This window comes from Lasiodiplodia theobromae (genome assembly GCF_012971845.1).
Source record: "Lasiodiplodia theobromae strain AM2As chromosome Unknown scaffold_46, whole genome shotgun sequence".
Classification (NCBI taxonomy): Eukaryota; Fungi; Ascomycota; class Dothideomycetes; order Botryosphaeriales; family Botryosphaeriaceae; genus Lasiodiplodia; species Lasiodiplodia theobromae.
The window spans coordinates 1-132,285 of record NW_023336526.1 but is presented as its reverse complement, the minus strand read 5'-3'; the positions used below and the strand labels follow the sequence as shown (position 1 = coordinate 132,285).

General features: G+C 56.5%; 43 protein-coding genes across 43 annotated transcripts; 22 read left to right on the top strand and 21 right to left on the bottom strand.

Moving 5' to 3' along the window:
* Positions 1 to 109: 109 nt before the first annotated feature.
* LTHEOB_11244 (uncharacterized protein) lies at positions 110 to 1,429 on the top strand (the record flags this gene model as incomplete). The annotated part of the gene is made up of 1 exon (XM_035507979.1): positions 110 to 1,429. The coding sequence occupies one exon, from the start codon at positions 110 to 112 to the stop codon at positions 1,427 to 1,429; it is 1,320 nt and encodes a 439-aa protein (XP_035366625.1).
* A 3,317-nt stretch (positions 1,430 to 4,746) lies between these two features.
* On the bottom strand, positions 4,747 to 5,879 carry LTHEOB_11243 (uncharacterized protein; the record flags this gene model as incomplete). The annotated part of the gene is made up of 2 exons (XM_035507978.1): positions 4,747 to 5,700; positions 5,754 to 5,879. 2 exons carry the CDS (start codon positions 5,877 to 5,879, stop codon positions 4,747 to 4,749), a joined length of 1,080 nt encoding a protein of 359 aa, XP_035366624.1.
* Positions 5,880 to 8,878: 2,999 nt separating this feature from the next.
* On the top strand, positions 8,879 to 9,334 carry LTHEOB_11242 (Myb DNA-binding domain-containing protein; the record flags this gene model as incomplete). Its single annotated transcript, XM_035507977.1, has 1 exon — positions 8,879 to 9,334. The coding sequence occupies one exon, from the start codon at positions 8,879 to 8,881 to the stop codon at positions 9,332 to 9,334; it is 456 nt and encodes a 151-aa protein (XP_035366623.1).
* A 3,164-nt stretch (positions 9,335 to 12,498) lies between these two features.
* On the top strand, positions 12,499 to 14,164 carry LTHEOB_11241 (Myb DNA-binding domain-containing protein; the record flags this gene model as incomplete). The annotated part of the gene is made up of 4 exons (XM_035507976.1): positions 12,499 to 12,573; positions 12,733 to 12,892; positions 12,948 to 13,783; positions 13,910 to 14,164. 4 exons carry the CDS (start codon positions 12,499 to 12,501, stop codon positions 14,162 to 14,164), a joined length of 1,326 nt encoding a protein of 441 aa, XP_035366622.1.
* A 9,924-nt stretch (positions 14,165 to 24,088) lies between these two features.
* On the bottom strand, positions 24,089 to 26,068 carry LTHEOB_11240 (MFS transporter; the record flags this gene model as incomplete). Its single annotated transcript, XM_035507975.1, has 4 exons — positions 24,089 to 24,479; positions 24,561 to 25,607; positions 25,670 to 25,832; positions 25,885 to 26,068. The coding sequence occupies 4 exons, from the start codon at positions 26,066 to 26,068 to the stop codon at positions 24,089 to 24,091; spliced, it is 1,785 nt and encodes a 594-aa protein (XP_035366621.1).
* A 1,049-nt stretch (positions 26,069 to 27,117) lies between these two features.
* On the top strand, positions 27,118 to 28,724 carry LTHEOB_11239 (MFS transporter; the record flags this gene model as incomplete). Its single annotated transcript, XM_035507973.1, has 3 exons — positions 27,118 to 27,386; positions 27,440 to 27,898; positions 27,968 to 28,724. The coding sequence occupies 3 exons, from the start codon at positions 27,118 to 27,120 to the stop codon at positions 28,722 to 28,724; spliced, it is 1,485 nt and encodes a 494-aa protein (XP_035366620.1).
* A 373-nt stretch (positions 28,725 to 29,097) lies between these two features.
* On the bottom strand, positions 29,098 to 29,808 carry LTHEOB_11238 (uncharacterized protein; the record flags this gene model as incomplete). The annotated part of the gene is made up of 3 exons (XM_035507972.1): positions 29,098 to 29,188; positions 29,248 to 29,585; positions 29,638 to 29,808. The coding sequence occupies 3 exons, from the start codon at positions 29,806 to 29,808 to the stop codon at positions 29,098 to 29,100; spliced, it is 600 nt and encodes a 199-aa protein (XP_035366619.1).
* Positions 29,809 to 34,058: 4,250 nt separating this feature from the next.
* On the top strand, positions 34,059 to 34,530 carry LTHEOB_11237 (Glutathione-dependent formaldehyde-activating enzyme; the record flags this gene model as incomplete). Its single annotated transcript, XM_035507971.1, has 2 exons — positions 34,059 to 34,144; positions 34,194 to 34,530. 2 exons carry the CDS (start codon positions 34,059 to 34,061, stop codon positions 34,528 to 34,530), a joined length of 423 nt encoding a protein of 140 aa, XP_035366618.1.
* A 195-nt stretch (positions 34,531 to 34,725) lies between these two features.
* On the bottom strand, positions 34,726 to 35,401 carry LTHEOB_11236 (Peptide methionine sulfoxide reductase MsrA; the record flags this gene model as incomplete). Its single annotated transcript, XM_035507970.1, has 2 exons — positions 34,726 to 35,090; positions 35,140 to 35,401. 2 exons carry the CDS (start codon positions 35,399 to 35,401, stop codon positions 34,726 to 34,728), a joined length of 627 nt encoding a protein of 208 aa, XP_035366617.1.
* A 2,271-nt stretch (positions 35,402 to 37,672) lies between these two features.
* LTHEOB_11235 (Proteasome regulatory particle subunit) lies at positions 37,673 to 38,957 on the bottom strand (the record flags this gene model as incomplete). Its single annotated transcript, XM_035507969.1, has 5 exons — positions 37,673 to 37,818; positions 37,873 to 38,408; positions 38,468 to 38,718; positions 38,795 to 38,842; positions 38,895 to 38,957. 5 exons carry the CDS (start codon positions 38,955 to 38,957, stop codon positions 37,673 to 37,675), a joined length of 1,044 nt encoding a protein of 347 aa, XP_035366616.1.
* A 387-nt stretch (positions 38,958 to 39,344) lies between these two features.
* LTHEOB_11234 (Histone deacetylase superfamily) lies at positions 39,345 to 41,647 on the top strand (the record flags this gene model as incomplete). Its single annotated transcript, XM_035507968.1, has 4 exons — positions 39,345 to 39,542; positions 39,656 to 39,956; positions 40,026 to 40,567; positions 40,619 to 41,647. 4 exons carry the CDS (start codon positions 39,345 to 39,347, stop codon positions 41,645 to 41,647), a joined length of 2,070 nt encoding a protein of 689 aa, XP_035366615.1.
* Positions 41,648 to 42,058: 411 nt separating this feature from the next.
* LTHEOB_11233 (Twin-arginine translocation pathway signal sequence) lies at positions 42,059 to 42,949 on the bottom strand (the record flags this gene model as incomplete). The annotated part of the gene is made up of 1 exon (XM_035507967.1): positions 42,059 to 42,949. The coding sequence occupies one exon, from the start codon at positions 42,947 to 42,949 to the stop codon at positions 42,059 to 42,061; it is 891 nt and encodes a 296-aa protein (XP_035366614.1).
* An 832-nt stretch (positions 42,950 to 43,781) lies between these two features.
* LTHEOB_11232 (D-isomer specific 2-hydroxyacid dehydrogenase) lies at positions 43,782 to 44,994 on the top strand (the record flags this gene model as incomplete). The annotated part of the gene is made up of 2 exons (XM_035507966.1): positions 43,782 to 44,002; positions 44,175 to 44,994. The coding sequence occupies 2 exons, from the start codon at positions 43,782 to 43,784 to the stop codon at positions 44,992 to 44,994; spliced, it is 1,041 nt and encodes a 346-aa protein (XP_035366613.1).
* A 276-nt stretch (positions 44,995 to 45,270) lies between these two features.
* On the bottom strand, positions 45,271 to 46,988 carry LTHEOB_11231 (Phenylalanyl-tRNA synthetase beta chain cytoplasmic; the record flags this gene model as incomplete). Its single annotated transcript, XM_035507965.1, has 3 exons — positions 45,271 to 46,114; positions 46,171 to 46,625; positions 46,683 to 46,988. 3 exons carry the CDS (start codon positions 46,986 to 46,988, stop codon positions 45,271 to 45,273), a joined length of 1,605 nt encoding a protein of 534 aa, XP_035366612.1.
* A 246-nt stretch (positions 46,989 to 47,234) lies between these two features.
* LTHEOB_11230 (uncharacterized protein) lies at positions 47,235 to 48,058 on the top strand (the record flags this gene model as incomplete). The annotated part of the gene is made up of 2 exons (XM_035507964.1): positions 47,235 to 47,766; positions 47,832 to 48,058. 2 exons carry the CDS (start codon positions 47,235 to 47,237, stop codon positions 48,056 to 48,058), a joined length of 759 nt encoding a protein of 252 aa, XP_035366611.1.
* Positions 48,059 to 49,763: 1,705 nt separating this feature from the next.
* On the bottom strand, positions 49,764 to 51,981 carry LTHEOB_11229 (Major facilitator superfamily transporter; the record flags this gene model as incomplete). Its single annotated transcript, XM_035507962.1, has 2 exons — positions 49,764 to 51,609; positions 51,665 to 51,981. 2 exons carry the CDS (start codon positions 51,979 to 51,981, stop codon positions 49,764 to 49,766), a joined length of 2,163 nt encoding a protein of 720 aa, XP_035366610.1.
* A 1,564-nt stretch (positions 51,982 to 53,545) lies between these two features.
* On the bottom strand, positions 53,546 to 55,164 carry LTHEOB_11228 (Set domain-containing protein; the record flags this gene model as incomplete). Its single annotated transcript, XM_035507961.1, has 3 exons — positions 53,546 to 53,742; positions 53,851 to 53,999; positions 54,695 to 55,164. 3 exons carry the CDS (start codon positions 55,162 to 55,164, stop codon positions 53,546 to 53,548), a joined length of 816 nt encoding a protein of 271 aa, XP_035366609.1.
* Positions 55,165 to 58,357: 3,193 nt separating this feature from the next.
* LTHEOB_11227 (uncharacterized protein) lies at positions 58,358 to 59,042 on the top strand (the record flags this gene model as incomplete). Its single annotated transcript, XM_035507960.1, has 2 exons — positions 58,358 to 58,775; positions 58,831 to 59,042. 2 exons carry the CDS (start codon positions 58,358 to 58,360, stop codon positions 59,040 to 59,042), a joined length of 630 nt encoding a protein of 209 aa, XP_035366608.1.
* Positions 59,043 to 59,873: 831 nt separating this feature from the next.
* Positions 59,874 to 61,698, top strand: LTHEOB_11226 (Alkaline phosphatase; the record flags this gene model as incomplete). The annotated part of the gene is made up of 2 exons (XM_035507959.1): positions 59,874 to 61,059; positions 61,109 to 61,698. The coding sequence occupies 2 exons, from the start codon at positions 59,874 to 59,876 to the stop codon at positions 61,696 to 61,698; spliced, it is 1,776 nt and encodes a 591-aa protein (XP_035366607.1).
* Positions 61,699 to 62,211: 513 nt separating this feature from the next.
* On the bottom strand, positions 62,212 to 63,302 carry LTHEOB_11225 (DNA-directed RNA polymerase iii subunit Rpc6; the record flags this gene model as incomplete). The annotated part of the gene is made up of 2 exons (XM_035507958.1): positions 62,212 to 63,025; positions 63,076 to 63,302. 2 exons carry the CDS (start codon positions 63,300 to 63,302, stop codon positions 62,212 to 62,214), a joined length of 1,041 nt encoding a protein of 346 aa, XP_035366606.1.
* Positions 63,303 to 64,595: 1,293 nt separating this feature from the next.
* LTHEOB_11224 (Permease cytosine/purines uracil thiamine allantoin) lies at positions 64,596 to 66,409 on the top strand (the record flags this gene model as incomplete). The annotated part of the gene is made up of 5 exons (XM_035507957.1): positions 64,596 to 64,847; positions 64,900 to 65,116; positions 65,170 to 65,790; positions 65,848 to 66,000; positions 66,078 to 66,409. 5 exons carry the CDS (start codon positions 64,596 to 64,598, stop codon positions 66,407 to 66,409), a joined length of 1,575 nt encoding a protein of 524 aa, XP_035366605.1.
* A 1,749-nt stretch (positions 66,410 to 68,158) lies between these two features.
* Positions 68,159 to 71,062, bottom strand: LTHEOB_11223 (Spa2-like protein; the record flags this gene model as incomplete). The annotated part of the gene is made up of 4 exons (XM_035507956.1): positions 68,159 to 68,233; positions 68,296 to 69,753; positions 69,805 to 69,924; positions 69,983 to 71,062. The coding sequence occupies 4 exons, from the start codon at positions 71,060 to 71,062 to the stop codon at positions 68,159 to 68,161; spliced, it is 2,733 nt and encodes a 910-aa protein (XP_035366604.1).
* Positions 71,063 to 72,062: 1,000 nt separating this feature from the next.
* On the bottom strand, positions 72,063 to 73,415 carry LTHEOB_11222 (Zinc finger PHD-type protein; the record flags this gene model as incomplete). Its single annotated transcript, XM_035507955.1, has 3 exons — positions 72,063 to 73,016; positions 73,069 to 73,316; positions 73,364 to 73,415. 3 exons carry the CDS (start codon positions 73,413 to 73,415, stop codon positions 72,063 to 72,065), a joined length of 1,254 nt encoding a protein of 417 aa, XP_035366603.1.
* Positions 73,416 to 74,210: 795 nt separating this feature from the next.
* On the top strand, positions 74,211 to 75,734 carry LTHEOB_11221 (Histone deacetylase; the record flags this gene model as incomplete). Its single annotated transcript, XM_035507954.1, has 1 exon — positions 74,211 to 75,734. The coding sequence occupies one exon, from the start codon at positions 74,211 to 74,213 to the stop codon at positions 75,732 to 75,734; it is 1,524 nt and encodes a 507-aa protein (XP_035366602.1).
* Positions 75,735 to 76,544: 810 nt separating this feature from the next.
* Positions 76,545 to 78,839, bottom strand: LTHEOB_11220 (Calcium calmodulin-dependent protein kinase; the record flags this gene model as incomplete). The annotated part of the gene is made up of 3 exons (XM_035507953.1): positions 76,545 to 77,694; positions 77,760 to 78,004; positions 78,294 to 78,839. The coding sequence occupies 3 exons, from the start codon at positions 78,837 to 78,839 to the stop codon at positions 76,545 to 76,547; spliced, it is 1,941 nt and encodes a 646-aa protein (XP_035366601.1).
* A 5,397-nt stretch (positions 78,840 to 84,236) lies between these two features.
* Positions 84,237 to 85,659, top strand: LTHEOB_11219 (MFS multidrug transporter; the record flags this gene model as incomplete). Its single annotated transcript, XM_035507951.1, has 3 exons — positions 84,237 to 84,703; positions 84,782 to 85,580; positions 85,633 to 85,659. The coding sequence occupies 3 exons, from the start codon at positions 84,237 to 84,239 to the stop codon at positions 85,657 to 85,659; spliced, it is 1,293 nt and encodes a 430-aa protein (XP_035366600.1).
* A 916-nt stretch (positions 85,660 to 86,575) lies between these two features.
* LTHEOB_11218 (4-coumarate-ligase) lies at positions 86,576 to 88,465 on the bottom strand (the record flags this gene model as incomplete). The annotated part of the gene is made up of 5 exons (XM_035507950.1): positions 86,576 to 86,822; positions 86,877 to 86,980; positions 87,046 to 87,283; positions 87,340 to 88,093; positions 88,150 to 88,465. 5 exons carry the CDS (start codon positions 88,463 to 88,465, stop codon positions 86,576 to 86,578), a joined length of 1,659 nt encoding a protein of 552 aa, XP_035366599.1.
* A 595-nt stretch (positions 88,466 to 89,060) lies between these two features.
* On the top strand, positions 89,061 to 90,883 carry LTHEOB_11217 (Serine carboxypeptidase s28 protein; the record flags this gene model as incomplete). Its single annotated transcript, XM_035507949.1, has 4 exons — positions 89,061 to 89,144; positions 89,197 to 90,299; positions 90,353 to 90,372; positions 90,435 to 90,883. 4 exons carry the CDS (start codon positions 89,061 to 89,063, stop codon positions 90,881 to 90,883), a joined length of 1,656 nt encoding a protein of 551 aa, XP_035366598.1.
* A 689-nt stretch (positions 90,884 to 91,572) lies between these two features.
* Positions 91,573 to 94,268, top strand: LTHEOB_11216 (uncharacterized protein; the record flags this gene model as incomplete). The annotated part of the gene is made up of 5 exons (XM_035507948.1): positions 91,573 to 91,713; positions 91,771 to 91,859; positions 91,907 to 92,833; positions 92,887 to 93,469; positions 93,525 to 94,268. 5 exons carry the CDS (start codon positions 91,573 to 91,575, stop codon positions 94,266 to 94,268), a joined length of 2,484 nt encoding a protein of 827 aa, XP_035366597.1.
* Positions 94,269 to 99,028: 4,760 nt separating this feature from the next.
* LTHEOB_11215 (Polyketide synthase) lies at positions 99,029 to 99,505 on the top strand (the record flags this gene model as incomplete). Its single annotated transcript, XM_035507947.1, has 2 exons — positions 99,029 to 99,217; positions 99,269 to 99,505. 2 exons carry the CDS (start codon positions 99,029 to 99,031, stop codon positions 99,503 to 99,505), a joined length of 426 nt encoding a protein of 141 aa, XP_035366596.1.
* Positions 99,506 to 100,052: 547 nt separating this feature from the next.
* LTHEOB_11214 (Tata-binding protein-associated factor 2n) lies at positions 100,053 to 101,309 on the top strand (the record flags this gene model as incomplete). Its single annotated transcript, XM_035507946.1, has 1 exon — positions 100,053 to 101,309. One exon carries the CDS (start codon positions 100,053 to 100,055, stop codon positions 101,307 to 101,309), a length of 1,257 nt encoding a protein of 418 aa, XP_035366595.1.
* A 4,089-nt stretch (positions 101,310 to 105,398) lies between these two features.
* On the top strand, positions 105,399 to 108,324 carry LTHEOB_11213 (Cyclic nucleotide-binding domain-containing protein; the record flags this gene model as incomplete). Its single annotated transcript, XM_035507945.1, has 2 exons — positions 105,399 to 107,921; positions 107,974 to 108,324. 2 exons carry the CDS (start codon positions 105,399 to 105,401, stop codon positions 108,322 to 108,324), a joined length of 2,874 nt encoding a protein of 957 aa, XP_035366594.1.
* Positions 108,325 to 109,208: 884 nt separating this feature from the next.
* On the bottom strand, positions 109,209 to 110,028 carry LTHEOB_11212 (3 exoribonuclease; the record flags this gene model as incomplete). Its single annotated transcript, XM_035507944.1, has 2 exons — positions 109,209 to 109,686; positions 109,736 to 110,028. The coding sequence occupies 2 exons, from the start codon at positions 110,026 to 110,028 to the stop codon at positions 109,209 to 109,211; spliced, it is 771 nt and encodes a 256-aa protein (XP_035366593.1).
* Positions 110,029 to 110,533: 505 nt separating this feature from the next.
* Positions 110,534 to 111,383, bottom strand: LTHEOB_11211 (Short-chain dehydrogenase/reductase SDR; the record flags this gene model as incomplete). Its single annotated transcript, XM_035507943.1, has 2 exons — positions 110,534 to 111,285; positions 111,332 to 111,383. The coding sequence occupies 2 exons, from the start codon at positions 111,381 to 111,383 to the stop codon at positions 110,534 to 110,536; spliced, it is 804 nt and encodes a 267-aa protein (XP_035366592.1).
* Positions 111,384 to 112,328: 945 nt separating this feature from the next.
* On the top strand, positions 112,329 to 113,831 carry LTHEOB_11210 (Polarized growth protein; the record flags this gene model as incomplete). Its single annotated transcript, XM_035507942.1, has 1 exon — positions 112,329 to 113,831. One exon carries the CDS (start codon positions 112,329 to 112,331, stop codon positions 113,829 to 113,831), a length of 1,503 nt encoding a protein of 500 aa, XP_035366591.1.
* Positions 113,832 to 114,034: 203 nt separating this feature from the next.
* On the bottom strand, positions 114,035 to 116,156 carry LTHEOB_11209 (Laccase-1 precursor; the record flags this gene model as incomplete). Its single annotated transcript, XM_035507940.1, has 6 exons — positions 114,035 to 114,361; positions 114,411 to 114,913; positions 114,970 to 115,379; positions 115,430 to 115,616; positions 115,665 to 115,764; positions 115,818 to 116,156. The coding sequence occupies 6 exons, from the start codon at positions 116,154 to 116,156 to the stop codon at positions 114,035 to 114,037; spliced, it is 1,866 nt and encodes a 621-aa protein (XP_035366590.1).
* Positions 116,157 to 118,608: 2,452 nt separating this feature from the next.
* LTHEOB_11208 (UDP-glucose dehydrogenase UDP-mannac) lies at positions 118,609 to 119,856 on the top strand (the record flags this gene model as incomplete). The annotated part of the gene is made up of 1 exon (XM_035507939.1): positions 118,609 to 119,856. One exon carries the CDS (start codon positions 118,609 to 118,611, stop codon positions 119,854 to 119,856), a length of 1,248 nt encoding a protein of 415 aa, XP_035366589.1.
* Positions 119,857 to 119,870: 14 nt separating this feature from the next.
* Positions 119,871 to 122,066, bottom strand: LTHEOB_11207 (Glycosyltransferase family 2; the record flags this gene model as incomplete). Its single annotated transcript, XM_035507938.1, has 6 exons — positions 119,871 to 120,043; positions 120,112 to 120,604; positions 120,659 to 120,832; positions 120,880 to 121,044; positions 121,093 to 121,964; positions 122,033 to 122,066. The coding sequence occupies 6 exons, from the start codon at positions 122,064 to 122,066 to the stop codon at positions 119,871 to 119,873; spliced, it is 1,911 nt and encodes a 636-aa protein (XP_035366588.1).
* A 348-nt stretch (positions 122,067 to 122,414) lies between these two features.
* On the bottom strand, positions 122,415 to 123,444 carry LTHEOB_11206 (Glycoside hydrolase family 18; the record flags this gene model as incomplete). Its single annotated transcript, XM_035507937.1, has 2 exons — positions 122,415 to 122,911; positions 122,958 to 123,444. The coding sequence occupies 2 exons, from the start codon at positions 123,442 to 123,444 to the stop codon at positions 122,415 to 122,417; spliced, it is 984 nt and encodes a 327-aa protein (XP_035366587.1).
* Positions 123,445 to 123,612: 168 nt separating this feature from the next.
* LTHEOB_11205 (Citramalate synthase) lies at positions 123,613 to 123,876 on the top strand (the record flags this gene model as incomplete). Its single annotated transcript, XM_035507936.1, has 1 exon — positions 123,613 to 123,876. One exon carries the CDS (start codon positions 123,613 to 123,615, stop codon positions 123,874 to 123,876), a length of 264 nt encoding a protein of 87 aa, XP_035366586.1.
* A 201-nt stretch (positions 123,877 to 124,077) lies between these two features.
* LTHEOB_11204 (Glycoside hydrolase family 43) lies at positions 124,078 to 125,304 on the bottom strand (the record flags this gene model as incomplete). The annotated part of the gene is made up of 6 exons (XM_035507935.1): positions 124,078 to 124,163; positions 124,214 to 124,276; positions 124,324 to 124,692; positions 124,743 to 124,920; positions 124,977 to 125,089; positions 125,145 to 125,304. The coding sequence occupies 6 exons, from the start codon at positions 125,302 to 125,304 to the stop codon at positions 124,078 to 124,080; spliced, it is 969 nt and encodes a 322-aa protein (XP_035366585.1).
* A 1,670-nt stretch (positions 125,305 to 126,974) lies between these two features.
* Positions 126,975 to 128,468, bottom strand: LTHEOB_11203 (Sh3 domain-containing protein; the record flags this gene model as incomplete). The annotated part of the gene is made up of 1 exon (XM_035507934.1): positions 126,975 to 128,468. One exon carries the CDS (start codon positions 128,466 to 128,468, stop codon positions 126,975 to 126,977), a length of 1,494 nt encoding a protein of 497 aa, XP_035366584.1.
* A 1,242-nt stretch (positions 128,469 to 129,710) lies between these two features.
* Positions 129,711 to 130,760, top strand: LTHEOB_11202 (RNA polymerase II subunit A; the record flags this gene model as incomplete). Its single annotated transcript, XM_035507933.1, has 2 exons — positions 129,711 to 129,892; positions 130,103 to 130,760. 2 exons carry the CDS (start codon positions 129,711 to 129,713, stop codon positions 130,758 to 130,760), a joined length of 840 nt encoding a protein of 279 aa, XP_035366583.1.
* Between the last annotated feature and the right edge of the window lie 1,525 nt (positions 130,761 to 132,285).

Genomic DNA, 132,285 nt, shown 5'->3' with positions numbered 1-132,285 from the left:
GACCTCAAGCCACTCACAGAATCTATCAGTTCTGATCAGCTGCTTCAACAGAGGCCAGAAGCCATACACGGATTCGGACACAGTTCAAGCAGACGTCCTTGTGGTTGCCATGCAATCTACTTCTGACGCGAGCGCTGGATTCCCTCATGTACGTCGCTGCTTCTACGTCCATGGGAAGCCAGCTGTTAATGATGGCACCGTCGACCCCGCCGCGACGAGTTGCACTCTGTACGTCGAGCATCTCACTCCCTACACTTCGACACCACCGACAGCCGGGAGCAAGAGCAAACCACCACCCATCATCTTCATCCCCGGCGCGGCCCACACCAGCGCATGCTGGGTGACGACGCCAGACGGCCGGCCGGGCTGGTCGTCATACTTCCTCGCCCGCGGCCACGACGTCTACCTCGTCGACCCGCCCTTCACGGGGCGCAGCCCTTGGGCGCCGCATTTCTCTCACTCGGCTTCGTCTTCCGATGTGCTCACCACGATTCCGGCGCAAGTCATCGCGGGCCGCTGGACAGCGCTCGCGCAGCAGGCGCCGTGGCCGCAGGCGCGGCTGCACACGCAGTGGCCCGGCACGGGGCGGCCGGGCGATGCGGCATTCGAGGCGCTCGCCGCGTCGCTCGTGGCGCTGCCGCACGACGTGCCCGAGGCGGCGACACAGCGGGCGATGCGGGCGGCGGGCGCGGCGCTGGTGGACCGGATCGTCGGCGAGGCCAGAAGAAGAGGCCGGGGGGATGATCATCGGGCGGACATAGGCGAAGAGGAAGAAGAAGAAGAGGTGGTTGTGCTCGTCGCGCACAGTTTAGGCGCGCCGCGAGCCCTGTTGATCGCTGACGCGCGCCCGTCGCACGTGTCCGGGTTGGTGCTGCTCGAGCCAAACGGCCCGCCGTGGAGCGAGCAGGCGCTGGGCGGCATGCTTCTGAAGAGGCCGTGGGGGTTGACCGAGGCGGAGATTACGTGGAGCCCTCCTCGTGGTCTTTCAGCGATTGCTGGTGGACATGATGAGGCTGGGGTGGTGGCTGTTGGGGATGATCGTGATGATGATGATGTGCGCGGTGGCGATCATACCGTTATCACCCCTCAGGAGGCCCACTTCAACTTGAAGACGGAGAAATCGACCGATCCGGCAAGGAATGACTGTACGCTGCAAGTCGAGGATGAGAGCAGCGGTATCGCACCCCGGGTGTTGAGTAATCTCGTGGACGTGCCTGTCGCAGTCATCACCGGCGAGGCCAGCCATCACGCAATGTACGACTGGTGTACCGTCCGGTTCTTGCGCCAGGCAGGCGTCAAGAGAGTCGATCACATCGAGCTTTGGAAGAAGGGCATCCGGGGTAACGGGCACCTGTTCATCTCCGAGAAGAACAGCGACGAGATTGCTGAAGTGACGAGGGTGTGGATCGACAGCCTAGGTGCACGTTGACGATGAGTCGGAACCATTCGGAACCGGCCCGATACGGCAGTGCTGACTCTGTTTTGGATTTGAAGCCGCTAAGAGAGGAAGGAATCGGCGGGGGAGTCGCGTGCCTTGCATTTCCTCGTCGGAAAGGATGATGGGCGTAGCTTGGGTGACTCTTGCTTTTGCACGCTGAGCATCCCGTCTTGCGTGGCAGAGGGAATGGGATCGAGGTTGATTTTCATGAAAGGATTGGCCTGCATCCCCGCGGAACCCTTCGTAAAGCCAGGCATCATCATCCTTTAGCGCCATGCTCCAAGCACTGTGCTCGGGAGCTTGATTGAATGCGCCGTAGCATTGTACTGTAGCAGCCTCCACGTATGCGATACCACCATATAACAGCCAGAGCTACAACACTCGAGCAACTAGGTGAACACATGGGCGTGCTTGATGCTGAAGACACGGACTAATCGAAGACGTTGCGAAATTACCAGTGTTTGGCCATATCAGCTCTCATGGCTCTGTTGGATGAAGATAGTCGAATATGGTCAAGCTTCCCGTTGCTCTACATGCTTCTCTTCCCCAACGCCAAGATGATATGGACGTGGATCTTTTGGATATGCCAACCTTATATCCTTTTTTTTAGTTTTCCGCGCAAGCCACAGTCTCGCGGAATGTTAGAGTCATATCAAGTCTTTTAACCATATCTGCTATATCCATCAACCGATAACCAAAGCGAAACTCCGTAGGCAGCAAGCTCTGTCTTGGTTTAGTCTGTCACCGGTTGACCGCTATAATGAGATCAGGGCATCCTGAACAGCTCAGTTGCATCCACAACGAAGGTTGGGTAAAAAAAAAGATACTTGCATCCGGCCTTCAAACCCAAGCCCCTCATCTTCTCCGCAGGTATATTATCGACCAGGACAGCGATAGCTACAACTACGCCGGAATTTGTGTCATCACAAATATCCAAGCGAAGCAGTTCCTGCCAGTGACGCCAAGGCGGACCAAGATTTCGGCCTGAGCTCCTTTCACTGCCTCATTCCCACAATGCAGCGCTTCTCATTTCCGTTTCAGATATCCGCTTGTCATCCGTAGCGGCGGCAAGGATCCAAGCACGTGAGCTATGACCAAAGCAGAGGCCCCTTCCCGATTGGTACCCACACGCTCCAAAAAGGGTCCCGGGTCTCGATAGTGCCATTATGCTCGTCTTTGATACATGACAAACGTTGACTGTGTCCCCGTTGTCAGATCGGCGGCCGCCGAGCACATCATGACGCGCAAAGCCGCAGAATGTCAAGGATGCGCAGCAGATGCGGAACCTTTTCTTCGACCAAGATTCCAAAAAGAGTGGGCTATAGCAGGTCAATCATATGGCCCCTTTCGGAAGCAGATGATCTACGTCGAAACACTTTATGCTGGATGTCATGTCTCATGTTACCCGCCGCCAAGAGCACGAAGGATCCAGGCGGCGGGACCCTGACGTTCTGGCGGCGAGGGGAAGCAGGATTCGCTGCGTCTTCGATCTCTCGAGAGCAGAAAGCGGCATATACAGCGGCTATCTTATAGCACCATCTGAAAACAACTCACCGTCTCAGATATCCGCCAGGGCAAGCAATGAGCGGCCGGCGCCCAGACCCGACCCACGAACCAAGATTCGCCCACACGCGCCGTTGAGCGTGCCTTCGAGGAAACGGCGAAGCAGCGCCGGAAAGTCCCCCTCTTGCTAGGACCGGAAACGGATCCGCGAGGTGCAGGATCCCTCTTACAAGAATGTTTCAGGCGGGGCTGAAGAATGGGGACACTTGCAAGAGCATTGCTTTCGTCATCAATATCGTGTGCGTCTCCATAGGCGGTCCATTCTGATATGCAAACATTTTCATGCATCTTCATGCTGACCGAGGAAGACTTGCCCAGACTGTCGATATTGTTCAAGTCGCTTCGACAAACGCAAGATGGGGATTTTGGCCTTACTTGAAACCCCAAGGCATTGAGCAGGCAGGCACGTGGCGTATCACGTTTATTTCGCCCATAACGGCCATGTCGCCGCGACGTTACCCACCGCGCTGCCCCCACTGCTGGCTAAAGGGCCGTCCTGAAGTCTCGAACGAGTGGAGCGCGCATCCGCCACGAACGCCACGGGCCTTTTCGGCCTGAGGCCCGTGGGGCAATCTGCGCATCGGGAGGTGAGCCCCGATGGACCAGATAAGCAATGGAGATGGCGCTTCGCTACCGTTGGCCGACTCCAGCCTTAATCCCTTCCCCGGCGCAAAGCTCGTCATTCCCCTGCCTGGGCCCTTTGGGGACCCCCGCCGCATTCTGAGACGCTCGGTGTGTGAGATGTGCCTGTCATCAGCCCATTTTCATCGATGCTAGGTTCGCCGATGCGCTTTAGCGAGAGAGCCAAGATCTGTCAAAGGGGGTTTTGCGGATGCGCGGGTAGCGAGGCCATGGTGCTGGTCGGATGCGGAGTGCCGAAGGGGTGTTGGTCAGTGGTGGGGCGCCTGTGGCGTTTTGGGCAAGCGCCCGTGCTCGGGGCAACGGTGTTGCTTGGCAAAAGCTTCGGCCTTGCCATCACTTCCAAAACAACCACCCAAGATGCCACTGGCCGACACTTTGACGCCGTGCGTCAGTTGCCGCGCCGGCCGCTCTCGGCCATTCAGCAGTCGGCATCTCTTTCTCCCCCCGGCCGCCGCCGGAAACACACCGCGTGCAAGTGACCAGGAAGGCTCTTATGCGACGCTTAGCAGAGAGAAAAGCCTCTCGTTACTTGCAACTGCAGCACGCGAGACTCATCTCAAATTAACACGAGCCTGGCTGGAGTAGGCACTCCGCTCCGCAAGCCACCCGGCGCTAACACCCACATCCCACGTGCGCTTTGATACTCGAGTTGTGTATGCTTTATTGCAGACCTTGGATTACTACTTTCTCTATCGACCGTTATCATCGAGTCCTTGTCTATACATGGCCCATGATTCGCGCACTGGCTACACTATGTCCAGCGTCATGCCTGATCGAGACTGCTCCCATTTCCACTTCCAGAGCATAATTTCCCGTATCGGCCATTATTGACCCCATAGAGAGCGAGGGTGAAACAAGATACAAAAGAAATGAATAAAGCGTGCCAGAAAGAGCGAATGCGGGGGTATCTAGTGTCACCCTCAAACGCCTTGGTACGAAACGAATGGAACGGAGAGCTGAGCTCCTCAAAATTGTGGCAAAAAGACAAACCCTAGCAAAACGCCTTGTCTCCAGTGACCCGGTCCAATCAGAAAGCCGCCGTGCAAGCCCCACCCGGCGAGTCTATCCACCAACATAGGAAAAGGATTGCTCGTTAGAAACGCTCACGGCCTCGGATCCCGCTCCTCGGTGAGCAGTGCGGAGATCGCCGTCCGGCTTTCTCTTCTCTCGCTGCTGCCCACCGGCTCTTGCTTGTTCACCGCCGCCCAACCGCTGGTCTTGAAACTCGGCAGCGGGAGCTGCGCCTGCAGGGACCCCATACCTAGCGTCGTTCCCTTCGGGCTCTCGCCCGGAGGCGTTGGCGGCCGCGGGATGTGCAGACCGAGACCCTTGTCGCTCTTGTTGAAGAAGCTGGGGCACAGGGGGCTGCCGCTGCCACCCTGGCGCCAAACGTCCTCGAGCTGCGCGGCGCTGGCATCCGGACCGTAGTCCGCGGCAACGGCGGCCCAGAAGGCGGTGCGGTGGGCCTCGTAGATGTTGCGCAGGCGAGCAGTGTCGACGGGGCCGAGAGAAGAGGCGCGCGAGTGGTGGCGGCTGTGGCCATCAGAAGGGTTGGTCAGAGTCGACGGCAGCCGCTGGCTTTCTTGCTGGTAGCCATGGTGGTGGAAAGGCATCATCATGCCAGAAGCAGCGCTCATGGTGGAGGCCGAGTTGGCGTTGCTGTGAACGGTGCCAGGGTTGGTGTCGATGCGCAGGTCCATGCGCGGCTCCGGCGAAGACTGAGGAGTGATGATGCGCGGGTGCAGGCGAGGGAGAAGGATCTTCTGCTGATGCGCCTCAATGGTCATCATAGGCGACTCCTGGCGCGGAGGCGTCATGGTCTGCGTGTACTCCTCGGCAATCTCGGTGGGGAGCTCGAATTGCGAGGGGGTCGTGTTGGTGGAGCCAGAGACAATTGAGGAGGTGGTCGAGGAGATGGAGGCATTGCGCTTGCGGCGATGCGAGCCATGGCTGAGTTGGTGGTAGTGCAGGCGGCAGGCGAGTTCGGTCTTCTTCAGGTGCTGCGCAATGTGCTTGTAAGGCATCTTCTGCATGCGGGTCTGAAGGAGGTAGGCTTCCTGCAGGGGATGTCAGTGAGTGGAACAGGGGGCTGTTGGGCTGGGGGGCGCACCTCTTCTTCAGACCACGAGCGGTTGCCGCCAGTCGACATCTTGCGGGCGCGGAGGGGCGAAGCTCCGTGGGGATCCATGTCGCCAAAGGAGGAGATGGAAGAAGTTCTGCGGTGGTGTGCTGCCATTGTGACGGGCGATGTTCGTCTTTTGTGTCGGGTGGTTGACCGGTGGTGCAGTTGGTGATACCTCGCTTGTGTCGGGTAAAGACGCTATTGCCGCTTCGAGCAAGGGAGTGTCCAGCCTCGTCTTTGGAGTGGGTTATGTACGGTAGACGGAGGGATTAAAGAGGACGTATGTACCAAATCAATTGGCCAGCAATGTCGATTAAGGAACGGAAGCGCAGCCCAGCCAGTGGGAAGTGAATGAGAGCCCTAAAGAGCTGCTGGAATAAAACAACAAAGCCGGCACTCTCGGGTTGGAGGTGATGGAGGAGAGGGCGATGGACTGAGGAAACCTCGGGGTCATATATAGATATTAGTGGCGGCCGGTTGCGAGTTCATCCGGGGGCATGGTGATTGGAGTGGTGGGTCTTGAGGTGGGTTGGGTTTCCAAACCAGCCATGCGGCAAGGAGTTGCAACAAACCTAAGGTTTTGTCAAACCCAAGATCGGCGCTTTGGCGCAGAGCCCGGATCTCAGACGCTTCCGGTTGAGGGCGCTGGCGAGGTGTGGCCATGCCGCTTTGGGGCGAGGGGAGCTGCGAGATGCAGATCCAGCCAGTCAGGGCGCCGCCAACGGAGCACGGATGCATGAAGTCTGCCACCCTTCTGAGGTGGGGTGGAAGCAGTTTCAAAACTCGACTGGTAAGAGAGCCCCGTGTTGGCATGCACGCGAGCGCGCTGGCGAGGCAGATCAAGCCTTGATGCGCGCTGCTAAGGCGTCGGGCGCTAGCAGAATGGAGAAACAGACGCGGCCGTGTGCTGCCAGAATATAACCATAATCCCAATCTTAATCGCCGGACTCGCCTGTGGCCCGTCCAGCAGCGCCGTGAAGAACGGCCGCCGTTCGGAGGAGGCAATATAGCCGCACCGCGAGCTCTGGCCGGCGAGCTTTGGCCGGCCAGAGTGCGCCGGCCAGACACGCACGACGCCTTCTCGGAAGCGGCGCATCCGCTCTGGCTGAGCGCAATGCATCTGGGGCCTGCGATTTGAGATGACAATCGCCTTGGCTGGCGCGGGAAGCTCAAACACGGTCGTGGTTGAGGTCTGGCACGAGCGCCGTCTCAAAGGCCTGCTGGCGCGGACCCCGTTCTTGGCGGCGAGAAACACGACGTTGTGCGTTCGAGATGGGCGTCACTCCGCAGCCCAGCGCTCACTAGCAGCAGCGTGGCGCTGCCCTGCGGCGCTGAGAACACCTGCTGCGAGGCCTCTTTCATGTGAAAAAAAAAACCGCGCGCACTGTGCCGAATCAGCGCTGTGCCCGGCATCCCGGCACCGTAAACGCCTCCGGCCCGCGCACATAATTCAAGACCCGCAGGCTCCACGCAAAATTGGCCTCGCATCGAGGCGAGCGTGCGGTTTGATTTGGAGCGGCAGCACTGCCACGGCTCGCCTGGGTAGGTACGAGCCAGAAGCCGTCGGTGCGTTCGTTCTCTCGGAGAGGCGGCGAGCAGGCGCGGCCGCTAAGGGAGCTGCTGGTAGCGGAGACGCGTGTGGGGAAGCGGGCGGCGATCCTGCCAGTCGCCGGTCCAGCCCGCAGCACCACCACCATCGTCTGCGAGACGTCAAATCGACGAGAGCGCCCCCGCCCTCACCATGCATCGCGATCCCACGCCTGTCGCGCTCCTGCTGCCCACGCCGCAACGCACCAGCTCGGCCCCCATCACACGCCTGCCAGGAGCTCTCTCCGCCGCCGTCGCACCGGCGTCGTCATGGCAAGCGCAGTCAGCGTCATTGCCCACAACCGCGCGTGCATGAAGAAAGCGGCCGCCGCGTATCGCCGTGCGCGTGACGACACTGCTGCACGCTGCCGCTTGAGGGGGCTGACTGCCTGCGTGCTGCATGCCATGGCTGCGCAGCACATAGAGCTACCCCGCTTTGCCATGACAAGACCGAAGGAAGCAACGACGTCCCCTCTACCACGCGCGTCCGCCACACGGCTCGGCGGCTCTTGTACCCGCTACGCGCGCTCCCAATTGTCGTGATTGCATGATGCTGGAACTTGCCTCTCCGCATTGCCCCCGCCTACCACCGAGCTTGCCCCTCCCCCGCAACCCTACCAGAGAGCTCTCTCTCGCCAATCTTCGCCGTCCGCCGCGCCTGTCATTCGTCGTCGCCCGCCCACTGGGGCGCTCGGTAGCGTTGCTTGCAGGCCTGGAGCCGGTAGACCCATGTACTGGATCATCGCCTGCTACCGCGGCGGCGATCTGCCTTCGAGTCCCGGCCTTGGTTGCTCGATAGTGATCGACCGCCACCGTCATCTGTGAATCTACAATCGCTACTTCCCGCGCTCCTCTCTACACCTCCATCATGTGGCTGGTGTGAGAGCAAGAAACGCGGAGAAACCATAGTGCTTCTGCTGAGCGCGCGCCCGCCCCTCTTTCCGCGCGCTGAGATTATTACTCCGCAGCGCACGCTGCAGCCTCATCATCTTCCGTGGAACGCGACGGCTGCCGAAGTATCGAGAGGTGTCGCCCGAGACAAGCCTGGCGCATCCAACCCGCTCCCAGGAAGCCTTTCTCAGCAGCATGCTCGGCCGGCACGCGCCGCTCAACATCTAGACCTCTGACTCTCGCATCCCGCCGTGGAGCCGCTCGAATTCGAGAACCCGACCTCGCCGTTCGGACGGGGGCCGCTTTCAACAACCATGTCGTAAGTCTACCTCCACTCGCCAGCCCGCAGAGTCGCCGTGACCGATTAAGTCCACCCCAAACCATATCCTTCCTCCTGCTGCGCGTGTACAGGCACACTAGCTCCTACTCTGCTCCTATCTGCAGCTAGCTGCGCCTACTACATCCTGTATACATCACCCGCGCGTCAGCCTTGTCGTCCTGCCCAAGTACCCTCTACCCGAACAAAACGCGTCTAGCTGCCTCTCTAGCCTACCTCCAACACTGACACGCGACATCGTCGCGCACGACACAGGACCTCGCCGCACCACACCAAGCGCAGCCTGAAGCCCAATCCCATGTCGGCGTCGCCCTCACAGCTCACCGTGTCGGGCGGCCCGGCCGCCGGCCACTTCAACCCGTCGTCAGCAACGACGGCAGACCCCTTTAGTGGCACTCCATACGCCGTGGCTCCGCCCGTGGGAGGCACCTCGTCGGCGTCAACCACGTCGCCCACGTCGCCCACCAACCCGCGCAAGCGTCGCGCGTCTGGCACTGCCCAACACCAGCAGATAGCCCCTAACGCGACGATAGCTCCCTCGAGCGTGACTGCCGGGACGGGCAGCACGTCGTCTGCCTATCCACCAGACCCGTCCGGCTTGGGCGGCGCTGAGAGCGAGCCTCAGCAGCCCGTACAGCCGCCGCCGCCCAAAAAGGGGAGAACCAACACTCCGTGGACGGCAGCCGAGGAACAGCGCTTGAAGATCATGAGGGATGCGGGGAACAGTTGGAGTGAGATTGCAAAGGTACGGTGAAGTTGACTTGATTTCTTTCCCTGTCTTTTGCTTTTGAACCTTTTGCAATGCCGGTGCGTTTTTCATCGCTATTGATGAGAGGCCGAGGAGGCGTGACGTTGAAAATTTTGGTCAACTCTTCCGGACGGCCTTGTCCTGGGACATCTGTTCAAGAGCAATGTTCATTGCAGCTTCTTCAGGTGTTGTTCCAGCTGCCACCAGCGCGAGGGCTCCGTCCGCTTGGTAAGAGTGACACATGCCAACGGCTGTTCGATGGCTTCCAAGGCTTGGCGAAGAAAGGGCACAAGCTAGAAACAGAACACTGGAAAGGCCATGGCCATTCAGGATCCCTTTTACGAGGGCCAGGGACATATTGATAAGGGTGAAGGGCGTGAAAGCAGGAGGAGGAAGGAATGAGCAAGGAGGAGGAATCCAGTGCAGAGGATTTACTAACTTGCCTGCGAATCACCCAGACTTTTCCGACGCGGACCGAAGGTAGCGTGAAGAAACACTGGTACAAGGTCAGTATGCCTCAGGGCATCTGAAACCCCCAACTGGGCAGCCCTCATTCCACCTTACCCCTCACCACTCTCTTTCAACCATCCACACCAACCCACAATTGCAAGCCACTGCGTCACGTCGTACTCAACTGACTGTACGATGTTACGTGTACCAGGACATGCACTACGCAGAATTCGCGGAAGACGAGGTAAGCCGCATGAACTCCTGTTCGTCATACCGTGTGGACAGGGCTTTGGCTGATGAGAGGGTGCTCTTCCTTCATGTGGACGTACAGAGCGCTGCGCTGCTCGCTGCCATCAAGGAGTACGAGGCTAGCAAGTGGAAGGTTATCGGCGCAAAAGTTGGGAAACCTGCAAAGGTAGGTAAAAGACGCGATGGTGTGCCCGCTACAACGCCACCGTTTCTCCTCCAACATCTTCCTATTGCCCTTTATACCCTTTCTCGCCGCGGAGGATGAAACAAGACCGGTTGCAGATGGTGGCTGGGCGAGACGCACTTTAGTGTGAATAGGCAGTAGTCGCGGCTTGCGGCCCAGACGTTCGGATCCAAGTGCTGGAGAAGATCTGAACAAGCAGGTGTAGGTCTGGCTAAGCCTGCCAGACGACCGGGTCCATCTGTCTTGTATTGTTTGTCGGAGATACTCGGAACCAAGGAGCAGCAGCTGCGGGAGCGGCTGAAGTGCTGAAGAAACGGACGCTAACCAAAGCCGTCATGGTCAGGCTTGTGAGCAGTACGCAAAGGAACACTTCGGCGGAAAAGTCTGATGACGAGCGCGTCCTTCTCCCGCAAGGACGACGGCGACGACCATCAGAGGCGATGCTCTCGACGGCTTGAGTGCACGACAAAGCAGAGAAGAAAAAAAAAGTAATATTCACGAGGACGCTTTTCACGACGGCAGTACCGAAGAGCTGCGTCTTCTTACCGGCACTACGGAACGCACCTGGGCTTACTATTCCCAGCCCTCTTCGCCCACCCAAAACGGGCGCCCACATTTCACAAGCTTTGCCTGTCTCGGGGATACTGGGCTCTTCTGCACCAATCAATCGTTGGCGAGTATGATACCAGTGGTTTCTCCTTTGTCATGGAGTTCTTTTCTTCATTCTCCCAGGTCTGTCAGCGAATTGTCTGTTTTCCATAATGCGCGGGACACACACACGCACACACACACACACGAGGGCAGGAGCGTCGCGGAGCGTCTTTTCAGGTGACGGTTTGACAGGAGCTATTGCATGCACGGCAGCAACTAAAACTTGGATTCTCACTTCTTCCCACTTCAGTCCTTTGCTTTTTGTTTTTTCCCTGGCAACGCTTGGGTTGGGTTGGGTTGTACCTCGCAGCTGCACGCGCTCGTCGCCGGCAGCCCCTCTCGAACCGGGCTGGCGGAGCGGCATGGCGGTACCAAGATGACGCGGTACGCGCACAGCACGACGAGGTTGCATTCGGTTGGACGATGTTTCTTTCTCTAGCTGGGTCTGTGCCAGTTCACACTCATCTCCGGCAGCTTCAGCCTGCTTGGCCGGCTGGTCGTGGCAGCGTCGCGCTCTGCTGGACAGCTGTCGGCGGGTGGGTGTTGGCGGTTGGCCTTCGCGGGCCATTCAGCGGGCCATGCGGGAAGCATAGTATTATGCATACGCCCTGTGGAAATTGGATGTTCATTTCGAGGAATTTTGGCAGAAGCAGCTTGGTCAAGGGTGTGGCGCGCCCATTGGTGACGGCGGAGCATTTCGGCAAAAGGCGAGGCGGGCGGGCGGCGTGCGTATGCGCGCTGGCACTGCCGGCGGCGTGATCTGAGATGGCTCAGGATGCGGGCTGGCGGCGCACAAGGCGCGGCAGCGGGCCGGCGCTGGTGAGGGCGCGCAGACGGGGGCGCGCAGCAGGCTGGTGGTGGTTTGGATGTTGACGGCCGGGCGCGGCCAATGGGCTCGGGGCGGGCGGTTTCAGGCGGCGCCGTTGGAGCTAGTGCGAACAGGCTAAAGGCTCGCGCTGGGCCTGGTGATCCCGGACTGTGCGCCTCACGTGCGCGCTGGCAACTGCACCTCGCCCAACACCATCGCCACAGCATCGTCACGGCCGTCAATGCGAGCGCCCCTGCCCGCTCCTGATCGACCCGTCGGCGCTGCCCCTTCACCTGCCGGATGAGGCCGCCGGCGCTGCTATGTATAGGTAGCGGGCAGATCTTGCGGCCGTGGGCAGTCGCGCCACCAAGGGGCGCGGTCGCGTCGCATATAGGCCGGGGTCACGCATATAGTGCCGCCTGAAACGGCATCCGTCTGGGCGACTCACCACGCCTCGTCCGCTCTTTGCGTCAGAGCGACCGCTGCCGGCTGCGCACATCGCGGCCTGGCGCTGCCGTCACGACGAGCGCGATGCTCTGCGCAGGGTTGCTTCGATGCCCGCGCGCCGCTCATTTCGGCGCCCACGCATAGAGACTCATCTCCAGCCGACGAGGCCGCCGTCAATGCAGCCTCCGTGCGGAAGATCCTTCGGCGGGCATTCTGGAAATGCCCGCGGCCAGCCAAGTTGTTGCGTCAGCGCAGTTATCTCGTCCAATTTGTGCGCCCAGCCACTCAGGCGCGGGCAGGGCCCGCCGCATTGCAACCGCGATGGCCGTAGAGATCTGTGCCCATCCCGGCAAATGATCACCGCATTATGCTCCCAGCAGAATGCGTCGCCTGCCTTGCCCGACTCAGCGCGCCCGCTACTCTTCAGGAACCAAGGCCGTCAGAACTGCTGTGTCCGTGGGTTCATTGCACAGGGCTGCGTGGAGAACCGCCCCGAGCCTCTCCATGGCCTCTATTTTTTTTCCTACCGCCTCCTGAGGACTGACACCACCACGCCTGCGCCACGGCCATGATATAACGGCGCCGCCGCTCCCCCAGCCAGCGTCTGCCGTATAGCTGTGCACCGCTATTGGACCCCCTCCCGTCGCCCTCGCAAGAGCAAAGGCAACCCCAAACACGTGCGATACACGGCCACCACCACCTGCCCTCATCGCGACCACACGCGTCGCGGCCCTCGACCAGGATCCAAGCCCAACCAAAACAGAGTCTGGCTCAGGTCTTACACGGGCGGCCTGCCAGAGCTAGTCCGCTCTGGCAGTCTCCATGCATAGTTGCAACGCTGGCGAGATCCTACCGCGACTTCTCCCTCGACTACGGCCAAGTGCAGGACCACCCGGGAGAAGAAGGACATTCCTCAAACGTCGACATCCAACATGGCCTCCACCAGTACGCCCTGCCGCAGCAGCCCGCTGCGAACCCGTTTCTGCAGCACGCCCCTCCCCACCACCACCAGCTGCACCACCAGCATGGCGCCCATCACCACCTCGTCCAGGTCTCGTCCACGCCCGAAGCGCACCCCAATCTGTACCAGGCCTATCCAATCCGCCCCATGCCGCCCCAGCCGCAGCAGCCTCCCTCGCCCTACGGCCAGCCGTCCCTAGACCCCTACGCCCCGCGCGGCCGCAAGCGCAGCCGCCCGCGCGACGATCTGCAGCTGGATCTCCAAGGCCTCCACGCGCTGCACCCCGAGGACGCGCCCCAAGACGTGCCAATGTCGGCCCTCACGCCCCACGGCCATCACGCCCACTACTACACGCCGCAGCAGCAGCCCCCGGCCCAGCACCATCACCACCGCCTGCCCAACACCGCCCCGCCGCACAAGCTGCACCGCGGCAGCTACGGCAGCGACCAGTCGCCGCCCTCGACCTCGCACGGCCCGCCCAGCGTCGTCGGACAGGAGGGCATGCCTCCGCCCGCCCCGCGACCGCGCGGGCCCAAGCTGAAGTTCACTCCGGAGGACGATTCGCTTCTAGTCGAGCTGAAGGAGAAGAAGAACCTCACCTGGAAGCAGATTGCCGAATTCTTCCCGGGCAGGAGCTCGGGAACCCTGCAGGTGCGGTACTGCACCAAGCTCAAGGCCAAAACAACCGTCTGGACCGACGATATGGTACGTACTTCTATGCTCCGACCTGCACCCGGTCGTTACCCGCGTCTCAGCAAAGAAACCCTTGGTGAAGAATTGTTGCTTTTTCTTTGAATCAAAGCTGCTAACGCGAAATGCCCCGCTCCACAGGTCCAGAAACTCCGCAATGCCATGCAGGAGTACGAGAACGACAAATGGCGCATCATCTCTGCGAAGGTCGGCAGTGGCTTTTCGCCAGCAGCATGTCGCGATAAAGCGGCAGAACTAGACGGCACGATTCCCGCTTCTGAAGAGGATCCCGAGCCGTTGCCGCAAGACACGGAGGAGGGCGGCGCCAGCAGCAGTTTTGCCCAAGAGATGGTCAGCATGGCCGGCGGGAGCGACCCTACCGTAGCGTTCCAGTAGGAAGGAGAGGGCGAGAAAGAGAAAGAGTAGGAGTGGACCACTCCTGAGTTCTATACATACCCCACCGCTTTCTTATGTCCTTTCCTTTGTTTCCTGGACCCTGCATCACCAAGCCTCTCGCTCATCTGCACCCTTCGATGTCTGTATTTTTGCATGTCAGCTTCACCCTCATGGCTTTTCATTCCTCTTCGCAGATATATATTTCTCCCACTTCTACGATACCCTTTCAGTCAGCACATTACTCGGCGGGGCACAGGCGGCGTCATCTGTCTAACACATTTTTCTTTTTTCCTTTTGCCCAGCGGCACACATCATCACTAATCGCATAGCGTGGGGATTCGGAGTTGGAAGCACACAAATTGGCGGACCTCACGGAGACACACGCAGTTTCTCTACGGGGACAGGACATGATGAAGATAGATTGGACATCTCTGACATTTTTTTTCCTTGGATGACAACGAGTAGATGACGGGGTAGAAACATTTTTAATTCCTCTTTTCCTTTCTTTGCGTCCACTCACATTCTTTTTTTTTTTTCGTTTACTCCTTCACCATAGCTAGCACCGACAGAAAACAAACGAAAACCCATACCCACAAGGCTCGTCATTTCCTCGATACTAGGCACGCTATAGCACCTCGCTTTTCGCATGGGCCGGAGCGGAAGAGAAAACAAAATAGAATGGAAGCCGAGTCAGACGTTTTCCTATTCTCCAAGCATTCCCTTTCTCAGCGCGGCGCGGCTATTCAAACGAGCAAGCGAGCACTCGCCTTCGCCTGTCGCGTACATCTCGCTCGGGAGGAACCGAATTCGATCCTAAGATAGGAGAGGTGGCTTTGGAGAAGCGAGTACGGGAGTAAGCAGGCGAAAAGGGAGCGAGCTCGCAGAGAGAGCTTGCGATTTGCGCTGAGAGGGGTGGTCAGGGCATTGGCCCGGGATTTCCCAATACTTTTTTTGGTCTAGGGGAGGCCGCTCCCCCTCGGAGGCGGGCAAAGGGCCGGTGCGCGCCCGCTCGCATGAAATCGCCCACGTCAATCGAGCAACCATCATCATCCTAACGTCTTCGCAAGCGAACAAACAAAAGAGCGTTGCGTGTGTGGCGCTTGGGCGCAGCCGTATCTTGAATCATGTGCAGCTCTAAACTTGGGTTCTCTGCTCTGCAATTGACGTGTCGGAAAGTTCCCCAGATCTCTTCATATAGGCACGGCGCTGGCTACCCCCTTTAGACCTATTATCAATATTGTTAGCCGGGTCGCACGCAGGTCGCTATAGACAGGCGAGCTTATTTTGGATCGCCATAGCATATCAGTCTATCGGATTCACATTAGGCGGGCAACATTGAAGACTGGAAAAGCGGGTTCGGCAACTTCCAGGAGCACCGTGATCTTCCACATACGATATCGATATGTACACAATCTAATTTTTGGAGGCGACTGTTGCCCGTTCTGGGGCAGCCATTCGGTCCGCCGAATCGCCGCGGCCGCCGCTTTTGCCGTTTCGCAGTCGTCATGATTCCGGAGCGCTGCAGTCGGCGTGTGTGGCGTCAGGCCGCCCTTGGTCAGGGGCGCGGCAAAAGTGGGCCAGCCATCTCACATTGCCGCTTTCGGTGCGGCCGGTAGGAGGGCGGCCCCAGGCAAGCCACTCTAAATGGCTCCGTAGACGCGCGCCATCAACGGACCCTTCGCTCTTCTTCATCAACGGTTTCTATTTTCTTCGACGGCACGGCTTCGGCAGCGACTCGTCGTCGACACCGGCCGGCGGCCGGCCGGTACCCAATCTGGAGGATCCACACTCGATGCTCCACAGCCATAGCGCCAGGAACGCGTTCTGCAAGCCCCGCAGCAGCATCGATGTATAAGAAAGATGTATATACATGCAAAAAGAAAAGACAGTCGGACGCGACTGCAGCAAAGACGCGCAATTTGCGTGCTGGTCCCTTCTGGCGCGTATACGATGGACGATGTCACGGTGAATCGTGCGCCTCATGCAACATGCTCCCTCGCGTTTGCCTATACAGGATAAACAGACGAGCGGCGGGGCGGCGGGGATCATTGGAGACAATCACGGAGAGGAGCAACAAAGAGTGGCTTGACCTGCGCCCGCGCGCACGGGGAAACCAGCACCCACGGCAGAACACGTAAGATAGCGCCGGACGACGGGTCAGCTCTACACGTACGCACGGCGGAGCTCCGAATAATTGCATTCTTATGCGCCGGCCGAGTTTAGCAGACGAAGAGACAAGAGAGAGCACGAGCAAGGCTGGCAAAAAAACGAAAGCGTAAAGACGCGGGCAACGAACGTGATGGCCCAGCAGCCCCCGCGCCCCCTGCCTCAGGGAAAGAAGGCCTGACTGCCTGACGGGCTGGCCGATGGCTGTTTCCCCGACGGACAGATGCAACACCATCACCTCGCGTCCCCAAGGACGAGACCAGTCTTGTCGGCTCTTTTATGTATTTATTTTTTTCCTCTCCCCTCTCATTCGCCAGGCGCGCAGGCGCGCATCTTGGTTTCCTGCTCGACTACCCACTTCTAGCCACCATAAGCCTAACGCCAGCTGACTCGTCGCCCTGTCATGCTCGAGACGTTGACTTGCTTTGGCTCGGTGCATCAGCAAGCAAGCAAGCAAGCAAGCACCTGCGCTCACCTGCATATGCGCCGACGCCTCCCCCGACTCGCGGAAGGGGGAAGGACCGGGGGCGTTCCTGTGGCTGTGGGAGCTTCTGCTGCAGTGTGCTGGCGGTCCGCCGGCGCCAGGAGCCGTTGGATGGAGAAGCCGGATTGACGGGCGGCCGCCCAGCAAGCCCAAAATGAGGCCCCCCTCCCGCCCAAGCGTGTGGAGCACGGCATTCGCGTCGAACTGCCGCGCACATGGGTCGAACGGCCGCTGAGATATAACACAGAGCAGAAGAGACAGACGGAGAGAGAAGGACAGTAGTAGTAGGGATGGACGCAGCTCGCTTCCCCGGCCTGCATGCGCGGCTGCAAGCACACTTGGTTCCTGTCCGTCTCTTTGCTACGCCGTCCCCTTTTGGCTTGCTTCGGCCCAACCGTCCTGCTGGCTCCAGCAGCATGGGACAAGTCAATCGCCGCAACTGAGCCAGAAAGAGCCCATGAGACCCAAATGAGGAAAACAGAGGTCGCTTAGGCCTGGTGATCCTCCGCTGCTCGGACCCGGAATGTTGATATGATGGGGCCTATCCCTGCTCGGCCGGCAATCGTGCGAGAAAACGCACGGCACGATTAGCGCCGGCGACGGGCTTGTCGTTTACGCCCGGGCTCCCGTCCTACGTGCGAAGGCAAGATGGCAACGACGAGCGGCCTCTTTTCTCTGTAGGTAAGTCCTTGCCGCCCTTTCGAGCAAACGACCGCGTCCTTTTGCTCGTCCCCGGTCCTTTCGGGATGCTCCCGATCCCAGCACCGCTCGCTAAGGTTATTCTGGTCCATCACCGTTCGGCACCGCTAAATCCTCCGCACTATTGAAATTACCGTAGACGGAAGGAAGAGACGCAAGCGAGGGGAGCAGAGGACTTTCTTCCGCCGCCGCAGGGACGTGATGCTTCTTCTTGGTACGATAAACTATCATCACGACCGCATAGCCGTCCTCGAAGCTTGTTTCCCGTGTAGCACCGCCCGCGTCTTGACGACGGATGATGCTTTATTGGAACTTGTTGAAGCCTTTCGCCGGAACCCTGCCCAATGAGGCTGCTATGACGCTCCTATGCTTGTAGCCCAAATATCTTGGCCGTGGTAGTCGACAGACTGGGCCGCCAGAGGCCGGGTCAGACTTGGTGCGAAAAAAAAAAAAAACGGTTAGGGTGCGGGCTAAAAGATAGGTTGGAAGTAAGGATAGGGAAAGCGGGGGGTGGTACGACTATGATGGAATGTGTTTCGGGCTCTGACACAGCCAACCACGGCGGTGCCAATGAAGTGAGTCGAGGCAAAGCAAACGAAACAACAAGAATAATGCTAGCGGGCAGGTCGGATGAGCTGAGCTGAGCACATGAGGGCAGGCTGGAGCGATGGTTGTTTGAAAGGTCTCGCCAACGCTTTTGGCATAATGGTGGTTCAAACACTGGATGAAACAGGGTTTGGGGGTGTATGGGGTTTGCGTTTGCGGATGGCCCCTGCGCTATAGACGTGGATCTACACGCGACCCCTGCTTCCTGTGGCTGTCAGAACTGCAGCGGCGGACAAGCCCGATGGAGGCGGTATGGCTGCCGTTGAGCTGGCCGGTTGGGGCAAGCGAGCTCTGGCACGACCGAAGAAGGCAGGGGGTATTGGCAGGGAGTGCATAGTATGAGCAATACCAGTGTCAGGGCATGTGAAGGGCTGTGGAGGCTTAAGATGCGATCATAGCAACTTAAGGGGGACGTTGGCCGGGGCGCGGTCTGCGCGCAGGAACAGCGCCGTCCATTGCCCGCCGCCACGACACGGGCCCTCGAAGCTTCGGAGCGAGTACGACGTGCGAGCGCGCGTCCGACCTGGATGCCCGTCGGCGCAGAGAGTGTTGCGTCATTACCCGTCGTCGGCGTCGAGTCGTCGGCGGCGTCGTCGTCGTCGTCGCTGCCCCAATATAGCAACGGCGTCCATTTCCCGCGCCGACGGAGCGCGTTCGTCAGGACTGGCTGCATGATGGCCGGCGGGCCGACTCCAATTGCCTCCCCCAAGTTGCGCGCGATCAGCCGTCCCCACCCGGTGCCTATCTCAACGTCCCGCGGTGCTCCCGGGCTCAGGGGCTGCAGAGCAGACCTTCGAGACCGGTCGCCCCACCTGTCAACGGCAAGCGAGCGAACGAGCGTCGAGGTGCAACAGGCGCGTTGGTCAGCTGGCCACGGGCGTTGAAGCTTCGTCCCCACAGCTATTCGTTTGAAACTCGGTCGACGCCAAGGCACAGCGCTGCCCTAGCGCCATGCCAAAGCTGATTATGCCGAAAGCCCTACTGATATTTGCCGTGATTGACACAGGCTCTGGCCCATGGGCTGATGATTGTTAATGCCATTTGACCGGTTCTGCAAGGCCTGCCCCATTGGGCTGTGATGGGCCGGTCACGCTGCTGCCACTTCATGCGCGCCTGGCCCTGTCGATATTGTCTTCTCCACCAGAAGCCTTATTGATATTGGATCCACGGCCAAGCTCGCATCATGCGGCGCAGCGCGGCGGGGCGGCTGGCGGGCCGCCGTCGACGATGCTTTGCCAAGCTCGAGACGGCGGTGGTTGTTTCTGAGACGTCGCGGAGCTGTCATGGCGGGTGCATGTGCGCCGCAGAAGCTGTGTTGATGAGTGACTCATTAGAGTGATCACCGTCATTTCCAGCAGATCGCGGCCGCGAGCATCCAGGTTCACATCCTCCACAGGGCTGTGATCACCCAGGCCTTCATTGGTGTTTAGGGCTGACTCCGCGGCCACCGGGCCATCAGAGCGCGGGAACGTGCGAGTGAGCGGTGAGGGCGAATTTCCAGAGCGGCGGCGCGCTGGAGGCTGGCAGGCTGAGAGCGGAGCAGCATTGGCCGATCGAAATAGCGTCGAAAGAGCTCACCGCCACAGGTCCCAAGAGCCGGGAACAGGTGTGCTGGTGGAGAGGGCAGCTGCCTTGGCGTCGGAGATTTTGAGGTGTTGCACCACCGAACGAACCGCCGAACCCTCTCAACATCATCACTGAGCTCGCCCGACAATCCCCGACCGTGGCATCGAAACCTCTGCTGCGAGCAGTCGCCGCAACCCTGCAATCTCACGTCGCATGTGACGTCGTCGATACGGCGCGCACGAGCTCACACCGGTGAAGCTGGCGGAGGCTGGACGACGGCGATGGCAGGACCAGAAGAGCAGCCGCCTTGGATGTCAGCAATGGGAATGGATTCGCAGCGCCAGTGGACGCACCTTATCGCATCGTAATCACCCGCTATCTCTGCTCCGAGTTCGACTGCGCAACTTCGTCCCACGGCGTATGTATGTACTCTCGCCAGAGTCGACGACACGCGGGCAGGCCTCCGTCTATTTGAACTCTCCGCGGCTGCTGGCTCCCTTATACCATCCCGAACGTATATTCAAGCCAGCTAACTCCAGTCGCGAACCGGTCAGCCCTCGCCGTCGAGTCGTGCGGGCCAACCACACTGGCACATAACAGCCCTTTTAAGACCGCTCCTCGCCTGGACAAGCCTCCGGGCCCGCGGGATTGGTGTTGCGCGTCGTCAGCCTGCGCAACATCATACCTCTGGACCTCTGTTAAGACTGCGCGATAAGATAATTTCACATGCCATATACACGTGCTTCTCTCCTCCACCGCCACTATCTTGTGTTGTGGTGTCGTACTTCGACTTCTTGTTCGTAAACGCACAGACAGCTTCCTGGAGTTTGCTTCTAGACAATCCTTGACCGGTAACGGTAGTGGAATACTATTAGTCTACTATATGCAAATCCCTTTTAGAGCGGTAAACTACTTGAGGTGAATATTTGAGTACCTCTGATCATCACTGCATGTTGACGCATCTTGGGTTGCCACCACTGACGGAAACTTCAAAGTCGCCGGCCTTCAGCAGGCATATCCAGACTTGCAAGCTACAGTGGTCATGTACATGCATACTGCTCCAGGAGGCTACCGCCGGCTATTCGCATATCTCTACCAGGAAGCCCCGCGCCGCTACTTCCTGTCTTCCTAAAGACTTGCACCGGCTGCCCAGCTGTACCCTCCGTGTGGCAGGTGTCCGCTCATGCCTTGGTCTTCTCCACGCCCGGTGCTTCTGCGAAATTGTGACCAACTATGATATGGCGAGGCTCAATCCGCGGCGGTAGAGGCGACGGCCCAGGAGATGACTCGAGAGAAGGCTGGATACGCAGACGTCTGAAATTATCTGTGGATCGTCAGGTGTTTGGGAATATCGAGGGCTCTCGACGTGCTGTGGGACTTGCGGGAAGTGGGGTCACCAACCAGGAGGCGCGTGTTTGATGGATTGCCGGTCCCAGCGCAAGCGCTCCGCAGTCGACCAGCCGGCCCCTTCACTGAACCGGCGAGGTGTGGGCACTGTCTGTTCGAGCAACATGTTTCCGCACGCCGTCCGCAACGGTGGACAACCCAGCCCGTCTGACACCTGCCCTTGGCATCCGTGGCATCCCGACTCGTGGGACCGCACAAGAACGTCACGCTCACAAAGGACCGTTGTCGGCCAATACTTTCAGCGTGAATGACGAGTCGCCACCGATGGAATCCGTGCCCGATCTTAATGAGGGTATTATTGCATGATTACGACTAAGCTAGGCCTCCTGGCTTGGAAATCAACAGCGCGGCAGAGTTTTCCTGCCCCTCCATCACGCGCCATGTGGAGTTCTCCCCGGCCCTCCCATTCTCGTGTGGACGTTCCGGTGCAGCGGTTTGGAACGTTGGCGCAGTGGAGCCATGCAACCTCGCCCTCATTGTCTCTTATAGCAGCAGGGATCGAAGGGCATCACATTCACTTCCCATGGCCGTAACCAGACAGATCCCTTGCAGCAACGACGCTGCCAAGCTTGCTTCATCTCCTCGCTCACGAAACACCGGGCGGGACCCAGCGCCGTGGTCTGGCGAGGCAGTGATGGCTTCTTCCTGAGCCAAAAAATACCTCACTGAATAGCTGGCGCTCGCTCAACGTTTGAAGATCGATGCCCATCACCAGGTGGCCGTGACTGTGCCGTGCGTCTGGCGATCCGCTTGAGACCACAGCTGCCTCGCCCCGTGGGCTCGATCTTTCCCTCCGGATCCCGTTTTGTCTCCACACCCACACACAGAGTGCTTCTCATCACATGGATCAGAGTCAAGTACTCTGCCATATCCGCCTGAATCGCTCACCCCTGCGTCAGACTTCCCGAGAGACCTGTCACTTGCAACCCTGACGTGATGCAGCGGGATTGGAGCGGATGCCCTTCCCCTCAAGCAGCAAACTTTTGCCACATTTGAACGGCTGCCAACACCGTGATATGAAGCTTAATCAGGAATGGTATATCTGGACGCCTTCTCGTACGCCATTTTACTTTGCAGATGTGACCAGGAACGAATAATAACAAAGACTGGTGGAAGGTGGGGTTGAGAGAAAGAAAAACCGGTTTGCGATGAGGCATTTGATCATCGAAGCGGGAGATGAGACTGTTGTCCCACAATCAACATATTGGCCACATTCTGGATGAATTAACGCGTGCTTCGGTTCAACATCAACCACGTAGAATGTCTTTTTCGAAGTGCAGCTAGAGTGCTTAAATGCTGAAGTGTTTCGCTGGCTACAAGGAGTTGTTCATGCTTTGCTGAGCCCAGTCAACCGGAACCAAAGAACACTCCTCAACGCATTCGCTAATCGAACGGGAAAGGCGTAACTACTAAGAATGACCGTGCCCAACAGTTGTCAATTATCAGCTGCATGAACTGTATACACTGGCTGGATCCACAATGCTTCTTTGCCAACTTAGGATATATCTTAGCGTACTCAACTAGCATGCCATCTAGTAGAGCACTTCGATAACGAAAATCCACACGTTGTACTCATATTGTCCCGCTGAATATTCTTATCAAGCGCCTAGCTTACTCCTTAAGATGCGAAAAATATATATGGGCCATACGTGAGAAACTATGACCGGGGAACCAAGCGTCCCAGACCGGTTCTCGTCATAGAAACTGGGGTAGACTAAGACGCGAGAGACATAATAAAACTTTTGTTATTAGATATTTAGTCAGATCTTTGGATCAAATATACTTCAGGTATTTAGGATAACAAGCAGGGTTGACACTGTATCTACTCATACAATCCAAACACGCAGAACATGGTCTATTTAAAATAATACTTCGTGCCTGTAGAGTAAAACATATGTTTAGTGGTCTACTTGACCAGCCTTTACGGTAAGAGATATATCAGAGCTCCGAGTTAAAAAGGTAATATATATATTTAAGTGCTACTAGTTATCTCTATTTTTTGTAGAAGGCATACACAACGTAGAACATTCTTAAATATAATATATATCTCCTCCGCGACGAAGATTTACTTCTACCTCGACTCCCACCTTCTTAGACGCTTGTTGGAGTTTATTTATTGGTTAAGAGATCAATAGTATCGGTGGTTGGATGTTAGTAAGGGATGATAGATGGCTAATTCCCTAATAAGGAATGCGCTAAGCTAAGTAGTAGTAGAGGTTGGAGTGGATCTGCGTTGCGGAGAAGATACTGTAATGGAAACAAAAATATATCTATCCTACTTTCCGATTTTGCAATTGCCAGCTTCGAGTACCTTAACAACAGCCATTGTGGCTGATAATGATGGTTTCTATCAAGACCGATAGAGAACGGTCGTAGGAAATCTCAGTCCTACGTTTAGGTATCGCTTTAGAGAGTTTTTCATCGGACACGTGTGTCACACCTGATAGCCCCCGATAGAAGGCTGAGTAGTGAACTTCGGAGCCATTGCGCGCCAAGACAGCATCACAGCTTGCTGACTCTAGGAGTATAGAGGATTGTTTACCGGATTACACGAGTTATTCTTTCGAAGAATAAGGTGCTGGAGAAGGGGGGATGCTCAAAAGGATAGAAAGAAGAGTGTATTCGATAGGAGAGAGCAGATACTCTTTGTCTGGATTATACAACACTTATAACACACTTGCATGCTTTAGATGATTGCAATGAAATGACAAACAGGAATGGCCCGAGTTCTAAGTAAAAAAGAAAAAAAGAGGAGAGAGAATTTAAGTTCTGCAGGAGAGAAAATAGTAATCACGAATCTCCGTATCATGCATTCCTAATGGAAGATATCTATACAGTAAATCGCAGGAAAGCAAAGGATATAATACGAATGGCCAAACAATGCTACTGGCTACCCAATTTGTACTCAATCTTTTTATGTACTAATAATGAATCCCCTCAGCTTTCCCTATCATGTACAAACTGTACCTCGACTCGCTTCACTTCCCTCAAAGTCCTCATACGCCTCTGTCCAAGGTTCCATAGCCGGTTCTCCCTAGGCGAGGACTTCCTCCATCTCCATTCTGGATATCGTTTGCATGATCGATGTTCTCAAAACCCATTTCAGCTCCAGGCATGAGGACCTCGCGTGCGTCTTCGGCATCCTCTTCGACACGCTCGCGGTGTATAACCTTGCTCTTCCAGGTGACAAATGCCACGAGAGATAGACCGATCACGAATGCGACACTCATTAGAATGATGTTCACGGGAATGGGGTTATTGTGGAAGACGCGGTGCGTGAGGGCATCAAGGCCGGACTGGAGAAAGTTAAGGAGGCCGGCTAGGCAAATGATCAAGCCATACACTTTTCCGAAAGTGGCGAAACCAAAGACTTTGGCGGCATAATCTCTGTGAAGATCAAGTCAGTTTTCGAAGGACAAAGCTGCTGAGGGCAAATACGAGTTATGGCCGGGAAGGGAAGACACTTACGACACTGCGGTGTAATAGAATGGACGATACACCACGAAGAGACAAATATTGGCATATGCTGCCCATAGCTCAGGAATTACACCGAGAACGCCAATGGTGGTGGCAAAGACGACCAGCAGCGCCAGCACGAACGGGGTGCTGGTGTTGTCAAGCACGAGTCCAATGAAGGGCACGCTGATGACACCGCCAAGGGGTAATGCGACATCAAAAAAGGAATTGACCCTGACCGCCTTGTGGTAGTCCCCTAAGAGATACTCGTACTGCGATCGAATGGTTGCGACAAAGTAGTTGATGCGGGTCATCTGGATGACGGTGAAGAGGGTGATAAGAATAAACCAGGGAGTCAGGATCTGCTGGGCAGCCGTCTTTCCGTGGAGGGCTCCCCAAACACCGCTGTTTTCCTTCTTCTTCTCTTCCTCTTCGGCGCGTGTTGAGGTGTCCTTTCCATCCAACAGTGCGGTGATCTCGCTAGCAAGGCTCTCTCGACGAGCACGACGATCGTTGCGCAGCCTTTGCACAATTGACTCCTCGAGGATGTCGTCGTCCGAGTCGTGGTAGTCAGCGGCAGCGTCATCGGCGCGGCTAGCAAGTTCTCCCACGGTCTCATAAGATTTGCTGGGCATGAGGGTGATCTGTACAATAAGGATATATACAGGCACGACCAGGTAAATGAGGAAAAACTTCTTGGGGGTGAGGTCGCCGCCAGTGGCTTGGTAAAGCAGCCTGTAGAAGAGGAAAAGGGCCGACGAAGTATCGAATGCGCCGGTGAGCAGGGCCAAAATGAGGCCCGAGTAGCGGGGAAAGGTGTTGCTCAGCTGAAAGGAAGAGATGAAGACGAAGGGGCCGCCCAAAGCCATGAAGAGATAGCCGGGGATGTACCCATCGAAGGAAAGATCAGCAGCAAAGGCGAAGAAAAGGGCACCGATGGTTAGGAATAAGACTCCAATCAGGCCGCTGGCGCGGGGACCGAAGCGGTCGAGGATGGTGCCGACGGGCAGAGCGCAGACGTTGGTGGAGACGGCGGCCACGGTGAACATGAAGTTAAGCCTGTTGGAGGTTAGCATTGCACGACGTTGGCGGGTGGTACTTGTGCGAGAGGGCTGGCGTACCTCAGCTCCTGTTCATAGCACACTCTTACGCCCTTGTCCAGCTCCGCATCGGTACAGCGATCTCTGTATACACCCTGAGCGATCAGGACAGGCTTGATTGCGGCATACCCGAAGACAATGCCAGCAGCTAGCAAGCAGTAGACGACGGCGGCGAAAACCTGCACTGCGGAAACAGTCAGCAGCGTTGCAGCAAGAGTTTGGGCGAGCGGACCTACACATGCGGCGGGTCTTGGACACCTCAAAGGCGGGGACCAGCTCCTCCTGGGCAGCGGGGCCCCATGCGCCTGCTTGGACCGGATTGAAGCTGAGTTTGCGGCGCTCGCTGGCAGCAGGCGAGACAGACCGGCTTCTCCAGGTGTTTATGGCGTCCATGGACGAGACGCGCTGTATCATAGCCATGGCGGGCGAGTTGGCGGTGGTGACGGTGTCGCTCAGTCTGGGGCGGGGAAGAAGGCAGCGACGAGGGAGATGCACGACGTCAGACGGAGCGGCTTCGGGCGGGAGCTAGAGGTCTGGTGACGAAGTGGAGCCGGCGCACAAAGCTGGGGTAGATTGGTGATGCGGAGAGCGATTGGCAAATGACGACAGCGATCGTGGCTGAAGGGCGGCGGGCGAGCGGCGGCGCAGCGAGGCTGGGAGGGGCGAGACATATAGGCGGCGGATTGCAGGCCAGACGGGTGAAAAATTGATGCTGGCCATGCGCCTCTTCACGCAGGACGCATCCGATGGAGGGGCGCGGCTGAAGGCTGGGGTGCTGCTCTGCAGCCGCCTGATTTGCAGCCAAGCCCGACGCCCATGCCCGTTGCGGCAAGGAGCTTGGACCGCGGACGGCAAGGTGGAGAATTTTCCCTGCATAGATCGCACGCTCAAAATTTTCGTACCTGCACCGTCGGCGGACACCACCGTCGAGTGGTAAGAGGCGCCGGCCGCGTCGTCTGCCGCTGCTCGACGCCGTCGCCGAAGCCCGCGGGTCGAGACCGGTGTCAGGCCATGACGCATGACGCAGACCTTACTCACATTCACGTGTTTATCGATAGCCCGAGCATGGTCAACAAGGCGCCTCAACCATTGTTTGCGAGTCTTCTCAACACCCGTTATCGCCCAGCTGCCACGCCTTTGCATTAGAAGCGTTCTTGTGCCAAGCGCGTTCCGCACACGACCATGGCCGAACTCTATACCCGGACCAACCAGAGACTGCCGTTGCAGCGCGCAGCGACTGGCAGGGGACAGTGCTGCAGTGTGAGGGAAGTCGCCTTTCAAGAGCCTGCTGATGTGCTCATCTTGTGCCGTCGCTGTCGATGAGCCCAAGTGGGGTCTCGATGATGCGATTCGAGATCCCACCTACCCTCGACGATGAATCCGCGGCAATGCAGCCAATGTGCCGAAGAGTGAGGAATCTATAAGACCTGCAATGGGTGCGGTGCCTTGAAGTCTGGTCACGCCAAAAAATGACGGTTGATGCGGAGAAGCATGCGCCCCACGCCGTGGTGGAAGATTCAGCCCTAGCTTCCGGCTCAGAGAGTGAGCAGTTCGTCGATGATGAAAGAGAAGGGACATGGATTCGTTTTATGACTTGGATTCATTGGTATTCCAAGGACACGCCGAGCCTGGAGAAAAAGCTTGTGCTGAAGCTCGACTTGATGATTCTCGTTTTCGGCTGCTTGTCCTTCTTCACAAAGTACCTGGACCAGCAATCCATCACCAATGCCTACGTCTCGTGAGTTTCATTTACAGCTCCCACGTCCAAAGTGCTGATGATGCGACTCGCAGCGGAATGAAAGAGGACCTCCACCTTCACGGCAACCAGCTCAACTACATCACCATTGTGTTCTGGGCTTCTTACTGCACCTCTATGATTCCCGCTTGTTACTACCTTACTCGCCGTCCAATCAATCTTATCTTGCCCACTCTCGAGATCGGATGGGGCCTCGCAACATTCGGCTTGGCTTGGGCCCAAAACGTCGACACGGTATACGCCATGCGCTTTCTCGTCGGCCTGTTTGAGAGTTGCAGTTTCACCGGCGTCATTTACGTTATCGGATCATGGTACAAGCCTCGGGAAATTGGCCGACGAGTAGCTCTGTTCTTCATCGCCAGCCCCTTGGGCACCATGTTCGCTGGATATCTGCAAGCAGCAGCGTACACCAACCTCAACGGTGCCCATGGCCTGTCCGGCTGGCGCTGGCTCTTCATAGTCGATGCCATCATCACCCTTCCAATCTCCCTGCTGTAAGTTCTTGCCTCTCCCAAGCTCCGTTCATGTCCAATAACACTGACGACCCTTCTCCCCATCCTTAGCGGCTTTTTCATCTTCCCTGATGTCCCCTCGCGCGCAAAACCTCGCTTTCTTACACAGCGGGAACACGCCTTTTCTCAACGACGCCTCGCTGGTCTGACTGCACCCTCGCAGCTGCACGTTTCGCGTGACATCTTTGCGCGCGTCTTTGGTCGATGGCACTGGTATCTCTTTGTATTGCAGTGGACGCTCATGGACCAAAACTTCCAGCCCTACTCCACACCTTTCAGCCTCTACCTCAAAGCCAAATCCCCCTCCATTTACTCCGTCTCCCGCGTCAACACGCTCCCCACCATCGCGACAGCTCTCTCCGTCGTTGCGGCGTTCGCCGCCGGCGCCGCGGCGGATCGGCTGGGCGGCCGCTTCTGGATCCCGACTCTGGCCGTGACGGTTCCTGTCATCATCGGCGTCGCGCTGCTGGTAGCATGGGACGTGGGCGAAACCGGCCGGGTCGCGGCCTTCGTCATATGCGGCTTTGAGGGCGCCGTCAGCCCGCTGACCATGGGCTGGGCCACCGTCACCATGGCCGACGACGCCGAGGAGCGCGCCATCGTGACGGCGAGCATGAACGCCATCGGCCAGGCCATCGCCGCCTGGAGCCAGCTGCTGCAGTTCCCCGCTGTTGAGGCCCCCCGCTTCGCCAAGGGGTTCGTGTCGGTGCTGGTGACGGCCGTGGCCCAGTTTTTGCTGGTGCCCGTCATCGCTTTCCTGTCTGCGCGGGATAAGAGGAGGAATCGGAAGAAAGAAGTAGGTGCTTGAGCTCGAACTGGGTGATTTTGTCGTCAGTACCCTCTTGCACCAAGGCATAAACAAGTCTCAGATGAAGTGAATGTACAACGACCAAAAACTCCTTGTTTCCATTTTTTTATAGTAGTCATTACATTACAACCTTCAATGTCGATCAATGCGTGCTAAAAAGATCAAGTCGGCGGAACGGAACATGAGAAAGAGAGAAAAGCAGACGGAAAAGAAAAGGAGAAACAAAAGGATGGAGAAAGCATGCGCTCGACTCCTGAAAATGCAGAGCTGAGACAATCTTGTTAAACGAGACAAGCGTTTCAGAGGCGCATTGTTACGCCGCGACAACAGGGTCGCTATGAGTAGTTCGAGTGTGACATTAGTCATAAGTCGTTTACGGCTCATCCTTGGGAGGAGCAGCGTTGGCCTTCTTGTTCTTCATGAAAAGCGTGGGAAGCAAAACGGAGGAGGTCGTGAAAAGGACGCTACAAGCAAATTGTCAGCCACTGTTCTGGTGTAGGATGGGAAAGTGACTGAGACTCACCAAAGTGCGATGCTCAGGCCCCAGAGAGCCTTGGTCTCGAAGCAGTTGGCCTTGGTGGCGCCCGCAAAGGCAGCCAAGTTCAAGCCGGCGCCACTGATGTTCAGGTTCGCCTTCACCGACTGGTAGTAGGTGTAGGCATTCGAAGCCGTCACAGACTCGGAAGTGCTTTGAACGGCATAGCAGTTGAGGAATGAGATGGGCTTGCCCAGGCAGACGGCGACGACGATGAATGCAATGAGCAAAAGGAAGTCGGCGGCGGTCATGACCAAGAGACCAAGGTGGGCCTCGGACCAGAAGAAGGCAATGCTGATAAGACAGTAAAGAGTGGCGATGCAGGTCTGGAGAAGTCAGTATGGCGAAGTGGTGGAGCTGCGCAGGAAGTGGACTTACGACACTGAGAGTGCCAACAACCTCCTTTGGCGGCTCGATGCCGCTTGACACAATGTCATTGACAAAGTTGGCAGCAATGCCGACTATGATGATCATGCTGATGACCTCCAGGACGCGGACCAGAGCAAAGGTCTTGCTGAGAGGAGCGGCACCGTAGGCAGGGACAGGCATTTTGGTTGAAGTGTTGGGTTTGGGATTAAGAAAAAAAAAAAAAAAAAACTACAGGAAATCGATTCCTGGACAAGAGCGGACTGCTTTCAAAGCAATTATGGATGGAGGGAATGTGGTATGCTTGTGCCGAGTGCAAGCAAAAGGACCGACTTAAGGAAACAGTGAAGTAGAGAGGAAAAGTAGGAAAGTGATGATTGTTGGTTGCTGGACTTCAGTTAGCGGCGAAGTGCCAACATCTTTTATACATACTAGGAGGTTGCATCCAGAGCTCAACACGCACGGGCCGGTTCTATTCTTGCAGAGGTAGACAGTATAGATGGCGGGCGAATTGCAGGGCTGCCCGGGCGGGCGGCTAATCTGCATGGAGCTCTGGCCACCCAGCGCCAGCGACAATCAACGACAGCCACTCGAGCGCGTGCGGCTCTGTCGCATCTGCCGCTGCTCAGCCACCTTCTTCAGAAACATGATTCTGCACCCGCCGAGGCGTCCTGGCGGATGTATCACCGCAGCTTCCGCTGGCGCGCTGATGGAAATCGCGCGGGGGATCGGACCAGACAGACATGGGGTCTCGCATCACGACCCACAGCGGCTGGTCTGGACGCTGCAAGGTAGCCGCTGGCCGAGTGCTGCGCCGCCCCCGAGCGCCATGCCGCCGGGCCGAGCTGAGGCTTCCGTCGGCAGAGAGGCCGAGATGGGTCAGCTGCCTGCTGCATGCCTCAGGAACGCGCGAGGATGAACACGCGACTGCCTAGTCCGCAAAGGGAGAGTGTAGCCGACAAAGCCGACGATAAGCTGCTGATAGCTATGCCGCAAACTCTCCCGCCTGTCCCTCCACTTTTCACGCCCCTTCCTCATTTTTTGCGTGCTTCTCGACGTGCTCTGTTAAACTGTGCGTGCAAAAATGGTGTACCCCCTCGATTACTTCCAGCACAGGCGCGATTGGTACGTAAGAGCTGCTCTCGAGCTTCCCCAGAGCTTTCCCCGCATTTCCGTAGACCCTGGCTTCTCACAACAACCAGCCGCCGCAAGCAGGCCGAACGCGCCTCGAAGATTGCGAATCTGCCGGCAGAGTACCAGTCCCCGCTGCTGCCCTCGGAACGGACCCTGCTACGCAAACCCATCCAGGAACTCGTGCAGGAAGTCCAGGGCCATGTCACCAGCCCCGTTGACGTTTTGCGCGCCTACGCCAAGGTCGCCGTTGCTGCTCAGCATAAAACGAATTGCCTGACCGAGATCCTGTTCCCCGAGGCCGAGCAGTGGGTGGAGAGGGGCGAGATCAACCTTCAAGGGCCACTTGCCGGCATCCCCGTCTCACTAAAAGATTCCATCGCCGTCGGCGGCTTTGATGTCAGTGTCGGCTACTCTTCCAACACCGGCAAACCCTACGAGAAGGACGGCACCATGGTCCGCATCCTCAAGGATGCCGGAGCCATTCCATTTGTCAAGACCAACCTCCCCGTTACCCTTCTTTCCTTCGAGTCTACTAATGACGTCTGGGGCCGTACCACGAACCCCCATAACGACAAGTACTCTCCCGGCGGCTCGACCGGCGGAGAATCTGCTCTGCTTGCCTTCGGTGGCAGTCGCATCGGCATTGGCTCCGATGTTGCTGGCTCAGTAAGAGCTCCAGCGCACTTCTCAGGGTGCTACTCGCTGCGTTGTTCGACCGGTCGTTGGCCGAAGATGGGCATGAACACTAGCATGCCGGGCCAGGAGGGCATTGCTAGCGTCTTCAGCCCCATGGCTCGCACCCTCAATGACCTGCATTACTTCACTGCCAGCTTCATTCGCATGAAGCCATGGAACTACGACCACACCGTGCACCCTATGGAGTGGCGCCAAAACGTCACCGAAGAGTACTTGGAGAAGAAGAAATACCGAGTTGGCGTCATGAGGACTGATGGTAGGTGACCCTTGACTACTCCTACCGCCCCACATCTGACACTTCGCAAGGCGTTGTCGATCCTAGTCCCGCCTGCGCTCGCGCCTTGCAGCAGACCGCTGCAGCACTCAGCGCCGAAGGCCATGAAGTCTTCGACGTCACGCCGCCGTCGCCTTATGAAGCACTGAAGATCGCCTCGCACCTACTCAACTCCGACGGCTGCCGCACTTTCCTGTCTTTCTTCCGCACCGGGGAGTGGAACGACCCCGGCGCTGCCCAAATGGTCTTTTATGCAAAGCTGCCCCGCCCACTCAAGTACCTGCACTACTTGTGGGTCAAGTACGTCAAGCGCGACCCCACGTGGGCCGATCTTCTTTACGGCTGGCATGAGAAGAGCGCATTTGAGCACTGGAAGCTGGTGTCAAAGCGAGAGGCTTACAAGGCCAAGTGGCATGACTGGTGGGAGCAAGAAGCAAAGATGGATTTCCTGCTGACTGTCCCGAATGCCACGCCTGCTGTCCCTCATGATGGAATGAAGGAGGCAGTGAGTAGTTGCGGATACACTTTCTTGTTCAATCTGGTAAGTTGAGAACAATCCTAGGCAGTGGTTCTCTCGCTGACTGTCGCGTGATAAAGCTTGACTACACCTGCGGCATCATGCCCGTCACACATGTTGACCGCGTCCTTGATGCCCTGCCTGCTTCTTTCAACTTCAAAAAACTCAATGGCATCGCGAAGGGTGCGTACACTCACTATGACGCTGTCAAGATGGAAGGTCTGCCCGTCGGCGTGCAAGTCGTTGGCCAAAGACTTGAAGAGGAGAAGGTCCTCGCTGTCATGGAGAGAATAGAAGATGCCCTGGAAAAGAACGGACAGAAGTACCACTTGTTAGAAGTTGAGTAGAACCGTAGTGCCAAGAATGTAGCATCGACAATAGATCACAACCAAGAAGTTTGACTTGTACCCCTCGGTTCTATTACGCCAATAGCCAACTGTGGCCCGTGAGCTAGACTGACTTACTTGAGCAGTCCGGAGAGTGAATCCACGCAAACCCATTAGGGCACCTGTCGTATAATCGGCATATATGACGTCTGTTCGAACGTAATTTTGGCGGTTACAAAAGTGTTGGGGGAAGCAAGAGGGAGTGGATGTTCTTCGTCTGCTTCCCGGTCGAATGGAGAAGTGGATATCACTATGACAGAGGAAGGACTCCGAGGAGGCGAACCGGAACCGAATTGCTGTTGAGCGACAATTTGGAATCTCGCACCACCCCGGAAAGCAGCTAACTTGCGTGCTTTAGATTGACATGGGTTTGTTATCCAGCGACCCATCCTTATCATTACCTCTTGAAGGAGGTACCAACGAATAAGCGAGAGTGGCCGCAAGCGCTAGACGTGTTTGGGCGGAAGAGATGGGTGCAGATGTGACGTTCGCCGAGAAATGCTTATTCGAAGTATATGGTCTGGACAGGTCTTGCGGCCTCTCTAGTCACGCGAGCATTTCGAACCCCTACAATACCCACATAAGCGGCCGCTCGGGACCATCTCCGATGTGCTCCGGCCGGCAACGCCGGGCTATAAGCTTGCGGCTTCTTCTATCCCGAGGATAGCAGTGAGTGGTAGAGCAGTAAAGCCAAAGGCTTATAGTTTGGAATTGGCTCGTTCCTCAAGACCGCAAACAGCATAGCCGAGCTTTCGTGTATGCGGGCTGGAGGGTCGGATGTGGAGCCATTATCGCGGCGTTCGCTTCTTGGTGGATCATTTGCTTGATTGAGTAGACGGGGCGGATGCAGGGGCAATGGCAAGAAAGGTAGGTACGGCCATCACGGCGCCGAAGGGTCTGGGAGTGTAAAACTGCGAAGTTGGGCGCCGTGTTCCTTTGGTGCAGTGTCAGACGCAGCCGAAGTACCCTTGATTTGCAATTGGCGATAAAGATCTACCAGTGTGAACAGGAATCGACTTCACCGCCGTGGGTCGGGCGACATTCCTATGACCTCAGCTTAACTCGTTCGAGCCGCGCTAGCAAAGAGGGGCACATGCCGCACGGACCAGAAGGCGCGGGGTTGGCTTGTTATTTGGAAGCGTCGAAGCGTGGCCGCTGCTCCCCGCCGCCTGCCACGTTGGCTCCGGCCATGTTTTGCTCCATCCCGGTCGCCAGATCGACGCCCGGCTGCGGGTCGATGGATCCAGAAGCTATGACAATTTCCCGCCCTGACGCTTGAAATGCTGCTGCCAAAGCAACGCCTGCATCTGCTGAGTGGCTCCTGCTGCCGCTACATATTTAAGCACTGTCTCAGGCCCAAGTTCTAGCTCATCATCCTCAATTCCTCTCTTCCATTGACTTCCACCCGACTACCAATTGCGCCAAAATGACTACCTACCACGGCCACTGTGCTTGCGGTCAGACCAAGTGGGAGGTCACCCTCGAGGCTGACCAGGCCTCGCACATCCTCTGGTACGTACATGCCACCCTCGGCCCCGACTGTCGACTGACCCAGCCGCAGCCACTGCGACACCTGCAAGTACCTGTCCGGCAGCGCCTTCACCCTCAACCAGATCGTCCCCAAGAGCGCTCTGAAGTTCACCGCCGGCGGCGACAACCTCAAGGCCTACACCTACACGGGCGAATCGGGCAAGCCGGTGCACTGCTACTACTGCCCCAACTGCACCACCCACCCTTACCACCACCAGACCGCTCTCGGCGACGACAAGATCATCCTCCGCACCGGCCTGTTGGACGAGAGCAAGAGCTTCAAGCCCGCCGCCGAGATCTTCGGCAAGGCGAAGTTGGCTTGGGAGAAGGAGGTTGCTCAGACCTTTGAGACCCTGCCGCCCCAGTAAATCCGAGATTTTTTGTTGGAAGGGTAATTGGCGCACGACACGATCGACGATGATGATATGTAAATGATGAATTGAGTTACAATCAAACATTCGGCTGCTGGCAGTATTCGTGACCTCCAAACGCAATGCAATCGTGTGCCGTTAGATACATTTTCAACCATGATATTGAGATCTATTTACATCATCATTGCTCGCTCACGAGCTCTCCGGCTGGCTCAATGGCGGAAGCTTTCGGATGAAGTGCGTGGGACACTCGTAACCGCTGGGGTTCTTGTCAAGATAGAGTTGGTGATACGTCTCAGCGTCCCACCATTCACCTGCAGGCACAATTTGTGTGACGATCTTACCGTCCCACCACTCCTTGTTGGCACGTTCGGTGACGTCCTTGGCAATAGCCTCCTGCTCGGGAGAATGGAAAAAGATGGCGGTGCGGTATTGAGTCCCCCTGTCGGGGCCTTGGTGGTTCAGCTGCGTGGGGTCGTGGATGGTGTAGAAGTACTCGATGAGCTGTCTGTACGAGACCTGCTCCGGGTCAAAGGTGACCTGCAGAGCTTCCGCATCTGTCCACATGTCAGCAATCGCTGGCAAAACGTCCTAGCGGTTACTTACGGCCAGTATCGCCTCCGCAGACCTGCCTGTAGCTGGGGTTCTTCGAATCGCCACCGATGTATCCAACGCGTGCGTCGATGAGGCCCTTGTTCGCGAAGGACCTGCGGTACGTGTGCTCAACTCCCCAGAAGCAGCCTGCCGCGATCGTTGCCTTCTGGTAGCTGCCGTTAGCGATGCCGGTGGCACCGTTCTCGACCGCGCGCAACGGGCCGGAAGAGAATGGGCGCATGAAGCGCGTGAAAAGACTGCTCACGGTTGTCATGGTTGTGTGAGCGCCTAGCGTAGCGAGGGCGAGGACGATGGCGGAAAAAATGAGACGGCGTCGCAGTTTGACAGGTTCGCAAAGGCCGGTATAGTCAGGACGAAAGTGCTGTTGCGCGGGGTCGTAGCACGGTGGACGCGCGGGAGCTTTTTATCACCACAAGCTGACGCGAGTCAGTCACCTCCGATGAGCGCACTACGCTCGGGATTGCGTCATTGATTATGGACCCTGATGTCTGGACTCTTACCTCCTTCCCCAGTCTCCTGTAAGGCTTCAGAATACACAAATGCGTTGTACCCGCTTTCGCTAAGACGAGGCGGGGCCGCCTTGCTTGCAGCTGCATGCGGTTCAGCCACCCTCATGATTCATGCGACCTTCCTAATCCAGCCGCAGCCATCTACACGCGCCACACGCGGCTGCATGTTAACCTTCTCTTCGGGCTCGCAAGTGCTCGACGCTCTGCGAAAATAGCTAGTGTAACTCTCCCGCTAGCTTCTGGTTTATTGCGGATTGCATTCTACTTCCGCTTTTTGTGAAAGCCAAGTCTATAGAGCGGCGTTTACACCCGCCGTGTGAAGACTGACATGTTTTCATGAATCGCGTACTCAAATCATGTTTAGACGTTATTCAAATCACTGCTAGGCAGCAGCTGGCGCGCCCTTTCTGACACCGCCGCACTCAGCCGCCCCCGCCTACCACCGAGCTGACTCCACAGCCCCCGCCCCCCGACACCATGGAGCTCGGGATCTTCATGGATAGATATCAAATAATAAGTGTATCAAGCCACTCTGTCATCCATCAGCAAGTAAAAGGCCCAGTGGGTAAGTGATCGATTCCCCTTCCCTCTTCAGCACCATGTCCATAACTGATACCCAATCCAGTCTAGTGGTTACGATTCTCGCTTTGGGAGGTTTCTTCTAAACTGCGAGAGGTCCCGCGTTCGACTCGCGGCTGGGCCCTCTTTTTTTTTTGCTCCCCCCTCTTGCCCAAATGTTTGATACGCTTGTTGCCTTAGTATGTGGATGCAAGTTAAATTGGCTGAGTTACACGAAAACTGAGAACAGCAACTAGCGTTGTGTGACGCCAGCAACGCTCGGTTGGTTGTAAACTCATATGGACGAATTGGTTTGCCATGGTGGACACTGCTGATGTCCGAAACAAACTTAGCCGGCAGCCGTTGTCTCTTTTGCGCATCTGTCCACTCTTCAGGAAGGGCTACTGCGGCATCTTCCACCAGGTCAAGCGATGCTCTAAGATGGGAATGTGCCCCATAATGGGTTGCAACGCACGAGTATATACAAGCTGCAAGGTAGAGGCGGCTTTCTTACTGTTCTTGCATGACAAATAACAGGCCATAGTACCAAGCTTTGGTCACCTACAGGGAATTTTCCACTACTTCTCTTGCACTTCATGGAGGTTCTGCAGCAGAGACGTCCAGCCAGCCCGATCAAACCGATGCTAATTGCTTGGATCTTTCACTGGCAATCTCGCTTCTCGAAAGCTCCAGTCGCCACGTATAGCTTCAACGTCCTTTGAGTAGGCAAGAACTCTCTGGATGAGGGTATGCAAGAAGATAGGCGAGGTGGAAAGGAGAAGTGTCGTGTATCTCGTCTCGAACCGAAACTTGCTCCGCTACTACCGTGGCAGGGTTTTCTTTTTGTAGTTGTCGATAACGAAAGACTGACATCTCCGTTAATCACCTATAGTGCCGAAGACGTGTCGCAGAAGCTGTCCAGTGGGGATGATGAGAGCTACCGTTGCGACAATGAGGGTGACAGTAACCTCAGAGTCCCTCGTGAGTATGTTTATTCGAAGAAGACCCGTATATTTTGACCAATGGTGGAGGTCCGTTTGTAGTGGTGTGAGGCTGAAACCTGGCCGCTGGAAATAGACTGTATCACACTTACCGCGCGTGCAAATTACAGAGCCGCAGTTGATTCGATCGGAATTACACACGCAAAGCGGTGTGCATCCAGATCAGAAAAGCAGACAAAAAAAGGTGAAAGTGATGCAACTGACAACATTTTTGACGACTTGTGACCCCTTCGCATCCGTAATGAAAGATGAGAAGAAGCTTCAGCATGTGGTAATCAGGTCGTCCGACATTGGAAAGACTAGAGGATGGGGTGATGCAAACTTGACATCTACATTCGTTCAAGTCTAAATTTTGAAAGAACCGTCGGATAGCCATGCGACTTGGATCTATCCTGTGCACTCCGGACCCTCAGCACCTCATAATGGTGTATATTACAGAAGCAGACTAGTCATCGATCATAGCTCATCATCGACCTCCATCTCACCGTTGACGGCCCCGTTTGCACCAGCGTTCTTGGGTAAGCAGGCCTCCTTGTCAATCATCTGCCTGGAGACTGCAACAATGTTGTCCTCGATAAGCTGCTGACCAACGTCCTCGATGTCTGTAGGAATAGTTAGAAAATTTCGAAATATCACTAGCGGAAGGAGTATCTTACGCTTCTTCGGATCCACCTTGCCGACATATCTCGTCTTCAGTTGGTCCTTTGTGAGCTCCGTCTCCTCCTTGACTCTCTTCTCGTAACCTTCAGCCAGGCTGACCAACCGCTGAAGCTTGTCCACGTTCTTCTCGCCATCCAGCTTGAAATCATCCATCTCCAATGCTTCGGTCCAGACGTGCTTGTGCAGGTTCATCAACATGTTCTCCTCCAGACCCGTCTTCCTGTAATTGATGCCTATGCTGTAGTAGTGTCTGTTCAGACCGTGAATGAGTGCCTGGATGGATGGCTTGTTGAGGTGACCCAGGTTCGACGTGGTTTGACGCGGCTCGTGGCCCATCATAAGCGTCTGCGGGTTGATAAGGCGGAAAGCATCAATGACGACCTTGCCCTTCACGGACTGGATGGGGTCCACCACAACGGCGACGGCGCGAGGCGTCAGCTGCTCGAAAGACTGCTGCGTGTTGATATCGACGCTGGAGAGCCAGCAGCCGAAGCCAGGATGCGAGTGGTACCAGCCAACGACAGTCTCGGGCCTAGTAATTGCACCACATCAGAACATTGTATAGGCGTGCGATGGCAAATGGATTCTTACCGGCCCGTTTGTCTCAGCATGTCCATCATCTTGGTCTGGAAGACGGGGTCCACGGCCTCGACACTGACACCGGTACCGCTCTGGGGCATGGCGAAGACGTCGACTACTCGCACGGTGTAGTCATCCACGAACTCTCCCAGCATCAGACCCATGACTTCCATCGGCACGCCGGCGCGGCCGTGCCGCAGCATCTTGAGAAGGGCAAGGGACGAAATGTAGACGGTTTCCGAGTTGTCGATGAGGTTCGTGTCCTGTAGAAGCGCGCGATTAGCTTGTTGGGTCGGCCGAGCAGCGCGCGCATGTTGAAGGCATGCTGCGGTGGCATACAAAGTACCAGTCCGCGTACCACCCGTCGGGGTACGGGAAAGGGTCCATCTTGCCAGAGTAGCAGAGGGAGGAGGGGTGTAGCAGCAGGAAGCGGACGTACTTGAGCTGGGCCGGCATCTCTCATGCCCTGCGCGGCGGCGAGCATGCGGTTTAGGCGGTCCATGCTGGGTGACGACGGATGTGGGGCGAGTTTGCGGGAACAGGAAGGTCGGACGGGCGGTGGGGAGGTTGCGGGCAGGAATCGGGGGCTGGCAGCACGATGGATGATGGACCAGCGTGGTGGGAGGTGCTGCTGCTGTGAGGCGCTGGAGCTCCCGGCGGAGCTGACGCTACCGACGGCGACGCGCGCGTCGGAGCTCCGGCGAAACTTGGCCGCCGCCGCCGCTCACCGCTCACCGTGTCATTGGCTGGGCCCGCGCTCTCTGCTCGCTCGCTCTCTGCGCATACAGAGCTGCCACCGGCGCCGTTGCCGTTCCCGCACCTAGACTCGTTGCCCTGTCGTCCCTCTCTGATTCCGTCTGCCCAACCCACTGCCCAGCCAGCCGCAAAGATGGTGGGCGCCGGTGCTCCTCCGCTCGATGACTTCAACATCAACGGCAGCTCCCAGCCGAAGAAGGTGGCGTACTTCTACGACTCGGATGTGGGCAATTACGCATATGTCGCCGGCCATCCCATGAAGCCGCACCGCATAAGGATGGCCCACAGCTTGATCATGAACTATGGTCTCTACAAGAAGCTTGAAATCTACGTACGTATCCGTTCTCCACAGTGCGCCTCGGCGTGTCTCTCAGCGCGCCCCGAGCGTTTGCTAGCTGCAGCTGCGCCAATACACGATGGACACCTCACTGACGGCCGCTGTAGCGTGCGAAGCCCGCGTCCAAGTTCGAGATGACGCAGTTCCACACCGATGAGTACGTCGACTTTCTGCAGAAGGTCACCCCGGACAACATGGACAACTTTGCCAAGGAGCAGAGCAAATTCAACGTCGGCGACGACTGCCCTGTGTTTGATGGCTTGTTTGAGTACTGTGGCATCAGTGCGGGTGGCAGTATGGAGGGTGCCGCGCGCCTCAACCGAGGAAAGTGTGACGTCGCTGTCAATTGGGCCGGCGGCCTCCATCACGCTAAGAAGAGCGAGGCCAGTGGATTCTGCTACGTCAACGGTATACATTCCCATTGTGGACCGCTAGCGAAACCGGCCGATAGGATGCGCTAACGCTGTTGCCCTACAGACATTGTGCTCGGTATCATTGAGCTCCTCCGTTTCAAACAGCGCGTTCTGTACATCGACATCGACGTCCACCATGGCGACGGTGTCGAAGAAGCTTTCTACACCACTGACCGCGTCATGACCGTGTCCTTCCACAAGTATGGCGAATATTTCCCGGGCACAGGAGAGTTGCGTGACATTGGCGTTGGAAACGGCAAGCATTACGCCGTCAACTTCCCACTGCGTGATGGTATTACGGACGAGACGTATAAGGGCATATTCGAGCCTGTCATCAAGGCTGTCATGGACTGGTACAGGCCGGAAGCCGTTGTCCTGCAATGCGGAGGGGACAGCTTGTCTGGCGACAGGCTCGGCGCCTTCAATCTCAGCATGAGAGGGCACGCAAATTGTGTCAGATTCGTGAAGAGCTTCAATCTACCAACCCTTGTACTCGGCGGAGGCGGCTATACTATGCGCAATGTCGCACGCACTTGGGCGTACGAGACAGGCCAACTTGTTGGGTCCGAGTTGGGGCCTCAGCTTCCGTACAACGACTATTTCGACGTAAGTTACCCCCAGTGGCCGCCTTGCCCTTTGCTGCTAACAGTTGTGTAGTATTTCGCTCCTGATTTCGAGCTTGACGTCCGCCCTTCGAACATGGATAACGCAAATTCGCCTGAATACCTTGATAAAATCCGCGTCCAAGTCATTGAGAACATCAAGCGCACCGCATTTGCTCCGTCGGTGCAGATGACCGACGTCCCGCGGTCGCCGCTCATGCCTGGCATGGATGAGGAGGCAGAAGACGAGATGAACGACATGGACGAGGATGAGAATCCGGATTCTAGGTTCACTCAGCACCGTTGGGACAAGCGGGTGGAAAAGGATGGAGAACTCAGCGAAAGCGAGGACGAGGGTGAGAATGAAAAGCAAGGCGTGCGAAAGCAACCGGGCAAGAAGCGCAGGATGAACATCATGGATTATCAAAACGCGAACGCCATCGACAGTGACGATACTCCCAGGCCCAGCAGCGCCAACGGTGCAGCTGCAGCAAGCAACACCAGCGCTCCTGACACAGGGAAATCCTCAAGGCGCGCGAGCCCTACAACGGCGGCTGAAGCGAGTACTAGCCAGCCCGCCTCGACTGCTCAGTCTCCGACCCCTGTGGTCACTGAAACAAGAGCGGCGCAGGAAACGGATGTTGATGGCGACGTTGCTATGTCCAGCGCTCCCGAAGCCCCCGCCGCGGCCACGGAGGAAACTGAGGCAAATGCTTCTGCGACGGCAGCAGCAGCAGCAGAAGAGCCCCCCACTGCCCTCACGCCTCCCGATTCTCCTGCGGCTGTGCCAGCAGCAGCTGCTGCACCAGCAGATGAAGCGACTCCCGCAGCCGCCGAGCCCGAAGAAGCACAGCCAGAGCCCAAGGTTGAATCCGAGGCTGAGCAGCCAGCTACTGCTCCAATCGGGGACAGCCCAGCTCCGCAACCCGGTACAACGGCCACTGCAGACACCACGGCCGAGGATGTCGAGATGAACGATGCTGAGCCGGGCGTGCAAAAGGAGGAGGGTCTCAAGGAGAGGCAAGAAGAGGAGACCAAGGGCGAAGCTGCAATGAAGACTGAAGCGGAGGCTGAGGCCTCCTGATTTCTCATATGTAGAGCTATTAAGTCTTGCGGGAAACGGGAAGGGAGTATGGGCTTGGGAGGATATGTGCTAGCGAAAGTAAGCCGGAGTTCAGATGTTGAGGTTGCCACTCGGCATATCGAAAACATTCCGGCGGCGGCGTCTCTCTTATTTGGCATATTTCGGGTTAGGGTTTGAGAACGATACCATAATGGCGTTGGAAGGGGGGCAAGCAGTCATGCTAGACACATTCCCCTGACCGGGCGTAGTGGACCACAGTGCTCTTGCTTCTGCAATAGCATCCATTCAACTCGTTTACTCATGATATTTATAGCCTATGGTTGACAGAAAAAACATGGTATTTGACGCCCAAGCTGGTATGAACGGCGCCTTCTGGCAGCAGTGACTGGTACATAGATATACATGGATGTCTCACACGTTCGCATACCTTCCGGCCCAGAGATGCAGCCGGGCAATGCCACTCTCCAACTCAGCAACTTTGTCGGCCCAGCCGCGCTCCGGGCCGTATGTAACGCGCTTCCCATTGCCCCTGACCTGGTACAGCAGCTCCGTCATGAGGGGGCTGTCCTTCTTGACGCTGGGGAAGCCGTCGAACTGCACCTCCTCAATGCTGGGCACGCAAGGAAAGAGGTTGCGCAGCAGTCCGCTGCAAAACGCGGTGAAGAAGTCATCGCTCCGGCGGAATCCGCGAAATATCTCGTCGCTGGCCGGGTCGCACTCGACGAAGACCTTGAGCGAGCGGGCGTCGCGCAGGTCGGCCAACCCCAGGCGCTCGGCGCCCTCGGGCGACAGGTCCCAGCATTTCGGCAGCGGGCCTTGCCAGCCGGGCCCGAGGCGCAGCTCCAGGCGGGTGATGCAGTTCCGGTAGCGTGGCGAGAGGCGGGCGAGGAGCGGCTTCTTGGTGTGGAAGAAGCGGCCGTGTAGGGGGAAGATGCGGAAGACATTGGTGCCGTAGAAGACGCGGTAGGCCTCCTCGTGCATGCGGTGCGAGGTCAGGAACAGGGGCAGCATCCGCCGCAGTATGGTTCGGTAGTTCATGGGGTCGAGGTCGACGACGCCCGGCACGGCGAGGAGCAGCTCGTACACGCGCAGGCGGATCTCGGCGGGCAGCGCGAAGAAGGGAAAGGGCTCGGCTTCGCTGTCGGTTGTCTCATACGTCTCGTCGTCATGGTCAATGTGCTGCGGAGGGGGCGGCTGGACAGCCTTCGCAGTGGCTTTGGCGCGGCGGCGGGCGGCGACAGTCGTGCTGGACGAGCATGTCTCGGTGGACGCGCGCGCGAGCATGGCGCGCCGGGTCGCCATTGTGGATGGATTGAGTGTAAGGGGATGTAGAGATGAGGGCGCGGAGGGACGGCCGGCTCGCGCAATCGCTTGCCGACCTGAGTTCATGCATCCATCTTGACGACGGGTGGTGTGGAAGCGATGGGGAGAGGCAATATAGCCGGATGCGGGGTACTGGTGTCGCAATGAAACACGGTGTCGCGTGGACGAGGATGCGGCTTAAGGCGGACGGGCAGGGAAGGTGTAGTCAGCAGGCGGTGGCGTGCGCGTGGACCACGGAGTTAAGAATGTACCGCTTCAACGGGAGTCAACGGCTCACGGAAGATCAGAGCTGCTGCTTCTTGACAGCGGGAGGCATCTCTCTTCCCAGCTAATACAACCCCAGGCTCACGCTTGAGCAAGACACCGGCTAGGGCGCGTGCAAGCGAGCAAGGCGTCAAATTTCCTGGGTTTCAAATTTCAACTTTCATGGAGAAAAAAGAAGAGAGGTGGCGGAGAGGGCGACAGAGTTTTGAGGCCGGGCCGACGCTCGCTTAGGCGCGTCACGTGCCGAATCGGCGTCTGGGCTTGGCGTCGGCTTTTGGTTGGCGGGGGCGCGCGGTTTGGGGAATGTCGGAGCGCATTGCCCGAGGCGATCTGAACCCGGGCAGGCTGGGGATGCGGGCCAGGGCGTCGTGTGGAGGTGCAGCCCGTGGGGAAAGTGAACATCATAGAAGGAATACGGATTCCGCCGCCGCTTTATATTCACCAGGACTGACGCAGTTGCCAGTCCATCCTCCGTCCTTGCCATTGCCTTTGCAAACCACCGACATCTCCCCCGCACTTATCCCATACCACTTCAGCAGCCAGCACCATGGGCAAGCCGATCGTGCTCCACCTCGGCGATGACATCAAGTGGAACCATGAGCTCTACAAGCAGCTGCAAGACAAGTTTGAGATCCGCCGCAGCTACAGCATGAACCGCGCCGAGTTCAAGCAAGCGTTGAAGGACAAGAAGTTCGGTGACTTTGTCGCCATGTACCGCCCCTTCTGGAACACTGGCGGCGAGATGGGCAACTGGGACGACGAGCTTATGTGAGTTGCACTTTCCCCTTCGTTAGTCCTGATAGTTGGACGACAGCCGAATCGGGAAAATATTCCCGCTGCGCTGCCGAACATCAGGCAAGATGCCGGCCCAATTGCGAGAAGATGTCCATGAGCCTTTTCGCTGCAGTTGTCTGGGCATATTTATTGACTTTGATCGCAGCTCCCTGCTCCCCTCTTCCTGCAAGATCTACGCCTCGGCTGGTGCTGGCTTCGACTGGGTTGACACGCAACGCCTTGCTAAGTCCGGCATCATCTACTGCAATGCCGCCGCAGCATGCACCGAGTCGGTCGCCGACGCCGCCATCTGGCTTATTCTTTCCACCTTCCGCAAGTTCACCTGGTCGGCGCTCAGCGCGCGTTCATGTGACCCGGAGCGCTTCAAGGACGCCAACCGCAACATTGCCGCCATCACTCACAACCCCAACGGCTACTCGCTCGGCATCATCGGCCTGGGCAAGATCGGCTACCGCATCGCCCAGAAGGCCCATGGCGCCTTCGACATGAAGATCCTCTACAACGACATCCGCCAGCTGCCTTCGGATGTCGAGAGGAGCGTCGACGCCAAGTTCTACCCCAAGCTGGAGGACATGTTGGCCGTTGCCGACGCCGTCCTCGTCGCCACCCCCTTTGGCGGCGACAAGATCCTGAACGCCGCCCAGTTCCGTGCCATGAAGAAGGGCGCCAGGCTGATCAACATCGCCCGCGGCAAGTTGATCGATGAGGAGGCCCTTGTCCAGGCCCTCGAGAGCGGCCACCTTGAGGCTGCTGGCCTGGACGTCCACTACGACGAGCCCAACGTCCATCCCAAGCTCGCCAAGGCCGAAAACGTCGAGGTACTCAGCCACACCGCCGGTGCGAGCGTCGAGAGCCACATCGGCTTCGAGAGGCTGGGAATTGAGAACATCCTCGGCTTCTTCCAGACCGGCAAGGCGGTGACGCCGGTCAACCTGCACTTTTTCGACAACAAGGCGAAGCTGTAAGCAGGCGTTATGGTCCTTTCTGTATCGATACCAAGCGGGTTACCCTCAAAACGGCGAAGTATAGCATTCGGTTTACATGTTCTGGAAATACATTCTATTCCCGTGCTCGGTGCCAACCACGTGATGTGCAAAGTTGCCATGATAACCTGTCTTTATTCGTCTCGATTCTACGCATAGCACAGCGACGATCCTTTTTATTTGTGCATAAAGGGCATTTTTCTCTACGTTAAACAACCATATCGTTGAAGCTGCCTTTACCTCGCCATCCGGCCGAATCTAGTTCTTGTCCAGACGTACCGCAGCATTGCTCTCAATGAAGTTCAGATCGACCTTGTGGCCGAGCAAATCTCGGATGTTGCTGACACCATACTTGATCATGGTAGGACGCTCCAGGCTCAGACCAAAACCATAGACGCGGAGATCCTCGGGCAAGCCCATGGGCAACAACATTTCAGGCCTGAACATACCCGAGTTGCCAATCTCGACCCACTTGCCGAGGCCTTGGTGGTAGCCAAAGATTTCCATCGACGGCTCTGTGTAGGGGTTGTAGGCAGGCTTGAAGCGCAGACCGGTGATACCAATCTGCGCGAAGAAAGTCTCGAGGAACTTCTGCAGACCGCCAAGCGTCAGGCCGAAGTCGGCGATGACACCCTCGATCTGGTGGAACTCGGCCAAGTGGGTGGCATCGACGGATTCGTTCCGGAAGACACGATCGATGGAGAAGTAGCGTGCGGGGCGTGGGTCCTCGGCCAGCCTGTGCAGCACCCACGTCGAAATGGCCGTCGTGTGCGTGCGGAGGACAAGCTTCAGGCACTCGTCCTTGGACCAGGGGTAGCGGTAGCCCACAGAGCCGAAGGCACCGTCCTGGTGCACGGCCTTGATGTCGTTCCAGTACTTTTCGTAGTCGCGCGGCTTGATCTTCTTCTCCGAGTCAGCCGTCGCGTAGAGGTGGCGGCCACCCTCTTCCATCTCGTTCATCTGCTGCTCCGCCACAGGGTCATCGCGAGGAGGGTCGGCAGATGCGGGGTCAGAAATGAAGAAAGTGTCCTGCATATCACGGGCAGGATGCTGCTGAGGGACGAAAAGGGCATCGAAGTTCCAGAAGCCCGAGTCGACGAAGCTGGAAAACACGTCAGTAAATCTTGAATGGGGGTCCACTGTCGCAGTTGGACGAACCGAGAGGTGGGCATCTCGACGAAGCCCTGGTTGAAGAAGATGTTTCTGAACTCAGCGCGCACCTTCATCAAGGGATGTAATGCGCCGGCGTTCTGAGGAGCGCCAAGAGCGTTGAAGTTGTAAGGCTTGAAGGTTGCGGTCTGCCATGAGCCATCAAGAAGCATGTCGGCAGTCAAGTCAGTGTGCTCGACAGGCAGCTCACGAGCATACTTGGGGCCCTTCTCGACGGTGTAGGTGAAAACCTTGGTGGTGGTAACGAGCTTCCTCTTCCTCAAGTCGGCCAGCACCTTATTGTCGGCGGCGGATCCAGTCTCGGCAATCTTCTGGAGGGTTGCGCGCGTGGCGTCCTGCACCTCGTCGACGAGCGGAACCAGCGCGTCGCCATCCTTCTTGATCCACTTGTTGCGGAAGGCGTTGCCTTGGCCAACCTTGACATCGGCGTTGGCTGCCAGGCCCTGTTTGCGCTTCTCAGTACTCAGTTGGCTCCAGCCGAACCCTCAGTCTTCACGTACGGGAAGATCCTTGATGGAAACTCTGCCATTCCGCTTCACCACGTCCCACACCTTCCACTCGTGGCTGCCCTCGTCGACTATGGTTTGGGCCTCCTTCGTGAGCACGGCCACCTCCGAGTCGGCCGTCTGATAGGTGACCATGGAACGCGAGGCCAGGCGGTCCAGAGCGGCTTTCACGTCGACCTGCGAAAAGCCGGACAGGTCTTTGTTCGAGTGCAGCGTGGGCTTCTCGTGCAGCAGGTCAAGAACCACCTGGGTGGCATCGCTGTGCTGCGGCACCGGCACGGGGCCGCGTTGGCCGACCATTTTCGCTCGGCGGGAGACTGGGGTGTACGAGGAGGCGGAGCGTGCGAGAGCGGGAGCAATTGGGGTGGGTACGGTGGCGGGCGTGGGAGAGATGTGTGTCTGGGTGGGCGATGAGTCGTCGCTGCGACAGCCCACTTCGGGCGCCGCAGTCAGAATTTCTGCCACCGCCTTGGAGAGCTCCGTCCGGGCTCGCCGCACTGCACTGCATCTCCAACTCCACTACTATGTAACCTCATCCACGCCACAATGGGCTTTTGGAAGAACCCGTTTCTCGCCTCCTCTTCACAGCCACAAGAGGACGCCGCCGAACTTACACCATCGTCGTCGCCCCTGCCCACCCCGTCTGCTGTATCAGCAACCTCGCCGCCAATCAAGACGGCATCCGCACCCCCTTCTGTTCACGAAAATGCGCGCTTGTCCACGGTTTTTGAGGTTCGCGTCGCTCTTGCGGGAACCATCGCCCTCCTCTCCGGCCTGACCCTAGGAATGGCCCATGGCAGCCAATCTGCTGCCTTGCGGTACCGCGCCGAGAATGCGCACCGCCTACCCACAGACGCCACAGGCTGGTACCTGTATCACAAAAGCAAAAACTACCACGCCATGCTGGGGGGCGTACGTGAGGGCCTGCGTATGGGCGTCAAGCTTTCCATCTGGGTCAGCGGCTTCTTCATGTGCGAGGAGGCCATTGATCGCATCCGCGGACTGGGTGACAGCAGAGGTGATTTTGGCAGCACTGTTGTCGCCGGCTTGGGCACAGCCGGTGCGTGGAGTGTATGGAGTAAGTCGCCGATGGCTCTCCTGAGCAAACAGGGTATTATGGATTGTCTCTGACTGGTCTCTCAGATCGTTTCCCACCAATTACAATTGCTCGTACTGCGAAAATGGGCCTGGCAGTCGGACTAGGCTATGGCCTTCTGCAAGACGCCGTGTCACTTCTCAGAGGCCAGCGCCTCGGTTACATTGAGTATTTCCGTAACATACCGACGCGCGTTGAGGATCGTCGGCAGCGCAAGATCGAGCAAGCTTTGGCAAGGCGTGGTCGTGATGGAGAGACGCGCCAACAAACATGAAATATAACTGAATTCAATGGCAACAGAAGGAAGGTTCCGGGGGGCGCCCACAACTCCGTTGCACACTCAGAACAGCACTCGCTTAGTTGCCGCCACGACCATGTCTGTCAACACTTTGCGCCCAAGACACCGCGCGGTACAGGGCGAGAATGGCTGGCCATGGCCCTGCATCAGTAGAGCAACCACCAGCAGAGTCGCTTCTGCCCATCCCCTGTCATGATAGGACGGGAAGAAGCCCTTGGGCGTGCTCTATTCTCCAACAGGCGGGAATTCGGCGAAACCACAACGCTGATAACTCTCCCAAGATCTCTTTTCGCGCTGTGACGCAAGCGAAACAACACCTGACCAGAATACTTAACAGTACATAAAAACGCCTGTTCGTTAGGAAACACGGGTCTAGATATCGTAGTGTAGCTCCAAACTCCATGAGCATCGAGTCTGTCCCCTGGTGGTGTCACATGCGTGCGCTGCTGTAGAATCTCACATTTGGTGTATCAGCGTCGTAATGCTCACGCTAAAGCTTCTTCTTACGATTTCTGTCTGCTGTTGATCTTTGTGGATCTATTATGCAGCTCGCCATCCCAGTGTCTTTGTCGGGTCCGCAAATTCAGCAAGCGTTCAGTCCGACTAACCAGACCAAGACTCCACCGCAGTCGACCAAGTGATGCCACGAAACATGCTCGCATGGGGAAAAGACAGCCAGAGTACAAAAAAATTCGAACACTGTGTATGTACAGGGAAGGTTGGTTAAAATAAACCCCTCCATCCAGATTCCAGGCCTTTTGAGAACAGTGTAGTTACTGTATACATACCACCCAATTTTGGTAATTGCACTACGAGGTATTCGTCGGTGGTAATAGTAGAAAAAAAGAGAACCCTTTCTGTATTTCCTTCATCCATTGAGTGGTCTCCCGCTGTTTCCTTCCCGGTCGTTTTCTTCATTACATCCGCCTCCACAAACCCTACCCCAGTCAGTTCCCAACTCATCACACAGCAGCGGCCCAGCCAGCTCAAAAATGCTTGAGTGTTGCCGCTGTCTTCGCATCCAATACATCTAGATGTCTGAACAACGGAAAGGAATGGCCCCTTTAGTCGCCGCTATCCCGTGCCCGTCCATTTCGAGCGGAGAGAAGAGGAATTTCCAACTCTAACGGTAAGCAAGCGGGTATGTCGAGAAACACTCTATAAGGAGAGACTGAGCCAAACGCAGAAGGAAAAGAAAAGAAAGAGGAAAAAAAACCCAAGATGTTTGACTCCCATGCGTTGAAGGAAGGCGAGGGTCAGTCAATTAGAAAAACAAACTGTGACCTCCATCCGAGAGCCGAGCTAGAAAAGGCGGAAAAATATAAATGGGGAATCGAGAAGCGGAAGAAGAAATGAGGCCTTGTTCCCTTAACTCTGCATTGGATCCGAAATACAAGCGCGTGTTTCCTAGCCAACCTTTGAGTGTGCGGATGTCGCAAAATGCAAGCAGGTGTTTGCCAAGACCCGTTCCCCCTCTCAGCCAATGTTGGCATAATATTTGGAACTTCGAAACCAAGGAGACGCCGTCCAACTCCGGCCCGATGGTGCGGTTGTAAAAGGAAGAAACCTAATCGACTGAGGATTCGAGTCGCTCAAACTTCGAAGCAGTGCGGCACATGATCTATAAAGATTCGTTGAAAAGTCGAGAGGACAAGGAGCATGAAAGACGGTTTCAGCTGTCTTATTCTCCTCTCTCGAACTTGATGGGGTGGAACAGGATGCCCCTCAAGCACATGCGGCCGCTGCCGTTCTCTTCTTCGTAGCGTCCACCCTCTTCATTCTCGGAGGCGCCTAGCCACCGTCTCCAGAGAGCGCCGGAGAAACCAGAGTTGTAGTAGAAAGAACTGCCGAGGAGGTTATGCTCACCCCAGCCAAAGGGGCTGTCAATCTCCTTCTTCGGGTAGTTGAAAATCTGGTTCATGTAATCGAGATCCCAGTTGCGGTCGAAGTAAACAGGGTGCGGGGCGTAGACGGACTTCAGACCATGGTGATACGCAACAGTCGGCGGCCACATCTCCGGGAACATGGTGTGACGAAGGCGGAAAGTCTCTTCATGCATGAGGTTGAGGAGGCGCTTGGAAAGACGCGCAACGGTAATGATGGCTACGCGACGGGGAGGCGGAGGAAGCGAAAGATCGTATCCAGTGATGTCATGGCGGAACACCCAGTTGGTCTTCTCAGGGTCAAAGAAGGGGTTGAAGGTGATAAGGTCAGCATCCTCGCCCACGCCCCATTGGTAGTTGTCCTGCTCATAGGAAGTGGGAGGCGTGGTGCCCGGGGGCGAAGGGATCTTTTCCTTGGCCTCGTAGTTCGGGGGTCCCCAGACCGGAGGCGTGTCAGAAGCGGCGATCTCCGCCTCAACCATCTCAGTGAAGTTCTGCCAAGTGCCGTGGACGTCAGGCATATAGAACTTGGAACTGCGCTCCCAGGCGCCCTTGCGCGGCTGGCGCTTTCCCCACTGGCCAAGCTTCTCATGGAACTCGTAGTAGTGGCCGGTGTATCGCAAATCCATTTCCCAGTTCCAGAAAAAGTCATACTCGGGATGCTGCTGGGCGAACCACTGAAGAGCAAAGTGGGCACCACGGTAAACGCTGTGGACAGGAAGACCTGAGTCGTTCTCGAGGTTGTCGGTGAAGGGCTCGGGGTAGTATGTACGCATTTGCTGCTCTGACCAGAGAGTAGCAATGCCCCAGAACTCCTTTGGCACGTTCTCCTCAAGCGTGCGTTGGTAGATGGCATCGGAAGCCCAGATAGGAATGCTATCATCCTTGACGTGAACGAGCAGATGAACGTCGTACTCACCACCCGATTTCAGCGACAGCTCGTTGATCATGGCCCGCAAGCTGAGCAGCTGCCATTCCGAATACTGGTAACCGGTCCAGGTGCGCAGAACATAGGCAGTGCGTTGCCTCAGCTTCTTTCCAGGAGCGGGCTTTTGGCCATCCTTGGTTGTGGCGTCCTTCTCGAAGCGGACTCTGTTCTTCTCGTAGCAGGCACTCTGGGCACGGCCCCAGTCGACGTTTCTCCAATCCACCTTCTTCTGGTTGAGCATGTCCCAGACTCTCTCGGCGCCAACGTTCTCCGAGTTATCGGCCAGGCCAACGCCACCCTCTTCGTGGGGATAGCCGTAGCCGTAGGGGCTCAGGCGACCAAAACGCTCGTAGCACATATCCTGGGAGATGCCAAGCTGCTCGTAGGAGCCGAAGAATGGCTTGGTCGTATTCTGGGGGATACCAGGGTACGCGTAGATGTCGGGGGTCTGGGTCTTCAAGCCCTCGTCCAGGTAGCACTCTTCCACAGGGTGATACTCCTTCAGGTATTCGGGAGACGTCCACTCAGGATAAGGGTTGAAGGGGAAGGGCCGGGCAGAGGGCGATGGTTCGGGACCGGTGTGGGCCTTGGCTTTCTGCGTGGTGGACGCAAAGGTGTCCAGAGGAGCCTCGGATTCGGCTCTCACGTAGGCCTGCTCGGGGACGTAGTCCTTGTAAGAGACGAGGGTGCGCAGGCCGTTGTAGTAGCCATTTAATCTGTCGAGCGTCAGCAGAGGTATTCGAGAGGGAAACGGGGCGGCAGGAGTCGCACCTGGGGAAGTGCTCCCAGGCGAAGAGCTCGCGTGGGGGTGGTTGCTGGTGTATCATGCGCTGATGCCGCCTGTAGCCGCCGGTTGCGAGCAGGCCGATGCAAAAGACGGCGGTGATGGCGAACAGGATGGCTCGCGAGAAGCTCAGCTTGGGCAAGATGAAGCGGTCGCCGCCCGGGCTCGGCGAGCGCCAGCGATACTTCTTGAGCGGCGTGCCATTGTCGTAGCCAGGCAGCTGCTCATAGGAGAAGCTGGTCTTGAGCGGTAGCAGCTTCATGGGGTTCATGTTCTGGAAGCGAGAGGACAGAGGCGATTTCATGGCTCCGGGTTGAGCATGAGGCTCGCCAGCTTCCCCTCGCACCGAGTTCTTGCGGAACTAGAAAAGCGGGAGTCAGCGGGCTGTGGGTGGAGGATGACGGAGCGATGCGCGCGGCGCGGCGTACCCGAATCTTGAAGGCTGAAACGCGAGACGGTGAGAGGTGATCGGTGGGCCTTGCGGGCGACTAGATCCGCAGGCGGTAGTCGCTTGGTGAGCGGACGGCGTGAAACGGAGGAGGGGGCGCGCGGGCTGGGTTGGGCGGCGGCGTCGTAATGGCAATCTGCTGTCGGGGGCGGCAGACGGTCGAGGAGGGTGACGGAGGAGTGTGGTGCGTGGAAGCTTTCGGGGGTGCGGTGCTAGGGCGCCGGGGCCGCACGCGGTTGCAGTGCGTAGGGAAGGGATCAAGCGCGCGCAAAACGAATGACGATTGGACGGCGGTGGCGGCGGCCGCTCAGGCGCTCCGCATTGGCAGGCTGACGATTAATTGCCGCAGAGACGATGAGCAGCGAGAGCACGGCGGTCGAGCTGGACGGAGAGCAGCAGCGCAGCAGCGAAAAGGAGAGATCGTCGGCTGTTATCTGGGCCGCGCAGGCCTGCCCGCCGCTTTGGGCGAGCCAATTGCGCGCCCGCCCGCGTCCGGCGCACGCAGCGAGCACGGCTGTGGCCCTGCGCCGCTGCCTCTTGGGGATGCGCCGGATTGCGTGCGCACCGGCCGCGCTGCCCCAGGCCTCTCCTCGCTGTCTATCTTGCACGGCCAGCCGGCACTGCAATCTCGACTGTCGCGTCCGGCCAACTTGGCGGCGGCGCCTTGCTGGAAGCCGCGCATCGCAAGGCCTGCCGGCCCACCCCGTGCCGGCCTGCCAGGCCTCCCAAAATAGCGCCCTCTGCCCTTGCCACACCCCACGCCGTGGCCAATTTCAACCTCCTCTCCATGCAGAGGGCCGGCGGCTCCTGGCGCTGCTGCTGCTGCTGCTGCTCCTGCTCCTCCCCAGCCCGCGCGCCGTCCGCGCTTCCTTCGCGTGTGCCGCAATAGGGCGACGCGCCTCCCGTGAGCCTCGCGGCCCACGCGGCCTGTCATGCAACGGCAGCGTCGAGCCTGTTGAGCCTCCGACCTTGGCTGTGCTAGGCCCGAATCATCCAGCCCGCCCCGCCACCAGCCCAACGCCAACCTGTCACGATCGCCTGCAGCCGCGATGGAAGACGCAAATCGTCATGTGTGCGCGGCAGGTTTGCCGCAGCGTGGAAATGACGATCATCTCGTTTCGCATCCCTGGGCCTGAGCTCCCTATGCGCAACCTCTGCTGCCAGCCTGCTGAAACAGCTGCTGACGACAGCTCTCTACTCGTTGCCAGACAATAAACACGCTACAGCGCCCTGGCTCCACCGGCGTGGCTGTGACCCGGGATTCCAGCAAATGCTTGACTAAAGCTTACGGGCAAGAATTTTCATTATTATTGCTGAGAAAAAGAACTACTCTCACAAGCTCCTATTTTTAACGATCATCATCATATCCGTTCCGTCGTATCTCATAACCTTATTGCTGGCGCCTTGGCTGCCGCGTTGCTTATTGCATCTGCTCACGCACCTCGCCCATAGGGGCGATCCTCGCCGCATCGACGGCTTCGTCGTCCAGCCCAGCGGTCTTCGCAATCGTCTCGCCGTGCTTGCCCTCCAGCGGCGCGACCTTGGCACCGGCCAAGACGTCGTCGCGGCCCACGACGCCCTGGCTGTTGGCGTGAGGAGCTGGGTGCTGGTATTGACCTTTGGTACGCCTGTCAGCCTCCTTGCCGCCGCATCTAACGAGTGGCTGGTGCCCTGCTCTCGCTCGAAGCTACCAGCAAACCGCCCCTCGGATGCAGAGCTGCTTACCGTGGCCGCCCAAGGGATCGATGCGCGCCCGGTCGATGCTATGGTTTGTGCCCACCGCACCACGGTCCGTCAGTTCGTGCGCGACGTTGGACTTGATCGGAGATTCCAGCGGCTCGATCTTGGCTCCGGCAATGGTGTCGTCCCTGCCACTTATGGATCGTCAGTGCATGCCGAAGACGGAAGCAGCGGCGGCCTACATAGACATATTCGCGATTTGTTGAGGAATGGTCGTCCCAAGTGGATGTGAGAATGTCAACCTGACGCACCAAACGCCCTTGAGCCAAGCTGCCTCTTTATCAGGAACCGCTTACCATGCTGCGCTGCAGTGTCTCGTGTCGTGTGAAAACACCATGACGTAGAAGTGCCGTCTCGAAGGGCTTCCCCGCTCTATCACCTACCTCAAAGGCATAGGGGCCGCCGTTGTGCACCGCACCTCCGACGTCAAGGTGCATCATCGTTTGCGGGAAGCCGCAGCCATCCGCCCACGGTAGGAGTCGTTGATTCGCTCAACCACATTCCTCGCTGGAAGTAAGATATGATCGACGTTCATCGAGACACACAAACGCTCACGGGTGTGATCGTGCCACAAGTACAGGGCCTCCAACAATCCGTCCACGCTGCGGTTGGTGGGTTGTTGGCACTTGTTTTGATGATTCCTCATATTTTTCGTAGCGCAGATCGCAGCTGAACGCGGACCTGCGGTAGACAACAGACTCTGGATTCAGCTCTAGTTCGAAGGATTAGCTCTAATACCCCGCAACATGGACGTTGGCAACGATGGTCCCCCATCGGTCATTCTTCCCACCTAACTCAAAGGCCAGCAGTGCACTTGTCGCAAACGCACTTGAACCCCCATGAATTCATCAGTAGCCTCCTCCGAGCATCCGTGTTCAGCGCTCTTTCCTCCCCGCTCAAATAAGTGATGCACAGCTCCTCGCCTTTGCAGATGTCCCTACCCGCTGTGAAGTGCCAAGCTAGCCCCACCCTCTTCTTCTCCACGTTCGGCGAGCAGCTATGGTTAAAGTAGCTAGCGCTGGTCCATACGCCGTACCCAAAGAACTCAGCACCATCGTCGTCCAATGATCGGATGCCGAAACTGTTCATGCTGTCACGTGTGGCGAGCATGTGGCAGGTTTCTGCCGTCGCGAATGGGAGTAGAGTCGGCGGCAGGACCGCGACTAGCTGGAGAAAGGAGCTGACATGCTCTTTGAGGTCATCTGCTGACTTGTACGGCTGGTGGTTTGGCCAGAGCGCGAGGATCGAAGCCCATGCATCCGGGTCACGTGATCGTGCCAAAATGCCGGAGAGCAGCATGGAGAGGACGTCCGGGACGACTGGGGCTTGTAGAGCGAAGGCTAATGCTCGCCTCGCCGGTTTGTTTGGCCGTGGTATACTCGATCGTGCGGCGAGAATAAGGGGCGTCATCGCGGATGCAACATTCCAAGCAAGCTTTATGTCGTCCTCAGTAGGGATCGATGAAACTGTATGTACTGCGTAAGCAATTCGCATGGATGGATTTACACTCGCAGGCGATGAAAAGCTATAGGACAAACATAGAAAGAGAAAGCACTGCTCAAGTGTCAGGTGGGGAAATTTGAAGAGGAAACATTTGCTGTACTCGACGAGTGGACGGAAAATTAGCGTCCTCTATGTGAAGACTGCAAGAGAGTTCGGGTCAAGTGGTCTCGAGCGACCTCCGAAGGGAAAGGTGGGACCGGGCTAAGCGGGAAAAGGAAATGAATATAATCGAAGAGCAGTACTTACTGGCATCCACCATTTCCCTTTCCCTTGAGCAACCCTTGTTGAGCTTTTCCACCTCTTTCCAGGCTTGAACGCCCTCTTGGCCTAATGTGTCGGTCCATTCCTGCTGGCAAGAGATGGAGCAGAATGCAAAGCCTACAGAATTATCACGAATCTTCCATTCGCGGCCACGGTTATACGTGAAGCACTGGGCACACAGTTCTCTGCGATACTCACGCAAGATGACATTGGCGCTTGGGGTGTCTGCTACCCACAACGGCGTACCCTTTGCGATGTCCGAGGTTGCAAATACGGCCCGGCCAGCAGAAGGCGTCTCCTGCACAGCGAACACAGGGGAAACCGGTGCGCCGTGAGGAATGCCCTCGACTCCATTCATGGTGGCTTTCTCCTAGCTGGGGATAGATGCAAGGGCGTCGGGCGTGAGGACGAGCTAAACCGGACTGCGGTCAGGAGCACCAGCAGGGAGGGTCAATCGGGCGGATAGAGGCTTCCGCAGGTCCGCTGGGGCAAGTCTCGACGGCGGCTTCGAAGGGGAACGCTCAAGGGGTTATACGTCCCTTGAGACGGCACTAGTGTAGAGAAGAATGCATGGCAGCACGATGTGGCAGACAAAAGCTGCGGCAAGCGGGTCCAGGCTGACCAAGCGCAGCCTGGCTGAATTAAACGCAGTAAGTGGTCATGAAGTCGAAGATAAGTGAGCAAAAAAATTCGACACTAAGCTCAATTGGTAAATGGCGAATGGAGGACTCGGTCATGACTGTCGCGGACTGCAGAAAGCAGCAAATGAGAGAGAAGAAAGGGGGAGCGGTGCGCGGGAAAACAAAGGCTTCGTGACGCTAGATCCGCCTGAAAGTCCGCTGGCGAACCGCTCGGCGCTTCTCACAAACGTGCCAGCGTATCCGCCACCCATCTCGGAGCGGAAGAGACCGCGTTCCAGCCCTCTCCCAAGCGAGCCTCTGATATGGGCGAGTGTCGGTGACGACACCTCGTGTCGACAGACGTCTGTGTGACCGACAACCCCTTGGAGGTATTGTCCAACCAGACGGGTCGATTTCAAGGTTCAAGAAAGACGAGGCAGTCTCTGAAAAGACACGCAGGACGACCAGACGAAGTTGGGGGAAAGGAGTATTTTGAGACTGAAGAAGGGGGGGAGAGAGAGAAAAAAAAAAAAACACGTGCGTCAGGCGTGATCCCGTCCGCCTCTCGACAGTGTCCTGCAATAGGCAATCTTAGACTGCACTGCGGTCAGCCCGACTTCATTGGAGAATGGCGCAGGGACGGTACTGCCAGAGACGCAGGCTCTTGTGGATGCTAAGTATGGAGTCGTTCGCTGGCCGCGGGGCGTGCCGATCAACCCTGCAACAGAAACACGTTGCCGCACGCGCGCTTGCTGGGAACTGTGGCCTCGACCCCCATCCAAGGGAACTAGCAACATGTGAAGGATCACCTCGGCCGCGGCCAATGGGCGGATGAAATGCAGCTCAAGAGCACACAAGGATTTCTTTCTCCTTTTTCCCCTTGCCCTTCTGGCGGCCTCAATAACCTTGCACCGAAGAAAAGTAACGCTCTGATCAGACCCATCCAATGGTCGGCTCACACGTGCAGAAAGGAATCGATAACACATTAGACTACGCCAAGCAATTCTTGATCGCCGTAAATAACGATAAGAGATACGCTCAACGGTTGACTGAACATTTGGCCAGATGGGAAAAGTCGACAGAAAGTCATGGCAAGGAGACGATAAGCAATGACGACGGCGAGGGCTGTCCCAGCCGCCCGTCTTTTGCAGCTATGCTTAGAGCTCGTGAGAGACTCCACCCCGAACAAATGAACTTTGAGTTGCTGGCCGGTCTGGCCAGATCCCCACTTTTTTGGTAGTTCGAAGGAGCACAGTGATTGACTATGTAGGATTTGCGAGGCTGCGCCAAAAAGAAATGCTGCAGGTCTGCTCTGCACCGTGCATCGAACGTGCGTTTTTGGGCAGTTTGTCTGTGCGTTGCCTAATTTGCATTCATTTTCATGCGTTCCACATTGGTTCTCCAAGCCGATGTAGACTGCAGAGTGCTGCAAACCGCGTGTATGGAAGCGAAAGAGCGGAGACAGTTTGCGGTTGTGAAGACCGTTGCTTCGATGATCATGGTCAAAGGAGAGTGTTGACCGGTCATTTCTGATGTTATTTCTGGGTTGGTACTGGAGGAGCCGGAGGAGCCGTGGCTGTATCCTAATGCGGCACTAAGACGTGTCGAGGCTCCAGTCACGAGGGCTACGTCTCACCAAACTATCAAGAGTAAGCCCCTAAACCACGTTCGATGGCATCCGGTTCTCCTAGTCTGGGGAAGCATACTACCACTCGTGCTCCAAATTTGGGCTATTCACACGCCAAGATCATCGGCCTTCCCTTTTGCTCGCCAAGCCCTGTATATCGCACCTGTTCGCGTTAGTGCAGGATGTTCAAAGTTATTCCAGAAGCCCGATAGTTGGAAGAATTACGGACAGTTCGACACCATGCATGCAACCAGCTCGAGGATCGACACATGTTCTACCTCAGACGGACATAGGGCAATCGACAGTCGGCGGACGGGGGTTTCGATGCAAAGACGTCGAGATGGTTTGAAGGATATAAAAGAGCAAGCGGCAGCATCAGGAAGCAACCATCACTCACTCGATCGCTCCAGTCTCTCATTCCGACAATCACTCACTTGTCCTTCCGACCATTCTCATTCGCACTCCTGCACCATTATTCAAGATGAGGTTCTCCATCGCCACCGCTGCCTTCGCTCTCTCCAGCCTTTTCATGGGCGCCGTCGCTGCTCCTACCAACAGCGACCTCATCACCCGCACTGATGTGCAGGCCGACGTCGACGTCACTGTGCTGAGTGTCCTGACCGACCTCAAGGCGCAGGTCGAGGTGCACACGGGCAACATCAACAGCACCTGTGGCGGCCTTGGCCTCGGACTGGACGTCGAGGTCGACCTGAGCACTCCGGCCATTGTCTCGATCAAGGCCGAGATCACTGCCATCATCGACGTCATTACCACCGCTACCGCCAAGATCCAGGGCTGCGAGGCCGGCGCTGATGTCTCGGTCATTGTCGACCTGGCCCTCAAGATCGTCCTCGAGATCCTCTTCACGCTCAACGCTTCGGTCAAGATCGTCGGAGTCGGTAAGTTACAAGCATTGTTCATCTCGCTGGTTCCCGCGGCTTACCAATCGTGCAGTCTCCCTTTCCCTGCTCAACCTCAGCATCAACCTCGTCATCAACGTCATCGCCAACCTGCTGGTCGCCATCGAGGCCGTTGTCGGCGGTGTCCTCGAGAGCGTCTGGGTCTCCGTCCACGTCTGCTTGGACCTCGTCCTTCCCGGCCTCGTCAAGGTCTTCGTCGGACTCGGTGTCACTCTCAACGGCGAGTGTGGCTGCCTGAGCCTGTAAATGCATACACTGGTCTCTGATCAGTGTCGCACACAGACCATTGTACATAGTTGCTAATAGTGGATAATGTGGGGAGGAGGGGGTGGACTTGGCGGTTAATACAGTAATATGGAGATGTAATTAGAATAGAGTCATATCATCACTCTTCAACTTCAAAGGCAGCACTCGTCGCATTCTTCCTCGTAGCGGATCCGCAACCTCTGGACCACTGTCTGCTTCCTTCGGACGCCCAGGCCTGCGCCAACCCAGGCTACCGATCTCTTGAAGTACACGCTGGACAAGCTGACGTCGACATGGTGCTTCTCGAACGGCTCCATCTCGACTTCGCAGCTATGGTGGTTCCTCGGGTCCGAGTGCCTGGCCAAATAGCAACGATAGCTGCACAGCTCCACCCGGGACTCGATGTGGCTGCAGGGGAATTGGTAGTCGGTCCTTCGGCACATGTCTCTTCGCAGTCAGCGTTGCATACATACAGCGTCAAGCACCGCAACATAAGACGTGGCCGCCGCGATTACCTGACTGCGCATTCGAATAAGGAGGTCGATGCCGGATTGGGAGATCCGCGACAGCAGGGATGTGCATCGTTCCAGGGGCTTAGCTTTATACCTACACTGTCGCGGCGGTGAGCAGGCGGACTCCTGCAGGGGCGGCATAGTAGCTCCCGAGTGTGACCAGCGGGGGGTGGGTCCTATGATGCCTCCGCGTGGCCGCCAAGCAGGGATCGACGGAGCTCAACTGCAACAGCTTGATCACTCGCTCCCTCCATTCCTCCACACTCCCGTCCTCTCCGCCAGCCCCAGACAGAACCCCCCGCACACGTAACCACCCACCATGGCGCGTCCGCTGCTGTCGCAGCGCCCGTCGTCGGAGCACTCCAACGACCGCGACCTTGCCGAAGAGGACGCCCTGCTCACTGGCCAGCGCACCGGAAAGCACACCGAACACCCGCGGACCGGATGGAAGAGATGGAGGGAGTTCGGCTTGTTTGCCTGGGCCCTGGTCGCGACGGCCGTGGTCATCGTGCTGGCCGTCGTGTACCAGAAGCAGGCCACCACAAAGGAGCCGAGTGCGAAGCCGTCGGGCAAGCGCAACCTGGTCTTCATGGTCTCGGATGGCATGGGCCCGACGTCGCTGTCACTTGCGCGTAGCTTCAAGCAGTACCAGAACGCCGAGCCCTGGGACGACACGCTGGTCATCGACCAGCACTTGATCGGCCAGTCGCGCACCCGCTCGTCCAGCAGCTTGGTGACCGACTCGGCCGCCGGCGCAACCGCCTTCTCCTGCGGCTTCAAGAGTTATAATGGAGCCATCTCTGTCCTGCCCGATCACTCGGCCTGCGGCACCGTGCTGGAGGCCGCGAAGCGCGCCGGCTACATGACCGGCCTGGTTGTCACCACCCGCATCACTGACGCCACCCCCGCCTGCTTCGCTGCTCACGTCAACATGCGCTCAGAAGAAGACCGCATCGCCGAGCAGATGGTCGGCGACTACCCGCTCGGCCGCGTCGTAGACCTCATGTTCGGTGGTGGCCGCTGCCACTTCCTACCCAACTCGACCGAGGGCTCGTGCCGCGCCGATGACAGGGACATTGTTGCCTTGGCTAAGGAGAAGTACGGTTTCAACTACATTGACAGTCGCAAGGATTTCGATGGCCTCCGTTTGGGCAGCGCCGTCGAGCTCCCTCTGCTTGGCCTCTTTGCCGATACCGACATTCCCTACGAAATCGACCGGAGGAACGAGGGCGACATCTATCCTTCCCTTGACGAGATGGCGCGGACCGCTTTGAAGGCGCTGAGTGCCGCTACACAGGATAGCGAGAAGGGTTTCTTCCTCATGATCGAGGGAAGCAGGATTGACCACGCCGGCCACGGCAACGACCCTGCTGCCCAGGTTCACGAGGTTCTGGCATACGACAAGGCCTTTGCCAGTGTCCTTGACTTCCTTGAGAACGACAGCACCCAGGGCGTCATGGTCAGCACCAGCGACCACGAGACCGGCGGTCTCGCTGCCGCAAGACGTATGTCTCATGCCGCCATCACAATTTCACCGCTAACATTCCTCGGCAGAGCTCCACGAATCCTACCCTGACTACCTCTGGTACCCCGGCGTCTTGGCCAACGCCTCTCACTCGGCCGAACGTCTCGGCCAGGACTACCACAGGTTCCTCTCGTCGGAACACACCGCCGACGAGACGGCCGCTTGGGTCCGAAAGGCGCTGAGCAACGGCCTCGGCATCGACGACCCGTCGCGCGAGGAGGTCGACCTGTTGGTCTCGCGCCCGGACGTCTCTCCCTACACCTTCGCCGACATGGTCAGCCGGCGCAGTCAGACGGGCTGGTCCACGCACGGCCACTCGGCTGCCGACGTCAACATCTTCGCCTCCGACCCGCGCGCCGCCGCCCCCTTGGTTGGCAACCACGAGAACACCGAGGTCGGCGAGTTCCTGCGCCACTACCTCGATGTCGACGTCGACGACATCACGAAGGAGCTCAATGCCAAAGGCGCCCTCTACGACTCGGTGAGTGCAACTGGCGAGAAGGTGTCGTGGATGGGCAAGGTGCCCGAGGAGGGCGAGAGACTCGACGGCCAGGACCATTTGGACCATTACCAGGGTGACTTCAAGAAGCACAAGAGATGCGAGATTTGCGGTTTGTGATTTCGAAGCTGTGGAGAAGATAACATCGTAGACTCTGGAGAATATTTCACGATGTAGATTGATTGGGCTTGGCAAATCATTGGTGTGGGTAGCCTGTACCGGCACGGCGTTTTTTCTTTTTCTTTTTTTTATTCGGGGACACATTTTCAAGGCTTTCGTCTCTATCCTGGGTGTGGAGATGGTGTTGTAGAAGTGTCTCAATCGGAACTCGACTTTTCACTTGTTTAGAACTCAGACTAGCACATATATCCTCCATAAGGATGTACCCTGAGTCTTCGCCTTTTACCACCCTGTGTGGTGAACCGCCGTGGTATATGCAAAAGTAAGACCAGAACTCGCCTTGTAAGAACCCCGAGGAAGAGTTTTGATACACGTTTTCCCTCCAAAAACAAACGCCGTCGCTATGCAAGTCGGAGTGACCGCTTATAAAGTAGGCTGAGAACGTTAACCGGATCGAAATATCCAGAAGAAAGAAAGAAAGAGGTCCGTCGCGGACGCGCGACCGGGCCGCTGCTACGAAGCCACCTTGAGCCACTCCTCGAAATACTCGCAGTTGCTGGCACTGACGGGACCACCCTCTTCGCACAAGTTAAAGACAGGGCAGCGGCCGCAGGGGGCCTGGGTAAGGCCGTTGCCGTAGCCCTCGGCCAACTCTGCATCGTTGGCGGCCTCCATGGCGCCGCGCACGCTGCGGTAGCCCATGGCTCCCATGCGCTCGATCTTACCGTCAAAAACCATGTTGTCGAGCAGCGACCGGAGATCCATCTCGCGGATGACGACGCCTTCTATCACGCCGGACTTCTCGATGAACTCGAGGATGGACGAAGCGGTCGGGTAGTTACGGTAGCCAGGGGGGTGTGGAAGCAGGAGGCCACCGCTGCGGCCAAGGGCGGGGCGGTACTTTGGAGCCTCGGGGACAGCATTGCTGGCGCTGCGCTGGGCTTGCTCCTTCTTCCTTTTGATGTCGGCCTTGGAGACATGGTGAGGCTTTTGCTCAACCCAGCTGTTCTGCTCGACGTAGTTGAGGATGACGGTGGAGATCTGTTCTATGAGTTCGATGTCCAGCTCGCCATCAGTGTGCCACGGGCCGCCGCTGACTTCCTCCGAGGGCGTGAGGTGGGCCAGCATGTAGATCTTACGGCCCGGGTGCTTGACCGAGGTGATGGACTTGACCAGGCGCTTACCCTCGAGCGACTTCAAGGCCTTGTTGATTACGGTCTGGTGGAAGTTTGTCTTGGCCTTGATGGTGCGCGTCCACATGCCCTGGTCCTCGGCCGACGAGATGTGCGAGTAGACCAAGCGCTCATTCGGATCCATGCCACGAAGCCTGCAGGCATGTCAGCTCATGGCACGCGGGCCGGACGGCGGGTGACGTACTTTGCGGCATCTTCGCGGGAGCGCAGCCTCCAACACAGCACGCGATCCCAGTTGTTGTGGCCCTTCTCCAGCAGCTCGAAGAGGTGGGAGTCAACGAGCTCCTGGCATATGCGAACCAGCTCCTCGACATCCTTGGCGATGTTGAACAGCGACAGGTCCTCCTGGAAGAAGATGGTGCCGGGCGGGCGCTCGGCGCACTTGTCGTAGAGCTGGTCTTTTTTCGACATTGCGACGGTGGTTTGGTGTGGCGGGTTTTGCGGAGACTTTAGCGTTGGCGAGTGAGCGGCAGGGACTATCTGTCGACCATTGAGGGAGGGAGGCGAGAGGCGTGGGTTGGCGGCGTCGAGGAGTCACAGTGAAGCAGAGGATTACTATGGCTGCTCCCCGCCGCGCTGCGATGGAAATTCGTCGCGCTCGGGCCAGCAAAAGGCGGTCTGTGGCGGCAGATCGGCGCGCGGAATGCCGACAGGATCGCGCGCCTCGGCACTTCCGCACTCCATCCTTCTCTCCAACGTCGCCACTGCCCTGGTCATCGCCACCCAAACCCCTTCTACTTAACGCGGCCGCAGATATCGTTGCCTCTGGAGCCGCGCGTCGACCCCCAGACCATTGTCTTACGGTGGCGTCGGGATAAATCTCAATGCCGTGCATCGGACGGGAACGAATGCAAGATGTGAGCACGACCCGGGTTGTTTCTCCGCAGGGCTGCAGGTGCAACGAGGGGCATTGTTTGCCGTTAACCAGACGGGCGGGACGACGCAAGCTGTGGAGCAGCGGGAACCGGACCACGATCTGGGGAAGACAGGCGGATGCGGCCGGCGTAGGAGAGCGGCGGTCGGCACCTGGTTGGTAGCCCGAGGCCACGACTGCGCGGCCAGCACCGACTATTGTTACGCTTCGCGATTTTAGATAGATAGCGAGCGGCCGACTGGGCTTTGTTCGGCCGATGCCGCCATCCCACGCTCCTGTCGATAAGCGACGCACGACACACACACACACACACACACTCTCTCTCTCTCTCACTCTTTCTCCTCTGCGCACTGCCAGGGCCAAGCCTTGGAACCGCCTTATCAATGAACAAGCCTTCCCTGCAAAGCTTGCCGCCGTTAGACGACAAATTCTGGAACGTCAAACAGGCAGGCTAAGCTTATCGCGTGCGATGCTTTACGAGACCGTTTACGAGGCTGGTCCATCGCTATCTCTCCGGACTCTAACTGCCGGCCCTGCTTCCCCTTCTTGCCATGGCTGCGTCGATTACCAGGGAGCGGGCCACCGACTAGGCCCCGGGCTGGCCCAAACACGAATCTGCGGATCTGCACTGCACCCGGCACTCGGCCTTATCAGCGGTGCGCGAGAAAAGCTCGGCTGAGGGCAGCGCGTCGCGTCTCCATATAGTTCAGTGCCGTTGCCTGACTCTTCAATTCCCTGTCAACCCTTTCCCCTTTTACCAAGGCGCTCGACGAAGATCAAACTCCTTCGCGGAGCTTCGCTAGAGTCGTCGCCTTTCCCCATTTGCAACCATGGACTACGTCGACGTCGAGAAGAAGGCTGCCGATGCCGACGTTTCGTCCGACCCCTCTGGCCACAGGACTGCCGCAGGCGTCTACACCACCGAGGGCGGCGCCGTGCCTGGCGAGAGCTTCGAGTATGGAAACTCTCTGTATGCCAGGATTCAGAGGCTGGCCGGCCGCTTCAACATCGAGCAGAGAGGCATTGAGCGCGTGCCCGAAGACGAGCGCACCGATCATTCGCTTCTGAACGTCGGTACCATGGTAATGCTCCCATCACTCCCCTACATGAGCAGCTGGCTGATGCCCCCCGCAGTGGCTCTCCGCCAACATGGTCGTTAGCTCCTTCGCCATTGGCCTGCTGGCCAAATCTCTCTTCTATCTTGGCGTCGCTGATGCTATGCTCGTCTGCTTGTTCTTCAACCTCCTTGGCATCCTCCCGGTCTGCTGGTTTTCGTCCTTCGGCCCTGTCTTTGGCTTGCGTCAGATGGTCCTCTCCAGGTTCTGGTTTGGCTGGTGGGGCGTGAAACTCAGTAAGCATGCGTGCAACATCGCACAGGCCCCCTCCTGCTAACGCGTGACCCAGTTGCCTGCTTCAATGTCTGCGCCTGCATAGGCTGGTCCGCCGTCAACTCGATCGTGGGCGCCGAGCTGATCCACGCCGTCAACAACGACGTTCCCGGCTGGGCCGGCATCGTCATCATAGCCATTTGCACTTTCTTCGTCACTCTGTTCGGTTACAAGGTTGTACATGCCTACGAGTTCTACAGCTGGATCCCGACTTTCATCATCTTCCTCATCGTTCTCGGCACCTTTGCCCACAGCGGCGCCTTCGTCAACATCCCCTGGGAGACCGGAAAGTCGGAGATGGGTGGCGTTCTGAGCTTTGGTGTGACCGTCTATGGTTTTGCCACTGGCTGGGCAAGTTACGCCGCCGATTACACCGTCTACCATCCCTCCAATCAGAGCCGCCGCAAGGTCTTCTTCTCCACCGCCCTTGGCCTGATCTTCCCGCTTCTGTTTACCGAGATGCTGGGCATTGCTGTCATGTCTGCTACCGCTATCAATGGCGGGGACAACAGATACCAGCTTGGTTACGACAATTCCGGAACCGGCGGTCTGCTTGCCGCCGTGTTGTTCCCTCCGCTCGGCGGCTTTGGCAAGTTCTGCTTAGTCATCCTTGCTCTCTCCATTATTGCGAACAACTGTAAGTCCAGCAACCGCCAGCTATTGCACGTTGTACCCTAACCAACACGTTTTCAAGGCCCCAACATCTATTCAATTGCTCTCACGGTCCAGGTTTTTGGGCGTTGGGCGCAGGCGATCCCTCGTCCTATCTGGACACTGCTTGGAACGGGTGTCTACATAGCAATTGCTATTCCCGGCTACTCACACTTCGAGAGTGTTCTTGAGAACTGTAAGCGCGTCCCTTACGCGGTGCACCGTTGCACCTATTCTCACTTCCTTCCGCGAACCCAACTGACAACCTCATAGTCATGAACTTCATCGGCTACTGGCTCGCCATTTACGAGGGGATAGCGCTGACCGACCACTTCCTCTTCAAGCGCGGCATCGCCGGCTATGTCCCGGAACACTATGATCAGCCTTCAAAGCTGCCGCCGGGCATCGCTGCTGTCGTGGCATTCGGTTTTGGTGTTGCCGGCATGATCACCGGCATGTCGCAGACGTGGTACGTCGGCAAGATCGCCTTGCACGCCGGCGAGGCTCCTTTCGGTGGTGACGTCGGCTTCGAGCTCGGCTTTGCATTCGCTGCCGTGAGTTATGCGGTTCTTAGGACCATTGAGCTGAAGGTGTTCGGGAGATAGAGGCACCAAGGCCAAATGGGTGGTCACTTGGAGAGGAAGAGGAGGGAATGACACAGGCGTTGTACGATTCGGATTGCAAAAATTTGGGGTGGTACTTTGCATTGCTTGAAAATATTATTCAATATACCCAGAAATGCATCTTTTCACGTTTGATCCTCGCACGACACCAGCCGACGCTTCTATCCAGACCTTACTCCTTATTGTTTTCGTGGTGTCACACCTCCCAGCTACCTCGACTATCCTACCTACGATCCCACCGACAGCATGCTCTCCTGTGCTGCTTGATCATTTGAGTACCAAACATTCTAATCTAGAGATGCCGTGTATTTATTACCCATACTAAGCTGGGATGCACATGCACATCCTGTCCAGGCCACGTAATGTTGTTCTGCCATAGTTCCAAAAGAGCACTTCTCCTATTCCCATCTGGCACCAGACCACTCACAAGTTCCATGTGTACAGTTGTGCATTATCCGAACTGTTCTGACACTCGTTGTGTCTTGAAACCTTAAAAGTACGCTTGATCTTGGAGATTAAATGACGTGCTCTGCCTCAAATTCTTGTGATCATGATGTTCTTACAGGCACCTACTTTTTCCCAGTTCTATTGCGAGGCGCAGAAGATATAAGAGACAACGTCTGTTGACACCCATCCTAACGGGGGATGCACCCCTGGTGGCGCCGAGGTGGATTGCGTATGATTATGTGCTCGGTTTCTCGACATTGTTCTTCTTTCGTAATCGTGTCCCGTACAGTCGCGGGTCGTCAAGGTGTCGTTTTTGCAGCCAAAAGTGAGACTCTGGTCGCTTGCTGAAGTTGCGGACGAATCCCCCGTAATTCTCCAACCATGCATGCTCTTGATCAAAAGAAGAAGAGAAACCGGACCGAAGATGTAGCAAATTGCCAAGAATATTGACTTCTTTGTTTCGTGCGCTGTTCACCTCCATTCCTAGAGCGACTGTCAGAGTACGATATTAAGCGAGGAAAAGTAACAAGTAGCGAGTTTAGCTGTTAACGCGGTCACAGTATCTAACGACGGATCCCTCCCATGTCCTCCCCAAGTCCACCCACCGAGACGTGAGCATTATCCCTGATGACCGCTGACAGCAATGAAAAGAAACAATGAAAGCTGCGTGTGTATAATGCGTAAATTCCAATCTTGCATCGCCAGCTTACAATTACTTTGCAAACAGAAAGGGAATCATTCAATGATTCGTGAACCGCACGACGCGCACTGCGATCTGCGTTAATACAGGTGATAAAGAGATACTAAGGCGGCGGTACAGGAGCCCTATACAGAAGATGGCCGGTCCTGTAATCCAACAGAAAAGAGCCGTTGACCCGCGTGAAAGGAATCTTAAAGCAGAATACCTGGAAGCACGACTGAGGCCATGATGACGATAGAAGCGAAGAGGCAAAATGGTATCAAAGTACAGGTCGAAGAGTGCCCCTCCTACGTTAATGGGTTGTAAGGGAGGGGGGGAAAGAAAGGAAAAATGTTCTCCGCAAAGAAAACGGACCCGTCAGAAGGAAATGTCAGTGCCCACCAAGCCCACCAGCGCTGAAAATGCCAGCAAAGCCGCCGTATGTGTATAACAAATGCAGAAAAAAAGAGTACGAGGAAAAAAAAAACCAAAACGGACGTAGCCATTAGGCGTGCCTCTACGCTGATAATAAATTCACGAAGAGTAGGAAATGAAAATCCTCAAGAGGAGGCGCGAGACGGCAAATCAATGAAAGACGGAGGCTCTTAGAGTTCATTCGAAACGGTCATATCAGCCGTCAGCTCGCGATTCTCAATCCTCTCAACACGTAGGACGAGTTCCTATAGTTTCTTGTCAGATACAAACCAAACTGCTGCAAAGCCTATCCATGACAGATACATACCTTGGTCGCTCGTGCGATCTTGAAAGCTAGAGGGGGGATTTTCTCCCTCTTACCAGCTTCATCATCCTGCAGCGCAGACAGGAGCGCTCCACGGCAGTCCTCAAGCAGATCAACGACGGGCGTGGCGTGTTTGGCTAGTGCGCTGTTGCGAGTGTTGTTCACGGCCTCGCGAGTCTTGATGCCAATGTCGTAGACCGTGCGATTGATGTCGTTGATGTGGTGTTCGATGTTTTGCTCAGATTGAGGAGGAAAGGGGGCTCCGGCGGGAGTGCTTCGAATTTCTTGGACAAGAGGTTGGATGCTGTTCACGAGGTCGGTTGTTTGATCTTCCAGGTAATTCTTTATCTCCTCGAGGCCGCTGCTTTCGCGAACAGTGTTAATATTGGAGCCTTTCAAGAGCCCGTTAGGACCTTCAGATCGACGCATCGACCAAGGGCGCGGGGAGCTCGCGGCACTGCGACTGTACCTTGCGGAATCGATGCTGACGCTGCTGCCATTTCTGGTATGCCTGGCGCCATTGCTGTAATAGTTCGCGCTGAGACGACTGGACCTTACGTCGATGTTCTCGTAGTCTTCCTCACCGGGCTGAGTGGGCCTAATTCTGACCACCTTTGCGAGCTCGACAATGGAAGTCGTCAAATGAGACGCCGCGGCATCGAGCAAAGAGACAGGAGAAAGCCCCTGCGCTGCTGCGTGGTTTTTGGAGGCAGTGATGAGGTTGTTCGCAGTAGCAGATACACGAGATTTGAGCTTGTGCTGCTTCTTGACGGAATCCTCACCGTCATCGCTCGTAGGAGACCCGGCAGCATCGACATCTGCGGTGATGCTTCTGACGCAGGAGACAGTGTCCTTCATACAGTCGAGAACGGCGTCAGCCTCTGACTTGCGAGCAGCCTGCAGCAATTGATCGATGCTGAGCTGGAATTTTGTGAGATGGACATCCTTAATCAGACCGTCAGGCTGCACAAGGGTGCCGTCCCGGGCATAAGCCGAGGCGTCCTCCGTGAAATTTGCGAGGCCAGTTGATGAAGCTCGCAGATGGCGAACCTGCGTCTTCGAGCGGGCGTATCGCGTCTTCCATTCTTTGACCTCGGCTTCCAGCCTTGCGATCTCGGCCACAAGCCCTTCTTCCTTCTCCAGAGACGCATTGCTTCGCTCTGAGAGCGCCCGCATTTCTTGCAAGAATTGTGACGCTTCCCTGCGGACTTCGTCGGTGACTTTCTGTTGCTCCTCGAGTTCTCGTTCCAATTGCTTGTATCTTTGCGCCCAGTCGTTGTCTTCGGAGCCGCCAGAATTGCCATTGCGCTCGACTTCCTCAAGCCGGGCGCGGAGTTCGCGTTCAGCTTCTGATGCGTCGTTGCGAGTCTTTTCCAACTCGGATCTCAGAGAATCATTCAAGCTTTGCGCCTCTTCCAATTCCCGTTTCAGGTCTTGATCCGTTTTGTCGCCTTCCGTAGCCTGTACCAAGTCAGTTTTTGTAGTTTCTTCTGTACTTCGAGAGTCACAAACATTTCCCCCACTCCTGAGCTGTTCGACCTCCTCGTCGCGTTCTCTCAATTGATTTTCTAGGTCTTCAGCTTTCTCCTGCAACTCCTCGACTTGGGCTGTAAGGTCCGCTATGAGTTTTTCCTGCAAGCTGTTAGTGCGATCCAAAGCGAGAGAGGGCCGTGTTTCCGGGCCAGCTTACATTGCCCATGCTCTTGTTCGTAGTCCGCTTGCTAGATCTTCTTGCCGCATCTTCGAGGCCAAACGCGTCGTCATCGTCGTCGTCTTCCAACCCGCTGTTGTCATCATCATCCTCAACCATGGTTCCTTTGTTCGGTACGATTGTATTTTGTTGAAACGTCTTTGGCAAGGGACGCCCAAACTCGCCGCCCGGGCCGGGAGGGCCCCGAGGACCAGGAGGGCCCCGAGGGCCGGGAGGACCTCGATAGCCCGGGCCGGGAGGAGGTCCACGGTAACCTGGAGGCGGAGGCCCTCTGCCCATGCTTCCAGTGCTTGGTATTGGGCCCCTCCCGGGACCGCGACTCCGGGTGCTAGCTATGCTACCTGTAGGGCTTGGTGCGCGCTCAATCTCATCACCCCGGAATCGCGGAAAGCGGCGCTCCAATTCGTAGAAGACATCGGTTGCGAGCTGGCGGAAGCGGTCGATGGGAAGTGTTGAGAGTTTTTGACGGGCTTGGTTGCGCTTTGGATGGTAGTTGTCCTTGGGCGGGAGAAATGTGGGGGTGTCATTTCCCGGCGCATTGGGGCCGCCTTGCTTGCGTTCGTCTTCGCGGCGAAGCGATTCATCGTAGACGTCAGTGCTTAGCTCTTGGAACTGGACAGACGAGAGGCGAAGTAGCTTGTCCCTAGCGCGATTCGGCCGCAGGTTACCCTTCTCATCGAGCAGGTAACGACCGAGGTAAATCTTCAAGACGCGGTAGTGTTCTGCCAGCGAGTCCTCGATCATCATAGCCTTGCGGCTACTTATGCTCTCCCGATCCCGGACGCTTGAGGCGTACAGGCCATCGCCGGTGCTGGATCGGGCGATGGAGCTGGGTGGTGAGGGTTGACCGTTCGACGTTGGAGGGCGGCCGAGGCCATTGGGAATCATGCCGTCAGTCGAGCTGGTAACGGAAGTTGGCGGCGTGATGAGCTGATTCCGCGGCGTTGGAGGCACGCTGGGCGAATAGGAGCTATCGGGACCGTTGTATTTCGAAACAGGAGACCAATCGTTGGCGCTGTCGACGGAGATGGGAGAGAGCGTCCCGCTGCGACCAGCCATGGGAGCGAAGCGGGCAACGGACGCGCTGAGCGGCGTTCGAAGCCCTTGGAGACAGACAGGAGACGATTATTCGGAAGGCGAATGCTATCGCAAGCGCGGCGACATGTGTCGGCGGCGGAGAGGCTCGCGTGATACGGCGCGGTTGGGACGGAGGGCGTAGGGAGATGGTTCGGCAGGCGAGACTCGAGATGGCGTTGGCAGGGCGGCGCGGGCCTCGGGGGCGGGTGCGCAAACAAACACGCACTTGCGGGCGCTTGCAGCAGCTTGCGGGATCGCGCTTGGTAACGGCGGATGCGCAGGAATTGCGATGCGATATTCAAGTGCGCAAGGACTGAGCTTCCGCGAAGCTGTCGCTCACGGCCAGAAGGGGGTGCTCCACAGGGTGACAGGCCCCTGTGCACTTTTTTGGCGTTGGCGCAGGCGTCTGGCCGGCGCGCCGGGCGAGCTAGGTGGAAGGGCAGCGGTGCGGCGTCAGGGGCGCTTGACGGTGGCGTAATAGCCAATGGGAGCACGGCGTGCAAGGAAGGAACGAGTCGGCGGTGGGATTATGCTTACTGCACGTCAGTCTTCAGCGGCAGCGGCGCTCCGAATGGTGCAGCAGCGGAACAATGAAGGAGAGGAAAGGGGAGATATGGATGGGCCTGGACAGCTTCCGGCCCAGGGCGGTAAGGCGCGCTAAATGGAAATTGCTGGGGATCCCTGCCGCAATCACCTCGCCAAAGCCGCCCGCTGCACCCAAGCCGCCGGAAGCTAGCGGCACATCAGGTGCGTAATGGTAGTCCGTATTTCTCCACGCTTCGTATTTTCTCGATAAGATAGATCTCTACGTAGCTGTAGCTACCCACCGCCGACGCGCTTGTTGTGCCGCGGGCGTGTTCCCTTGTGTGGCGCCGCCCCGGGCTTTCCAGAAGCATGCCTCCCGCCGCCCTTGCGCTTAAGCGAGCAAGAGCAAAAGCCTCCGCCTCCATCCCGCCAGCCATCCCGCCGATCTGCCCCGCTCTCACCGCAGCTTCTTTTTCTTCTTGTCGTACTTGGAGTTGGGGTCGCAGATTGGGCACAACCACTCGCCCTTTGGCTCCTGCGTCAGCCCCACGCACTCCCAGTGGAACCACTGGATCTCGCACTTGGGGTTGTCGCACGCCACCATGTCCCCGAAGCTGACGCGTTCGCAGATGCAGTACTGCGTATCGTCCGCGTCTTCCTCCAGGTCCATCGGGTCGTCGTCTGCTGCGCCGTCGTGCCCCAGCGCAGACGCGTCCTCGTCTGAAACTTCTGCATCGCTGAGCATGCTTTCGTCATCCCCAGTTGTCGACGGTGACGCTCGGGAGCCACCCATGAGCCTGCGTGCTGACTTCTTCGACATGCCGGCCTTACCAATCTTCTTCCTGTTCGCCTTCCCCGGCAGCACTGTCTTTGTGTTCTTCTTCGTGCTCGGCCTGGGCCCCAGGCTGCCGGCCCGGCTGCCGCCAGGCGTCCCAGCCTTTGGGGTGCCGGGGCCTATCGACGACTGCCGCGCCAGAGAAGAGCTCGCCGATGGGAGCGAGCCCAGAGATGCGTTGAGACGGCGGCGTTTGCTGTCGCTGCCAACAGACATTTCCCGTTGTCTGTTGTTGGCCGACATAGCAGCTATCGCCGACGCGTTGGACATGTGTGTCTGATTAAGAATCGTCGAGCCCGAGCCACCCATTGCAGGAGAGCTCATGCTCCGATTCTGCCCAGCAGCACTTGCCAGGCGCGCGATAGCAGCATTGGCTATTTGCTGTGATCCTGCATGGGCATTGATCGAAAGCGGATTCAGAGGCGTGTTCGTTCCCGTGGCTGTGGAAGACGTTGGTGCAACCAGGTTCCCTGGAGATTCACGCAAGAGCGACGGTAGCTGGGGATCATGCGGTATAGATCCATCGTTGGTTAGATCGCGTATCTTGACATCAAGTCGTTTGACATGACGATCCAGCTTTTCCTGTGTCAGCAGCCCCTCGAGGTTGTCTTTCTCCAGACAAACTTACCAGCTGAGCCGCCTTCTCTGCCAGATGGACCTTTTCATCCTGGAGTGTTTGGGCTTTCTCGTAGTTCTGTAGTATCAACTTGTTGTAAGGCTCTTCCTTGGGATTCTTGACCAAGCTTCCATTGAGCTTCACGAATTTCTGCAAGCTGCCGTCGCGAGCCTCAATAACGTTATTGCATGCTTGAATTTGTTGCTCTTTTGCCTGCATTTCCTCGTATAGATGGGTTATTTCTGCTGGTAAGTTGGCCACTGCAATGGTCAGTTCGAATACCGCGTGTGGTATCGGAAACACGCACCATCATGGATGAAAAGCTCCAACACAGAGGCGGCATCTTCAGCCAAAGCCATGACTGAGGCTAGGGTGTATGAAGCACCGGGAGAAAACCCGGGCTAAAGTCACGTGTGTGCACGCTGCAACGACACAACTATCGGCAGGGAAAGTACTGCAATGCCTGTGGAGTTTGACAGGGCAGAGGTGGAACGTGATGATACGGACTCCCTTGTGGCAAAAACGCGTGTTTGGCGATCTGGTTCAAATGTGGAGTAAGATGGATGTGCACCCGGTAGATTGCGTTGGCTTGTCTGTCGATTTGCGCTTGAGGAGTAGAGTCAAAGGCCGTGGTTGCTGCACTGCGCGGCGGTGGATCGTCGTCGCAGGTGCAAGGCTGGCTGGGCCCGCACCTTAGGAAGGCAACGGGCGGGATCACGTGATGATGAATAAGCTGGGCTTGGCATTTCCTTGGGCTACCGGGGTCCGCCGCCAATCCTGTGGCGCTTCGAATCGATCCCCGGATTCCATCGACCACCGCTGTCGCATCTCTCGAGCCAACCCTCACACGCACTACCAGGACTTATCGTTGCCCACCGCTGTTTCGCTATCGGTGGTCCTCTACCAGCGAATTTTGTCCGGTTGTAGGGGCCATAGTTCACCGAACCAAAGGTCACGCTTTGCCAATATCATCTGCACAACCGCTTGAGAAAGCTTCCGGGAGCTTGAGGGCTTGGAGCGAAGCCACGATATACTGCACCGGCAAATTTTATCCCAAGTTCAGCTTGACCCTTTGTGAAAGAAGGGCGGTCGACCCCAGAGGCAGCAGAGGCCTCTTGCAGGCCCTCGAAGCCACCGATCCCCGCTCAGGCACCATGGCGTTCAACAACAACGAGATCGTCCAAGCTTGGGTGGCGCCAGATCCGTCGCCGCTCTCGACAAGCGTCGAGTACATCACGTACAAGCAACTGACCCCCGAAGAAAAAGAGCGGGTCCACCAGATGGAGGCCGAGCAGAACGGCATCGAGCGGCCGCAAGGCTATACCGTGTCCTTCCACTACAACCCGGAAGTAGAGCAGCACCACTTTGGCAGCAAACATCCAATGAAACCATGGCGGCTGCAACTAACCAAGCAGCTGGTGTTTGGATACGGTCTCCACTATGCCATGGACCTAAACGAATCGCTACCTGCTACCAAAGACGCAATCTCTCGCTTCCATGACAACGACTACCTCGATTTTCTGCAGTACATTAAATCGGATACCGAAACGCAGAAACGGCACGAGGAGGAGCTCAACCGCTACGACTTCACCGACGAGTTTAACGACTGCCCTATTTTCGATGGTATCTGGGATTACGTGACGCTTTACACCGGCGCCACGCTGGAAGCTGCACATGCCGTAAGCAGCAGGCAGAGCGACATTGCCATCAGCTGGTCTGGTGGTCTGCACCATGCGAAAAAACGCCAGGCGTCCGGTTTTTGCTACGTCAACGACATCGTGCTTGCCATCCAGCATCTGCTTGAAAAGCATGTCCGAGTATTATACATCGACATCGACGTACACCACGGTGACGGTGTCGAAGCCGCTTTCTTCAACACGGATCGCGTAATGACCCTGTCCTACCACAAGTATGGCGAGTTTTTCCCCGGCACTGGCGGCCCGGATGATTCGGGTCCTAAGGGCTACACCGAACCAGGGGCGTATTTCTCGCTGAATGTTCCTTTGGATGACGGTATCGACGATCGCGACTACGAGTGGCTCTTCAAGCGCATCACTGGGAGAACAATCGAAATTTTCAAGCCGGAAGCCATCGTGCTGCAATGCGGTGCCGACAGTCTGGGCGGAGATCGTCTGGGCAAGTTCAACCTCAACATCCGTGCGCATGGCAAATGCGTCGAGTATGTCAAATCCTTCCGTCTGCCTCTGTTGATCCTCGGTGGTGGCGGCTACACACCCCGCAACGTCGCCCGCGCATGGTGTCACGAGACGGCATTGAGCGTTGAAGCCGAACTCCACGACGACCTTCCGACTTTTATCCCCTATAGGCAAGCCTTCGAAGGCGTTCAGAATGGCAATGGCCTACTCTACCCCGAGCTGAATAGCAAGAGGCTTTCCCATCCAAAGGGCTACGAGCGCAAGGACCTCGAGAACACGGTGGCCCGCTGCGAGGAACAGTTACGTTGCATACAATCCCATCCGGTCGTCAATATGAAGCGTTACCCGAAGCTCAACGACGTCCTGCGCGCACGAAAGGAGATTGACCAGGAAATCAAAGAGGAGTTAGAGGATCGTGGATACCAAGATGAGGCCAAGAGGAGACGTATGGAGAGAAACACAGGCGCAAGGCGAGAGTACAGGTTCGTGATCCACAGATCTCCAATGTGGTGCATAGACTAACATTACGCGAAGATGATCTCGTTTGTCGGCACTTTCATGCTTTTGGTCTTGGCGAAAACAGCGGGTCAGTGTTAACATACCGTCTGTGAATGAAGTTCATGGGATTACTGAGTGTTCCACAAATTCCTCGGGCGGCATATTCACGGCTTGTACGCTTCCTACGCGTGAGCCAGCTTCTGAATTCGATGAAAACACGCAGTGGATCAGCAGCCCATTGCCCCTGATGTCGTTGTATGGTTTCTGGCAGGCTTTCGTCCCATCAAGGGCACCATGGAGAGCACTGGCTAATAATATCAAAATGCAATGAATTGGCGAATTCCTGCCTGCGAGCGAGCCACGACAGGCATCCACTCGCTATAAACGCGATCGGGGATTGCTGCCCCCACGTAGGGAATATTGAAAGGAAAAAGAAAACTACCGTCACTGGCGGAATGGAATATGCTCCAGAACAAGGAACGCGCAAACTAATCATCGGAACCCCTTCGTTTCACTGCCTCATTGTCCCGTTTCTTCTGCTGCATCAGCCATGAAAAACAAACATGAGTGGAAAATAGATAAGGAAAATGCCAAACGCAGCCAGAATTCGCCCAATGGCAGCACACGAACTCCGAGTACGAAAAACATGTGGCTGAGTGCTCTGTCTATCCATCCTCGAATCTTGCAATGCCCAGCCTGTCCAACCGACGACTGGAAGGTGTCTCGATTCTTCCAGTCCATTGAAAAGTCTATTACCCAGAACTGCCCATTATTGTGTTTGACTGCCTATCGAATGCTGGATTTCGGGAAGCAACGCGAAATCGTGCCAGATGATCAGGGTCCGGTCGCAGCAATCTGTTCGCGCAGACCACTAGGCTCGGGTTTCCTTTGTCTCTTGCTGAGCAAGGTTGCGTTGTCCAAGCTTAGCTCAAACGCGCCCTTATTCCGAACCTGGCGGCGTGCTGCGGCTGCAACTGCAGGAGAATGCTGCCCATAGCCCTTTTGCTGTCCAGCATTCGCGGCCTGCTGTCGGGCTTGAGCCGCTGCGCTTAGGGTAGTGTTCTTCATCTTTTGCTCCATCGCGCTGACGTCAGCAGCTTGGCTCTTGGGTAGTTTGGCCGGCGGATCCGCCTGGTGTGCAGCGTAGGGCGCACTCTGTCCATCTTCGTCGTCATCGTACATGTCCTCCTCGTCAAGCACGTTGAGGCTGGTCATCGCATTTCCGCCGCGGTAGCCCTGCTTGAAGTTCTTCCGTCGCTTGCCTTCTTCTTCTTGGCGGTGTACGGCGTAGCTCACGTCGAACACTTCACGGAGGTTGACAGCACCCGGCGAGCGGAAGTCCATGCGCCTGCCACCAGCACTGGGCACGTCATCCAAATAAGCGTAGTTAGGCTGTATGACTCCCTGGTCCGAAGGCTGCTTCTTGAGGAGAGGCGTTGCAAGTGGCGGTGCGTCGGCGGCCGCTTGCGTCTCCTCTTCCGACTCGCGAATCCATGGGTGGTTGAGGAATTGCTTGATGTCGTAACGTTTCTCAGGGTCCACGGTCAGCAGATGGGATACAAGGTCCTGCGCCGACTTGGAAATCTCATCCCACCAGGGCGACAGAAAAGTGTATTGGCCACGCGCGACTTTTTCTGTCAGAGTTTGGATGCTTTCATCGTAAAAGGGCGGGAACCCGCAGAGTAGGGTGTACAACACGCAGCCAAGAGCCCACATGTCAACACTCTTCGAGTAGCGTTCATCCTTCACGATCTCAGGGGCTGTGTAACCGACGGTACCGCATGGCGTCATAGTTTGGCTATCCCAAATGACCTTGGATAAGCCGAAATCGGCGATCTTGATTGTGCCGATACCACCAGCACCGACGCCCTTGATGAACTCACCCTCATCTACCTTATCCTCTTCATCGGTAGACTTGGGCTTGGGGTTCTTGGTCGGAATGAAGGGGGCGGGGTAGAAGAGGAGATTCTCAGGTTTGATGTCACTGGAGTTATGACGTCAGTTGTCGTGGGGCCAACATGGGAGCAAAGGGACCACAAAGCGACATACCGATGGACAACACCGGCCTCTTCATGCAAATATTCCAATGCTTTGGCAACTTGGATGATGACGTGCCGAGAAAGATTCTCACTGAAGTATGTGAGGCGAACGATCTGATGGAACAATTCGCCACCAGGGCACAGCTCGAGGATGATGTAATAGTACTGTCGGGACTCGGAGAAGTCGATGAGTTTTACGATGTTGGGGTGATCCAGTTGGCGCATGATCTGCACCTCCTTGAGGATGTTGGCTCTCTGCGGCCAGTAGTCAGCACCTGAGACGTAGTACGACATACATACAGAAAGGAAAGATGGAAATGGCAGTGGCGAAGACTTGTGTGGGAGGAATGCGCACCTCCACCGTCTTGGGAGCCTTCTTGAAATCCGGATGAAGGTGTTTGTCGCCCTAGGCATCCACCGCGTTGGCTACGTAATCGTGCAAGAGAGGGACGAAAAGCGCAGCTGGGCAGAAGCGGACGGTACGACGAAACACACGTGATGTGCAGAACAGGAGGGAACAGTCACTCGCAAGGATGCCACTTACCTGACTGGAGTTCATCTCGAATTTCCTGACAACCTTGATGGCGCACTCGGGGTATTGCCCTTGGCTGTCCTTTGCACGGTACACGTTGCTGAATGCACCGTCGCCCATCTTCTCGACCAGGATCCAGCGCTCCAGGCCCGGGTATTGGGGCAGCTTGCCCTTCTGCTCGCGCTCCTCGGCCACAATGCGCTCGAGGACTTCCGGGTCGATCTCCTTCTTGGCCTTGGCGGCGGCTTGTGCCTTGTGGTGGTCGGCAGCTGCGCGGGCGGCGGCATCTCCTGCACGAGCGGCCTGGTTTTGGTTGTTGACGGCGGCGGCGGAGAAATCTGCTGCGGGGACGTTTGCATGCAGCGGCTTGTGGTCCATCACGTTGGGGTCGGTGACTGCATGGTGTTCCGGCGGCGGAGGCGATGTGTAGTTGTTGTAACGCTGGTGCTGGGCGTGGACGGGGGACACGTTGGTGGTCGGCTCAGCATGGGGCGAGTGCGCGGCGCGTGCCTGCTTGCCATGGCGGAGGAAGTTCTTGAAATTCTGTATGGTGGCCATGGTTCAGTATGGTGAGCTCGCCGCAGGACGCGACGTCAATGAGCGGTCGAGGCGGCGGAGAATGTAGCGGAGTGGGCAGCGGAGGGGCGGTTGGGCGGCGTTGAGAAGCGGTGCAGCGGCAGAGCGTATGGGCGGGGAGGCGGACGCTGAGAGCGAATTGCGGGTGCAGCTGGGGGGTAGGTGACAAAGGCGCGAGGGACGAGCTCAAGCTGGGCGGTGGCTATGACGTGCACCGGGAAGGTGCGATTAGGCGCACGAGATGACATCGACAGGGCCGGAGGACAGGCTCGCGGCTGCATTTTGGGCTGTTCAGGCCCAGGCCGGCCAATCGCCCGCGCCTCCAGCGTCAAAGCCTACGCTCACCTCGCGCTGTTCGCCGCTTGGCTCCGTCGCGCGCTGCTGTGCGGGCGGCCCGTAGGATGGGATCGGGACAGGGCATCGGGCAGGAAATCGCACTCACCTCGATCATCGGCATCGTTTCACGTCTCGGCTCGGTGGAATGAGGGCTGCAGACTTGGCCGCTCGAAGGCCAGCGGCTATGACGACGCGCGGGTTTGGGGGTCGCTGACACGGCTGGCGCGGGCGGCAGGGTTGTCGAGCAGGGCTGGCAGAACGGGAGAGAAGACTGCGCGCAGTGAGGCTCCCGGGGGCTGAGAGTATTTGGGTCTACGCCCGGCACAGAGCGGCAATGCAGAGGTCGCAGTCGACGCAGCAGGCGGCCAGGGTCGCGTCCATGGCACGGCCACTAGCAGCGCGCAGCAGGCTGGCCGCGACGCCACGCGTGGGTTAGGAGCGCCGGCCTGACCGCGGCTGGCCGGAGGGCGCTGCCTTCACGCTGCCGCACGCCTGGCAGCGCTCGCTTTCGCGCAGCGCCAGGCCAGCTGACTGTCGTGCCGTGGACGCGACGATGCGCCTCCACAGATCACCGTGGCGGGCTCTGCAGGGTCTGAAGCCCGGTCCGCCCTCGCCGATGACGTAGCGCTACGAAATCGTGCGTCGCCGCGCTCCTTGCTGCGCGCGCATTGCGCCTGCGGTTCCTCCAGACGCGCTGCTGCGACACCCGCTGACGATGGCTCATCTGAAATGTCCCGCCTGGCGGACGCATGCGGAGCGGACACCCACACCACCAAAGCCGTCACGAGCGATGACGCCGAAGGTGGCTGGAGAACACGCTCGGACCGACTTTGCACGCTGCGCGGAACCTGAAATTGGTGCGGACGCGGGACCATCTTCGGCTGCAGCGCCCGAGGCCTGCAGCCTTTCATCATTCTCAGCGTCGCTGCACGCGAGCTTGACGTGCAGTTGGCTGTGACGCACGCCGACCTTTTCTGTCGCAGAGAGGAAGTAATAAGAGCCCGTCTCATCGGCCCACTCAACGCAGATCCCCAGCAGCTGGTAACCAGGCAGCCGGGCGCCACTATTGCCGCTGCAACGCACATGGCCGTTGAAACAGATGAGATCATCCATCCCCGGTGCGGCCCGAGAGCCTGATTGGCCGGAGCTGCGCGCAGAGGGTGTGTGTCGTCAAACTCGCTGCTTTCTCAGGTACACGACATGCGACCTCTGGGATCAACCAAGCTCACTCGCTCCGCACGTCGCCTTGATGCGAGATCCAGGCCAGTTCCTCTGCACGCACGCGGTTGGACGATGCGTCTTCTGAAAGATGCTGGTATGACGCAGTCGAAAACATTACTTGGAGCCAGGGGATTTCCAACTTGATATACCAACATGGGTCGCCACGTACGCCTTTCCAATTATCGAGCCGTTCACCTTTGCTTGGCAGCCCAGCGCAGGAATCCCAGCCCAGATTGGTATGGTGAACAAGCCATCAAGCGGTTGGGATAGCATGTTGCCATGTGCTTGCCGCGTGTCCAAATTTAAGTCGCCAAGAATTCCACCCGGCTATGCACAGGCAATGTAGGCTGCCATTGTCCTCGTTTGCTTCTTGGGCCAGCGAACAACGTTTTGTGCATATCCATCCATGCTGCCACTAGAAGCTGGATGATTTTCTCTTTTGAACGGACACGGAGATGGGCGAAGAAAGGCCGAGCCCCTTTAGGTCAAGACCTGGTATCCCGGTCCATCGAGTCAGCTTGGCCGTGGTACGGATTGTGGATCCTCCACGGGGACCTCAGGCGCTTGCCTGGGATTTCTCCACACGAAAGAGCAAGTCCTGCCAAAACATCAGTGCTGTGCTAGTAAGAGGCAGTTGAACGTTGCCCTGAGGAACTGAGAAGCTAAGGCTTTCCGCTTCAACTCCCATCTTTCATCTGCCCTAGCCACCATCCCTTTTTAGCCGTCGTCGGACGGATCTACGGCCAGCTGAAACTGTGCATTAAAATACGCCCTATCTAGGAGCTTCCGGGCGCTCCATGGCCAAAGTGAATCGCCTCGCCTATTCGCCGGCCAACGCCGTTACGGCCCGCATTCCAGTCACCACATACAGTAGCAGCACCGACAATACGCTCACGGACCGTTACCCGCCACGCAGATAGCCATGCATAAGCAATCTGACACAACACCACTCACCACGCTCTGCATGCTGACTGCAAACTAGCCCCCTACGTCTGCTGCGCAGTGGATTGCCTATCGTTTCCCTCGTAGCCCACAGGTTCTTAACGCATTGTGGCTTGGGAATGATGCTATTCCAAGCCCTCTTACATCAGCTAGTATCAGACATGGTTCCAAGCGTATGGTTGCGTACGCACATGGTCGTTTAAGGTGTAGCCGAAAGTTGCGGGCACACATGCTCCCAGACGTTCTGGAAATTTTGCGGATGTATGGACGCATGTACATACAAGTACTTTCGCCTAAAAAAATAAAATAAAAAAAGAACAATGGAGGAAGCAAGCCGATTTCAATATTTTCCTTGGTGAGCTAAGTCCAAGATGCGAGGCACAATTCTCCTTCCAACCCCATTGCGGAGTTGCGGACAACCATACACTTGATTTTGTGGGATTCCACACGATTTAAACCCTACTAATCAGTATGAAAGCAAGAAGATTGGGGGCGTTAGTTGAATTAGATGGTTCTTTAGAAGCACAAGTTGGCCTCTAGAGAGCTACTCGGTGCGTTGGAAAAGCTTTCGATAATAGCGTATCGATATCTATCCTTGAACAGAACCGGTGAATTGGTTTCAGTGCATATCTTCCGGCCAGGCTCGGATGGGAGCTCGGGGCTCAGTGGCACCGGTGCCTAGGGAATGTGGCCCCTATGTTTGTCTTGGACACCGCAGGTGAGAATTCGGCATCTTACTAACAACGACGGAGGATTTTTGCGCCTGATAGATCTAATTCATCAAGCCAGAGACGGCTCACATCGATCGATTTCGTCTGTCGTGTTCAGCGGTCGATGATAGAAGTATGGGTTTACCGGACTCAGTCTAGCTTCGCCGGATAATTTGTAAGCTAGTCCGACGTGGGCATTGGGCATCGCTGCGAATCTCATGGCGCTATATATCTCATCTAACGCCAACGGGACGTATCGATAGCTTGCTAGGAATCGAATCGTTCAATAAAGATTGCCATTGACCACCTGAAGAACCAGACCAGCTTTGAGGCCCTTTCGAGAAGCATGGTAACCAAGGACAATGTCACCTGGACTATCCCCAGTGCATCCAAATTTGCACAAGCAATTCTTACAAGGCAAACACCGACCCGAACAAGCTCTGATCCGCGTCACGACTGTTTCATACAACTAACACGATCACCAACAGCACAGATTACCTTCCGCAGGTAGTGGCGAGCCTGGTTTCCTGCAGCGATGGCACTGGAACCGTTGTCGCTGCCGGGTCTTCGTCCAAATAGCGCAACCGCATAGGGATAACCGTCATTGTTCACATCAATATCTGGACGAGTGGCGAACGATGTTCTGAGTTGTGGGAAGGAGACAGCACATTGACCCGATACCGAATGGACTGGCTGGTACTGAGGGGTGCTTCCAATGCCCTTTCCGAAAGGCCAGAAAGGCCGGCCAACGGGATCACTGTGTTGACCCAGGGAGCGGGTGCTTGGTGATCCAGGTAAGTCGGCCCTGTCTCTTTCACTCGTGGATTCTTTACCACTTCCTAGTTTCCCCAGTCTGTGGAGGTCGAATCATCCTACACTTGGCCATGCGACCGTGCGGAGCGGCCTTCCGCGCTCTGGCTGTTGATTAAACCTGGCACATGCAAGCTCAGCTAACGGACAGAAAGCTCGAGCTTGCGTCGGCTGCGGGCGCCACGGTAATTGCAACATCTTCGACAGACAAGACGCTGGAAGCTGCCAAGATGCCGGGTGCCGGGTGCTACGCACGCCATCAATTACCGGACAAAGTACTGCGCATCACCAACGCGTGCGATCGAAGCTGGGGGTGCTGGGGCGATCGAGGAGGCGCTGTGAAACAGGCGGACGAACGGGCTGGTGCCGGCGATGGAGTTTCCAAACAAGCGGACTTTTTTCTCCTTGGGGAAAAGATGACTAAGTGGCACGACACGAGCTCTGCTGACAGCCAGGGGCATTGTTGGGGCCATGAGCAAAGCGACGAACGAGCGGTTGGTGGCATTTGTAGAAGAACAGCAGTTTGACCAGGCAGTTGCCAGATTGGAAAAACAAAGCGAAATTGGAAAGATGGTCGTTCAAGTGTAGGTCGGGCGAGGGTCAGGAGAGGGCGGATGAGAAAGGGGATAGATGACGCGGATAAATTCGAGGGCGCGGTGTGCGAGTCATCGATATAATGCATGCCAGAGTTGCTGTGAGGAGACAGGTGGTGCGATGGATGGACGGGAGAGCTGCAGTGAGAGATCGGCGGGCCGCGAACGGCAAGCCACAACTGCCGCTGGGCTGACCTCGGCAGCGCTCCTTCCTGCAGTGCGACACCCTCACTTCATTCTCGCCGCACTCCCTTCGCTGCACTGCCTCCGCTCGGCCTCCCGCCCGTCGCCGAGAAAAAGAAGAAGGAGAAGACGAAGACGAACCGAACCGAACCGAGCCGAACCCACGATGGGGCCCCGCCATGCGCTAATCGGCCGAGCGTCGTGGGGATGTCTCCATCCATCCTCAACTGGCACATGGCCCGCCAACAGCCCCACCCGGCTCCCGCGTTCCGCATCTGGGGCACAAGGAACAGCCACTCATTGGAGCCCGTCCCCGTCATGCCCCTCACCCACCCACCGGCTTCGCCCACCGCCTTGACCGGCGCTTTTCCTTTATAATCCGCCGGCGTTAAGCTCTTCGGCTCGGCGTCTTAATTCCATCCCCAGGCCTTCATTCCACCCTTCGTCTGTTTCATGGCTATGTTTAGCTGCCCGCTGCATGCTCCGCCCAAAAGACTGCAGTCCTTCCCTCTCACTGGTCCCGAGAAGTCGACACTGCCTACAATTAACAGAAAGCAAGAAGCCGCCGCCACATTGTCGCTACCATGGGCGCTGTGCTTCCAGAACAGAGCGACGTGGTGGAACTGGCTGCCGAAGAGGGCCACGACGCAGATATCCCCTCCAATCTAGGCATCTACACCGACTCTGAGAGACACACCACCAACAAAGATGCCGACTTGGAAAAGCAGAGCGAGCCTTCCGCCACCACTTCCATCAACGAGCCCGACGACGATCAGCAGCCCGTTCCAGATCCAAACATTGTCGACTGGGATGGCCCTGATGATCCGGAAAACCCCATGAACTGGTCCAAGTCGAAAAAGTGGGGCGCAATCGCCATCGTGTCTCTCATCACCTTTCTGATCCCGCTGGCCTCATCCATGTTCGCTCCCGGCGTCCCTGAGCTCATGGCCGAGTTCGGCTCGACCAGCGAAATTTTATCTGGCTTCGTTGTGTCAGTCTACGTCCTTGGTTTCGCCGTGGGTCCCTTGATCATTGCACCTCTGTCCGAGATGTATGGAAGGCTGCCGCTGTATCATACATGCAATGTTCTATTTATTATTTTCAACGTAGCATGCGCACGCTCAACCAGTCTCGGCATGCTCATCGCTTTTCGTTTCCTGGCCGGCTGTGTTGGTGCGAGTCCCCTCACCCTCGGCGGAGGCACAATTGCCGACTTGATCCCGCGGGAGCAGAGGGGCACTGCAATGGCAATCTGGGTCGCCGGGCCTTGCATTGGCCCTGTGGTCGGGCCCCTGTCTGGCGGCTTTCTCTCACAAGCTGCCGGATGGCGCTGGACCTTCTATGTCGTTAGCATTGCTGCCGGCGTCATCACTGTTTGTGGCTTCATTTTCATGTCAGAGACATACGCCATCGCCATCCTCAACCGGAAGGTGCGCCGCCTCAAAAAGCTGACCGGCAACTCGTCACTGCGCAGCAAGCTCGATGTCGGCCTCTCGCCCCGCGATCTCTTCTTCTTCAGCATCGTGCGACCCACCAAGATGCTCTTCCGGTCTCCCATTGTCTTTCTCCTCTCCCTCTATGTTGCCATTGCCTACGCCTACCTCTATATTCTTTTCACCACATTCACCCTTGTCTATAAAGAGCAGTACGGCTTCAACACTGGCACTGCTGGTCTGACTTACCTCGGTATTGGAATCGGCAGCGTGATCGGCCAATGGGTATACACCGTCTGGGGTAACCGGAGTGTCCGCAGAGCCCTCGCAAAGGGTAACTTCACCCCCGAAAAGCGTCTTCCACTCATGTTTCCGGGAGCGGCAGCCATGCCGATAGGCCTGTTCTGGTACGGATGGACCGTTGAGAAGCACACCCATTGGATAGTACCTATCATCGGAACTGGTTTTGTTGGATTCGGCTTGATGCTGATCTTTGTGAGTCATCACCCATCTCTCAGGCCCGCCACAAGCTTCATACCGACTCGAGCTTTGGAGGGAGGAGGAAACGCGCTGACGAAATCTCTAGATGGCACCGAACACATACCTTGTAGACGTCTATACCATGCACGCTGCGTCTGCAATGGCCGCAAACACTGTCTTGAGGTCGACTTTTGGCGCTTTTATTCCCCTAGCCGGACAGTCTATGTACGAGGCACTCGGATTGGGCTGGGGTAACTCTCTACTTGGTTTCGTTGCCGTTGCATTAATACCTATCCCAGTTTTATTCGTTAGGTATGGAGAAGCGCTGAGGAGAAAATACCCGGTGAAGTTGTGAGAGCCAGAACTCCAAAGATGAGCTGGAGCTTAGCATCACCCAACAAGCACGACGGATAGCTACTGCATCTTTCTTTCCATCGAGGGGGTAGAATTGGATGGTTGGCGCAAATGCGATTCCCGGGCGCTTGAAAAGAATGCCAACCGTGCCGAAAAGTGCATAGACGGCGTTATTGGTCTCCGGACTTAAAAGAAGGTGATGTCGCCGGACTAAAGGGAGAACTTGCACTGATAGACTATATTTTCCATGTTCAAGTTGGAGTTGCTTGCTTCTTTTCCTAACTGTCTAGCTCAAATATTCGCGGTCGGCCGTAACGATGGTTTGGCGGTTGGAATAGAGTGCTTACATCCATTAACAGCGCCACTTTACCATTGCAGCATCACCACATCCTGACTCTTGCAAACAGCTGCCCTGGTATTGGTGTCCGATGCGTTTTTGTAGGTCGTGACTCGATCTTGGAACATGACCCTTGTCTGTCGAGCCAACTTGGACACCCGCTGTGGTTCTTATGGCATGCACACATGCCAAAGAATGCTTGGCAGTCAGCTTGCGATTGAACGAACCCTTACTCAAGCATTGTCAAGGATCAGGGTGGTGACGAGACCAAAAGTGATGCTCTTAAATTTTTGCGGCTTCTCAACTTTCCTTGCTAAGATCAAAGCTTTGCCGCTACACTGGCTCCAAATGTCATAGCATCGCGGCTAGCCCATTGCTTGAGAATTTTGCGCATAATCTTCCCACTTTGAAGCTTCGGTACCTCGTCAATGAATGATATACCACCAATCAGTCGCTTGTGCTTGGCCACTTTGCCTTTCATCCAATCCTGAATCTGCTTCTCCGTCGTCTTGTCCTTCTTGTTACCCTTCAAGGTAACATACGCGCGTGGCCACTCCTCGCCACGTCTTTCACTCCGGTTAGAATAAGTATAATAACTTAGGCGAGCGAGTAAAACTTACAGGGTAATACCCACGACAGCAGCATCAGCGATATCTTTGTGCTCGAGTAAAACAGCCTCGAGTTCTGCGGGAGCCACTTGTAGTCCATTCACCTTGATGAGCTCCTATTGGATGATGTCGCAATCAGCACCACGGCCCGCGAAGAGTGTCATGCTGCATGGGTGGTTACCTTTTTCCTGTCAACAATCCAAAACCAGCCACCTCTCTCCATGGCGATGTCACCAGTCCTCAGCCAGCCATCAGAGCTCAGGGTCTCTTTGCTGGCTTGGTCATTTCTCCAGTATCCAAGGCAAACCTGTGGTCCACGAATATACATTTCTCCAGGCTTTCCGGGCAAGACTTCGTTTCCGTCATCGTCCCGGAGGATGCACTCAGTGTTGGGGCACAACTGGCCAACAGAGCCGGTGCTGGTTCGCACCGAGTTAGAGTTGTTCAGTAGAGGTGCTCAGGGTACATTGCTCACTTGTCTTTGAGCTCTTCGGCTCCACCGGGCATAACAATGGCCGCACAAGTCAACTCTGTCATGCCATAGCCCTGCTTCAGGGAGACTCTGAAGCGTCTGACGATGTCGTCGGCCAATTCCTTGGAAAGTGGTGCTGCGCCACATGTGATCTCTTCGAGACAGCTGAGATCGTACCTCGCTGTCTCCGGACGTTTGCTCATCATGACCAGAATAGGCGGCGCTACCTGTAAGGAATTGATTTTGTACGTCTCAATGACCCGGAGGAAATGGTCGTAAGCAAACTGCTTCATGATGTATATGGTTGCCTGCAGCTTGAGGGCCAAGATATTCGCGTAGAGCTGGCCATAGGCATGGTATAGAGGCAGGAAACCTGCCCATCTTTCCGGTGTTCGTTTCTTGAATGCATAGCGCATGTATATGGCCTGCTCGGCATTCGCGATGAGACTGTAGTGGGATATGCAGACTCCCTTGGGCAAACCTGTAGTACCGGACGAGTAATTCACGGTAGCCACGGTGTTCTTGGGCTCGGCTCCAGTCATGCGCTTCCACTGATACAGTTCTGCCTCGTCAGATGAGCCAATCATTTCTCTCCAGTCACGCACGGCATGGAGGGGATCGTGCTCCACGTCCGAAAACAGAAATATCCTGTTGGTTGCGAGGCCGGCTTTTTGGCCAGCCGACACGGCGGTTGAGGCAAGAGAAGGATGCGCCAAAAGAACTTGTGCGCCGGTGTCTCTCAATTGGTGCAGCAGCTCTATGTGGCGGGTCAGCCTCCTTTCGACTCGCCGTCGACGATGGAACGTGAGATACCAGGTTCGGTATAGGCGGGGTTTGCTCCGCTGAATATTCTTCCGGAGCCAACAATGGCCATGTAAGCAGCAGGGACAAAGATATGATTGGGAGTGTAGATCAGAACCACCTGACCACGGGCGCAGCCAATTTTGTCAAGACCGACGGCCAGTCTCTTGATCCACTGGAGCATCTGGTTCGGCGACAGGGAGTGGTGGGGATTGGTGGCATCAATCCACAGCGGCTTGTCAGATACATGTTGACCAGGGGGGAAGAGGTAAGTCAACAGGTCTGTTTCTGGGATGCGGAGGGGCGCAAAGGGCGAGGTGACAGGCATGATGGGCGACAGAGGTAGGCAAACGCAGGTGCAGAGGTGAGAGCAGGATATAGGTACGTTGAGAAGTATCCGAGGGTCGACCGCTTACCAGGCGGGGTTGCGGGGGAGCAGTGAGCGGCCCGGCATTGCCGGTCGGATCGCTGACATAGCATCTACGTGCAGTTTTGAATAGCGGATCCGTGGAGCAGCGACTCGCACGCGTGGCCGTTTCTCCCGCAGACGAAGGGAGGACGTTGGTGTATCTACTGCGCGCGTGCCGATGTTTGACGGGCCGGTGGCTGCTGCAGCGCGGCCCGGACTACCAGAGACACGCGTCATCTAGCCGAGATGGGTAGGAGGGTGCCTGAGGCAGAATGCAGATAGCGCGCTCCCGCAAGGTCGGCGGGCACCAGGCCGGCGGCACATGCGGCGCTCTGTGGATCTACACCAGGGCGCTGCCACCTTCTCTCTGCGGCTAGCCACCTGCCCTCTCGGCAAAAGCTTGACACGCACCTTCCATCTTGCTACTAGCAGCAGCCATGTCCATCACCAACATCGAAACCACTACAAAATCCCGCCTCTGCCCGCCGTCGCCAGCACGTCCTCACCCGCCGCCATGTTTCTCACCGGCCTGCTCTGCCTGGCGGCTCAAGCACAGGCCTTGCGCACATCGCTGCCTATCCGCGAATTGCGCAAACAGGTCAGCTGCTCAGCGCCCGCTTCGCCCCACCCATCCGCTTACCGCCCGCCAGATCCGCTCTCTGCCTGACGCTGTCCAGCTCGAGCGCCGTGATGCGTCGGCTCTGTATCCCGCCTACAACATTTCCGTCCCAATTGACCACTTCCACAACGAGTCGTTGTACGAGCCACACACCAACGGCACCTTCCCGCTCCGTTACTGGTTCGACGCCACGTACTACCAACCCGGCGGACCAGTCATTGTGCTTGCAAGCGGCGAAACGAGCGGTGAGGACCGTTTTCCCTATCTGCAAAAGGGCATTGTCGCCCAACTAGCCAACGCCACGGGTGGGCTCGGCGTCATCCTGGAGCACCGTTACTACGGTGAAAGCTGGCCCGTGTCGGATCTGACGACCGAAAGCCTGCGCTTCTTAACCACCGACCAGGCTTTAAAGGATACGCAGTACTTTGCAGAGCACGTCGTGTTCGAAGGCTTGGAGGACTATGACCTGAGCCCTTCCAGCACCCCCTGGATCGCCTACGGCGGCTCTTACGCTGGCGCTTTCGTGGCCTTCCTCCGCAAGCTCTATCCCCAGACCTTCTGGGGTGCCATTTCTTCATCGGGCGTCACTGAGGCCATCTATGACTACTGGCAGTACTATGAAGCCCAGAGGCTGTACGGGCCTCCTGACTGCATCAGCACCCTGCAGAAGCTGACGCACGTTGTTGACAACATCCTGATCGGCCAAGCCGACGCCGGGTACAAGACGCAGCTCAAGGAAGCCTTTGGCCTCGGCAATCTTACCTATGATGATGATTTCGCCAATGTCTTGAGCTACGGCATTGCTGGGTGGCAGAGCCTCAACTGGGACCCCGCCGCGTCGGATCCTTCGGTATTTGAGTACTGCAGCAACCTTACCTCGGACTCGCTACTGTACCCCGACACGGCTGCGCTGCGGCCGGAAGTCGAGGAGTTGATCCGCGTCGGCGGCTACGCCAATGAAGTGTCGAGCCTCAGTAGCAGAATGCTCAACTACATCGGCTACGTCAATCTGACCGAGGTTTCGCAGTGTCGGCAAACGCAAGATGAGTGCTTTACGAACCACAACGCCACTTTCTATGCTCAGGATGACATTTCGCAAACATGGCGCGCTTGGCCGTACCAGTACTGCACGCAGTAAGTGGCTGATGACTCGGCGTGCTTTCCGGTGCTGACAGTAGCGACCACAGGTGGGGTTATCTCCAAACAGGTTAGTCTGCTGATTTTCCGGGCCAGTGATTTATGCTCACACAGGGTCTTTGGCGCATGCAGGGAGCGGAGTGCCAAGCACACAACTACCTCTGATCTCGCGTTTGATTGACATTGACTACAACATGATGATCTGCCGAGACGCGTTCAACATCACGACGGCGGCCGACGTCGAGGCGATCAACAAGTACGGCGGATACGGTATCAGCTACCCACGGCTCGCCATCGTCGACGGAGAGGCGGACCCTTGGCGAGCGGCAACTCCGCACGCGTTTGCCGCGCCGAACCGGACGTCGACAGTCAGTGAGCCGTTCATCCTCATCGCGGGCAAAGCGGTGCACCACTGGGACGAGAACGGACTTTTCCCAAACGAGACGACAGCGGACTTGCCGCCGGCGCCGGTGGCCGAGGCGCAGGCCAGCGAGGCACGTTTCGTGAAGGCATGGGTTGCCGAGTTTGGGCAGCGGGTTCAAGGCATGTTCCAAGCGGGCCCCGTGGCTGGCGCGAGCTGACGGCGTCCAATCTAGGGCAGCAGACGAGGCAGGCGAGGCTGCAGTAACGGGGGGGATGGGACAGGACGTCATGTATTATTTTGCCACGTGGGATAGCATTCTGAAAGCGTTGGCGATCTCTGGCCGGCCAATTGCACGCGAGACCCTGCTGCTTATTTGGATTAAAGTTCAGACGGCGTGAGGTGTGGCGATGGGCGCAGACAGGAGGGATGGTGGGGCGATCAGACACGAGTCGTGCGAGTGGGCTGATTGTAGGTACAAGTCGACGGGGCGGCGAGCGAGCCGAATGGCGAGCGGGCCCCGGGCGGTGGGCGGCGCGGAAGCCAAATGGCAGGCCGTCCTGACTCGGCGCCGGCCAGGGCTGCATCTGCGCTCGCCACCTGCCCGTCAACGCTCCCACGTTGTCTGCCTGGGGAGATCCGGGCTTCGCTGCGCCGATCGCCGGACAGGGCCAATCTGCGTGCGTGCTGCCGCCTGCCTCGCCTGCCTCCCGCACGCCCACGGCTCGACCAACCGCCAGGGCGTCGCCTTTTGCAATGACATCCCCCCATGGGGCCCCGCCGCGTGCGAGCCAGGACGGTCAGCAGATGGTGGCGACGCTCCCTGAGCCGCATCCATTCCGCGAGCCTTGTATAGCTATCCCGCAGCTGCCCCAGCCCGCCGAGCAGCCAGCCCTCCAGTCCCAGGACATGCAACCCTCACAAGCCAACCCCAACACCGCCGCCTTTGCGGCCCCCGCCGACTACCACAGTGCGAACCAGCAGCCCGCCAAGCGCCCGCGCCATCGCGCCTCCATAGCCTGTGCCTCCTGTCGCGACCGCCGCATCCGCGTGCGTGCCTCCCCTGCCTCCCTCGACCGCCCCTTGAATGCTAACGGTTCGCTCCAGTGCGTGGTGCGCCCTGGCGACACGGAATGTTTCAATTGCAAGCGCACCGGCGCCGAATGCATCATCCGGAATGATGACGAACGTCGCAAGTGAGTCTCGAGACCCCGAGAGGCGCAGCTTTTCTGACGCTCAACAGGCCGATTTCGCGCGCCTATGTGGCCTCGTTGACGGAGCGCATCGCCGTGCTGGAGGACCTGCTCAGGAGCAAAGGGGAAGAGCCGCCGCCAGCCATCCACCCTCCGCGCATCAGGCCTGGACTCCCTGGATCCGAGGACCGGCACAGTCGACAGGAGCCTTCCCAGTCCGACAATGCCTCCTTCAGCGAGTCGGACGACGGTGCAGACCAGCCCGGCCATTATCTGTCGGCCGCGCGACCAGGTTCGTCTCCGCGTCTGCTGGACCCGTCGGACGAGAGCCAGAGTCTGGTCAGCCAACTGCTCGCCCCGAGAGGCCACCTGGGAATCGACCAGACCAGTGGAAGCGTGCGCTTCTTTGGCTCGCTCATGAACTGCCACCTCCCGTCGGACAAGGCGGCAGCTTCAAAGACGTCCGACATTGTCGAGCATGCGCGGCGAGCCACCAAGACGATCCGACTGCTCTCGCAGGAGACGCACGATCACCTCATGGACCTGTTTTGGGAGCATTTCAACGCCGTTCTTCACGTCATCCACAAAGAAGCTTTCCTCGACGACTACGAGCACGGTGCATCGCATTTTTACTCTCCTTTCCTGCACATTTGCATCCTTGCCGTTGGTTTCCGCTATGCCGACAAAACTCGGCCCGACATCCAAAGAATCGCGCTTGAGCCAAGAGAGAGTACTTTCCACCGCGAGGCAAAATACATGCTTGATGTTGAGCTAGAACGACCGGGCGGGATTCCCCAAGTCCAAGCTCTCCTCCTGCTTGCGAACTGCGAGTGTAGCGTGGGACGCGATCACACCGGCTGGCTCTACTCTGGCATGGGCGTCAGACTAGCCTTTGATATCGGTCTCCATCTAGAAACGCGCTCGTCGGGACTGTCGGAGCGCGAGGTTGATGTGCGGCACATGACCTTGTGGGCCTGGTACGACCTACTCCCTGCAGCCGTCGCCTCCGCCTCATGCTGACCCTGTGTAGTGTAATATTTGACAAATACTGGTCTCTTTTTTTAGGGAGACCCACAGCAATAAAGAGCTCCGACCTGGAGGTCTACGCTCTGGCCAAGCGATTTGAGCGGCTCGGGACCTGTTTGCCCAACGGACCGGAGCTCTCCCTCGAGACCCAGATCTACGAGGCACTGATCGACTTGATGGAGATTGCGGGCAAGGCAGCAGAAAACAGGGAAGCGACTGCGGTCTCTGGCGGAGGTTTCGACCGTACTTCCTACAAGTCCCTGGTTTCTCTGGACCGGGAACTGAATAGCTGGTACTCTCGCTTGCCCGGCGCGTTGAAATGGGAGCCAACGAATATTCAAACGGCGCCCAGATCCTTCTTCGTCCTGCACCAGCAATACCACTCGGTCCATATCCAGATCCGCCGTTCTTTTACACGCTACGAGGACTCTGTCTCCCCAGATGCCAAGGACCTGTCTGGGGATGCCGTTGTCACGGCAGCTCGTAGAGCGTGCACTGGCCATGCAATAGCCGTTGTCAAGAATTTCTGGCACTACAGGCAGCGGTTCAGCGCCAAGCAGATTTTCTGCGCCGCAATGCAAACTGCGGTAAGTGTGTCGCAGGTCCGACGGCGGGAAGTGCAACAACGCTAACGATCAGCAGGGGACTGCCTGTACGACGCTGGTCGCAGATCTTGCTTTTGTCAAGGATGTCAAGGAACGCAACCACATCCTGAAGTACCTGAAGTGCATGGCGGTATCGCTTCAGGAGATGTCTGGAATCTTTGCGCCAGCCGAACGCATGTGTCTTGTGCTGCAGCATGTCCTGGCCGAGATATCTCAATCAAGCCCACAGCGCGAGGCTTCGGTCGTGCCAGCGTCGCGGCAGAGCACCGAAGATGACACGATTCAGAACGCGCCCAAACGAAGGCAGCGACCCGATCACCGGCCAACGCCGCCGCTGCGGAGATCGGAAGGATCAGGCTCGGTGCCTCAAATGAGACTGAGCGTGGGCAGTATCCCGTCGTTGGCAGACAACCACTCGGAATCAGGTGTCAATGAAGCTAACGGGCTCTTCACTCCGCAAGGCGATCTCAGCGCGTGGCCCTTTCCGAGCCAGGACAACCAGGTGGGTGTGGGCGGCTCGTCATTGCCGGGCTCGGCGCCCGCCATGTACGGGAACATAACGCCGAACGCATGGATGACAGCCACATCGCAAATGCCGGACACGGCTCGAATGAGCTTCTCGCATTTTCCCGGGTTTACCGAGGGCAACACGCATGCTGGGCAGATGGACTTCCTCTCGCCGAATGACGAGGCGTGGGGCCACTGGCGGCTGGAGCAGCCGCAGGGCCCGGTGCGGCCTGACGAGCTCGACGCCGTGCCTCCAGACAAACAGTACAGATGATGCTAGTTGCATAATGCGGTGCCCGCTCATTAAAGTAAGAACAAGGCGGGTGAATGTTGACAGTTCTGTTCGTTCCAATCGTTCCATGACCGAGTTATCAAAATAGACTTCCTTAGCCCTCCTTGGCGGCCAGGACGGATCGCTGGCAAAAGGCATCATGCAGCTTCCGGGGCATTGTCCACTTCCCCCCGCTAGCATGGCCGGAAAAGAAAGGTGCCCCAAGAGAGGACGGAAAAAGCAAGTTTCTCAGCTGGCTGTCGCAATCGGACGAGATGACGCGCGCAGGGAAACGCGCGAGCAGGGCTTGGTGGTAGCAATTCTCAGATGTACGCCTGTCGCATTAGTGGTAATCGCATGTGGTGGATTGTTTGGCGGGTAAGCTAGCGGAGGGATCTATTTGGGCGGTACGAGCCGGGTGGCAGGAGGGGGCACTGCTGGGTCCGGCCGGCACTGGCGCAGAGAACCACGGCAGGGCCTAGTGGGGCGCGATGGCGGTATGAGGCGCGCGTCAGTGGCCTCAACGGCGGGCCAGATGATAAGAAGGGCCGGAGCCACGCCCGGACGCACCGCCCGATCGCTCTGTCGTCGTCTTGAAGAGGAACCGCGAGGCGAAGGCAGCAGTTGCGGGGTTTCGCGCTGCTCTGACGTACTGATCAAGTCCAGCAGTCCGCCCGTCGCGACCTCGGAAGGCCAGCAGCAGTGCCGCGGCACGTCGTCAAGCCGCATTGTTTGATCCCCAGCCTGCCAGCTGGAGGACAGCGTCGACAGCCGCTCTGCCGGGCGGCGCGCCTTCTGTGTATTCCCACGGTAAGTCCCAACCTTCTGCCCGTCTCCCGGGCCTTCCTATTCGCTGCCAGCAGCTGCTTCTGTCGGGGGCAGCGCTGCGACCTACACTTCGTCCGCCAAGTCTCTCGTCCGCTGCATTGCGTACAGCTGACGGACAATGTTCATCCGCAACCGTGCCAAGTGTGGCCATGTGCGATAGCCGGCCGCCCACCGAAACCGTAGGGGCTGGCGATCTTCCATCGCCACTCAAGAAAAATTACAAATTTGAGAGAGCCTTGGATGTGCTCCGGAGGCCGCTCCTGCTCTCGGTGATCCGAATAGAGTGAGGTGTTCCACGCCACAGACTCGCTGCGATCTGCACCCTTTTCGCCTGTAAATACATGTTGGATTTCGCCGCACAGTACCACCGATCCCACTTGTACCACTCGACGGTGGCCGCGGAGATGTGCTGCATCATGCAACAACGAAGCGGTATGTTTGACCCGCTTTGGGCGTCGCAGTTGCCACAGCTCCCTTGACTGGATGAGATCTCATCTCATTGTTTTCCTTCTGCCCGGTCCCCCAACGTTCTGCTGTGGGGCCAGCTCGGTCAGTTGAGATCTGTCGGCCGTGCTCCCGATAGGTTCAGTGGGCAGGCGATCGCGCTGAGAGAGCTGTACGGTCATAGCTTTATTGTCCAGCACCGTTTCTGGACTGCATCCTAAAGTGGCTTTTCCCGCCCTAGGCTGATGATTTGGACTCCACCATCGTGTGCCGACTTTCCTCCAACTTCGGCTCGATGTGCAGAGCCCTGGAGTGCTCTAATCACCCGCATCCGTTCCGGCAGACGAGTAGGTAGCGCTGTTCCTGTGCATATTTCAGGTTCACAGCAGAGACCAAGCGCTACCGCTAATCAGACCCAACGTACGAGGCTCTGTCATCCTAGAATAGCACGGCAGGCTGGAACCCATGCACCCAGGAATCTGATAATGAAAGTGTCTCAAGTGGCAATGTCCGAAACCTTGGCTAAGCATCCAGAGCTTGTTTCACTCAATGCCGGCTATATAGCATAGTTAGCCCTCAACCCTAGCCATCCGTCATTAATTATGCTCGAAGCAACTTTTGATCCGAAAAACGACTGCTGATCGCTTGGGGTTGTCTAAGTAAGAAGTCTAGAATATCAAGCAAGTCTACGATCCTGCGTAACTCGTGATTGCTGCTTTCCCCCTCAAGATCCAACTCCCAGCCACCGAAAGAATCACATGCTTTTCAACGGCTTGAGAAAAGGTCCTGGTTTGGGCCAGCAGATGGTCAATCACTGCTCAAGAAGGAGTTTGTTTGGCTACTCACCACTCGGCAACTGTCGCCCTATCCACCCTTCAATAAAGCCGAACCGCACAGTTTGCAAACAGAAAAGAGGGGTAACACTTGGAGAAGGCGGAAAGATTGGGCAGTGATGCGAAAGCAGCAGACATTCCTTCTCTTGAGCCGTCAGGGAAAAGGTCATGCTTCTCGGGAGAGCATGAGTTTCAAAAGGAGACGGCTTACACTGAGTTCCTCTGTTTTGCGGAACCGTGTCCGGCGGGCACTGGCATACAGGGTATGGGCGGTGGCGAAATACCTTGTCACGGTGTGTTGCACCGTCTCGAGGCCCTGGTCCCACGTCCAAGCGGCGGTCTCCACTCAACGGTTCGGGTATCGCCTTCAAGCAGTTGCCAGAGTGCGTCATACCAGACCCCACCGGAGGAGCTAGCTATCTCCACATCGCTTGCCTGTCAAGCTCCGGCCGTGCGTTGTGAGCGGCAGCGCCAGGCGTGTTGTGTGCGAGCATCCATCCCTGGGAAGACCCACAAAGAGTCGAACGATTCTGGGCATTTTAAGCGGCCGCTGGTCTCAACTGGGGCAGAGACAGGGCCGTTCAAGATGCGTGCACAACCGTCTCGCTGCACTCCCCTATACACGATATTGTACACAGCACCACACGTTGTCCCACAACCGAAGCTGAGTTGACCAGCGGACACGCCCGATCATGCCATCACATCGATCAAATCCCCGCCAGGGACTCAGGCAGCCTTGAGAAGGAGTGAATCGTCGGTTGGGCATTTTCGATCGCTGAGGAAGGCACCACGACGAAGCTGGTCGGACCATCGGCTGCTGGAATGATGGCTACCAGAATTTAATCGACTTTGCGCACAGTGCCACGGTGGCAGATTGCATTAACATGAGGATGCTAATTTGTGGTCCACAGTTATTACATTAAAGACGCCTACAACACCAACACTTCCTGCCAGCCACATAGAACGGCCGTTTCGGTAGCGCAGCGAGATGAAGAGCCCCAGCGAAGACGCCAACTCAGGCTAAACGAACGATGGCACGCTCGACTGTGCAAATACAGGCGCAGAACCACAAATGGAAGGATGGCGCGAATAGCCCAGCGCGCTTACGGCGCGGTCCGTTTCAGTGGGCGAGGCTCTAGCTGCTGAGTTTGCTGTCAAGATGATTGATGGGGGAAGCTTGACAACAGATTTACAGCGAACGCCAGGCTATATGTGGCGAGCGTGGAACACAGACCGTCACTCCAGAGGCTCTTGTGGTCTGGAAGATGGAGAATATTTGTTCAGAGCGCGCTAGGGCGAAAGACGGGCAGCAGCAACAGCTCTGTGTACAACACCGGCACTGTCGGGCAGAGATTCAGGCATCAAAGGCATCAGTCGGGGCGTGCCAACGGGTAGTTGGGGGCTCATCAGCGGGCGCCAATGCCGTCGCAGATGTGTCTGGCCGAGACAGTTCACATACAGCCAGCTATTTCTTCCAGCGAACAGGACAGCGAGGACGTCACAGAGCTGACAACCCTCTCTTAGCGCTTATCTAGGGCTCAGCACCACGCAGGACGAGGTTCAATCGTTCACCGACTTGATTGCACACGTGGCGGTTCAGCGAGGCGTAGGCTGATAGATATTGAAGCGGTTCGTTTTCAGGGTCTGCAGAAACATGATGCAGTGAGCAGATCTCTGCAGGCGGGGCTAGCGTGCTGCGGGTTCCTGTGGGGGATTATTCATGCGGAGCTCTATCTCAGCAGCTATAATTGCAACGCAGTAAGCACCATCGGCAGCTGCCGGGGCCGTGGAAGGTGCTGACGGCCGCAAGTAGATGCTAGCGCATGAGCTCAACTGGCAACACCACGCAGCTGAGCTGGCGGAGCGATTTCTGGAAGCGCATGGGCTGGGTGGTGCCAGATGGTGAGTGCTCCCAAGGCCAATACGAGCCAGCCGTCGTTCTCCGCGCTTTTTTCTGCTCCGGCGGAGGGTAAATTGGCAACGCTCCAATCCGACGGTATGACCTGCAGCGGACCGGCCCAAGTCGGCGAGCTCGCTAGTCAGTTGAAATGATGCGAACCGGCGGGCGGGCGGGATGTTGGTGGTGGACAAACCCATAAGCTTGCGGACCCTTGCGCCCGCTGACAGCCAGCCTCGCGACCTAAGGGCGATCAGCATCGCTATTTTTGGTATGCCGTGAAACTTCCGTCGGACGGGAGGCAGGAGCTGGTACACCATGGGCGCGGGGACCGTCGGCCGAGGAGCAGGCGGGCAGCTCAGCGCTGGGCACGCCAAGTGACGGCCGTTGGAGGAAGCCAGGCACCGTTTGTACAACTGGTGGTTGCGGTGCGACGCGTCCGTCGGCGGCCGGCTGGGGCTGTTTGAGGAGTGCGGAGCCGAAACGAAGCCGATCAGAGCACAGCCTATCCAGAGCAGCCGGCCGTCAGCACTCTGCGCGCTCCTAGCATGGGGAGCCGTGAGTGGCTCAGCACCGCTCGTGCTGACGCTCAACCTCACTCGCGGACTTCACACCAGAACGCCGGACCCGGCAGCTTGGCTCTGCGAACTCAACCCAGCCAGAGCGGCCATATAAATGGCGACGGCGGCGATGGCATTCCAGCAGCAGCACCCCGCCGACAGACATCAGCTAAACAGAATCTCTACAACTTCCCCTCCAAAATGGCCACCACCAGCATCTCCACTCCCCTGCCCGCCGGCGTCAGCGAGCAGCAGGTCATCACCGCTCTCCACAACCACGACCTCATGATCAAGACCCTCTGCCCTGCCCTCGTCTCCTACGAGCTCGACTCGGGCGACGCGTCCACCCAGGCCACCTACAACGTCACCGACAAGAAGCCCATTGGCCAGGTACACGCTCGCGTTCGCATGTGACCACGACATCCGCTAACCGTCGAGCAGACGACCTACAAGCTTACCCTCACCAACGTCGCCGGCGGCGTCGACTCGCTCGTTGACGCGAAGCCGCCGGTCGGCACGCTCAAGATCGCCGGCCAGTGGAGGGTTGCCGACGGCGAGCTGAAGGAGGACGTCGAGATTGACGGCAACATGGTCACCAAGAAGATGGCCAAGGGCAACGTCGAGAAGACGCACCCGGAGCAGCAGACCAAGCTGCTCGAGGAGGCCGCCAAGGCCTAGGCGCGGGGAATAGACACTGGAGTTTCGCTAGCCGGGAGATTTAGTAGAAATACAACGCGCTTTCCACGACGATACTTTGACTTCGAGATGCGGTGCCTGGTCGATCGACGGCGCGTGGGATGGTGACGATCCCGGGCACATCGCAGCCCGTCTGGTGACCTGGGGTGGGGACGCAGCTTGCTTGTGGAGAGAGGCACGTCATCGGACCCTTATGGGCTGACTCGAGCGCCAGCGCCAGCCTGCCACTCCCGCGACCCGTCGCCCATGTCCTGGCGCATGAGCTTGTATTTCTCCGCCTTTCCTGCCTCTCATTTTCCCTTACATCTCCTGTGCCTCGCTGTCCATGCGTCGTCGCTGACGGAGATCCGCCTGCACCACGACGCCGATCAGCGAGCAGCCCTGCAGCCTGTCATCATCTTTCGGGCAGCCATGGCTGCCTTCATATTATAACTGCCGCCTGCTGTCCTTTCACTTCCCGCCTCCGAAACACCGCAAGCTTCCTCCAGCCCGCCGTTCTGCAGCCCTCTGCGGTACCACGCCCGCAACCATGGACCCCGCGCTCGTAGTACGACTCTACCCTTCCCGCCCGCTTGCCCTAGCTAACTCCCAAAAGGACATAGGCGCCGGCGCCATCGCACAATTCGCAAACAGCAAGTATTACGACAAGGTCTACGACAGGATCCCAAACCCCAAGAAACGATGGTCCAAGTACAGGCAAAGGCGCAAATCGGCTGGCCAGGCAGATCAGACGCGGCAACAAGACGACCGGTACAATTACGGCTATGACGGGAACTACGATGAAGATTATGACTACACTCATGGCGACTCGCGCAGGCCAAGAGGGAGATCTAGGCGGGAACAGAACCGTGTGGACCGCTACGACCGCTACAGCACCGATGGTCGCCCGCAAGACTACTATCGAGAGACTCCGCGCAGCTACAGGGATGATCGCCAGGATCGGGAGCTGGTACCGTACCGCCCGCTTCCGCCTCGCACCGAGTACAATCGCCGCGCTCTTTCAGCCAGCGGTCTGCACGGTGGTCGCGCGCCCTTCACCCACACCGATGACTATTCCGAGGATGAGGACGACATAAGCCGCTCCCGCAGGGATTTTACGCGCGCCTACGTCGAAACCGAGGCCTTCAATGACCCAGACGCCGACGGTCCCAGCACGCCTTCCGAGGCTTACAGTGGACGACGTAGCAGCAGTATCCGCAGCCATGCGAGCCGCAGGAGCCATGCCCAAGACACCTACGACATTGTCCGCTTCAGAGACCAGCGGGATACTTATGAATATCCACCAGCCCAAGATCTGCCTGCCGGCGGCCGTATGAAATCCGCTGACGAATACTTTCCACCGCCGTATCCATATCCGCGGACGACACGTGCCATGTCTGTCCGGGAAGGCGCTGCTCCTATCCAGAGAACGCGTGCAGAGGGATATCGCGGCAGTTGCTCTGTTCGGGACACCTATTCAAACGCTCCTCCTTACGAACGTGAAACTCGCCGCCATGATAGCGTTCGCAGCTCGACATCAAGACGCCGCCGGCGTAGCAAATCCCCCTACGGCAGCGGCGTCGCCTCCGCTGCCGTGGGTGCCTTGGCTGGAGGATTCTTAGGAACCGAATTGACCAAGGGAGACACTTTGGCTACCGTCGCAGCTGCTGTGGTTGGTGCGATGGGCGCTCACGAGGCAGAGAGGAAATACGAAAAGTTTGAGCAAAAGAGGCAGGAGAGGAACGAGCGGTCGATCTATGACGATGATGACGATTACTACCACGACCGCAGGCAAAGGAGCCGTTGACCGGACCTCCGCCCTTGACATTGGTCCATCTCGGGGATTTGGATACGATTCATGATCACGTCTTCGCTTTCACCATATTCCTATTGTCTCATATGTTTTTCTTTGCTGTTCGGGTAATAACCTTCCTTGCAAACCACTGGACGATACACCTTTTCTTGGCATATACGGCTTCAATTTTACCCAATCTGTCTTTCACGGTCGAACACAGCCGAGAAATACTTAGGTGGTCATCGTCTTCAAGATGGGGTTTCTTTTGGGATGCAATTTAAAGAAGGTTGCATAACATGGATTTGATGGAGGAAAAGCGATGAAGCCCATCTTATTCTCCCTAAAATTGGACGAGAACTTGGCAGAAGGCTATTGTGTTTTTTTTTTTTTGCTTAATTCTTTTCCGCTCTGCTTTGAATGGCGTTGCGAACGATGGGCCCGTACTTTTGGGTTTTGGGCGGATATCTATCGCTAGGAGCCTGGGGACTGTAAATCACGACGCATATGACGTAAAGACACGAATGCAAATACACCATTAGGTGGAGCAGTAGTGTGAAGAGAGCAGCAGTTCAACCCAAGATGTCACAAGCTGCAAACCATCGGTAAGAAACCTGGTTCTCTCCGACACTATGGATGGATACCCTACTAATGCAATGAGTTGCAGATCGTGTATGAACACCTGCCAGCTCACAGCCTCGTTTCCGCAGCCCCGGGAATCCTTCTCGAAAATGCAGATCGGCGCATCGTATCCCAGGCTAACCCCACCCGGTAACCTGATCCTGGGCGCGTGAGCCGCCGTCTCGACTGCAGCTGTCATCGCGGCCTATCTCCGCTAATGATGGTGTCCGTGCCTGATGGACCCGCTCGAAGAAATGGTGAAAGGTTCACCGCGCCGCCCGTTTAGAGGTCAGCGCGCCATGTACCACCCCGCCTTCTTCTATCCATATTACTATACAGCTGATCTCTGCGCGTTCTCCGCTCATGCATCGACGGAGGCAGGCCAGACGTCAGACAGACATGGTGGCGAGTCACCACATAAGCGTGCTTGTGCTGATGGGATGCTCCCGTTGGCCTTCACTCTACAGTGGCGTCAAGACCAGCGCCGTTTCCGCTGCCAAAGACGTGGTCAACAATCCCCTCACGCCACAAGGCGAATACACCGTCCTGACGGCGCTTGACGTAGTTGATGCAGTGTAACGAGATTCATTCTTCGGCGGTGCTCTTCGCAACCCAGCGTTCAAACAACAGCTCCAGCACGCCGTCAAAATGATCACGGTAGCCAACGACGTAGGCCGCGGCCTCACCCAGACTGTCGACCTAGCGCAAGCGGCCGATGGCGTCCGACCTAGGACGGAGCTTGTCTTTTCATCCCGATGAACCAGCAGCGAAGGAGGCGGACTGCTGCACCGTTGGCTGGAGGGATGGATGCGGGATGATGGCAGGAGCAGTACTTGGCTCAGGCGCGATGCGCAAGGCGGCGGCGATGGCCGATAGTGTTGCTGCCTGACAGTACTAGCGCTGCTGTCGTCTGCAAGGCCAGGCAGCGAATAGGTGACGAGGTCATCGGCTGCACCCACTTCAACTCGAATGACGTAGCGTGCATTGAGCCAGAGACTGGAAGCATTTAATAAAACGGGGTGGGGGCGCAGTCACTTTGGAAAGGCATGGAGCCCGCCCGTGGAGAGCGTAGCATCACCGTCACCCGGCTGAACGTCCTCCTCATCATGCAGTTGGGAATCGGGAGATTGCAGTCGAACAACGGCGATGAGATGGCGCAGCGTTGGGGACTCAGCACTACTACTGCGTCTTCAGGGGCGAGAACCGAAAGATGCTGAGTAAGGCGTAGTTGCGGGAGCGCCCCATGTATTTCTGCACGTGATGGCGATGGCGTTAGCAATGGAAAGGCATACACGCTGACCGGGTTGATGAAGGAAGAAGTTTGGCGTAGATTCGGACCAATCTCCTTGCGAAGCATCGGGACGCCTCGACCAACAGCCAGGAGCTTTGGCAGGCAGGCAAAGTCCAATGGCGGGGGCGTGCTGGCGGTGCTGGACGATGGATGGGGCCAGCGCAGCAAAACCACCGCATCGTGCAGACGGAGAATTCCCCGATACGTAGCCTTCTCACACACGGCCGCCGATGCAGAACGCGAGCCTCACCGTGGCTTCGCGTGCTTCATGTACACTATGGCCATGCACCTGTACTGCCGCTGTTCGCTCGTGTGCAGCAGCGGCGAACGGTGAGAACTGGTGTGAGCACTAGTTCTCTGGTTCCGTGTCCGTCCGCACGTGGATTGCAGAAGATTTCATCCTTTCGTATCCCGCGAAGTCCTCGTCCTCCTACGTGAGCAGCTAAACCAAATGCTAGGCTGTAGATGTAGGGGTTGAACCTCCCAAGAGAGAAAAAAAATTGGACAAAGGCTGTAAGTAGCATGAGTCTCGAATGAGACATGTTTGAGAAGGGTAAAACTTCCACGGCCCGCTACACCTGCACAGGTGAAGAGTGCTCGTCATAGATGGTATAAATGTATAAAGGACGCACCTTGGCAGAGTAAAACGCTATTTTTTCTCAGCCAAGTTAGGAATCCCGTTGAGACGGGGCCGGAGGATGACGAGCTTGGAAGAGTGAGGATGATGAAGTGCTCGTGGCAAAAGACGCGCACAAGCGAGCCGGCAGACGGATAGAAAGATTATCTCTGACCGTGACGGTTGATGAAAGATGCAGGCTGCGAAAGCGACAGGAAACGCGCAGCAAGGACTGTGCAAGCTCTTATGTATCGTGCTTGGCCGTGAGAAGGCAGCGGGTTGGATGAAAGCGGACACCGCCACAAACCTCTGCGTGAGTCATGGCTGCGGGCAGTTGCGTGAGCCTCGATCCTGCAGACAACGGGAAGCATCGAGGGCCACACAAGCGCGGCGGCACGCCACAGCTGGCAGGACGAAGCACAGGCGCCTGAAACAAAGTGCAAACAAAACCACTGCTGCCAGCAGCGAATTTTGGATCTGTGTGGGCGGCAGCGGTCGGCGCTGGGGAGTGGCGACGGTCGGGGCGTCTTGTGCGGCGTGCAGCAGGGTGCAGGCGGGCAGGCGCGTGTGCTGCTGGAGCGCGGATGCAGCGGGCTACTTCTGACAACCGTTACTGCAGGGCCAGTTTCCCCTGCTGATCTCCGGCGGATCGCGAGCCAGCCAACCCGCCAAGCGCTGAAGAACTGCATCGCGGGCGGGCGCGGGCGCGGGCGCAACGGCGTGGCCACCCTCTCCAGACCCTGCAGGGCGTCATCTGAAGAAGCTGTTCAGAGCGAGCCACAATAAGGAAAGACGGCGGGCCGCGACGCTCTGGGAGCAGCGTGCGCCGGCCTTTCGGCGGAGCAGGGAACCCCTAATCAACGGGCCAGCAGCGTAGGGTGCGGCCGGGCAGGCGCTCGAGCGACAGGCGACAGGGCGGCGCAGGGCTGGTTCTTTTCCGCGCAGTGTCGTCTCGTGGTGGCTGCGTCGCCCCCATTCACCAGGGCTAAGTAACACTAGCCGACTTTCTCGAAGCCACAGAAGCCGCCGCGAAGTGCGATCGAAGGGCAGGCCCGCGGCACGAGCCAGCGCGCGGTGGAGCCGGAAAGTGGGCATCCAGAGTCTCACAACTCATCAAAGAAAGCCACGCCCGCCGCGGCGCGCGCATCCAGCAGCTGCTCGCTCGCGCGGAAGCTGCGTCGCTGCCGTCCTGCTGCGCGCCGCTGCCCGCGTGCGCTAGCATCCGCCGCGTCGTGGTGCGCGATTGGCAATTTGCCTCTCGCCGAAGCTCTCCCCACCCGCGAGGCCTGTCCCCCGCGCTCCACCTCGACACGCTCAGACAGTTGACCGCTTCTTGTCAACAAACCCTCACCCACGCCAGTATATAGCGCCCCCCGGAGCCGCACCGCCCAATTCCCTCGCGCTCCGCGAACCATGCGACTCCTCTAGCCTCCCGCCTGCCTTACGTAATTCCCAGCTCCTCCCACCGACAAGACAAAAGGGTGGAAGGCCGCCGACGCGTTTGACCTCTTCTCCCCGTGCACCGTCGCCCACCACCACCATCATTCGACACGCGCGCCGGCGCCGCTCCTCCACCATGCGGCGCCATCACAGGGCCGGAGGCCCGACTGTCCACGCCAGCAAGGTGAACGGCGGCCCTGTTCCCGACCCCTTCGCCTTGATACGCGCCTTCGACTCCGAGACGAATCCAACCAAGCCGGTGCGGCCCTCACCGCTCACGGCCTCGACCATCCAGGGCTTGCCCCTCGACCTCATCGACCGCCTCCGTTCCTTTCCGCTGTTCCTGTCCGCTCCCGATTCGTTCCTCGCCGCCATTGGCACCCACCTGCGGCCCCAGCTGTACTCGCCACACGACACCATCATAGCCGAGGGCGATGAGGCCAAGGCCATGTACTGGCTGGTTCGCGGTGCCGTCCGCGTCACTTCGCGCGACGGCGAGAGCACCTTCGCCGAGCTGCGCCCCGGCGCCTTCTTCGGCGAGATCGGTATCCTGATGGACATCCCACGCACCGCCACCATTGTCGCCAAGATGCGCTCCATGGTGGTCCGCCTGAACAAGGAGGACCTCAAGAAGGAGCTGCCTCGCTTTCCCGAGGTCGAGCAGTCCATCCTGGACGAGGCCAAGGAGCGGTTGGCCATCTTGGAGCGCAAGAAGAAAGAGCTCAAGGACTCCAAGCAGCACGCCCGGGGGCCGTCCCGCAGCGGTAAGCGGTCGCGAGACACGACCGATGGCGACGTGGAGATGGGCGACGCTGGCGAGATCAGGGATGGGGAGGTCTTGGTTAGTAACAAGAAGAGGAAGTCGCCCAGCCCAGGCCTTGCCGAGGCGGCAGCGTCGAGCGCCATCGGCAGCGGGACCGTCAACGTGCGTCAGCTGCTGAAGGAACTGCCCTTGTTCTCCAGCTTGCCCTCGGACATTCTGCATTTCCTGGGCCTTAACGCCCAACCCCGCACCTACCCTCCATTCACCGATGTCATCCAGCAGGGTTCCCACGGGCGCGACGTGTTTTTCATTGTGCGAGGTGAAGTTGAAGTCGTGTCCGAAACGCCCCCGGACGAAGAGACCAGGAAAAAGCAATCCAGCCCCAAAAACATCCAGCACGTGATCGCCCGCCTCAAGGCTGGCCAGTATTTCGGAGAAGTCGTCAGTCTGGACTTGGCTCCACGACGCACCGCGACAGTACGTTCGATCGCCTCGGTCGAGTGTCTGGCAATTGGTGGCGATGTTTTGAACGAGCTGTGGCAACGATGCTCCCCAGAGCTGCGGCAGCAGATAGAAAACACTGCAAGAGCCCGTCTGGATGCTGCTGCCCAGAGGGATACGGAAATGCCCGATATTTGTGACGGTACACCCGCGATCAACGAGCTTGTCATCAATGACCGTACCCCCGAGTCACGCAGAAAAAGCCTTCCCGCCGTTACTTTCACAGACAGTTTTGCCGAAAAGGAGAACGGCTTTCCTCCCAAAGTCAAAGACGAAGGCCTAACCGTTGAACCCTTTGACCCTGACCCATTCCTGAACGTCGATCTCGACAACGCCCGCTCGCGATCAAGGAGAGCTTCGCTTGCTCCGCCCCCGCCGGGTGCTCCCCCGGTGCAAGAGCCAGCTCAGGAGACACCCAAGTCGCAGGATGCGCCAAAGCTTCATCATGAGTCTCCCAAGCCCAACGGACTCCTTCCCTCTCCCATATTCACGCAAGAAGAGCGCCTTACGCCAGAACGTTCGAGTTCCTTCAAGCGCCAGAAGATCGTTCGGCGGCCAAGCCGGAAAGGAAAGGGCATTCTTCCAGATATTATCCTGGTCAAGATCTTTCAGCATCTCGACATTGCAGAGTTGATGCGCCTCCGAACTGTTTCGATGCACTGGCTCAAGATCCTGACCTCTTCGCCCAGCATTCTTTACGACTTGGATCTGGCACCCTACAACCGGCGTATCACAGACCGGGTTCTCACCGATATCATCTGTCCGTTCGTGGGTCAAAGGCCTCGGTATGTCGACATTAGCAACTGCTTCCATCTGACGGACGAAGGGTTCACTGCCTTGGCAACGACATGCGGGGCCAACGTGAAGAAGTGGAGGATGAAGAGTGTATGGGATATCACTGGCCAAGCGGTGCTTGAAATGGTCAACAAAGCCAAGGGTCTGGAAGAGGTTGACCTCAGCAACTGTCGCAAAGTTGGCGATAACCTCTTGGCACGCGTAGTGGGCTGGATTGTGCCCGACTTGCCTCCAGGGTACATGCAAGCACAACAGGCCCAGATGAACGGCCGCTACGGCCGCAAGGCGCAGCAACAACAGGTGCAGCAGCTCCCTCCAGGGACCGTTGTCGGCTGTCCGAAGCTCAGGCGCTTGACGCTGAGCTATTGCAAGCATATCACGGACCGTTCGATGGCACACATTGCGGTTCATGCCTCCACGCGGTTAGAATCGATCGATCTTACGAGATGCACCACCATCACGGATCAAGGGTTCCAGCACTGGAGCGTTTATCCATTCCCGAATCTCACGAGGATCTGTCTTGCCGACTGCACTTATCTCACGGATAACGCAATCGTGTTCCTGACGAATGCTGCCAAAGCCCTTAGAGAGCTTGACCTGGTAAGTTTAATGAGCGCCCTTGGGTTTTAATCACCACTTACGGAGTTCCTAGTCTTTCTGCTGCGCGCTTTCCGACACGGCCACGGAAGTTCTCGCTCTGGGCTGCCCGATGCTCACGCACCTCAACCTCGCATTTTGCGGCTCAGCGGTATCCGACAGCTCTCTCCGCAGCATCAGCCTGCACCTCCTGGAGCTGAAGTATCTTTCCGTCCGTGGCTGCGTTCGCGTCACGGGTACCGGGGTTGAAGCGGTTCTCGAAGGCTGCAGTGATCTCGAGGAATTTGATGTTAGCCAATGCAAGAACCTGAGCCGATGGCTCAATAACGGTGGTGTCCAAAGAAAGGGCCGCGGAGTCAAGTTCGCCACGGTCGCGGACGGCACCTGGAGAGCACCAAGAACATGAGGAGTAACTCCGATCAAAAGAAAACGAATCGAGGTACGAAAGGCCTCATCTCCTGCTATGGGAGCTGGAGAGGGGGACATATGGAAAGAATTGGTAGAGTTATTCTTGGCGGCAGCGCATACGTTATTTCGATCATCACACGGCCATGTATACACACGGATCTGGCGTCTGGCAAGAAAGAGTGGGGTTTGCGTTTGTGGTTTCTGTGTGTTTTCTCTTCACGCGGTCACTCTGTGCTCAGATCATCGGTCCGCATCGGGATTGGCGTTCTTGCTTCCACCTCACTTCCCGAAGTTTTTGCTTTCTCCTTGTTGTCATTTTCTTCTGCCTCTCTCTCCACCATCTACGTTGATGATACCATGAAAGTTTCTGACGCGACAAAGATTTTATATCTGAGCATCTAGCGGGCGCCTTAGTACCTCACTCTGTTGTTCATGCCTCTCTTTTCTCTTTAGTCGCGCTTGAGTAGTCGACAAAGTGTACATCACCGCAACATATTTTGTGCTTCACAGCTAGATGTTTATGTAGTCTAAAGGGTTGCCGAAGGCGAGTGGAACTGGAATGAATACTTGGGGAATATTCACACGTTGGTATTCATATCGTCAGATCTTTCTGCGCTGGCCATATCTTTCGCCGAAATCAGCCTCTGAGTCTGTCTCAGCGTGCTATCGCTTACACATGAAGCTGTGCCGGGAGCGGTGGACATTTTCTTTCCTTTACCGACACACAGTCGATCCAGACCATCTGTTGACCAAGCCATTCGGCCGACAGAATGTGCTAGGCCCGATGAAGAGGTCTTTTTGGGGGTTCCAGCGTTGCAAGCTTGGAAAATCATCTTTGTCTTCCAAGCTAGTAAAGTCTCCTGCTGTGCCATGGCGTAGTTCTCAGCTTGAGGTGGCCTCCAGCATTCGTCTCCCATGCGCCCGCACCACTCCATCCATGATGTCCCGCACGCGTTTGCACCCGTCGACACCGACGGCCAGCATGGCCTCGAGTCTGCTCATCTGCACTTTGGTCTCCATTACTAGCACGCTCACTTCCTCCCGCTGGCCCAAGCAGCCGACCGTCAGAAACGGAAGCTCTTGTTCTTCCAGGTTGTTCAGATCGAGCAACGGGTCGGCTTGCTCGTCGTTGGCGGCATAGGAGGCGGTGGAGCCGGCCGTGCAGGAAACAAGGTAATCGCTCATGGGGATTCCAGCATCGACAAGAGCGAGGGTGGCGGCATTGAGGCAAGCGGCCAGCAGCGAGCCGTCCTGTGAAAGGATATGTAGCGATATGGAGATCGTACTGTGAGGGTAGCGCTGGGTGTGCAGGGTCGACGCGAAAGCTTGGACAAGGGTATGCTGCATTTCGGACGTGCGCCTAGGGGATTGTCAGCGGGGTGGACCTCAAAGGAAGCGGAATGGCTTACTTATCGCCACGACCCCTCCTCTTCCTCTCAATGCCGCTGAAGCCCGCAAAGCCAATCTCGACCTCGATCTTGGCCTCGCCTTCGCGCTGAGCAGCAGCAACGCCTCCTTGGCGACGGCCCTCGGACGGACCGGTCACGGTGCACACGACTTTGGTATTGCCCATTTCCAGGTAAGACGATCCGTCGGCGGCGGCCTGGGTGCTGATCTGGGCATGGATGCGACGCAGCTCGTTCCAGCGGCGGCCGTCAAGACGCAGCAAGGCGAGCGAATATGAGGACGTGTCGAGAGGCATCGTGGCGGTGGCGGGACGGGCCGGGGCGGAGGACAAGGGAGGCAATGAAGAGCTTCTGGTGTCGGTGCAGACGTGTTTTTGGCGGCGGGCGAGACGAGCCGTAGGGCTGAGCAAGATTTGGCGCGCGATACGCGGCTGATCTGCAGCGCTAGTGGCTAGCGCCGTGGAACTGCATCTCGTCTACGAGGTCGGGTTCCTCTACAGTCCCCTCTCGTAGCCGATGGCTAGCGTGGATTTGTTTTTTTTTTTTTGTTACGCTATGTTCCAGAGCCCTACTATTCTTCGCGCTAGCCATCGGCTGCAGTACCCCTCTGTAGCAATGCAGCACAGGACGGGCAAACAAATGCAGCCGGTCAAGGAACCAATTCCCCCGGTCGCAGATTCAAAAGTGGGCTGACAAACACAAGCATTCTTGAATTGAGATGAGAGAGGACGTCAACCCCCTATGGGCGTTGCATTTTTGCAGATTACATCAAATTTAGGCTGCATTCCTTTCCCCGCTGCATCACTGTGCAGTGTAGCCACCGTCGACGAGCATCGCTGAGCCAACCATGAAGGATGATAGCGGACTCGCTAAGAACATGATGGCGTCTCCGACTTCTTCTGCGGTCCCCATCCTCTTCACTGCCGTGTTCTCGTTGACAAGCTTCTCCATCAGGCCGGCTTTCGCCTTTGCCGGCGTCAAAAGCGGCGTGTCGATGTAGCCCGGGCAGATGGCATTGATCCTGATCCCCTTGGATGCGTACAGAGTGGCCTCGGTACGTGTTAGGCCCACGACGGCATGCTTAGCCGACGTGTATGCGCCTGCAGCAATGTACGAAGGTGAAGAGGCGAAGCCATGGACCGAAGAGACGTTGACGACGCTGCCGCGGCCGTATCGCTCGCCACGCGGCTCCTGCTTCAACATCTGCCGGATCTCGGCGCGCTGGCTCAGCCATACTCCTGTCAGGTTGATTGACAAATGCTTGTTCCAGGCCTCCAAGCTCACGTCCGGACTCCCTCCCACGGTGCCAGTCACTCCAGCGCTGTTGACGGCGAAGTCGATACGCCCGAACTTGGCAACCGCCTGGGCAACGCCGCTTTCCACGGCCTCTTCCTGAGAGACGTCCATCTCGATGGCAAGAGCTTCGACCGACGTCCCATGACGGCGGATCAACTCGTCGACTGTAGACTGGAGCGCGGATGCATTGATATCGGTCAAGGCGAACTGCCTAACACCATGCTTCGCAAGCGAGAAGGCCGAGGCTTGTCCAATTCCTGCACTCGTTAGTCCTGTATTCGGATAAGAAGAAGCCCGTCGTACCAGAGCCAGCGCCCGTGATAAAAGCAACACCCTCCAGGATTGTGGTAGCCATGATTTGTTCGGAAATGATGGATAGGAACAAACAACAAGAGCACAGAGACTATATACTTCCCCCAGCCCCTGTGGCATACGGCACAACTAGGCTCACATGGCGCGGTTTAGTGATCTGCCTTCGGCCCAAACGGCTGCAGAACGGCCTCGATTGTAGGGAACTGACTCGCATTTTTCCTAAATTAGGGAATCCCCATGGTGATCGTGTCCCTTTCCCCATCCGATCCGATAAGGACTGGGTGGCATCTTGCGCAATGCTGGCAGTGGCGAGGTGCTTGCAGGAACATATACTCCGGTTGCGTACCCTGTAGTCGGATTGCGAGCAAGACTCGTCGTGGGGTTGCCCCTTCCATCAACGCTCATTCTTCGTACGCCGTGCTCCCTCATCCCTTTCTTGGCGCCCAAGCCGTGCTCCGATTACGCAACACAGAGATGCTCCAAATAGGAAAGGAATATCTTGGCTATTGCCATGCCGTCAGGGGGATTCGCAGTACAGACAGTCACAGATTGCCTTCGGGTTGAATTGGCTCCAACTCAAAATTGCCTCGGAAGAAGGCAATGGGCGTGATGAGCGCCGGCTGCCGTTGCAAAGCGCGGGCGAATCAGAATGGCCAGTTCCCTAGATGACGATGAAGAAGACTTGTTATCTACGGCGCATCGGTGGGCAAACGCTCGTGAGGAAGGACGGAATCGGCAGAGCTGCACGCGGAAAGTAGCTGACAGGAAGCGAGGGCCAGTTCATAGACAGCGGTGCGTCCAGAGGATGCGGCAGTTGGCAATGAAGATTTCCTGGTGCGTGGAAAGGGCTGCGCGACGGGCGGGCGTGGGTGACCGGACGTGCGGCGGGCGCAATCGACGCGTCGCGCAGCACTACCGAATCCGCCGACGCTGGCCGGCCGCATCTTCTTCTGTTGCGCATGCCGTCCCCAAATCACCATGTCTCTCCATGTCAATTCATGACGCCGCCCTCCGCCTTGGCCGCGGCCTCCTCCCCTTTGCCCTTGTGGCCTCTCTCTACTTGTATCTTTATCCTCTCTTCCACCACTGCTACTTTCCACGCCCGCCTCATGTCGACACCACCAAATCCTCCAGCCATCAACTAGCCCCTTTCCGCCTGCTGGCGCTCGGCGACCCGCAGATTGAGGGCGACAGCTCGCTGCCCGATCCCGATGCTCCTGTCTTCCCGAGTCTCCTCGAATTCGGCCCACGGCTCTACGAGCACGGTCTTGTAGAAGCTGTACGCACCGCCGCTGCCGCCCTGCTGCGCAACGACGTGCCGCGCCTGCTGAACGGCTACCGCAAACGCATCGACCTCGTCGGCAACGACTACTACCTCGCCCATATCTACCGCACGCTGTACTGGTGGTCGCGCCCCACACACGTTGCTGTCTTGGGCGATTTGCTGGGCAGCCAGTGGATTTCCGACGACGAGTTTGAGCGCAGGAGCGACCGTTTTTGGTCCAGAGTCTTCCGCCACGGCCATCGCGTCGACGACAATGTCACGGCCACTCCACACGTCGAGGATCTAGGCGCCGACGCTGCCTGGGAGCGTCGCATCATCAACATTGCCGGCAACCATGACATTGGCTACGCTGGCGATATAAACGAGGACCGCATCCGCCGTTTCGAACGCCAATTCGGCCCTGTCAACTGGGAAACAACCTTCCGACTCCCCCACGCCAACGTCACCGGCGAGTCCCCTCCCGAGCTTCGCTTGCTCGTCCTGAACAGCATGAACCTCGACACTCCCGCCATCGACCAGCAGCTTCAGAGCCAGACCTACGACTTCATTAATGACGCCATTGGTCGTTCTCGCCCCGTCGAAGATCGCTCTACTTTCACCCTTCTCCTCACCCACATACCCCTGCACAAGGAGGCTGGTGTGTGTGTTGATGCTCCCTTCTTCGACTTCTTCGCCGATGATGAGGGCGGTGGGGTCAGGGAGCAGAATCACCTGAGCGACTCGGCTTCCGAGGGCATTCTCCAGGGTATATTTGGCATGAGTGGCGATGCTGCCGCCCCGGCCCGTGGAATCGGCCGCAACGGCCTCATCGTCAATGGCCACGACCACGAGGGCTGCGATGTTTACCACCACCGCCCGAGGCAAGGGGATTCCTGGAGCGCTGTGCAGTGGGAGCAGGCCTCTCCTCTAACTCAAGACCCAGATCTTCCTGGTATTCGGGAATTGACCCTCCGGAGCATGATGGGTGAGTACGGCGGGTATGCCGGCCTGGTGAGCGTGTGGTTTGACGAGGGCACTGGTGAATGGCGATCGGATGCCATGATGTGTAGCGCCGGCGTACAGCACATCTGGTGGGCCGTGCATATCTTGGATCTCGTCACTGTAGGCCTCTTGGCCGGTGGCCTTTGTCTTCGTGCCATGCCCAAGCCAAGAGCGAGACTGGTTGGCGAAGTGTCTGGCAGCAAGGGAACCACCAAAAATGACTGAGCGACTCCTGACTGCTTCATTCATCTCAGAGGCCGCTGATTTGTAGATCGTTGGTTACGCTGGTCCAATTGGATTTTAGTACGCCCGCCTCTTTGTGCATTCTCGTGTCTGTCTGATCTCAAGTTCATTACCTGCAGGATACAAGTCTCTCGGTGTTGGCGTTACGGTATACCCAGAGAGTAGGCTGACTTTGCTTTTCATATCTACAGCCCAGAATCCGTCTGGGAATAGATCTGACTACCATCGTAATAGTCCCTCCACGCTGCGCATTCGGAATTGTATGCGTCAACGTCCACGGTGCTCTCGATTTCATCGACCCGCTCCAAAAACTGAAGGGAAAAGCCCTGCCCCACGTGGAAGGGGATATGACAATGCATTAACCACGCGCCCGGATTGTCGGCCGGGAAGGCCAAGATGAGATAACCGCCAGCTGGCAGCATTGCTGTATCTCGACGAGGAGGGTTGTCGAATTGCAGCCCATCAATGTTGCCGTTCCAAACGCCTGGACCTGACCCAAGGATGTAGAAGTCCTGCAACGAGTTAGCAGATGACTTTCTCTCGATTGGGGCGAGCGTGTACGTGTCCGTGAAGGTGGATGGGGTGAGGCAGATTGACCGATGATCCTTGGACGGTCTGCAGAACGAAGTAGTACCACTCGTCTGCCTCATCCAGTTCTACCAGGTTCATCTCCTCGGGCCAGGAAGTATTGCCGTCCAGCACGTACTGCATCGTTGGGTAACTCCAGTCGATCGCCATGGCAGAGCCGTTGATATACCAATGGATCAGTGGGCCGTTCTGTTGAGTAATATTAACGCTCATCTCCAGGCCTTGTACCGCGTCGGCAAATCGATTGGAAGGTACAGTGTTGGCAACGGTTGGGGTAACGGCCATGTCTTCACACGCATCGGGGATATCGCCATGCCGAGTGCTTGTGGGCTCGGCGTTGCCAGGCGCCATGTAGGCGAGGATGGCCTTGATGTTTCCTCTGTTTCTGTTGTTCGAGCAGCTGCCATCCGGATCCGAGCGAATCCAGTACAAGTCGATGTCTTGGTCCGCGTTGATGACAACGTCGTATCGTTGACCTTGCAAGAGTCATCAGACCTGAGGCGTAATCGAAGACAGCATGTGGGGACCTTACCGACACCCAGTGAGATTGAAGACGTCGTAAAAGGTACGACTGGTACAAAGTCGCTTGAAATGACGGTCAGGTTGTGACCATCGATCGAGAAGTGGTAATGGTCGCTGATGCCAACGTTGGCAACACGAAGCCTGTAGCTCCGGCCCTTCTCAACTTGGATTTTATTGTACTCGCCCAGTGTACCGTCAGGGCTTTTCATGGTTCCGTTGATGAGCCCGTTGTCTGCTCTCGGTGGGCCTGTCATGGAATGCGCCGCTGCGTCAGCAAGTGTAAAAGAAGGCGTGTAATACCAATCGTTCAGTAAAAACACGCCAAGGTCCTCGTCGTATCCAGCATCCGCAGGGCCGTTAATTATAATTCCTCCGAGAACACCGTCGCCGTACTGGACGGAGTAGTGCGAGTGGTACCACCTGCGCCAGGTCAGCTCTCCCTTCTCCAACAGATTGGTTAGTAGCCGTACGAGGTACCATGCTGCGTGCAACGGAACATGTAAGTCTTCGTTTGACCGGGAGCGATAGGGCACTCCGTGATGCCGTTGGTCCCGTCCGCTCCGTTCGAGTTCAGCTGTCTCAGGCCGTGGAAGTGTATGCCTGTACCGTTGTTCTCTAGGCTGTTCTTGACGTTGACGACCATAATGTCTCCCCAATCTGCACCGACTCAGTATATGGCATCCCCACCAGAACATAACAGTTTACCTGCGATGAGAGTCGGCCCAGGGTATTGGCCGTTGACAGCCATGATAAGGCGCTTCACTCCGTCGGGAGCCATTGTGGTATTCGTGATCTCAAGATCATACTACGGCAACTGTCAGCTCTTGCATGTGGCGCTATAGCGGAGCGCTGTATTACGGTGACCGTCTTCCCATCATTGGGGAACTGGGCGTCGAAATCGGTCAGGATGCTGAAGTGGTCACGCCAGCAGTTGCGGGCATCCTTTGAGAAGAGGCATCCAAACTTTAGTGCTGGCAGATTCGGATCATCTATTCTCTCTCCAACCTGAGCCAGCGGGTTCGACTCCTCCTTGCCGCCATGGAACAAGTTCCCAGTCCTGGTGCCGAAGTCAGGACTAAGCCTCCGCGGAGCCAGGTGCTGAAATATGTCTCCAAAGAAGCCGGGTATTAGGGATGCTGCAAGAGCTTCTTCGCACAGTGCTAACAGCCATATGCTCAGATGAAAAAGATGCCACATATTTGACCAAATTGAGACACTCCCAAGGGATTCGACCAGGAATGAGAGGCAGAGGAAGGGGAATTAACGAGAGACAGGAAGCGAACGACTGGTTTGAGGATGAGGAAGGGTGAGGGGATATGTTGCATACTTATCTGGATGGCGCCAGCGCCGCCGCCTGAACTACTTTCTCGAGATCACGTCAGGAGACGTTTTGACCTCTCCAAATAATGGGCCATCGTCTACTCAAGGCCATAGTCTGTAACTCGGGCGCCGTGGAGGTAGTCCGCTGCGGGCCTCTGCGTCTTGCCAGGCCCGCAAACCGGCATGGTCTAAGGTTTTCGACCGGGACCCAGGGGAAGAAGAAAACGCAAAAGCGTCACAGAAGCTGTCTAAAACACTTCACGTATGCTCTGCAGATTTAAGCTTGACTGGATTTGGCTTAGGATAGTAGATATTGAAACGGCTATCGGTGTTGGAGAACTAGCAACGCTTTAGCTCGTAATACCTTCGTTTGTAACAAACGTGGAGATAGTATACGCCAAGATGGTCCTACTGAAAGTGGAAGTGGAGGATTTAATTACCCCGGAGTTCCGCCAAGGCCATTAATATACGGTATTAAATTAGTCTTATTAGTATATCTACTAGCATCTACTAGCCGATGCCTCCGATCGAACCTTATCTTAACATATCTTCTACGACTTATAGGCGGGAAAATAAGATAAGATTATCTACTATAAAAAGCTAAGATAGTCTAGTAAATATCGTACGTAGAAATAGATCTAACGTATTAATGTACTTCTATACTTTTAGTACTAACTTCGTCCTACTATTTAGACTTTCGGCTCTCCACCGGACTTTTAAAGTAACTTTATAATAGTAGACGCTTAATATTAAGTTATAATCGCTATATTTTAATATTAAGAAGAGTTTTATTTATCGAAAGTCTAATTAAACTCTAGAGACTAGATAAATCGTACTTTTTAAAAGAAAGACTACTAAAACTAAGAAATTAAGCTTAGGTCTCCTTTAGCGGTAATTTCCCACCATTTCGCTGTAGTATAATAATATTGTTTAACCCGAGGAAGACGTGGCGGAGACGATCGATGGGTTTAAGCTGCTCGAAGAGCTCGTCGTAGAGGTTACCCCAAGACTAAACCCCTGAGAGACGGTCGGCGCCACTGTCGCCATTGTCGTCACACCAGGGCCTCCACAGCAGACCTGCGGTACGGTTGTGACAGAGCAACCATACGAGCTTTTGGATGACAACTTATGTTGGCTGGAACGCTGCGCTTTCGAGCTCTTTTCCCTATGGGGTGAAGATTCAATATGGACTGATATGCCGAGGATATCGAGAACAAGGCTCAGAGCAACCGTCTCAGTGACAGTGGCCACGTGAGTCGAGGCCTTCGCGGTAGCATTCTTCGGAAAGTGCGTGATTGTGCGAACCGCACTGTGCTTGGCATGTTTGGTCGAAGAAGATGTAACCGGACCCGAGGAGCTGGATCCAACAGAGATCTGCCCGACCGCGGAGGCAACAAACAGGCTAACGAGTAAGGCTTCGTTGAACAGCATGATTGAAAAAAAGAGGCAGCTGGAGGCAATGGATAGCGAAGATTTCCGTCTCAACTTCCCAAATGTGTCGTTGGAGCGAAAGTGGCTTGAGCAAGCAACAAGCGACGCTGGTCCTGGGTCCTTGATAAGAGTAGCCCCCAGGCTTCAACACAAGCAGAGTTCTCTGGAAACGGAAGACAAACACTCATTTGTGATGCATGCAGAGCCCATAATTTTCTGTCTGGGTATCTGAAGCGAATAAAAAAAAGACTTGCCTGTTTTAGCTGTTGCGGAACAAAGCCCGCTTGGCTTCGTCTGCTGCATCTTTTCCCGAGCATGTCGCCTTCGGAATGCTGTATCAACAATATCGGGATGCCGAGACTACCGTTTTCAGGCTCCACTTCAATGCTTTGTGCAGCGTCAGCTCATGCTTGCTACCCGGGCCCTGGGTACATTTGAGGACTTGCACAAGTTGACCTCCGGCTTATCTTCATCGTCCGTAGGATTCGATCGCGGCTACTAGGAATAACGCAACGGTCCGTTGATTAGATCTTCCCTTCTTATATCACTGCAATTATGACCTATGTAGCCGCATTTAATCAACCTTAGGGCAGCCACAATACAACGATACCTAATTTTAAGATTTAATCAGCCGACCTTACTCTGGATTTGACTGTTGTTTTCTCACTAGCTGCTCTTGGCGATTCCGAAACGGATCTTGAAAGGCCGAGCCTTCGTTCTAGACGTGCTCGTAGTATTGCTCACGAAACCTTTCAGGGCTCACGCTATCAAGTATTTAGTCGGGTCCAAAGACAGCAATTCCACACCAATGCTCCAGTCAGTTTTGTCAACTTAGTACCTAGGCAACAATAATCATCTTGTGTGAAATCAAGTAGCGCTGATATCTGTCCTTGACGATATGCCGTACACTCATCGTCGTCGGCGCTCCCGTGAGTCTCCTCCGTCGCTTCACCGTGTGGTACCCAACGGAGACTTCGTCGATGTCGAAAAGACCAAGCCCTGCGTATGTGTCGTTGGTGTGGGCTTCGTTGGCGAGTCCCTACTGCGAGAATTCAGCCGCGTTTTCTGTTCCATTGGATTCGACATCTCCGAAAAGCGCATCGACGAGCTCAGGCCGTCGTTCAAGGGCCAGGAGAACGCGACGTTGACCACCGACAAGGCCGTGCTATCCAAGGCGACTCATTACCTCATTTCCGTCCCTACGCTGCTGAAGGAAGACCACTCGGTGGACCTTTCGCACCTCCTTTCGGCTGTCAAGATGGTCCTTTCGTACGCTCGCCCCGGTTGCGTCATCGTCATCGAGTCCAGCGTTTCCATTGGCACGACCCGCCATCTGTTCTCTAGGTACAAGGAAATATTCCAATGTGGGATGTCGCCAGAGCGTGTCGACCCCGGACGTGTCTCGCCAACAGCCAAGGAGATTCCCAAAATCATATCAGGATTGACACCCAGGTCACTGGACGCTATCCAGGCCGTTTACAGCAGAGTCTTCGATACAGTCGTCCCGGTCAGCAAGCCAGAGGTGGCAGAAATGACCAAGCTGTTCGAGAACTGCTACCGCATGGTCAACATAGCATACGTCAACGAGATGGCTGATGCGGCGCGTTCGCATGGTGTTGACCCAGAAGAGATGATCGCGGCGGCGACGTCCAAGCCATATGGCTTCACTCCGTTCCACCCCGGGCTCGGAGTTGGTGGCCACTGCATCCCAGTCAATCCGTTCTACCTCTTCGCCAATAACAAGAATCTCCCTGTCCTCGAAAAGGCAACCACAAAGATGTGGCAGCGTCCCGGCAGGATTGCACGCGGCTTCCATCGTCGCACCAGTCCTGCGCAGATGGGGACTCTTCCACGCATTCTCGTTGTTGGTATGGGTTTCAAGCCTGGTCAATCCGTTCTTTCCTGCTCGCCAGGTGTTGCTTTTGCCGAGAAGCTGCGCAGCCTTGGGTGTGCCCGCCTTTCATTCTACGACCCGCTGGTCTCGAATGAACAGCTAGATTGGATGGACAAGCTCGAAGATGAACAGTGGACGCCGGAGTATATCGATGCGCATTTTGATGCCGTTGCAATATGCAGCCGCCAAACCGGAGTCGATATCGGCGTCATCACAAAGCTCCAGAAAGCAAAGGTGCAAGAGCTGAAGTAGGAGGGCGTCGAGTGTCAGAGAATTGCATCGTGGGGATCGTCCAATCGGTCCTCTATAATCTGGGCTTGCTCCCCCGGTGTTAGAGGCCCTGCTTCTCCCTTTTCGGCAGCCGTGAGATCTGCTGCCTGTTCTGCTTCTGAAGTAGCTGCAGGTGCAGAACTTGCTGTAACGCCACTCATACCCCAAACTAAGAGATTTCATGTCAGCGTAATGTCTCTTTTTTTTCTCTTTTGCTACAAATCATGAAATACGTACCTTGGCTTCCCAAATTTTTGGCTACTTTTGTGAATACTGTGATTGATATAAGCGGCGAGATGCACTTGTTAATACAATATCCAATGAGCAATTTGTGTGATCGCTTCTTCAGCTCGTCCTCGAGGCAGAACACACAGAACATAAACCAAGCGGTAGGTAGCTGACTGACGACCAGCAGAGGGAGGATCTTGATAAAACTGAAGCTCTCTGTAAGGCCTTTGACGAATAGTATCGAGTTTAAGATGCGGTAGTAGACGAAGCTGAGCCGAATGACCTCGATTGACGCCGCGATCCTCGTGATCACAATCATCTTCTCGCCCATCCAGTAGAAGTAGTTGTTGAAGTAGGCGTTTGATCCCCAGCGGCGACGTTGGCTCAAGTAGTGCTGCAGTGACTGGGGAGCAACCGTTTCACTGATGGCTTCGGGAACGAAAAGAGTGTGGAGTTTCTTGCCTTGCGACAACATCGAGTAGGTGAGTCTCCGATCCGTACCCTTGATACTGCTGTCTCAGCACATACGCTTACGCTCCTCCTGAGGATGACTTACAAGGTATTGAACTTGATGATGGATCACGGGATATATTGTGATTGGCTCCGCATACTTTCGAATGGCACCGGCCATCTCTTCGCGAACCGCAATCATTGTGATGCATCCTGGCAAGCAGGTCACCTTTCCAATGAAACCTTCGGCTCTCCGGCGAACGTATTGGCCGAATGTATACTTCGAGTTCATTAGCTATGCGCTGCGCCTGGTCACGCCGTACGTACTTGAAACTGTTGGTAAAGGTTCCAGAATGACCATTCAAACCCGGGTTCCAGTTCAACTAATACAAGGCCGCAGGCGGCGATGGCATCCTGATCTCTCGCAAGTGCGTTGGCTAATGAGGCCACAGCGCCTTTGTAGATTGTACTGTCGGCATCGGTGCAGAAGACCTGCGACCAAGTTTCAGTGCCGTCCGCAAGCCTAAGCTGGCAACGTACCATGTCAAAATTTGTGAAATTTTCTCCTTCTGTCAGGATCGGAAGGACATCTCTCCACAGCTCTTCTCTAAGTAGCCGGGTATATAAGGGTAAGTTGGGGCGTGGATGGTTGAAAAGGTCATGGCAGAGAACCAGCGAGTCCTTCTTGCCGCTGTTCTTGACCTTTTCGATGACGATGACAGGTACATCCTGCATGAAGCCTGCTTTGATTTGCAGGACACCTCTTTTATGCTTTAGAGAGATGTATGGTCTCTCAAACTCTCTGGTGACTCTGGTCATATGGCTCTTGACGTCTCTGTGCCTACCGTCCAGCAACACGACCATGACTTGACGGTGTGGTTCTACGTCGTTGTCTCGTAGGGAAAATATCGTCTTGACGATTTGTTCCTCACTCTCCGAATACGCGGGGATGAGGGTGAGTATCCACTGGCGAGGAACTGGGGCCAACGGTGTGAAATATCTGTAGATCTTCCGGAACAGAATCCCGAGGGCGGAGATGAGGACTGACAGAAAGTCTTTGCTTTTGATGAAAAGGATGAAGACGAAGACAAACATTCCCTCGTTGGCGAAAAGGGCGATAGCAGCGCATCCAAGGTTCAATGACAACACGGTAGCGAAGAAGAAGATGCGTTGGTTTCGCAAGTCCTTGGGTTCCAGAATTCGGGCGGGATCCACAGGGTCCTCGATGTCCGGGTACCCACAGCCAGCAACGGTGTCTTCAAACCGGACAGCTTTTGGTGCTTCCTTCTCGACCTCTGTGACGACATCTTCAGGGCCTGTGCAGTATCCCTCTTGGCTGCTCTGAGTGCACGTGGCGAAAGATGGTGCAGCGGACGTTGAGAGAGTCGAGATTCCAGTTTCGTACGAGTCGTCTGTGCTGGATGGTCTCTGATTAATTTTGAGACAGCCCGGTCGTTGCTGCAGCTGAGCATCGAGGTACTCCAGGGAATAGGCTTGAGTAGGCTGGAGCTCATGGCGTCGATTGCAGCACAAGTTATGCGGGGGTCGGCCCTGCTCGATGGGAACTTCAAGGTGTGTATCGGGGTCAAAGTAGACAGTGGATGCGAGAGATGGTGCTGGGGTAGGCTGGGATGCACGGAGCAGCTCAGGTGTACTCGGTCGGCATTTCTTGTGGCGATTGGAAGGGTCCTGAAAATTACGATCGCACGAGGAGACTCCATCTGGCAAGGCACTCATCAATTCCTCGCGACTGATGGGTTCTGTGTGTCGACTTCAACGAAATCATTTGAGGTTTGGTAGAGTAGCAGTACGGAAGCACTTGATGAGCAAAGAGAGTGGATTAAGAATGCTACACTGAGTGGCTAGGGAGCTTCCAAGACATTCTTCGTGTAGGCGAGGAAGTCGAGCCCGTTCCCGGCAGTGGTGGCCAAGCCGCGCGAGCCATCCCACAATGCCACGCCGCCGAACTTGTTCTGATTGAAGCGCTGCAAGTTGGGTTTGCGGGCCAGTGTGATGGCGTCGGCAAAGTCCTCTGGGCGAACGAAACCGCTGTTGTTGTTGTCAAACGACAAGCCTGACAGGCAGAACTTGGGAAAGGCAGCCTCGGGCTCGGGCATGGAGGTGTACCACTTGTTCAAGCTTGCGGCGAAGCCCTTGGTTCCAATGGAGCAGGCTTTGGAGTTGTAGAAGCGCACGAAGATGAAGTCGACGAGGGCGAGAGTCTTGGGGCCGATGGAGCGGTTAGTAAGGGCACACAGCGGAGCAGCCGAGATCCACATGGGCTTTGAGGCGGTAGCAAGCAGAGAGCGCAGAGCCTTGGCAAAGGTGTCGTAGTTGGAAGGCGAGCCGACTTCGTGGTCTGGAGCAGTGAGCACGAGGCAAGGGGGCAGACGCAGGGCACGTACCGATGTCAAAGCCATCGACGGATACCTTGCCCAAGGGGCGCAGGTCTGAGCTCTCGGATCCTTGCCCAAACAGCTGCCATAGCCGGCGAGCTGCAGCCTGCGCATCTGCATCGTTGTCCAAGGAAGTGTTGGAGGTGGCGCCGCCAATGCTGATGAAGATCTTCTTGCCCCTGTCCTGGCATTTCTGCACCTGGGCGGCGAGCTCTGGGCAGGTTGCTAGGCCGGGAGCCACAGCGGCATCGGGCGGGCGCCTTCCAGGGCAGATCCACGGGCCAAAGTCGACGGTTGGGTAGCCAGCGGTGCCATTGAAGTCACGGATGAAGCCCAGGATGACGGCGTCGACGGCCGGGTGCACGCAAAGGTCGTCAAGGCGTGCGGAGCGACCCGACGCCTGTGCATAGTAGACGAAGAGATTGCTCGTCCCATTTGGGTTGAAATGGGCGCGGGCAAGGACAGGCAGGAGTGCAAGCTGGAGCAGGGACCGCATGGTGGTGACGAGGGCGAGCGAGCGGTGCGGGCCACGGGCGCCATCTGCACGCAACAACGTCTTTGTCAAACCATGGCCGCGTGCAGCTCTGGCGCGCAGCTCTTTGTCGCGACGGGGCGGCGATAAAGTCGGGCGCGGCCGTCGGTTCGCATCGCAACAAGACAGAAGATGAAGCTGCAACGCAAGGAACGAAGAGGGCAACGGCCGAGGCGAAACTCGCTGGAGATGCTCCGCGACGCCGTGGCGCCGTCCATCACCAAGGCAGGGCGGGCGGCGGCGCAGAAGACCAAGGCGCTGTTCGCCATGGCGACTCGGCTGGCGAAGGCAAGCGTGGGCGAGGGCCCGGCGGTGGTGCACCTGCACCCGGAGCGGGCGCGCCGAGGCTCGACGTACAGCGAGGTGGATGCGCTGTACCAGAACGGGTCGTGTTGAGGATCGAGGTGAGGCTCAACGTCGGCTAAGCATGAAACCCGCCACACGGCCGTGGCTGACGCTGCTATAGTTTCAACGCCTATAACGTTTCACTTCTGCGGGCACCTGCCGCATCAAGCACATCCGGGCCTGTTTCAAGCATTGTTTCCGTTTGTTCATTTGCAATGTATGTACAGAGAAAGTTCGAAAGCACCGCCGCGCCTACACGACCGGCCAACCGCTGGAGAAATTGATCTTGTTCCACCCGAACTGCTTCTGGCCGTCGGCGTATCCGATGGTCGTGTCGACTGCTGAGTGTCAGCTGCATTCACCTGCACTTGATGCCGCCGTGACTTACCGTAGTGATAGTAGAGAATCGGCCCGTATGTGGGATCGTCGTAGACTCCTTGGCCTCCGGGTCCTGCGCCCGTTAGTCTGCGTCCCTGGAGCCCCACCCGGCCGACTTACCGTAAACGTTGCCGTGCGATTCCAAAACGACTGTCCCGCCTCCGTTGGTGCACGATGTTCCGCTCTTGTCGACAAATCCGCCCGTGGCCTTGGACGACCGGCAGACCATGATCTTGTACTCCTCTCCCGCCGCCGGCCTGGAGCTGTCGTAGCCGCAGCACTTGCCCTTGGAGTAGAAGAGGTAGTAGTAGCTGCCGTACTTGAAGATGAACGGGCCCTCTTCCGCCGTGCTGACCGGGTCGTACGCCACTTGGTACGCCGACCCGCTTGCAGCCGTCGGCGTGGTCTTCATCGGCACCTGGTACAGGTCCTTCCAGAACGACCCGAAAGTGAGGAGGTACGTGCCGTCGGCGTTGATCAGCGCCGGATCTGCGCCTCGCGTCAGTCACCATTTCCGCAGCATCGCCGCGCCCTCTTACCAATCGCGTTGTACGGCTTCGACGAGTCCGACTTGATGCCCGTGCTTCCCACGTCCGTCCAGCTGCCCACGTCCATCGTCGACGACCGCGCCAGTCCAATTGCCGAGTTCTGCGACCCAAACGTGCTCACCGAGTAGTAAAGGTAGTACAGGCTTCCGATCTGGTGGACGCTGGGTGCCTGTGTCTTCGCTCAGTCATCTGCATCCTCGGCCCTCCCCCCCGCCCAGCACCTACCCAGAGGTCGTCTTTGCCAGCGAGGTCAATGCTCGAGCCGTCCGGCAGAGCAGCTCCCTTGTAAGTCCATGGTCCCGTGATGTCTGGCGCAGTGTGGATGGCGATCTTGCCGCCTTTGTCCGTTGTCAGCACTCGAGACCGAGTGGGAGCGACCAAGTCTTGTCTTACCCGTCGAGAAGCGGAAGTATGTGCCATCGGAGCGGCGAATGATCGAGGGGTCGTGCGTGTTCACGCAAGTCCCTGAGCAGGCCCCGGGATTGGCATATCCGCTCACCAGGGTCGGGAGGAGAGGGAGGAACGAGGTCGCGAGGATCTTCAGATTCAACATGGATGCAACGATCTTGAAACTTTTCGGATTGGCTTGCGGAGAGACACTGCGAGGGAAAGCCGCTTTATCAATGGCAGCGCCCGTGTGACACCAGCCATCTAAACGAAGCGGTGGCGCTGGGCGCAGGAAGCGTCCACAATTGTTGCTAGCACCCTTTCAATTTACTTTCCGTAGAATAGTGAGCTGAGCCGGGGTGGCTTGTGGGCATTCCCAAACAAGCTCCGATACGAGCCCACTAAAGGCCCGTGGTTGGAGCCATGTCCGTTTCGCCTCTTCGTCTGGAGGCCCGGAATATCATGCACTTGGTGGAACATGTTTTACAGCCCGCCCTCAAAAACGGCCGATTGGAGGAATTTACCATCAGATCATGTGGTTGCCGCCGCACCCGACGGTCGCCTCGGCCCGGCGAGCGTCAGCAACCGCCCACGTTTCGAGGCGCAGCCCTTCAGCCCACCCGGTGGGCGTGAAACAGCCCTTTCGATATTGGCTCAGCCGGCCCAGAGCTTGTTCGGTCCGCCGAAGGCCAAGGCAAAAAGATGCCGTTCCGCGTATCAATATCTGTTGATTGATTAACAAGACGGGTAGATAAACAGACCTGTATGTACCCCTTCGTACGCACCAGTGGGTATGCGGGGAAACGTCGTACAGTATATCCGGGTTTTGTCTAGGATTAAGGTTAAATTGTGGCTAAGAACGCCAGCGAGGAAAGCTTTCCCGTTGTTGCGAAGCGAGGCCGACTAACGCGCTTTGGAAGGCCCACACCCTCGAGTCCAGTGACCCCTCCACGGCCTATGCAACCAAGCGGCTTAATCCGATCCGATTGCACCATCGCATATGGAGTCAACGCCATACCTCCATGGATCGCGAACCTTGGCAGTAATGCACTCATTTAACCTCTTCTCATCCGTGTGCGAAAGAAATCCGCGGGATCATCCGGCGTAATAGAGCAGCGAAAAGGCCATGTACAAGGTGGGGCCCGCTGAGCACTAATGGAGCTTCCCGTCGTGCTTCTCTACCCAGGTGCGCACTTTCGTCATTGGCCGCCTCGCCATCCATTCTGCAGACCCGGAAATGTTGGATGGGTACTTTGATGCTGCTATGTTGACCTTATCAGAGCGTGACTGCTTCCACGAATGAACCTTGGCAGTGCGATCCCTGGAATAGGAGGGCGAATGACCTTCGACATTAGATGATGATGATGACTGAGACACCTTGGCTTCGGAAAGGTGCCTTGAGCCTCCTGGAGTAAATTGGAGCCGGGTTCACCAGCAATCTTTCTGTCCTTCTCGATCAGTACTATACTACAAATAGTCGTTGGAATCCCGGCAAAGTCTCGCGGGAACACAAGCGAACGAGCACCAGATCCGCCCTGGACATATTTTTGGAGTGCATGAGACTCGCTTGACTGGAAAACAAAACATGGAACGCCAGGTGATCGGTGGCACAACGCCGGCTACGGCAGGTGCGAAGTAAAACGAGGGTTTTAATTGAAGACAAGTTGAAGAAGGCAACATCGCAAGACAAGATAGAAACTAACCAACCAACAGCATTGCTGTGGAATTGGCCAACACTCCGAAAGCACATACTCCGGCTAATGCAACTCGAAACAAGACCAAAATGCCTGGCAACCTCGGCTGCCTTCTTTGGGTATCACCGTCGTCAACCAGTACCTAGGTGCTTCTAGCAGCCTGGGCCTCCTCACTCTTTTCCTTGTTGCCTTCCTTCTCTTCTGGATCCTCTTTCTTTGGACTGTTCGGTTGAGTTGATGCCTTGCTTCCTCTTCGTGGAAACGTTCCATCTCCTATTGGTGTGTTTGCCTGACTGCCAAGCAGGTGCTGAGGGTATTTTTCCAAGTCCTTGGAGCTCGTGGAGAATGTGCTCACCACCGAAGGGTAGTACTCGGAACTCCCGCTCTGTCCGCTGGCGTCACGGCGGTGATGTTGATTTGAAGTTGGCGTCAACGCCTCCCCCTGCGGGCTCGTAACAGGAGCATGATTCGCCTCGGCTTCGTTGATTTCCGTCATACTCTCCTCCGCAAACTGCGCCCCGTTCATCAAACCATTCCAGCCACCCTCGATATCGCGTAGGAGGCGCACATACTCCTCCGGCACTAGGCCGGACTCTCCGGTGCGTGGATCTTGTGCAACAAGCCAGCCTTGCCCGTGGCGATAGCTGACCAGGATGATTTGTCCTTCTGTAAGCGGCAGTTCATTGTCGTTTTCGCGTTCAAAGTCAAACAGTGCAACGGCCTTGCCGTGCATCTCTTCGTCAGGAGAGGCTATGGTAAACTGGTAATCCCGCGAATACCGGCTCTCGTCTGCATATCCCCCTTGGGACGATGTCTCGGACATCTCGTCCTCCGATCCGTAAACCAACCCCTCTTCATCCGTGTAGCTCGGGCGCCGGCCTTGCATGGATGGAACCGATAGCCCGCCCGGGGTGCCGCCATCGCCAGCTGGGTAAGTAATATATTCACCGCCTGGACCATTTGCTGCCTCGTCGAAGTCGCTAACGTAATAGTTGTGGCTCCCATCGCCGTTTGTCGAGTGATAAGAGCCCCGCCGTGCGCCCCGCTCCACGCTGCGGCCCCGATCACTGTCGAACCCAACAAAATTAGACTTGTGTTTCCGGTGGCGTGCGCTCGTAACCACCGGGCTGTGAAGGTCTTCGTCCTCGCTCCACGGCGGCCCATCGCCAAAGCTGGTCGAGGGCAGTTGTTCGCCTCGAGGCTCCCACGGCGTCAGCGACCAGCCCCCGCGCGAACCATCCCATGAAAGCGATGGATCCGACACGCGTCTGCTTTGCGATTCGCTAACGGGGGTTGATGTTTCCGAGCGTTGTTCGGGCAGCGGGCCGTAGAACAGGGGGCTATAGGGCGGGTATGCGAAGTCGCGGACGAGCGTGTAGCTGAGGCTGGAGTGGAAGATGGGATAGGCGGTCGACTGCGGACGCGATCGAGGAGGGCCGGAGACCTGCGACATGGCGGAGAGGCGGTTTTTGGCGTACGAGGTGGGTCGTGAGCTGGCGGCATTGGGCGGTTGCGAGGGCGGGGACGTTATCAACGGCGGCAGCGCATTGGCCGATTGCGAAGTCGGCGGGGACTGCGGGGCCATCTCCTGCGAGGCCGAGTCCTGGGAAGTCTGAGGGGAGACAACCGCAGCCATGAGAGCGCCGGGAAGGCGCGCCGGGTCGACGCAGCAATGGCGCGTGCGCGCAGCGTGTGTAATGCGAGTGTCCGGGCTGCGCTGCGACTCGTCTCCCCGGGGTAGGCGGGCACGGTGAGGTGTTGGAGGGCAGCGGCAGAGAGCTACGCGGTCGAGGGTCGTCGAGGGTTGGCGCGTGTTGTCGGCGGCGCGAGCTTAGGGTCGGCACAGCGAATAGCGCGAGGGGCGCGGGGCGCGGGGCGGTTCTGGACGGCGTGGCCGTCGCGCAGGCGGGCGGACGGGGCCAATCGAATCGGCGCGGGGGGGTTGGCCGGGGCCTGCGAGGGCAGACGGCAACGCTCGTGTGGGTGTTGAGCAGTGGTGGTGATGGATTTGTGGGCTGTCAGGCCTGAGCGGAGGCGCGGCCAAGGGTCGCTCCAGCCGGGCGCTAGCAGTGACAGCCGCGCGGGCTTGTCGGCGAGGCGAGGCTCGGGGGGTGCGGGCACTGGGGCAGGCTGGACGAGGCCGGGACTCGAGCGGTGGTGCTGAGAAAAGCGCTGAGGGCATGCGATGCGACCAGAGACGCCCCGTGACTTCGAGACGCAGGCGGGCTTGTGTTGTTCGGGGCTAATAATAGATCGGCCGTTTCAGAATGCTGAGCACCGCTGATCAGGAGCCTCCAGCACCGTACCGCCTGACAACCAGCACACCACGAAACCACACAACGAGCCCTGTTGTGCCCGCGCCCGCTCGCGCTCGTCGTCGGCACGGACTCGGGTGCCCGAATGCCCAGGCTCCGCCTTTGTCAGCGAGCGGCCGCCGCCTCCTCCAGCGCCGGCGACGATACAACCACCCTCGCTCAACCTTTTCGTCATTGGTCGGTTCCCGCGCGAACGCGCAGCTGCCTGCCTTAGCCTGGCGTTAGTCTCGAGAGTGAGACTTCTGTAACTGCAGCCGCCTTGTCGGAAGCGAGGCGCCCGGACCTCTCTTCACGTGACTATTCCGCGACAGCTCGACCTCACCACCAACGTCTGCACGTTCCCATTCCTGCGCTTCAACAACTCTGTCCAGGTACGTGTCCCCGCCACCCCGCGCCGCCCTCTGCCCGCCCTTCCATGATGATACCATTTATTGGAGCTGTCCTACCCCCATGAGGAGACAACATTACCGTATACGCAAATTTTCTGAACACGTCAACTCTCAACCCCGCCACCCAACTGCGCAATCTTCACCACGCTGACGCCGTCATACAGACTCGCCACCATGTCTGCCGATCCACGGCTGCGCGGTAAGGCTGCGCCTGTTCCGCCGCCGCCGCCGCCTGATGACTCGCCCGCCGCCTCCGTCGATGGTGCTCAGCCGGTGGCGCAGTCTGCACCCAACAATGATCCTGACGGCAGCTTCAAGCTCAAGTTCTGTACCGTGTGCGCCAGCAACAACAACAGGTATGTCGCTCACTGCCGTCTGAAGGCAGGCTGCCACGACGGATACCGGGGCCGCCTGTCAAAAGAGCCCTCGTGCATTGTAGATATACCACGCCATCAATTCACATCTGTGCATCCGCTGTCGCATGTGCCCTTGCTTCCTGCTGTCCCTGTGTCTCCCGCGCTGCCTCATCTCGCGTGCTCAGAACTAACCCAGCTTGTCTTCCGCAGATCCATGGAAGCCCATCTGCAACTCTCAACCGCTCAATACCCCGTCATCTCCTTCGGCACCGGCTCCCTCGTGCGTCTCCCGGGTCCGAGCATATCCCAGCCGAACGTCTACGCCTTCAATAACACAACCTACGACGCCATGTATCGGGAGCTCGAGTCCAAAGATGCTCGTCTATACCGCGCCAACGGGATCCTCAACATGTTGGACCGCAACCGTAATACCAAGCGCTATCCTGAGCGCTGGCAAGACTGGCGCGTCGGTGTACCGCGCGTGAATCACAAGGAGGACAAGGGTGCCATTGGGGTTGAGGGCGGCGTGGTGGATGTTGTCATCACTTGCGAGGAGCGTTGTTGGGATGCTGTTGTGGATGATTTGCTCAACAGAGGCAGTCCTCTCAATCGTCCGGTCCACGTCTTTAACGTTGATATCAAGGACAACCACGAGGAGGCCCTCGTCGGTGGTAAAGCCATTCTCGATCTAGCCACCAGACTCAATGAGGCCGCGAAGGAGGAAAGAGCATTGAAGGGTCCTCAAGGCTGGGATCGAGGCCATGGCACTGCTAGAGTCGGCTTTGATGAGCGTGTACCGGATATTCTCGGTAGCTGGCAAGAAAAATGGCCCAATCTCCCTGCACTTTGGACTCTAGCCTGGTTCTAGAGTAATTCGTTTTATAGCGAGGCGTTTAGGTGTTTACGTAGAAATACGAAGGTCGGTACTAAAAGTTCTATTACTTTCTCTAGAGTAGAGTACTTCTATTTAAATATAAACTATATAAAAATTACGTATTTATTATAACGGTAAATTACTAAATAAAATAATTACTAAAAAATTATTATTAAATATAATACTTTTTTTACTAAACGGACTAAATTTAACTATTATAATCTAAATTTTATTTTTTTAAGATAGCTATAAATTTAACTTCTTTATCTCGAGAATTTAAGTTTTTTTTATTTATTTTTTAACTTCTTCTTAAAAATTTATTTATCTATTTTATTACTACTATATAATTACTTAGAGCTATTACTAAATATATTTATTTTTAATATAAAAACTCTAAATATATTTATTTAGTTTAAATATATCTTTTTTATTCTTACTATATTTAAAGTTATTATATATATTTAAATATTTTATTTAATAATAGTAAATTACTAGTATAAGCTCTAGTAATATAGTATAAGTTCTAGTAATATACTATTAAATTATATAAGTACTAATTAAAGTAATATATAAATAATTTATAAATAGTTTAAACGTTACTCTAGTTAAATAGAATAATATAATAATTTTAAAGATAGTAAAAGTAAAAAAAAATATATTTAAATTAAATGAATATATTTAAGATTTTTATATTAAAAATAGATATATTTAGTAATAGTCTCTAATATATAATTATAATTAATTTAGTAAATAAACTAGTCTAAATTTACTAAATTATTTAGATTTTTATAAAAATAAATAATTTTTTATTTATTTCTTAACTAAATTATATAAAAATTTTAATTATATTTTTTTATAATATTATAAGCTTAAATTATTAATTTAATAATATTTAAAATACGTAGTAGCGAGAAATTTATTTTATATTTTTTTTAAAATAGACTAATTTAAATATTATTTTTTAGTAAAATTAAATTACTTATTTAAATAATAATATTTAATTATATAAATTTTAAATAGAATAATTATTAAAAGTAATTTATATTTACTATAAAAACTTAAAATATAATTCTTCTAGTTTAAATATAACTCTTTTATACTATATATATTATAAACTATCTTATTTAATAATAATAAATTACTAGTATAAGATTTTAGTAATATAATATAAGTTTAATAACGTAGATAAATCTTTATATAAGTTTTAATAACGTAATATTAAATTATATAAAAGCGTATATATAAAAATAAAATAGTATAAATACTAATAAGTTTTTAGTACTATATTATTAAAACTATTTAGTTAGTAAATAAGATAGCGTAAACGCTATTTAGTTAGTAGTTATACTAGACGTAGCTAAATTAATTAATTAAATATTTAAATAGTAGTAATCTAATTATATAGTATTAATATAAATAGTTATTTATTTATATATTAAAACGCGCTTTAAAAACTCTATTAAAAATTAAAATAAATTATAGCTAATTTTATATATTAGCTTTATTTAAATAAAAATCT